We start from the raw sequence: 123,567 nt of genomic DNA on the forward strand, positions 1-123,567 counted from the left end.
GAACTCGGGAGCCCCTGTTCTGCACTGTCACAAGGAAGAAGAGCTGGGCTGGACCTGATTCTCCCACTCTGTGAATCCCCACAGGGCTCCAGGGGCAGGGAAGGGTCTCCGGCCTGCGTTCTGCAGGAACTCAGGATAGATGACCCCTGTGGTCCCGTCTGGCCTAACCTCTATGATTGTGGGAATGGAAGGTCCCTCCCCTGACCCCGACGTTCTCCGAAGGCTCCCAGGGGAAGAACAGGCTCAAAAGCCCCAGCGAGGCCAGAACTAGCCCGGTCTGGTCCATCCCACAGCGGGTGAGTTGCCCTTTTTGAGTCTCACATTTGCTGGCCTGTGACTCGCCTGCCCATTATGACACTGCCCCCCCCTGCTGGCTGGCACAGCATCATCCCCTCACTGCCAGGAGTTGACGCTGGCAGAGCAAGAGCTGGCACGGGCCCCTGGGAACACTGATCCCAGAGCCAGCCCTTTCAGCTCAGGCACTAGGAGCAGTAAGCGGGTGTCCCATTTACTCACTGGCTTCTAACCATTCCTGACTCCAGGTAGGAGAATCGCATCGTCTAATGACTAACCTGCTCTTGCAAACCACACCAGTGCCTTCCCCCAGCCCCTAGCTGGGTGGTGTGTGTTCGCCAAGTGCCCCGGGGCCCGGCTGTCTAGCCTGGCGTCAGTCAGGAAGTGGGCACAGGAAGGAGTCTGGGGCGGCCAGACGGAAGGGGATGTGCCAGTCGAGTCCAGAGGGGATGGAGACAGGGACGAGGATTTAGTGGGGCTGGGGGCAAGGCAGGGGAGGGAAGCATAAGTTGGTAGTTGAGGCATCGGGCTGGGACTCAGGAAAGCTCTTCTGTGTGAGATCAGGTGAGTCCCTGTCTCTCTGGGCCTCAGGTAACAACTTTAGCTAGTCTCTCCACCCCCTCCGGGTGCAGGGAAGTGCTAAATCCAACAACACCTGTGTGCTCGGATACTGCCACGATCTGGCCAGTTCAGTACCTAGACGGAGAGGTAGTGGGTGGCCAGCACGGGCTATCTGGCAGGGTGATGAAAGGTGAAGGAGTGTGGGAGGCAAGGGAGTGGGAAAGTCTGTTCCATGAGGGTATTAGTGGGGAACCCCCCCCCCTTGTTAAATCGATCACCCACAGACAGTGCACATCGCTTGCAAGACGGGGGGCTGATCCGTGCTCTGCTCACTACCCCTGAGTGCTGATCCTGGTTCTTTCCCAGAACGGGGAAGTTTCCCTCCCCAGCAAGAGATTGCCTTTGGGAGGGGGGGAAAAAGCCCATCCCCAGGATCTATAGTGGGTTTATTTGTTTCAGCCAGAGAGTGCTGGAGTCTCAGCCACTCCGGGCTGGGAGGGAGGGGCCAGCTGTGAATCCAGAGCCAGATCTGGGTTTGGAGATGAATCCTCTGGCGTTGTGGGGCGTGCAGGTCTGGGTAGCGAGTTCCCACCCGTGCTGGATGGTGATGTGCCACTTCAGAGCCTGGCAGGTGACCCGCTGGCAGCACCTGTGAGGACCTGCAGCTGGGCCAGCCAGCAGAGCTGCTGCTCCTCCTCTCTGCTGGCCAGTCCGGTGGCAGCTCCTCAGCATACACCAGCACAGCCTCCCCTCAGTGCTCCTGAATGCCCACTTCCCTCCCCGCCGCTGCACCTCAACCCCTGCACCTCCTGCGGCTCTGCTGCTTAAGAACCCACCCACCCCAGCTGCCACCACCCAGTTGGCCTGCCCTCCCCGGGAACTGCCACTGCCCCGAATATTCCTGGGGAAAGGGATCGGGATAACTTCCCTGAGTAGGAAGAATCCTGGCTACTTGGATCCAGCCTCTCCAACGTGCAGCTTGTGCAGCAGCAGGAGCTGTGGGAGTGACCCAGCAGAGGCTGTGTGGTTTAGGGGATGGGGCACTGCCCTAGAAGTCAGGAGACCTGGGTTCTAATCCTGCCTGTATTGCTGGCTGGGTGACCTTGAGCACATCAGTTTGCTTGTTTCCCTTCTAGTTGCCTTGGCTAGTTAGATTGTGAGCCCTGTGGCCCAGGGATTGTTTGTGTGTATGTGCAGCGCCTGGCGCAAAGGGCCCTAATCTCAGCTGGGGCCGCGAGGCACTGGTGTGACAGAAATAACCATGCTGGCCCTGCTGCAGAATGGGGGAGTTGCCTCCCACCACCAACAGCAATGTCTGGGCCTGGCTTCTTCACAGGGATGGCTGAGGAAGCCCCCAAGGACCCTTCAAAGCCCCTCCTTGCCTGGGAGAAGACAAAACCCCCTCCAGAAAAGAGTCGACGGAAGAGCTTGGAGCAGAAGCAGGAGCTCTGTGTGCCACAGCCCTTCCGTGCCGGTGAGTGGCTGCAGAAATGGCATGGGGCCATGCCCCTGCAGTGCGGTGCAGTTGGCCCCTCTGGGGATTGGGGTTGCAATGCCTCAAGGTGTCACTTGCAAGAAGACCCCATAGACTATGTAGTGCTCTGGGCCTTCCACGCCATGGAGAAACAGGAAAATTGAGGCAGGGAGAATGGCCCCTCCTGCTGACAGCAGCTGCAGCCTCTAGAACTGATCAGGGCTTTAGGGGCAGTGGCAGAAGCATCAGCTGGAGACAGATTCAGTTTTCCCCCCTGATCAGGACCTGCAAAAGGCAGCTCAGCTGCTGTGACGCTGCAGGGTGGGAGGATGTTTTCCACCAGTCTGTGGGGGTGCTCGGTGCACAGTGGGTTATTACTGCCTAGGATTGCACCAGTCAGAGCATTAGATATCCCCGTCTGCTGGCTCCTGTGCAGGGTGGACATGTCGCAGTGCGCGGCATTTGGTGGGTGGGGTGTTGATGATGAGGGACTTCAGGACGAAAGCCCAATGCCTGCCCTCGCTCTGTCTTTTATCAGATTCACCATCCCCTTCTAACTCCCCCTGCTTTATGGGTCCAGACTCGGAGGAGAAAGAGGCCCTGGACTACATTGAAGCCTTTCTGAAGGGTGATGAACAGGTACCAAGAGCCCTCCTCTGATCTATACACTAGTGCCCTGTCCACAAACACCATCTGCATTTCTCCAGCTGATTCATAGATTCTAAGGACAGAGGGGACCACTGAGACCATCTAGGCCGACTGCCTGTATAACACAGGCCAGAGAACAGCCCCCAGATAATTCCTGTTTAAACTAGAGCATCTTAAAAACATCTCATCTTGAGTTAAAAATGGTCGCTGATGGAGAATCCACCACACCCTGGGTCCAGTCCTTCCAATAGTTAATTACTTCCACTGTTAAAAATGTACAACTCGTTTCCCATCTGGATTTGTCTAGTTTCAATGTCCAGGCCCTGGGTCGTGTGAGACCTTTGTGTACTTGTGCCCACTAGATTTGGCCAGTCCCCAAAAGCTCCTTTCACTCTATCAAGCCCCTGTCTAGCTGTTTAGCCCTCCTGTTGCAATTTGGGTGCCTACCAGATCTGGTCCTTCTTTGGCTCCATTCCACACGGAACTGCCTTGCTCCCCCCAGCTATTTACTCCTGTTGCCAGATGAATCTTGCATGTGGCATATCAAAGCCTGAGCAGAGCTAGGGGGAAGTTATCTGACATCTCTCCCACCGGCAGCTCCTTTCCACACTAACATTCCCATTTGTGACTAATCTCTGCGGGGTGTAGGACGAGGCCAAGAAACTGAAGTTTTTGGAGTCCATCAGCACCCTCAGCAGAGCTGTTAGCACCAGAAGCCCAGAGGGAAACCTTGATGCTTTTATCTGCAAATCCCTGCTTGTGGAGAAGATAAAGGTGAGTAAATTACACACTGGGTCTGTGTTACTTGGCAGGTTTAGTGACTCACCTGAAGATCTCCATGGCTTTGTCTAACTTCAACTTCCAACCACTGGGTCTTGTTAGACATGTGTCTGCTAGACTGAAGAGCCCATCATCAAGTATTTGTGCCTCACGTAGGTACTTATAAATTGTGGTCAGGTTGCATCGTAACCTTCTCTTTGTTAAGCTGAACTCACTGACCTCCCGGAGTCTATCATTATATGGCAGGTTTCCCAATCTTTCAATCATTCTCATGGCTCTAAACCCTCTCCAATTTATCAACATCCTCCTTGAATTGTGGGCAGCAGAGCTGCTCACAGGATGCCAGCAGCGATGGCACCCAGTGCCAAACACAGAGAGAAAATAACCATTCTAGAATGATTTGAGATTCCCCTGTTTATGCATCCCAAGATGGCATTAGCCTTTTTGGCCACACTGTCACACTGGGAGCTGATTACCATGATGGCCAAGACTTTTTCAGAGTCCCCGCTTCCTAGGTTAGAGTATGGCCGGCATTCTTTGTTCTTGTACATTTGGCTGTATTGCAACTTACATGGATTCCTTGCACCCAGCTTCCCAAGTTCTTCTGGTTGCTCTGTATAAGACAGTCTCCCTGCACAGAACCCCAACTCTTTGCAGTCCACTGACCGCTAGGGAACAAGCGACAAATCTGCAATGTAGATTTGAAAAGTCTTCGCTCTCCAGTGCTGCAGTGAGCTTTCTGGAGCTTAACTCCCTTCCCTGAGCGGGAGACAGCGTGAGCTAATGGGCGGGGCACTGGGCTGGGGATCAGAACACTTGGGTTTTACTCCCAGTTCTTCAGGGAGACCTTGGGCAAGTCACTTCCCTCTCTTTGCCTCGGTTTCCCCTACCATGCCCTCTCATCTAGTGAGCTTTATGGGGCAGGGACTGTCTCTCACTGTGTGTGTGCAGCACCTGGCACCAGGGGGCCTGATCTCAGTTGGAGGCTCTAGGTGCCACTGCAATACAGCTCACGCTAATGGAGCCTCTGCAGCGCCCTGGCGTGTGTGCTTATCAGTGCTGGGCATGACGCTGTGGCACTGACCACAGGCCCTGCACTGCGCTCTCCGGCTGGAGCCCTGCAGACGATCAAGCCTTCCAGTAGGAGGATCTGGCTGCTGAGCCCACACGTTGCAGGAACCTTGCAGGAGCTTGGAGCCCGCCCGCCATTTCCCCACGTTGTTTCCCCAGGTGCTGATTCATCAGGAGTCCATCGACTCCCTGGCCAGCGCGGTGCGTCAGCAAGCGATGCTCGCCGTCATGGAGCTCAGGTACCCGGCCCCCCCGGCCCAGTCCCATCCAGTGCTGTGTGCCTCAGGCGCGCCAGCTTCTTGGCCATGGCCAGTTCTCCAGGGGATTCCCCCTCGGCTTTGCTGGAGCCAGCTGCTCCTCCCCTGTCTTAGATCCCCTCCCCGGGCATGTGATACCCAGTGATGACACTGGTGGATGTGTGATGCCATCAGCGGGCTGGTGGCAGAGGATCCTCATGACCTCTCCAAGTGGCCTCGTGAAGATGTGTGGGAGGAAGGGAGCGAGGGGGGCAGGGCCGGTCCCTCTGGGACCCACAGGCAATGGTTCTGGGGAAGAGGGGCAGTTGCCCATCCCCACTTTAGGCGCTACTGGAGTGGAGCGACTGGAGTCACTTCCCTCTGCTCCGGCTGCGTCACGCCAGCAGCTCCCTGAGCGCTGGGGCAGAGTGCAGGATTCGGGGGGAGGGGGCAGGAGCTGAAGTGGCTTTCTCCACTGGGCGCTGGCTTCCTGAGAGCAGGCAAGAAGGGGTTAATGCCTTCTGGGCTGTCCCCACCTTCTTCCTCCTCCTGTCCCCTCCCCCTCCAAGCTGAGAGCTCTGGGCAGGGATCAAGGCTTCTTGGATCCCTGAACTGGATTTTGCCCTCCTGGCTGACGGGTCAGGATGCAGCCCCTGACTGTGCAGCCCCAATGTAGGTGGCTGCAGTGCAAGGGTCCCCCTGCGGGGGGCAGTAGAGACCGACTCCTCTGTACTGTGGCAGCTGCGTTCAGAGGCGCTCTGGTGCCAGCCGGGTCTAGTCTCCCGTCCATGCTCTTTGCGAGGTGTCACTTCTCGGGGAACCACGGTGCTCTGTGCAGCCGGGAGGGCAGCTCACCGACTGAGGCGTCAGCAGCTGTGGGGTGCACGTTGCTGGGTGCTCAGATCTCGCTAGGAATGGGGCGCTCTGATGGGACCATGGCAGACAGGCAATACTGCCTGAGAGAAGGCAGCATCGGCTCCCTGCACCACCCCGTCTCAGCCCAACAGCGTCCAGTCCGCGTGTGTCTCTTCTCTCAGCAAAGTGAAGCCGCCCCTGGGGGACATGGAACAATCCAGCCTGCTCACCATCTGCTTCTTGAGCGTGTTCTCCCTGCCTCCAGCAGACACCAGGCAGGAAGTGGAGGCTGCTCTGTACACCAAGGTAATCCACAAACCGGCCAGACGGAGCAACCCCAAGCCGAGTGGGACTCCTGCTAGCCTCTCTCGTTCCTGCCCCGTTGGTTCCTTGGCACTGGTGCAAGAGCATAATGATCTCAGCTCATTGGTGGGACTTGAACTCAGGACCTTCAGCACCAAAGCACAGGTCCCACCACTGGAGATAAAGGAATAACTCTGATAAAGGGTAGCTGTAGTAGGCATTTATCCTTGACATGCACCAGCAATTAGAGGGGCGCATGACATCCCCTTCACAAGCACGTTACAAAAGCTTCATCCCCCGTGTGCGGCTTTGGGGGCACAGGCCTGAGGTCGGCTGCGTCAGACACACACAGACCAGGGGAACCCAAGTTTGGCTGGAAATCTCCCCTTCCCTTCCAAAACCGAGTCCTTTCTGACACCTCCAGGGAATTAGACTGTGTGCAATGGCCATAGGCAGTGACCCTGGGGAGCAGCTTCCCTGCTCTATCACCTGGGAATAGCAAATGCAGGTGGGGTCCTGTTGCCAGGAGGAGTTGGCAGTAGGTCCCCTGTGGGTACCAGTGAGTGGGTGAGCTAGAATCCCAGGGGCTGCCATGGCCTGAGGGTGGGGGTGGCACACGCCAAAGCATTAGTTCAATACCTGGCTGGGTAACGCCACTTGCTCTGGCTTCTCCTCCATTCTGCACGCAGACCCTGGAAGCCATGGATCAGATGCTGAAGGCACTGATGTGTGAGGATGAGAAGCCCAACCTCCTGGAGCTACAGAACATCTTGGAGGTCTGGAGGCGTGGGGGCAGGAAGGGGCTATTCCTCTAACTGGGGTGAGGCTCGGGGATCACAGCTCCATTTAATCCCCAGAATGGGGCCCCCACACGCCGTCTGCTTCTCAGAGTATGTTCTATACACAGGTTCTTGGTCTGGAGGACCAAGTGCCCCCACTGTATCAGAGATGTCTGCATGGGGGGGTGGAGGGGGGTGGGATCTGCCATGTTCTCCACTGAGCCCCCATGACTCTGGCATTCCTGCCCTGCCTTTGGCTTTGTGTGGAGCCTTGCCTCCAGAGCCCATCAACACCACAGCTGAGCTGCCCTGGGCAGGGAGGGAGGGGGATACAGAGGGACAGCAAAGATCTCACTGGCCTTCCTGGGCCGAGACACCCCACCCCAGCAATCACACTGGGACCCCTGGGCTGTGGCCCCATCAGCCTGGCCAGAACCAGATTCCCCCCGCCATTCTAGTTCTGAGGCCACAGGAAGTAGATTCTGTGAGTTGTTTCTGGTACAAAAAGAGGGAAATGTCCTCGGCAGAGACTCAATCTCCTCGATCCGAGGCCTGGGAAGAGAGGATACAGAAATGTAGGGCTGAAAGGGATCTCAAGAGGTCATCTAGCCCTGCACTGAGGCAGAGCCAAGTATTCCTAGGCCACCCCTGACAGGTGTTTGTCCGACCTGTTCTTAAAAACCTCCATGTGGGAGAGTCCACCACCTCCCTAGGTCACCTGTTCCAGTGCTTACCCTCCCTTAGAGTTTTTCCTAATATCTAACCTAAATCTCCCTAGTTGCAGATTAAGCCAATTACTTCTTGTCCTACCTTCAGTGGACAAGGAGAACAACTGATCACCACCCTCTGTATAACAGCACTTCACATATTTGAAAACTGTTATCAGGTTCCCCCCTCAGTCTTCTCAAGACCAAACATGACCAGTTCTTTCAACCTTTCTTCATAGGTCAGATTTTCTAAACCTCTGATCATTTTTGCTGCTCACCTCTGGACTATCTCCAGTTTGTTCACATCTTTCTTAAAGCGTGGTGCCCAAAACTGGACACAGTATTCAGCTAGTACACCCCCGAATGACATTTCCCCTTTTCGCAACAGCATCACACTGTTGATTCATATTCAGTTGGTGATCCATTATAACTCCCAGATCCTTTTCTGCAGTACTACCACCTAGCCAGTTATTCCCCATTTTGTTTTTATGCATTTGATTTTTCCTTCCTAAGTGCAGTACGTCACATTTGTTTTTACTCAATTTCATCTTGTTGACTTCAGACCAACTCTCCAATTTATCAAGGTCATTTTGAATTCTAATCTGTCCTCCAAAGTGCTTGCAACCCCTCCCATCTTGGTGTCATCCACAAACTTTACACGCATACTCTCCTATCCATTAACCAAGCTGTTAATATTGAATAGTATTGGACCCCGGCACACCCCTGTGTGACTCTCTTAAGACATCCTCCCAGTTTGATAGTGAGCCAGAGATAACTGCCCTTTGAGTATGGTCTTTCAGTCAGTTGTGCACCCACTTTATAGTAATCTCAGCTAGATCATATTTCCTCAGTTTGCCTATGAGAATGTCTTGTGGGGCTGTGTCAAAAGTCTTACTAAAGTCCATATATATGTAATCATGTCTATTGCCTTCCTCCAGCCACTAGGCAAGAAACCCTGTCAAAGAAGGAAATTAGATTGGTTTGGCATGATTTGTTCTGGACAAATCCATACTGACTATTCCTATAACCCTATTGTCTCCTCTAGGTGCTTACAAACTGATCGTTTAATCATTTGTTCAGTATCTTTCTGGGTACCAAAGTTGGGCTGACTGGTCTATAAATCCCCGGGTCCTCTTTGTTCCCCTTTTTGAAGCTAGGTTCTGTGTCTGCCCTTCTCCAGTCCTCTGGGCCCTCACCTGACCTAAAGGTTCAGAGATTGCTTTAGCTAGATCCATAAGTACTCTGGAGTGAATATCACGAGGCCCTGCCGACTTGAATACATCTAACTTCTCTAAATAGCCTTTTGCTTGTTCTTTCCCTATTATGGCCTCTATTCCTTCCCCCTTGTTGTTCATATTGTGTTAAGCATCTTGTCACCATTAACTTTATTAGCAAAACCAGAAGCAAAATAAGGCATTAAACACCTTGGCTTTGTCAGTGTCATCCACTATTTGCTCTCCTTCCCTGCATTCATTCGTCTTTCTCTCACTCCTAATGTATTTACACATTGCCTTTTACGTCCCTTGTTAGTTATAACTCATTTTTGCCTTAGCCTTTCTGATTTTCTCCCGACGTGCTTGTGCTATTTTTTTGTACTTCTCCTTAGCAGTTTGTCCTATTTGTTATTCTCATTCTCCCAGGTCCTGCTCCCCTGGACAGCGTCCAACGAGGTGCGTGGGCGGCTGAGAGCAGTGGAAAGGATCACCTGGCTGATCAGACTCATCGCTAGTCATCACAAATTCAATGTGAGCAGCCTGAGTCCTTGGCTGCCTCCTAGCTGCACTGAGCAACCTGCCAATGCAGCGCTCCCTGGCAGGGACAACCTGGGCCTAGAACAGTAACTCAGCAAGGGCCTCTGTAGGCCTCTGATCTAAAAAGCACTGATGTCGATGGGGTCCGTCCACTGATTCCAGTAGGCTTTGGCTCAAGCCCCATAATTGTATCTCCAAAGACTCTCTCTGCTGTTTCCCGAGGAGCAAAGTCTGCTCTGCTGGATCAGTGCATTTACGCATCGCCCTGAGTGCTTTCTCTGAACCCAGGTGTCTGGGGGCAGCTGCCTTGTTCACCTCCTTTGTTAGTTGCCACCAGGGCTGCTTTGGCATCAGCTCCTGCAGGGCTGTCAGATTAATGTCCCCGCGCTCTGGCTTCAGATATGTGTGCCGTGGCCCCTCCACTTCAGATATGTGTGCCGTGGCCCCTCCACTTCGGATATGTGTGCCGTGGCAGGGCCTCCCCTCTGGCAGCTAGAAGGGGGACACTTGGCAGCTGAGACCCCAAGAGGCCGTTCCAATGGAGGGGGCAGCAGAACAGAAGATGGGAGGTGGGAGGGAGCAAAGTGAGAGGGGTGGCAAGAGCCAAAGAAGCAAGAGCAATTGGCGAGGGGGGTGACCTGGGTGGGGACGAGGCTGTGCAGAACCCAGTATGAGAGGGAAAGGGGCTTGAGTGTGAAGGGAAGGGAGCCAGCGCAGGGGCTGCAGGAGAGGCAAGGGAAGGTTTCTAACAGCAGAGAGCTTGAGAAGGCTGTGAGGTCAGAGGAGGACGTGGGAACGGGGAAGGTGCTGGGATGATGAGCTTGCCTTTGAGATGGAGACTGGACACGAATTCATTTGTTATCAGGATCCCCACTCGGATGCAATGTTTACTGACCTTTGCTGCCCAGACTTTCCCATCCACTCTGAGCTTTCCTCAGTCCTCAGTGATGGTCCCCACGGCTCCTGCAGTCATTGACCCCGAGTCTCTCTCCGCTGGGCTCTGCCGCCATTGGTTCTAACCCAAAGTGCTACTGCAGTGCCTGGGGGAACACACTAAGCCAGGCCCACAGGGGTGAGTGACTCTCTTTGCTCTCTCTTTCCATCAGGGACTGGACGAGTTCAAAGTCCTGGGGCAGCTGGTGGGGTGTCTCACCCTGTGCTGTGCTGACCAAGACCAAGAGATCTGCCGATGGGCTGTGGATGGACTTCACCACATCTATTCCTTCATGCTGCGGCAAAAGTGTAGGAGCACTGAAGACCCTTGTTCTTCCTACGTACACTGACACGGGGATGCCAAAGACAGAAGAAAAATATTTAGTGAACACTTCTGCTTTTTCTGCATCCTTTACTATCTCCTTCTAATAATGAGCCTACACCATTGCTAGGATTTCTTTTGTGCTTAATAAACTTTTTAAAAAACCTCCTTATTACCAGGAGGTAATCCTGCCTGCCATGGATATCCCCCGATGTCTTTAGCTTCCCCTATCCATATTCTACACTTCATAATTTACATAAGAACATAAGAATGCACATATTGGGTCAGGCCAATGGTTCATCTAGCCCAGTATCGTGTCTTCTGATAATGGCCAGTGCCCGATGCTTCAGAGGGGATGTCGTCATCATCGGCAATCCTTCAATTCAAGGATGATCTCTACCATGGATTTACAGTCCTGAGATGACTCAGGAGTCCAATCCTGGAAGCACAGATCCGCCCTCAATAGGTGCAGACGTTTCTTAGTGGATCAGCTGCCTGCTGGTAGAAAGTTCTTTCTTTTTCCTTCCTTCTCTCTCTCTTTTCAGCTTCAAGGGCAAGATGCTTCTCCTCTAAGCGGGCCACTGCTTGATGGAGGGTATGGAGCCATTGAGATCAGTTGGTGGCTTGTTCTTCCCAGTTTATGATGTCCACATCAGTTTTCATAAGATATGCTTTCAGTATATTTTTGTAGCATTTCCTCTGACCACCATGAGATCGTTGTCCATAGGTGAGCTGAGAGCAGAGGGCTTCTTTTGGAAGACGAAAATCTGGCATTCGCACACAATGTCTAGCCCAGCGTAGCTGGTGCATAAGGATCATTGCTTCAATGACGGTGACATTGGCTTCAATGGGGGTGCTGATATTAGTGCAGCGATCTTTCCACTTGATGCGAAGGATCCTTCCAGAGGCTTCATTGTTGATACCTCTCCAGACTCTTAAGGTATTGTTGGTATGTCACCCAGGCTTTGCATCCATAAAGGAATGTAGGGATGACAACTGTCTTATAGACCTAGATCTTGATGTCCTACCATAGGTCACGATCTGTGAAAATGCATCAGAGCAATTTCTCAAATGAAGCACTTACGCACTGGATCCTGTGCTGAATTGCACTGTCAATTTTTGCATTGTGAGAGTTGGCTACCGGTAATATTTCCCCAGCAAGGGGAAATAATCAATTTAAGAGAATATGGGCAAGAATCTTCCCTGTTGTAGATAGCAAGGCAATGCTTCGATAATTTCCACGCTCTGACTTGTCTCTTTTCTTAAAGATTATCACAATATTAGCAATATTTTAATCTCTTCTCATACGAAAACTATCCCATACCTTAATCATTTTTGTTGCCCTCCTCTGCACCTTTTACAATTCTAATATAGCTATTTTGAGATGGGGTTACCGGAATGGCACATAGTGTTCAAGATGTGGGCGCACCCTGGATTTATATAGTGGCATTATGATAGGTTCTGTTTTATTATCCCTTTCCTAATGGTTCCTAATATCCTGTTAGCTTTATTGCCTGCTGCTGCACACTGAGCGGATGTTTTCAGAGAACTAGCCGTGATGACTCCGAGATCTCTTGCTGAGTGGTAATTTAGAGCCCATCATTTTGTATGTATAGTTGGGATCATGTTTTCCAACGTGCATCCCTTTGCATTTATCAACACTGAATTTAATTTACCATTTTGTTGCCCAGTCCCCCAGTTTGGTGAGATCCCTTTGTAACTCTTCACAGTTTGCTTTGCACTTAACTATCTTGAGTAATTTTGTATCATCTGCAATTTTTGCCACTTCACTGTTTACCCCTTTTTCCAGATTATGTATGACGATGTTGAACTACATCGCTCCCAGCACAGATCCCTGGACCCCGCTATTTACCTCTCTCCACTGTGAAAACTGACCATTTATTCCCACTCTTTGCTTCCTATCTTTTAACCAGTCACTGACCCATGAGAGGACAGGCACTCTTATCCCATCTCTTCTTTCTTTGTTTATGGGCCCTTTGGTAAGGGACCCTGTCAAAGCCTTTCTAAAAGTGCAAGTACACTATATCCACTGGATCACCCATGTCCACATGTTTGTTGACCCCCCCTCAAAGAATTCTAGTAGCTTGGTGAGGCATGATTTCCCTTTATAAAAGCCATGTTGACTTTTCCCCAACAAATGGTGTTCATCTAGATGTCTGATAATTCTGTTCTTTGCTATAGTTTCAACCAGTTTGCCTGGTACTGAAGTTAGGTTTACCAGCCTGTAACTGCCAGGATTGCCTCTTTTTTAAAAATCAATGTCACATTAGTTGTCTGGTACCGAGCCCGATGTAAATGCTAGGTTACATACCACAGTACTGCACATAAGTCTGTCTGGATGTCTTGTGAAAGCCACAACTTTTGCACCAGGCAGGCAATTTACCATGCTCTCCTGGTCATCACAAACCCAACTGCCTATATTTCTAATAATCGAATCCCCCATTACTATTACCTGGTTTTCTTAGTAACTGGGGTTCCCACCTCGTCTACGTACCTGTCTCCCTTAGCTCCTCCAGTTCTGCCACTGTGGCCTCCAGAGCCCGTATTCAGTGTCTGAAGGCCATGAGCTCCCTGCACCGAATGCTCACGCTGCTGCATTTAGTGCAATAAACTGGATAGCCCCCACTCTGCTGCTGGACTTCTGCCTAGTTTATTTTTACCTCTTGCAGGGGTTTTTCATGTGTTTGTTTGTTTTGTTCTGGGGGGGTTATTGGCCTGAATTTCCCATGTGCTTGTTAGATGTACCTGCCGCTCACACCCCCTTTCTAAACTTCCTTGCAAAACGCCCCTGTTGGTTAGCCTAACTTCTAATTTAGGCTGTCTATTTCCTCTTCCCCTTCAGGCAGGACAGTGGCGAAGGACAGTACAGAGTATCTGCAGATCCTCAGGGACTGGCAAGCTGAGAACACCTTCTGGTTCGCCTGGTTCACCAACACCAGCGATATCGCCATGGTAACTACAGTCAGTGCTTCATGGGATTGTTGTGCCCAGTGTTAGCAGGAGTCGGGAATTAACACCCTAGGAGTCAGGGTGAAGGTACAGAACCAAGTGTGTGACTGACCCCATCCAGCTGGGCCAGAGCCCTGCCAATGGCCAACTCCGCCTCCCTATAGCCACATCCCAAAATGCACTGGGGCTCATCCAGACCTGATTCCAGCTCCTTGTCAGGCACGGAGGCAGTGTCCCCAGAGATGAACGCAATAAAAGGCATCCTGGCGTCTGCACAACAGCGCCGGTCCCTGCTGAATGCTGGAGAGTGCATCCGTGCAGTACTGTACCCCCGTGCACTGGCACTCTGGCCTCTGCCATGCACGACAGCTCCTGATTGCTGGCTGCGTTCTGTGCTCCTGCTGCCTGCTGCTATCTGGGTGCACTGACCTAGCCCCGACTCTGCAGAGCTGGGTTGGCCTGTGCTCCCGTCCGGGCCAGTTCTCACTGCTCAGCTCCTGACTGGAACTGTGCTGGGCAGCGAAAGGGGATTCACGGGCAGGTTTGTTTCAGATGTTTGGGAAATACTTCCACCCGGCCGAGCGCACAGACTTCATCCTGACTGCGCTCGACGGCATGAGAGACGCCAGCGTCCACAACTCGGTGGCAGCCGCGCACATGCTGCATGCGAGCCTGGGCGTCCCCGTCCCAGGCTTAGAGAAGGTAGGAGCTGCAGCGAGAACACCGGGTACTGGGGCAAGAGGGATTGTTTTGGGGCAGTTCTCTGGATTGAAGACAGGGTGTTCTCAGACGAGGTGATCACAAGGGTCCCTTCTGGCCTTGCAATCTGTGAATCGATGGGCTGGAAACTGGTCCTGTGCTCTGGGTCTGGGGCTGGCAAAGAGGATCGGGGAGGGCAGATGGCTCTCAGGTGTAGCAGCTCCCTGGCCTCCCAGATCAACAGCTGCAGGAGGAAGCCAAGGCCCCATCACCCTGTTTTCCTCCCAGGTGTCGGAGGCTGTGAGGAGCATGTACCGCAACCTGGACTCCATCAGCGAGCCGCTGGCCCAGGAGGAGCTGCTGAGGGCCCTTCGCCTGCTGGGCTACCGGTACAGTGAGGAGGTGGTGGTAGCCCTGCTGGGCTGCTCGCTGTCGTGTGACAGGTACGGGGCTGGGGCTGCTGCCGCTTGTGCTCCAGCTCCCACAGACTGGTCCCACTGCTGGGGTCAGGGGAGTGCAGAATCTTCCAGGGTTCTTCTGCTCCCTGGAGAGCCGCTGCTTCCCTCCCAGAGGGTTTTACAGGCTGGCCTGCCCCAGAGCCAGGAACCTCATCCCTATATGGCACCCCTCATCCCTATATGGCACCCTGGGGCTCACACTCAGACCTGGCCCCGGTGCAGCCTGCAACAGCCAATGGGGGCCCTTGCTGCAGCGGGAGGTTGGCAAAGTGGCGGCTGGCGGTGGGAGACCCAGCAGGCCTGCCGGTGCCGTGGAGCTGCAGGCGGCTGGCAAGGCTGTGATCCAGGGGCCACTGGCTCTCTCCATTTGCAGCGTTGCTGCGGAGATGTGGAGGACACTGACGTCCCACCCCAAGACCACAGGAAGGGTCCTGAGGGAGTTGCTCCACAGGCTGCAGGAGCGGCCGCTGCGCCAGCAGCACGACGTCTCTCAGAAAGAGGCCATCGTCACCCCTTTGGCCGTAAGTACCAGCCCCTGTGGCAAGAGAAGGAGCGCTGTGTGTCCCCGTCACGGTCTGAGAGGTGGCAAACCCCTCGTCACGGACACCCTCCCCCAGAATGGAGCAGTCTCTTTGGGACCAGCCTTCTCCCTAGCCAGCCGGGGCATCCCTCCTGGGGTACCCTCATCCCAGCCCATGGCCTCGGCTGAGCTCAGAGCCCCCTGGCGCTGGGCACTCGGCATAAACATGGGAAGGGACCCAAAGGGCTGAGATGGGGGCATAAGCCCTGGTGGCATCCTCAACCTTGGCTGTCCCCTGCCTAGCTTGCCTGTGAAGCCCAATCCAGTAGGTCTCCTCAGAGGGCACCTAAGAATATGCCTACCGGATCAGGCCCTTTGCGAAACAAAGAAGGGGGCGGTCCTCTGAAACCCGACCGCCCAGGGGTTAGAGCCCTCACCAGTCGAGCCAGAACACCTGTAGCAGACAAGCTAAGTCACACGAGTCACCGCTCCCGCACAACTGTCTGATACAGCCAGCTGTGCTCTGATGCAGTGAGAAGAGCAGGAGGGAATTCTCCTTTTTCCTAACTACTTCTTGGAGAAGGCTGAAAATGCTGATGAAGACGGCAGCTGCAGGGCATCGACTAGGAGGCTGACTGCAGGCACCGACACATCCAAAGCTTTTCCCAGAATGGAATTCATTGAGGTGGCTATGGCCGTGCAGATAACTGTGCAGATAATCGTGCAGATAACCCTTCCGAAGAAGATGCACCTGCTCCTGATCCAGGCCTGCCGACAGCAATTCCGGGCCCCAGGGCAGAACAGTCAGTGGCCCCCCTAGAAAGGGGTGGCTTTGGTTTATGATCAGGGGCGGCAGCTGAAGCCTCCCCTGGGGGAGGTTAGCTCCCTGTCCTGCCTCTTCCACCCCAGGCCCCGCCCACCGCTCTGCTCGCTGGCTGGGCCGTATCCCTTCCCCCCCACCGCTAGGCTCCGCTGCTCTCTTCCCCACCTTCCCTTCCCCTGAGGCAGTGAGTGACAGCGAGTGGGGCCCTGAGCAGGGGAGGAGGAAGGACATGGCGAGAAGCGGGGGGACATTGTCTGGTCGGCTGATGTGTGGATGCTGAAGAAGAGGGGTTATCCTTGGTTGTCCTGATGGTAAGCTTGGATGTGTTATCTGCAGCAAAGTTTCATCTCGATCAGTATACAAACATCAAGGCCTTTCCATATCAGTAGAGTGGTGTCAGGTTTCTGTTTCTGCTTATGGATCTAACCGAAAGTCCAAATGAACGTCTCTGCAAATGAAAACAAAGGAACACAAAGATTCGGCTGCATCTAAATTAGCTCTACAGATTTCAAAGGAAGCAGAAACCTCGACTTTTGAAGAAGTGGTTAAGGTGACAAAATCAAAGGTTGACACAACTGTGCAAATAATGCGACTGGCTTATTAAGTTGCTAAATTGGCAGGCCAATTAAATCAGGATGATCAGAGTACGAACTCCAGATATTAAACGGCGTAGATATTGGAATTGGTCTGCGTTCATGATTCAGAGCTACAAACATTAATAACCATATCTCATCTGCAATGCGCTGAAAGGCGTGTGCTCGGATGCGGGAGAGCGGCAGAAAGATATCCATGTCTCTTGATGAATCAACCCCTGTGAGCAATGAATCAACGGTTATAATCTATTTAAAATGTGAGATCTCAATGGATGATGATCCTCACTTCATGTTTCTTGATCTGATTGAACTTCCAGACCAGACTGCTTCATGCATTGTAGATTGTGGGCTGAGATGCCTCAATAAGTACAATGTTGAGGAAAATTAATCATGTGGAATTTGCAAGTGTTGATACTACTGTTATACTTGGCAAGAAATCTGGCATAGTTAGCTATATTATGAAGAAGTACCCCAATGTCATAGTGTGGCACTGTTTGAACCCCTGGCTGGAATTGGCAGTTGCTAAAATGATAAGTGAAGAAACAGCTGTAAATCACTTTGAAATCTTTGACAAACTGTATACACTTTACAGCTGTTCACCTAAAAACAAGAAAGAACTGAAACAACATGGATGAGCAGCTGAGAAAGACTGGGTGTGTTTTTTTATATCTGCTGGGTGTCAAGCTCATGTTGTGCTACATCTGCTGTCTGGAATTTCCAGTCGTTGTGCCTTCACTGTGCATCTCACGACACACAAAGAGACAACAAAGAGAGTTCTGTGTTTGTCAGGCTGCTGAAAATAATTGTCGTGAATTCTTGATTGATCTTGATATAACACATTGTGTAAGCTATCAAGTCTGTCTGAATTGCTTCAGCATTGAGATACTTTGCTGGTGTCTGCAGATAAACTGATGCGCCGTACCATCCACTTGCTGGAAACTATGAAAGAAAAACCTGGCACAAAGTCAGGCCTGGTCTACAATGACAGGCAAATACAGAGGCAGTTGACGTAGCTTGCGTAACTCACGTCGACTTCCTAAATTCCCTTCTGCGCACCATCTCCACTATGCTGCGCCGACAGGAAATGCGCACCCACATGACACAGCGCTACACTTTTTGGGGAGGTGGTTTTATTAAATCGACTTCCATATCGATTGAGCGGGTCTTCACTTTTGCTCAGTCGATCTGTATAAATCGATCTGACAGCGGCAAATTTGCTGTCGTCAGTGAAGACATACCCTCATTTGAAGCACAATGCGCAACTAAAAAAACTGAAGTTCAAGAGCAGCACACTGACTGAAAACAAGAAGCTTGTGAAAATTAATGACAAACAATTTCTGACAAGTTTGATCAATAATATGAATGCCCAATTCTTCTGCAGCACCTCATCAAATTATAGAAACAACGGTGATGGTGTTGATACTAAGAAGAGAGTCAATATGTCGACCAGCTGAAGTAGTTCTTCATTGTTGACAAAGAGAACTGGCCACTAGATAGGATTCCCGGATACAGTGAAAAGGAGGTGAGACAGATGTGCAAATGATTTGGTCTATCAGTGCTGGGAATTATCAGTGCCTATCGTGACTTTCTTGATGATACTGGTCAGAAAGTGCCAGCTGATCTGAAACTTCTGCTCAACTACGCACATGTGATTTCATGCAGAACAGCTGAATGTGAGCATGGGTTTAGCCACATGATTGAGAATGACAAGTGTAGCAAGGTGCTTATCCCGCATATGTCAATTCTCACATTTATCAAGCATCATGACCCTTCATTTTCCAGGTGGAATCCTCTCAGCTGTGCCAAAACTTGGCTCAGGCGTCATTGTTCTGCCACTGATTCACAGACACGTAAAATAAAGCATTCGGACAAGGTGAAGGAAGACACTTTGTGGAAATACTTTTAGAAATTCGATAAATGCATTACAGCAGGCCTTTGCTAATACAGACCCTGTTATGCCTTGATATATTTTCTGATACTTGTGTAGACTACTAACAGTAAAAAAAAAAAAAAAAAAAAGCACAAAAATCATTTAGTTTCAATTTAAAATAACCTTTTATTATTTCCACATTGTACAGTAGTGTCTACAATGCAGTGGCATGGTTTATTTTGTATTACCATTAACCTATAGGCTAAAGTAAAAAGATGTGCTAAGTAGTCATTTGATTTTTACTACCGTACTGTATATTATTCTATAGATTTATATTTTTACATACTGTACTGTGTACAGCGAACACATTAATGTCATTTCAGCACACTCAAACACTGAAAATAAATTGAATAGACTACTGTAGGGTGTGTGTGTGTGTGTGTGTGTGTGTGTGTGTGTGTGTGTGTGTGTGTGTGTGTGATTTTTTTTAAAAAAATCCAATACCTTGTTATCTTGGCCAGCCTGCCTGTCTCCAGATATGCCTGGTTTAGCCAAGGATTAATGTACTAGAAATTCAGCGTACAAATAAAATGTGAATGCGTATAATAATTCTTGTTTAAGAAAATCAATATTTTAGTGGCATTCCAGTAGCTTCAGATTTCAGACTACGCCACTGTCTATAGCCCAGTGGTTAGGGCTCCCTGCTGGGAGATCCAGGGTCTAATCCCGGCTCCAATGACTATTTAAGCATTCCCAAGTGGAGGTAGATACTGAACTCCCTTTAGGGGGTGGGGTTTGACCTCACCCCCTGTCCTCAGTATTTCCTCATTGGTTGGCTTAGGCAGTTCCCCACTCTTAGAGTCATAGAGTTCAAGGGCAGAAGGGACCTCTGTGATCATCTAGTCTGACCTCCTATATAACACAGACCCGAGAACTGCCCCAAAATAATTCTTAGAGCCGATCTTTGAGAAACACATCCAAACTTGATTAAAAAATTGTCAATATGGAGATCTACCATAACCATTGGTAAGTTGTTCCAATGGTTAATTACTCTCACCATTAAGTGTACGTCTTATTTCCAGTCTGAATATGTCTACCTTCAACTTCCAGCCATTGGATCATGTTATAGCTTGAAGATTGAAGACTATAGATTGAAGAATCAATTATTAAATATTTGTTCCCCACTGTAATCAAGTCACCCCTCAGCCTTCTCTTTGTTAAGCTGAATAGATGTGAGCTCATTGAGTCTATCACCATAAGGCATGGTTTCTAACCCTTTAATCATTCTTGTGGCTCTTCTCTGAACCCTTTTCAATTTATCAACATCCTTCTTGAATTGTGGACACCAGAACAGGACACAGGATTCCAGCAGCAGTCACACCAGTGGCAAATACAGAGGAAGAATAACCCCTCTACTCCTTCTCGAGATTTTCCTGTGTCTTTATCCCAGGATCGCATTAGTTCTTTTGGCCACAGAGCCACCCTGGGAACTCCTGTTCAGCTGATTAGCCACCATAACCCCCAAGTCCTTTTCAGAGTCACTGCTTCCAAGGCTAAAGTCCCCCATCCTGTAAGTATGGCCTACATTCTTTGTTCTTTTGAGCGCTATCGGCCGTTTTATAATCCATTTAATGTGTGCCATGTTACTTTTATAACGTTCCCGGTTTTTAATCAAAATGTTATGCAGCGCCAACACAAACACCTTACAGAAGTCTAAATATATTACATCAATGCTATTACCTTTATCTACCAAATTTGTAATTTCATCAAAAAACAGATATCACGTTAGTTTGGCATGAACTATTTTCTATAAACCCATGTTGATTTACGTGAATTATATTAACTCCTTTAGTTCTTTATTAATTGAGTCTTATATCAGCCACTCCATTATCTTGCCCGGGATCAACGTCAGGTTGACGCTCTAACCTGGGTCATCCTGTTTACCTTTTTTAAAAATCGGCGCAACATTAGCTATCTTCCAGGATTCTGGACCTTCTCCAGTGCTCTGAGACTTATTGAAGATCACCATTAACGGTTCAGCAAGATCCTCAGCTAGTTCAGAAGGCTGGATTCTGTGGATCCCCTGCTTAGGTGCCTAACTTGCCCCGTGCATTGTGTATGGAGCCTGGGCACCTAACTCAGGGCTGTGATTCCACTGGGCAGTAGGGCATGTAAAGTTAGGCGTTGCAACACTCAACCTAAGTCCTTTGTGTGGTTCTAGCCAAGGTCACACAGGCAATCTGTGACCAAGCTGGGAATTGAACCCAGCGTCCCATGCCTTAATCCCAAGACCACCCTTCCTCTCGAGGTGCCCTGGGGGAGAATGGGAAGGCAGAGGGCTCTGCAGTAAAATCTGTTTCCTGTTCTTGGCTGCAGGCCACCAGAGCCCTGTATGAGATCCTCCTGGAGCCAGCCTGCAGACGGGAGGTGCAGGAGCTCTACCCCCAGCTCTACATCGCCCTGCTCTTCCAGATCACCTACACGGTGGAGCCATCCGTGCAGGACATTGCTTACTACTGGCGAGTCTGCAGCCAGCAGGACACACCCACGCCCCTCAGCCCAGTCAGGTACCACCAGTCCGGCCCCCCGCCGCTCGTCTGCCTGGTCGCCCAAAGGCACCGTGCAGGCCCTGGCCTGGGCTCGCTCAGTAACGAGAGGTTTGCTCTGAATGCAGGTCCGCGGTGAAAGCCATGAAAGCCTTGCTCCGATGCGCTGGCTACGGGGACCAGGTCACCTTCATCCAGAAGCAGGGTGGCTGGGACATGCTCATCAGCACCGACACGCACCACAAAGGCGTTTGCCTGCTCGCCCGGTGAGAGTCTTGCCCCTGCCTTTGCTATCCAGATCTGACTGCAGCAGCGGTCGCTTCTCCTCCCGGGGCTGAAGACGCTGCCGAATGGCCTTCCCCGCTGGGTGAGATGCGGCTCCCACTCAACTGCACGGAACAGTCTGTGCTGTTGGCCTGGGGTCAGTCAGCTACTTCTCCACCCTGTGTTGCCTGGCGTCAACAGCATCCTGCATGGCACTGGGGGACCAGCTAGCTCTGGAAGGAGTGACTGGGAAAAGGCAGCCTCAGTCACATCTGTCTGCAGTGTTGAGGTTGTCAGTCCCGGGATAAGAGGGAGACACGGTGGGTCAAGGAATATCTTTGATTGGACCGACTCCTGTGGGTGAGAGAGACAAGCCTTCCAGCATGCCCAGACGGCTCAGACACTTGGCTCTCATCCACCGGAGTTGGTCCAATCAAAGATATCCCCTCCCCCACCTTCTGTCTCTAATAACCTAATATCAGGTCACATCTGAGCAAGCTGCTTCCCCTCACCAGCGTCCTCCTTTGCCAGCACGTCTCTTGCAGCCCCAGCTCTGCGTTCCTGGAGCTATCCTCGTGGCTGCAGGCCACCTGTGGAGGGTTTAAGGCTTTGGGTCTATGGCACGTATGCCGCAGGGCATTTTAAGACAGTCTGGGCTAGCTGCCTGTGACTAGTCACCCGGGATCCCCGGTTCTGCACTGGTCTGGTTAGATTTGTAAATGGTGTTTGTGTTTCCCGTGCCAGGGCCATGATTAAGAACCGTCTCCAGGAGCGCTCCTGGATCTTCCACCAGCTGATGGCCATCCTCGACAGCAAGGATGATAAGCGGCACATCCCAGCCATGGCCTTCTTCATTCAGGTGAGCCTCACCAGCGGGTGAGGGTCTTGAGAACAGCCCTGTCCCAGCGGTGACTGGGGCACGTGCATCAGCATCGGGGCTGACCTATGGCCAGGGGAAGGATGGACTTGCAAGCATTGGGGGTGGGTGGGTGAGCAGGGGCAGAGAAAGCTCCTACAGTGCTAGGGGTGGAATCGTTTGCTCTGGACATTGAGGTGTTGCCTGCCCCAGCTGGTGTCACAGGGATGGAGCAAGTCCCCAGGGCAGGGTGTCTCTGATTCACCAAGGCTCAGCTCCATAGAGTGGTTCCTTGTGCGACGTAGGCCATGGAGCCCCATGCAGAGCCGTGAGCTCCCGGCGGGTAGTGCTCAGCGGCTGAGTGCTGCCCCGAGAAGGGCTCAGCCTCGTGACGTCCATGTGCCGTGCACAGGCCAGGCAGCTGCCTGCCCAACCCAGGCCAATTCCCCTGCCCTTGGCAGACCAGGCGACCCTTTGGCGTACAAGGCTGCGGCCTGCTGCTCCGCGTGTGGCCAGGCCCCAGAGCCCTCCTTTGGCTGAGCCTTAGAGGAGGAACAAGGCAGACCTGGATCTCAGCTGGAGCCTCACGGGGCGGTTCCACTAGCAGTGTTTCGACAGTGCCCAATCGTAGCTCCCGTCGTAGAGGGCAGCCCACGCCGAGGCCGGGGTCAGTCAAGCCAAAGGCCATGTGGCGGAGATGAGTCTCAAGCTCTGTTTGTTTTGCTGTTTGTGCGTTAGCTCCTCCAGTGCCCTGACCTCGGCAACCAGCTGGAAGACGCCATCCTGGACCAGATGAGGAGGCAGCTGAGAGACCCCAAAACTGTGGTGCGCTGGCTGGCGCTCAAGGGCCTCTTCAACTTGGCCCTTCACCCAGAGAAGGTGAGAGGGGAGGAGGGCTGGGTGATGCTGCTGCAGGGTGGGAGCCATTGAAATCATCCCAGTGGACACAGCACTGGACTGGTGGGGCAGGAGACCTGGCTTCTATTCCTCGCTCTGCCACTGACCTGCTGGGTGACCTTAGGCAAGTCTCTGCCTGTCCTTTGTCTATTGTGCTTGTTAGTTCTTCAGGGCAGGGACTGTCTCCTGTGGCATCTGTCTCTGTGTGTGTGCAGTACCTGGCATGACAGAGCCCTTATTTTGGCAGGGGTCTCTGTGATACAAAGAACATAAGCACTAAAGTAGCATCAGGACTCTGGACCCCAAAGGAATCCTGGTGACACCAGTGATCAGTGACGCCCAGACAGATCCATTTCTGTTAAATCAGGAACAATTTTTCCCTACGAATCGCCTCTTAAAGCATCTTAGATTTTAACTGTTGATGTCACGGCTCTGTCTCGCAACACTTGTTCCTCTGAAAGAGCTCAAGAAAAGCCCTTTGCTTCTAAGATCTCTTAAAGTTGATACACACAGCACGGTGAAGGCAGAGAAAACCACTGAGACTTAAATACACAGATCTGGCAGCCTGGTCAAATAGGAGACAATCTGAAGTCTACTCTCTCTAATAATAACTTACTTACCCTCAGAATACCAGGTCATTATGGTTTATTAAACCTGGACAATAAGTAGATCAGACACGGAGAAGACGTGACTGTAATTCTGTTTGTTAGTCACCATTCCCCTTGTTCCATGCGCCTCAGGCTGTTTTTCACTTGCTTGTGTTTAATTTTTCCTTCCTGAATCAGTTATCTTGTCTTTTGAGATTAAGAAATCGGTTGAGATTTTTTGGGGCTGTCTTTGAAAGTCTCAAAAAACAAATACAACAAGGATTTAAGCTGGTTTTTAGTAACAGACCAATCCTAGAACCCATTTGCAAAATTGGCTCCCTCCCCCAGCCCTAGGCAATAGGATGGGCTGAATGGACTGGTACCCTGGAGAACTCAGGTTCAGTTCCTGGCGCTGCCACAGACTCCCTGGGTGACCGGGGGCAAATCAAGTAGCGTCTCTGTGCCGGAGTTCCACGTCTGTACAGTGGGAATAAAAATACTCTAGACCGTCTGGACTGTAAGCTCTGTAGGGCAGGGAACATCTCTTACTATGCCAGTAAAGCCCCGAGCACAATAGAGCTCTGCCTGCAGATAAGCCCTTGAAGTGCTACTCTAAGCACTATAACAATAATACGCTCAATTTGTTTGAGATCAACGTGTTGTGCCGAGAACTTTGCACAAGATGATAAATGCTGTCCACTGAGATCTGGGATGCAATGAGGCAGCTGCTTATGGTGCAGGTAGCTGGCACCACTGCCTTTGTTCCTAGCTGGGTATGCAATGGCTTTGAGCAGCAGTTACACTTTTTTTGCTGGGACCCCCTTTAAAAATATTTCAGGCTGTGACGGCCGCCCCCCAAAGTGACAATCCCTCCCCATGCCGTGTCACTCTTACTTCTGAGCTGCTACTGAGGTTGGCGCTGCCTTCAGAGCTGGGAACCCAGACAGCAGCCACTGCTTTCCAGCCACCAAGCTCTGACGGGCTCGGGCCGTCAGCCCCCCGCATGGCTGACAGCCAGAGATCCAGCATGTGCACGGCCTAACAGCTCATGAGCCCACTAATAACGTTGCGACTCCCAGTTTGAGAACCCCTGGCTTTGAGACTCTTAAGTGCCATCTGGAGGTGAGCAGAGGTTTTCTTGGCAATCAGTTGTTGCATCGCTGGAGGGTGTTTTTTTAAAGCAGCCCCTTGTTTCTCGCAGGTGGTGAAACTCCAGCGTCTGCTGGGAGACATCCAGGAGCGATTATACGAGACAGACAGAGATGTAATAGCAAAGGCCATCGCCGTCCTGAAACTCATCCTCACCAGTCTGGACAGGCAGAGCGCCAGCCCCGCTGCTGTTCAAGTGGCCCAGAGGCTCCTGCTGTTCTTTGATGATGTAAGGCATGGCGGCCTGTGTGAGATCGTTAAAGCCGCATTTGTCGTAAATGACCTGAGCTCAGTTTAACCTGCTTCTTTTCACTGCCCTCATCCCTCCTTCCTCTGCTACCTCACTATCCAGCAGAGCGTAGGGCAGTCCGAATGGGAACCCTGGTGTCCTGCAGGCCTGCTGCCAAGGATCGGAGCACCAGCCCAGCCTAGCCTGGGATGAAGAAGGTGAAAAGTCCCTTTCATAAAACCTGTGGAGGAGGCTCCCCATAGGGAAGGACGTGCCTTCCTGAGCCAGTGTGCAGAGGGGGGCCCTCTGGCAAGGAGTTCTGCAATGCTTTTGCTGGCTTCCAGGGCGACGAGTCAGACAGTGATGCTACCGGTGTGGAAATCCTGCCCCTGCCCTCCCCTGGCTGGGAATCCCCCAGCTGGCCTGGAGCCTCCCTAAGGAAACGTCTCCTTTTGTAGGTTCTACAGCTGCCGCCCTTTCGCCTCCCCTTCCTTCTCAGAGCAGGACAGCGTCTAGTTCTCACCAGCCCTTTTGTAACAGCATCTGCCACAAACTAGCTCTGTAACTCTTGGTACTGGGGCAGCACAATTTGAAGGTTCAACTGGTCCCGGAGCAGCTCGAGTCATGGCCCCCTCGGGCAGACCCCCCCCGCACCCTCAGTTTCCCCTCCCGGAAAGTGGCGGCATCTCCCTGTAGCAAAGTACACACCCCACGTAGCACTTTGAATCTTTCCTCCTCCGTCCCGCTCTCCAACCCTCTCCTGGTGCTTGCTGTGCCCCGAGCTCTTGTCTGTTGGCTGATGCAGGTGGTTGCTGGTGTCAATGTGCCCAGCCCTGGGCAGTCTCACCCTACATCGCTGCTCTCTCTGGCCAAGCCAGTTTATAAAATTACCAGGCCAGCCCCCGCTGCTGGTGGAAACGAGTGCTCCTCTGCTGCCTTCAATGGCGCGATGCCCATTTACACCGGCTGAGAATCTGGCCACAACCGGGGCTGTATGGGCAGGGGAGAGTTCGCAACACCCTCCGCAGGTCAGTCATCTCGCTCCCCGCTGGGTGAGAACCGTCCTCACTGAGCAGCTCCGCCCCACTTTGGCTCTTGCAGGAGTCCAGCAAACTCCGGGTGCTCTCCATCGCCCTCTTCAGGGACCTGCTGGGGGTTGTGACGGCGCCCTACCGGTGGCAGATGAAGGAGCATGTCCTCAGGAGCCTGGTCCCACTGCTCCTTCGCCTGCATGATGAGAATCCCAGCGTGTCCCAGGTGAGGCCACAGCATGCCGGAGCTGGACCCTGCAGCTGAGATTTTAACCAATGGCCAATAATTTGGGGGGGGGGGGGGGGGCTCGTTGGCAGAGGGCAGGTGCTGTGATAGTCAAGTGCACAAAAATCATGTGTCACTTGAAAGTTGCGTCCTGTCGCTTTCCCCGACTGCTGCACCCTCCCTTCATCCTCTGAGCCCCACACCTCGCTCTGTGCAACCAGGCTGAGCAATAGAGTGGGGGGGGCGGAGGGTCGCCTCAGAGCTGCTGCAGGTGCTGGCCTCCATACAGCCACTGGTTGGGCTGGCGGGAGAAGCACAATCCTGGATACGGCACCTAACAGGAGCCGAGCTACACTGTGCCCAGCTGGTTCTCCAGACCTTGGCCGATAGGCGCAGCCAGCCATTAATAACCATGCTAGCTATTCAGGGGCTGTCATGGTCCCCATCACTGGGGGGGGAGCCAAATGCCCCCAGCATTAAGGCATTTGAACTCATAACAGCGGTTATGAGGTGGGGCACTGAGACACAGCGCGTGATTTACGGCCCAGAGCTGCAAAGCTCTTTAGGGGCCTAACTCCCATGCCTAAAGACCTTCGCAGTGCTGGGCCTAAGCAACTTGCTTGCGTTCAAGCAGGCCTTCTATGGCAGAGCTGGGCACTGAACCCAGGTCTCCAGGCACTGCTGTAACCACACCACCCACCTGCCGCCATCAGCCCAGGGCACGAAGCGTTCAGTGCTCAAGGCCTCCCCATCCCCAGGGTAACGAGGTTATTGGATTCCAGTGCCTGTAACAGTGGCCGGCTCGCCCTGGCCCCTCTTGTGTTGCAGGTGTCTTGGGACACCCTGGCCAGGGCCGCACTGTTTCTGAGATGGCGACGGCTCCGAGCCCTGGTCCACAGCAAGGAGATGTGGCAAATCTGTGACTGCCTGGTGAGGGAGCCCGGCGGGTCAGTCACTGCGCAGTCCTCGCTGCCAGGATTGGGGTGGGGTGGGGATAGGTATATAGTGCACTGCCCCATTGCCCAGCTCTGTGCCCAACTGAGCCCCACCCTGGGTGTAGTCGCTCTGCGTGATTCCACCCCAGGCAGAGGAAGGTGGGGAGCAATCAGGACGTGCACTCTGCTGCACCTGGAACCCGGCCTGCGGGAGGCCAGTAATAACCGTGTGCTCCCTTGGTCTGGCTCCTAGCTGGCGCGCTACAAGCGGAGAGCCGACAACTTCCTGTGCCAGACGTTGGCCTTCCTGGAGAGCCCGCAGGCCACAGTCAGAGAAGCGGCCATCCGGTTCTTAGGTAACCACAGCTCAGAGGGGGCTCTCTCTGCTGGGGGGAGCTGGATCCAGTCCCAGGTTCTGCTCGAGAACTAACCCCTGGGCTCCTGGAGTAAGGGTTGTTAGAAACCCTCAGAAGCAAGTTCACCACAAACTGCCCTGATTGGCTGATGGACACCCCCCCCCCCCCCCAGCCCCAGCATTCCCCCTGCATCTCCCATCCTCTCCTCCCCCACTGCCACGGGCCTTGGCTAGTGGAGCCTCAAGTCGCAATGCCTTCCTCTGGCAATCAGCCCTGCAGTCATCCCTGGGGCTCTCCCTTTCCCCTGGGGCGTCTGGAAGCCCTGCTGTTTGGAGGGTGACAGGTGCTTTGAAACTCTTGCTGGGGAAGTAGGGATGTGATGAGCTGTTGGTTTGTCTAGGCCTCACCGCCCGGCAGCTGGACAGCAGGAACCATGACAAGCTGGATGCCATCTGTAACGGTGAGTGGTAACTCCGGCCTGACCACTTAGCGCTACGGGGAAGAAGGGCCCAGGGGCTGGGCTAGGAGTCGGGACACCTGGGTTCTCTCTCCTATACCAGCACTGGGGTCTTGGGCAAGGCTTTTAGGGCTAGCTCCACAAAGGGATTCAAGTGCCTAGCTGCAAAATGTAGATCCCCAAGCTGCTGATCTGCTGCCCCCTCAGTTGCCTGCATGTCTGCCAGTGGGCATGTGCCCAGGCTCTTGGGTCCTGTCCTCAGTCAGGAAGATGAGATGCTCAGATACTGCAGTGATGGGGGAATCGTATCAAGATTGAGATGTGTCTAGGAGGCTCCCTATGGCTGTGGCGGGCACTGGGGGCTGGTGGTTCCTGCTATTCTATTGCCCCCATCGTCCCAGCAGGCTGCCTCCTTGTCATGGGATGAGGGGGACAGTGCTGGCCTGATCTGCAGGGGCTCTCCTGAGCACAGTGGCTCTGATCTCAGCTTTCTTCCTTTCAATTTTAGTCCTCAAAGGCTTGGTGCAGGACAGCAAGTCCTCGGTCAGGTGCCTGGCTACTCAGACCATCCTGATCCTGGATGCCTTCAGGAACCAAGCCCCTTCCCGCTGCAACCTACGGACAGTGGCCCAGAGGCTGGGAATGATATGCACAAGGTAGAACCTGTTCACTGGAGCTGCCGGCTGCCCTAGTTCTGCTGAAAGTCAGCCTGTCTGCTTTGGGGCTTCATGCACTGCAGCTGATCGGAGCGGAGTGCAACATGTGGTGTCTACCCCCACGGCAGACCATAGCTTCATCCCCAGCAGCTGCCTGCGCTTCCTGGGTGTGCTACAGGTTAATTACCTCAGCAATCCCCCCCCGTACAGAGCAGTCCCACTCCTCCATTGCATTGTGATGTGTTTATTTATGAAGACAGAGCAAGGAACAAGACACGTCCATTGGCAAAACCATGTACAGCATGAGCCTTAAATAACACTATTTACAGTAATACATCGAGGTATAAAATATGTACACGCCTTGTTCTATACACAAAACACAGACCGCGCCGCTGGATCACACAACCCATACAAAGAGCGAGAAAAGCCGGAGCAAGCGTTGACATCTATAAAAACATCTCAGGGCAAGAAAAGGCACCTGCTGTTTGCAACACTCGTACAGTATAGATACAGGATGAGGGCTAAGCTAAGAGACCAAGGTGAGGTCTGCTCCATCTCTACCAGCTAGGGTTCTGTGTACAGCTGTTTACACTCAACACATAGGGCGGGGTAAGGTTCTCTCATCACCAAAAGAACCTTAATCTAAAGCAGTGCTTCTTCCTGTAGCTGGGGGCAATCACGCAGAGCGACAACGCCCGAGGCCAGGCATTGTCCCAGCGTAAAGCGGTGCTGTAGTGTAAGGTGGCAGTGGCTTGGGACAACGCAGCTAAGAGTTGCAGGCCTGGGACCCAGAAGAATCTCCTGGTTGAACTTCGGGGCATGGCAGCTGGGGTGGAACAAACCCTGCCCTGGGTCAGTCCACGTTACAATGGCCCATTGCCTTTGTGTAGGCACAAGGCTGCTGACGAAGGCTATTCGTCCTACGCTCCTGGGGCTCCCAACCCCAGGAGCGGGGCCAAGGAATCTTAAAGCTTGTGCCTGTGTTAGGGCTGAAAGGGGTGGTGGGAGGGGAGGAAGGGGAGATGCTGACCATGTGATGACAGCAGTCAGCTTTGAGAGAAATCGGACCTTTGTGCTCTTTGGGGGATCGTACCTGAAATGGGGGGTCAGCAGGAGGCCTGATGGGAATGTGGCCAGCAGCTCAAGGGGGTGGAAGGGGTATGTGTAAAGGACCTGCAAAGAAGAAGGTGCTGGGAGAGGGGCAGGGCCGGGACACATCCTGATGCTCACGAGACTCCCCATTCCAAGTAGTGCAGCTCCTGGTCTGTAACCATTACACGGGGGAGCACTTCCCAGCGACGTCGTCCCCCGCAGCATGCACACAGGCCTGCTCAACATAAGGGCTGGGAAACAGGGGCCCTCAGAAGGGGGGTTACTACTGTATCCTGAGGCACATGAGGGATGGGACCCCTCAAACTGACCGGTTCTCCCTACCCTCCCAGCTAGTGGGGCTAACGGAGTCTCTGCTCCTGAACTAGACACTGAAACACCAGTGATTAGATGGACTGGGGCTAACGCTGTCTCTGCTGTGCTAACAGCTGAGTGGGGGGGCCCCATAGCGCTCGAGTCTAGACTTTAGTCAGCCCTGCCCCTGAAGTGTCACTGGTAACAGATGGGAGAGTGTGAGCCCCACTCCCAAGAGGGTACAGCAGCCAGTGCTGCAACAGGAGCTGCAGCAGGACACATACGGCAGGGAGAGGACATGGGTGGAGCAGTCAGGGGAGAGTTGTAGGGGTCTAAAGCAAAAGCAGAGCAAACTGCAGAAACAGGGTTGCAGCAACCGAGATCAATGGCTCCCGTGTTAGTTGGGGTCCTTACTGCGCATGGCAACCCAGGGAGTTGCATGAGCAGGGTGTTCACAGACAGCAGGTAAGGGCCCAGGACCCCTGCCTGCCCCCCTACTGGTACATGCAGTGACTCACCGTGTAAACGGAAAGTCATTCCAGGGAGGCCGCCAATGGGCTGTCCCGTCTTTACTCGGAGGGGTTCAGGGGCAGTAAGGGGGATGGAGAGGAAATGGGGAACAGGGTTGGGGAGAGGGGGGTGGTTAAAGGCAGAGGCCCTTCGTAAGGGTGCAGGTTACACCTCTGTAAATGAGTGCATGGCTATGGGCCTGACTCACAGCCCCACAGACAGTGCAAGATCAGAACGGGGGCCAGGGAGATGCAGCTTGCTGCAGTTCACAGGCCCCACTGATTGGGAGAAGGTGCAAATGACATCCACCGTGGGTTCCTCTCTGCATCTCGCCGCCTGCGTTACTAGGCTACAGCCAAGCCCTGGGCACCGCTGCCAATGGCAAGGGGTGAACGTGTCTCCTGTGCCCACCCCGTAGTGCCTGCTCCCCGTAATTGACACCCGCAGTTAAACGCTCCCAGCTCACATACTGCTGGAGTTACTGTCAATCCCTGGCCCTGCCTGGAGGTAGTTGTTCCCCCACTCCCGTGGCACCAGTAGGGGTGACTGTACCCACAGGAACCTCTGCTGTGTGCTGGCCACTCACGACTAGGAGGCAGATTTTGAAGACAAGGAACCAATATGACTCCATCGTTCTTCTAAGAGTCTAACGCACCAAGCTACCACCGAAAGCAGGGGTACGTCAGGGGGTGTGCTTTGAGGTACTGGCCCCCAGAAGGGGTGCAGCATATATAGGTTAGGGGAAGTGCTTCCCCTGTGATTGTACATTACAAAGCTGCCCCTTAGTCCGATGATTAAGCAGCATTGTGCTTTCAGAGAGAGAGAGAGAGAGAGAGTTGGGCTGTTCCAGGACTTGTTCTCTTGCTAAGAGAAACGATACTGTTGGGGCTAAAAGGCAGGGAGCAGATCGTCAGCTGGCATAAACTGTCTTCCTTTGCATCCATGAAACTATGACCATTTTCACCAGTGTGAGGATCTGGCCCAAGCTAGGGGAGGACATTTGGATTCAGAAAGTGCTGGAAATTGATCTGGCAGCTGGGAAACGGGCTCTGCTAAGTGTTTCAGCCAAACACTAGTGGTGTATACAAGAAGAGTTCAGGGGACACTCCATCCCCCTGCTCTCACAGGGGGTCCTGGAGCCGATGCCAGCAGAGGCTCCTGTTAAATTAGGGTTAAGGGCAGCCAGACCCTGCTAAAAATGGGTCACGCAATGTTTCCAGATGAGGAGCCATTCACAGATGGCCCCAGCTAGCATCAGAAGCAGGAGGGGCAGGGGGACGTACACCCATTCAGTAAAACTCAGAGGGCCCCCACCTCCCAGCTCCTTCGCTCTGGCCGAATCAGCATGAGGCTGTGGCTAGAGCGCTATGTCAGTGCTTTCAAGAATAGGTGGCCGGGGGGCTTACGTGGGCCCTTCCGGACTTACAGCAGGATTATTGTGGGGTTGAGAGGCACTCCGACCCCCTGCCCCAGGCCCAGCACACCTTGGCTGAGGGCTGCATTTGGAGCTCCCCCTGGCCAAGGTGCAGACAAGGTCTCCCTGTAAGCCTCAGGCTCCCACTTTTCAAGAGCGCCTCGTGATCTTCGGTGCACAGCCTGTGACACCTTAAAGGGAAAGCCCTGAGCACCCCCTTCTGGAGGTCAGGCCCCTTTAAAGTGGCAAGTGGCATCCTCCAAAAATCCCTAGCTGGACCCTTTTTTTAAAGGTGAACGTGGGATTTTTCAAGCAGAGCTCACTGAACGGTATCACCCAGAGCTAGGTGGGGTACATGTCAGCCTTGCAATGATACTGCAACCATAAAGGCAGGACAAACTCCCAGGACACGAGCAATGGCTCAGCAATGCAGGTGTTGGCGAGAGATTGTGCGTTTGCAGGACAAATTCAAGTTTCAAAATCATTTAAAAAAAAAAAAAAAAAAATGGCTCAGAGAGTGAGGTAGCTTACCCAAAAGGATCCTCCCCCAATCAAAAAAAGAGAGACACCCCCCAACCCACAGAGTTACAGTACAACACAGCTAGCGGCCTGCTCTGACTTTTCCATATGCGGACAGGAGCCGCATGATCACTGCACAGGAAGGGCTTTTTGCGCAGCACATGGGAGCTGTTGGACACACAAGCCGGCTGGACTGGACTGGAACAGCTGATGCCGGCTGGCCTCGGAACAAGTTGTGGGGAAAATATCCTCTTTTGTCTGGCTTATCCCCATGAACCTACAAGGGGGTTAGTTCACCCAGATTTGCGGGCCGAGAAAGCCACGAGATGCAAATCACTTAGTGAGAGAAGAACGAGGCCCCAGGAGCACTCAAGTCCTGCAATGTGCTGGCGTCACTAGAGCGGAGCTGCCTGGGAGCAGCTGCGGCAGAAAAAACTGGGAAACTTCCCTTCTCATGCAGTGACCCCCACAGAGGGCCTGATCCAATATCCACGGAGGTCAACGGGAGACTTTCCGCTGGCTTCGGATCAGGCCCTGAAAGTTCAGATGAAGCCACATTATAGAAGGCCCCTGCACCCTTGTAGAGCCATTCACACCTGCCAAGGCAGAGCGGGTATCAAGTATTACCCCATGAGAGCAGCTTCATTAGACACCTGTTTTGACAAGCAGGGAGGGATAAGAGACTCCCAGACATCCTCCTCCAGGGTACAGGCCACTCACCCACATACCAGCTGCGAGTGGCATCTGAGAGCCCTTAACTCCATCCTCTTCATCTCACCGATTCACATTTGCTTGTCACTCTTGCTGCCAAATGGAAAAATCCATCTTTTCTTTAACAAACAGTTTAATCCTGATCTTGGATATAATCCACCCTCTCTTGGTGGCTGGAAATGAAGCATTTTTCCCACCTCAGAAACAGCTCTGGTTCCACAGAGGAGCAGCAGTTGAGGCAATTTTTACTTAGTCCAGCAGAGGGAGATCAAGCATTGTTTTTGCAGGGTGCACTACTATAAAAAACCCACCCTTCTTCCTTGGCGATGACACCGCAGCTGGATTATCAAAAGGCAAAACAAAAGGAGAGGCTGGGCTGATGTTTAGAGACCGGAAAAGTTTCCTGTTCCCTTTGTAACAGTTTTAAAGTAGATCAAAGCTGGGCTGTAAGAGCCCCTTGGCGCTGTCCTTCAAATTGTCACAGAGAAGGAAACCAGGGGAAAATCAGCATCACTGGTTAACGCGTGAAAGTCTTGGAACCACCAGCAGAGGACACAAGCCGTTGTCGATGGGGTTATCTGAAGAGACACCACTTCACCAGCCCCCAGAACAACAATGGGGATCCAGCATAAAACCAGCATCAAACCACCGCTTCTTATGTGACGTGCGGACGGATGCAAGAAACGTGCCCGGAGAAAACAGCCGGCCTGCTCCTGTTTCCTCAAGTCTGTTTCGTGTCAAGTTCTGCACTCCAAGGGCGTTAAGGAGCAGCAAGAAGCTGGCTGGAGAAGGTTCTGATTGTGTGGGTACCGGGCCTTGGTGCATGGGACTGGGATTCGCTAGCCAGTCATTAGAAGGGGGAGGTAAGGAAAGACACCAGGGAAAGTGAGTCCATGTGCATGGGTGTGTGTGCAGTGCTGTGGGATGCCCACAGGGCTCTGGTAGCTGCAGGCACCAAAGGAATGTGGGCATGGTAGAGAGAGACCTTCCGGGAGTCCTGACTTTTACAAAGCCCATCTCTGGGGTGACCTTGGTGATTTGGTGACTTGTGCCAGAGCAGCAGTGCAAGTGGGTGGCAACCAGAGTATGGGCAGGCGCTGGGCAAATCCCTCTGGCTCCCCAGCTCTGCTAATGCACCTCAAGTCTCACGTGGGCCCCTCTTCCCGCTATGCCAGTTCTTCCATTCTAACCTCCGCTTCCTGCTGCCGATCCTGTCCAGTGCCCCCTACGCCTCTGCCAATGCACCTCTCTCCTGCCCATAGAGCTACCCCCTGCCTTTCCATCTACTAGTCTAGTGCTGGACCTCCGGAGCCAGCCCCATAGGGAACTGCCCCAAACAAACCTAAAACCCTCCTGAGAGATGGTGCAAAGAGCTCAGCCCTTTCCCCAGCATTAAAGCTTTTCCAAGCTATTAAAAAGCCCCAGTTCCCAATCCTTTCGCCAGGGTGCTTAAAACAAATTCTTTAAAAACCCACTATAAAAGCTTAGAAAGATCCTAGCCCAAAGCACAGCAGAGATGGCACCAAGCCAGGTGTCCAAACGGGCAGTGAGAGGACTGCAGCTGCGTGGGGGTGAGGGTAGGGGGGTAGGAAGTGGGGGAGGAAGGTATGGTGCCCAATGTGAATAGATCCAGAGCTTCTGCTTCTCCTTGGAGTTACCCAAGGGGATTTTTCCAGATGTGTCAGTTTCCTTCTACCCATCCCCGGAGCAGTAGGGGAAAAAAAACCCTGGCTCAGAACGAGCTGGGATTTCAGGTCTGGGCAGATGCAGAGGTCGACAATTGTCAGGGGGCATGTGGATTTGGTCCGGAGACAGAGATGAAGCTGCTGCCAGAGGCCCACTGCGAGGCGCTCCAGTGCAGCGCTGGGGCTGGGAGGCTGGTGGGGACTGGCCGGGGTCAGCCCAGCGGCACCGGGGTCATGCAGGTGATCTTCGGGCAGCACGCAAGCCCGCTCCATGTTTCGGTATCGGCCAGCAGAATCCAGCTCTGCTAAACAAACAGCTGTGAAGAGGGGCTCCTAGAGCTAACAGGACCCACGGCAGCAGGGCGGTGCTGAGGCCGGCAGGAGAATGCAGGTGGCAGGATCCCATCACGCAGGCACGCACGTCTTCAGGAAGAGGCTGTGGGTGTCTGCTGAACAGGCTGCGGGGGGGAAGGGGGCAGACGAGAACGATCCCGTTGAGCCTCTCAGCTCAGGCCAGGCCAGGTCCCAAAGCATTGCCCGGCCTGGCCCTGGCCATCAGAAGACTCTCCGCATTACGGAAACCCGGCGTGGAGGCAGACGGGGACGACTCCCCCTAGTGGCTGGTGCTGATAGTGCGCCAAGAACCAGCCAAGACGCCACGCGCCCCAGAGTTCCCACGAGACCAGGACCGAGAAAACACGCAGCCCAGGGCTCTTCTTGCAGGTAAAGTGGCTTCATGGGCAGAGAGAGAGGCTGGGGCCTTCGCCGGCTAGGGAGCGTGACAGTGGCCATGGCTCCTGCCTTTCCAGCACCTAGGTCGGCCCGTTCAGGAACCTTCTCCTGCCCCAGAGCTTCACTGTCAGGTCGCTGGGGAACAAAGGGGGAGAGAGAGAGAGGAAGTGAGGCCTGGGTCTGCCCCCCTCCCCGCGCAAGCCCCACCCCATCTGGAGAGAGGCAGCACAACGCGTACAGTCACCCAGGGGCTGCCCCCGGCCCCCAGCTCATCATGCTGCAGCCCAGGGGACCCAGGCCGCTGTGCCGCAGACGCAGCGTGTGGGGGGGAGCCGACGCGCCCAGCTGCCCAGCAGTGGAACGATCCCCCAGAGCTCAGCCTGTGGCACCTCCCTGGCGGTGGCCAGCAACGCAGTGCGGGGTGGGGCTGGGGCAGGGATCCCCCGGCTGTGGTCCATGAGGAGCAGCGCTCAGATGGGCAAACCCCACGCAGTGACGAGCCGGGCGCTGGACCCAACCGACCCTTTCACCGACGCCATGGGGAGCTGCCAGCCCTGGCTCCCTTCCCAGAACCACACGAGCCCTAGCCCTACAAGGCGGACAGGCAGCCTACCCCAGGGCAAAGGCACAGAGCAACATAGGGGGCGGGGAGGGGCCCAGGGGACAGTCTCCTCTTGCAAAGAACTCGATAAAGGGGGGGAAAATCCAAAAGAATCTCATACCGTTAAGAAGCAGCTGAGACCAGAGCGGAGAGAGGGAGCGAGAGAGAAAGATAGAAAGAAAGAGAGAAAGAAAGAAAGAGTGCAGGCCAGAGAGCGCAGAAGCAAGAGAGCCAGAGAGGGAGAGAGAGCCAGAGAGAGCAGGAGGGTCAAGGCAGGCTAGTGGCACGGCCCTTTATGGCAAGGACGCGTCGAGGAAGGCAGGGGGTGAGCCCAGGCACGTAAGTCCATAACTTTACCCGGCAGTCACTGCGGCACAGAGAGAAACAGAGAGGGAGGAAGAGAGGAAGAGAAAGGAAAGGAGAAAAGGGACATGGTCGGAAAAGAGGAGATCAGAGGCGGCGCCAGCAACATCGCGAGGGGCAGATGGGAGCCCAGGGAGCCCTCTCCTGGGGCCAGGGCTGTGCATGGGGGGGCTGGGGAGCGAAGGGAGGGGGCTGGGCTAGAGGGGGCTGCGGTGCTCTCATTGGAGACCCTTGGGGAGGAGCCGGTGCCCATGGGCAGGAAGCCAATTCTCTCTGCTGAGGGGAGCAGAGCTAGCGGCACCGGGTCCGGCTGTGTCCGGCATGTCAAATCGACACGGGGAGCGGCAGCCCAAAAAGCGTGTCGGGGGCAGGTCAGGACCACAGCACACGCAGGCCGGGGCAGAGAGGCCTCGCCGTGGGGCAGGTTAACAGTAGCTGAAAGGAGATGGAGGAGGAGAGAAGCTAGATGGCTGCCGGGCCCCCAGCGCCGCCCCTCCCCCCATTGCCGCCCCACACCAAACCGCCTGCAGCCCGGCTCTCGCGCTGTTCCCATCCTTGCCCCCTGGGCCATTTCAGGCCCAGCCACATGGAGGGTCTGGAGAGCTCCACCCCTGGGTTCTGCTGCACTGGGATGAGTTTGGGGGTCAGGCCTCCCTCCCCCCACGCCGCAGGGAGCCTAGGACCCTCTCGCAAGGGAGAAGCCCGGCCCCCCGGCACTCACCTGGAAGCAGTGAATATGTGCTTAGAATTGGTGCAGATGGCGTTGATGGGGCTGTCATGCCCCTTGATCTCCCCGACGGGCGTGAAGTTATCCACGTTCCAGACCTTCACCACGCCTCCGCGGCAGGCGCTCAGCAGCATGGGGCGGCCGGGGACGAAGGCCAGGGCGCAGACCCAGTCCTTGTGCGCGTTGGGAATTTGCTGGAAGGATGTGGCAGGCACAGAGACAAGGCGGATCTAGTGAGCAGTCTCGTGCCAACAAAAAACCACGACCTGCGCTGCCAACCGGGGCCATCCGGACCCAAACTGCCCCCTGAGCTCCAGGTGAGGGTCAGGCCAGCATCCAGACCCAGGGTTTGCAGCCAGCTGTTATTTCTAGAATGGGCTGATGCCAACACCCCAGACCTTGGCGGTGGCTGAAATCTGGTCTGGAGTTTTTAAGCTCAGCCCAATTTCTCAGGGGATTTGAATTCAAGACAGGGAGATTTTCTGGTCCGCTACCGAAGCGGCTCAGTGTGGGGAAAAAGAGGGCTACACCCAATGAGACAATTGTTCATCGGGACTGGCCATCAGAGGATCTCCAAGCTGCAGTGTGTTGTGGTAGTCATGTCGGCCCCAGGGTATGAGAGAGACGAGGTGGGCAAGGGAATCTATGTTATTGGAGCCGCTTCTGTTGGTGGAAGGGACAACTCTGCAAGCTCACGGAGGTCGTCTTCTTCGGGCATGGAGCTCGGGGACCCTTGTCCCTTCCCCCAACAGAAGTGGGTCCAATAAGAGATTCCCTCACCCACCTCACCTCTCTGTTTGTCTGCCACCAACCCCACCGCTCCAGTGGGAAGAACAGCTTGTGTTAGAGACACACACACTGGGGGGGAAGGGGCGATGGTCACAACCACTAGTGGTCCAGGCCCTTCTCTCTCCTGCCACGCACCCATCGGCAGGGGCTCCCTGCACGCTCCCTTCCGTACCTGGATGAGCTCCTGCTGCTCCAGGTCCCATTTCTTTATGCCGTTGTCCCTGGAGCCGCTGAAGAGCGCATCGCCCTGGATGGCCAGACACTCGATGCCGTCGTAGTGCGGGGGCTCGAAGTTATGGGTGGGGCCGACGTTCCCCCCCACACCTTCCGCGATCTCGAACATCTGCAAGACAAGGGAGGATCTGTGAAGCCCAGCTCGCCGGCACGGAAGGAGAGCAGCTGCTCTTGGCTCAGCCAGCCGGCGGTAGCACTTTCAGCAGGGGACGGCTGGGGTTAGCGTGTCTGAACCAGTCAGAGTGGGCAAAGGACACCCGGACAGACTGGCAGCAGAGTTCTGCCTGCTTCTGCCACGCTGGGATCTTTGGGGGCCGTGGGGATGAGATGGCTCAGCACTAGTGCCAAGACACAGGTCGCGGTTTCGAACCTCGCCCACATCAGCTGTGACGGGGCGGGGGAAATCGCTGCCTACCGCAGTGCTCTGGTCGACCTGCAGGGAGCAGCTCCGAGCCCAGCTGGCAGGCTCATGCCACCTTTCGTGCGTGACGTTGGCAGGGGGGCACAGAGGGGAGGCCTGCGCTGCAAGCCTGGAATTCCAATCGCCGGGGCTACCGAGCGGCAGGGGTGGGGACAGGAAGAGCAGCCCGCTGCACGGCCACCGGGTCCTTCAGGCTACGGGCCATGAGTGCTGGGGGCGCTCAAGGGATTTCTCAGACGCTGGGTGGGATTTCCAGATGTGCTTAGCCCTGGTCTCCCTCTGGAGGTCAAAGAAAGGCTCCCTCCCTCCCGCGATGGAAGCAGCGTTAGGCCAACACCGACGCTTTGGACAACCCCACCCAGCGCCTCCCATCCTCGCCAGCACCCGCCGAGCCAGGCCGGGGGAAGGCAGCCAGCGCCTGTGTCTGGCACCTACGGGAGAGCGGCCACGCACTGAGCGGGGAGGGCTGGCACGAGCGGCGGGCCCTGGGCTCAAAGGCATCTTCCGCCGCCCGTGAGTGAGAGGGTCCCACGGTACCTTGACGTAGTGATCCTTGGAGCCGGTGATGACCAGGTCGTGGTTGCTTGAGGTCTGGTTCACTGTCAGACACATCACGGGCCCGATGTGGCCGGTCAGCTTCCCGATAGGCTGCAACCTAGGAACAAGAGCGGGGGGCGTTCGGGGCTGCGGCGAGCTGCACAGGAGGGGCTTCTTCCTACAGGCCCTTCGCTGATCCACTCTGAGGCTCCCAGCCCCAGACCCCTCTCCACCACCCCCACGCACCTCTAGGACGCGAGGACCTCAGGCTGCAGGGCCGTGAGCATGGAGCACCCTTGGGGATACCACATCCCTCGGCACCAGGCCTCACGATTCCGGCCTTGGACAGGGATCTGGGCTCAGTGCAGTGTCAGAGGGGCTCAGGGGACCAGCCGGTCACACCCCAAGGGCTGCAGCTTGGAGAATGACGCTGCACCCTGCTTTCACCCGCCCTTGGGCCTGATCACCTACCCTGGAGAGCTGGCCCAGTTGCTGAGGTATCTGCTGCATGCAGAGCCCTAGCGCAGCCAGGCTACGCTGCTCCAAGCTAGGGTGTGTGCCGGAGCCAGTCCTGGCTGTGGCCCTTTATCCTTTCTATGCCAGGGGCCACCCTCCTGCTCTCACCCCACCAGGATTCTGGCTGGCTCTGGGTCCCTCTGTCTCTCTCGGAAGAGCCTTGGTGTTGAGGACAACGGTCCAAGGCCAGATCTGTCCCTGCCTCAATAGAACAGCTTCAAGCCGGGAGGGATTGGACCCCGGCCCAGCACAGAATGGCCACTCCTCTGCCTAGCACCCCCCGCAAGAGCTGCCCTAGTTTGGGGGCCGGAGCTTGCCCTGTATGGGCGCCGGCCCCGCCCTGACCTGTTGAGCTCCCAGATGCGGACGGAGTTCCCAGCGGCGGCGTAGAGCATGGTGCCGGCGGGGTTGAGCGCGATCTGGTTGATCTGGTGCTCGCCCTGCACGCTGGCGATGGTGCGGGTCGTGGTCCCGGCGCAGGCATCCCCGGAGATCACCTGACCCGAAGAGCTGAGCCAAAGAGAGACAGCAACAGGTGAGCCTTCAAAGCAGAGACCCTCGTGGGGGGTTAATGGTGGGGGGATTTACACCACGCAGAATGGAAAATCTAGTCCACTGTCCCCTTAGAAGGCTGGAAAGTGCCCCTTGTCCCCAGCCACCTAGAGGGAGAAGCAATGACACTTCCTGGCCATGTGCCATTCATTCAATACCACCCTACGGACTGCGTGTCACCCCCCCCTTGCCAGCACACACAGTGCCAGCGGTGCCAGGATGGGACCCCCTCCTCAGCCCCACGCCCCTTCCTCAAACTAGGAGCAACTGCATAGCAAGGGTGACCCGGGGCGGAGGGACACAAACCCCACCCCGTTGCCTGGAGTTGATTTTGACAGGCAGCCCAGGCCTATCCCCACCGGCAGGGCTTTAAGACAAGTCTTGGGAAAGATTGCAAGTGAAGAGAAGCCTTCATCTGTGGCTGGGCACCAGAGGGAAGGGCTGCTTTGCTGGGTCTGGAAACAAACCAGTGCTGGCAGCTGCTGATGGGTCATGAGCCATCCCTGATTAAAGCAATCATAGACTGCAGGGTGCACGGCCCCCCGACACTGACTAAAAGACCAGCTGCCCTGAGAGCAGAGCACCAAGCCACGCAGCCTCCAGGAGCTGAGCCAAGCCAGGCTTCCCAGAATGACCACAGCATCCCCCGACTCAGCCTTCTGGGCCGCCAGGGCTGGGCAATGCTGCCCCGGGCGCAGGACGTTGGCGGGGCAGTGCCTCGAGCTCAGCCAGGCCCGCATGGCAGCCTCAGCGCGCCGGGTACGTACGTGAGGGTCCGGACACACTTGGCCGAGTCCCGGATGTCCCACACCTTGATGTAGGAGGTGGAGACGGTGAACACCAGCCCCGAGTGGCTGCAGTACTTGACGGACACCACGTTGTTGGGGTGGCCCTTCAGCGAGGCGATTTCCTGGCCCGTCACCAGGTTCCACATTTTGCAGCTCCGGTCTGTGAGAGGAGGTGGGAGCACGTCACACTGTGGGCCCTTCCCCTCCTCAGCACAGGATTCCCATGGCTCCCTATGCCTGTCCCCCCCACCTTCCCCTGCTCCAAGGGATCCTCCCTAGGAGTGAGAGGGGAGCACAGTCCCTGTGGCCCATCCAGCCCCTGGCACCTCCATCAGAACTGCCGACGGGAAAAAATTCAGTGCCACTAGGGGCTAGGCAGAGGCCCCAACAACTCGCTTCATGGATGTCACCACACAGCTGTTCAGCCTGAATGACTCATGCATCGTTTCTGCCCTCTAGTGGGGAGATCCAGAACTGCACCAGCCTTTGGGGCTCAGGGAGGGCTCAGGTGGGCGGGGGGCAGGGTGGGGGGGGCTGGGCTGTCCAAGCAGGAGGCTCTTGTCCCATCCCTGCAGTTCGGGGCGGCTCATCCATTCCCCTGGGTAACAGGCTCCCTCCCCAGCCATCACAGCCGGAGCTCAGCAGCAGCCCCCCGGCCCGGGCACGCACCTTTGGATCCAGAGAAGAGCAGCTCATCGGTGGCGTCCACGCAGAGCACCGGCTTGGAGTGTCCCTCGGCCACGGAGATGCACTGCAGTGGGGCCGTCCGGGCGCTCTTGGCACCACCCACGGGGTTAATGAGGCCCCTTCCGTGGGAGAGAGAGAGCAAGAGCGTCAGCGAGAGGGACGCTGGCTGCGTGACCCAGGGCAAAGCCAGATCCCGCCCTGTGAGACTGCCAGGGACTGCTTGGGGAGGGGAGGGGGGGACTTTGAAGGGATGCAAGCCACAGACAGGCTGCGGGGCCTGCTCCCCAGATGGCCCCTGGGGGGGGCGGGGGTGGATCACACCCTGTCCCTAGGCCTGATTGGTGCTAAGTACTCAGGCACTTGTGGGTCTGTGCCGGGGGGCTTGGAAAGGCTTAAGGGAACTGGCTTCACCCACTGGCCATCTCGTTGCTGGCCCAGGTGAGCCACCCCATATCTTCTAGAGCTGTGGGTGGCCCCTGCGCCCCATCCAGGCAAGATCCTGAAATAAACCGAGCCCAGGCTGCTGCCTGGCACACCCTGAGCCCCATTCCCGTCGGAGTCAGAAACCAGAAGGGGTGGGCTGGGTCCGGACCCCGCCACCAGCACCTCCGGGCTTGAACCAACTGGTGCCCGGCCCCAGCCATGCCATGTGTGGCATGAGGGCGCCACCCAGTGGAGAGATGGCACTTCCATCTCTCCATCTGACCCTTTCGGGTTTCTCAGTGAGCTTCCTAATATTATTGCCCTGGTTTTATTGGGGGAGGAGGAGATTTTTTAAAAGGACGTGTGGTGGATCAGTGGCGGAGCTGGGAATGGAACCCAGGAGTTCTTGATCCCTCCCAGAATGGGAGGAGAACCCAGGAGTCCTGGCTCCCCAGCCAGGACGCAATATTGTTTCAAACCAGTTCTAAGCTTTGTCCCAGCAACAGCCAGTGGGGTTGTAAGGGGAGCTCAGAGGGAGGTTCCAGGCTGAGCACATGGGAATCAGGGTCCTGAGGAAAGAGCCCAGCTGTGAAAGCCCATCATAGAGAGAGTCAATAGCACCACACCAGCTTCCCAGCCAGGATCTCAACACCCCACCCTCCTCGCAGCGGGGCTGGATTACAGGTGGGGACACTGAGGCACTGGGAAGGAAAGGGGCTAAGCTCAGGGCCACACAGCACATTTGTGGCATGGTTGGAACAGATCTTTCCAGGGGCGCTGAGCACCCACTACTCCAGCTGATGAGAACAGGAACTCCCAGTGCTCAACATGTCCAAGTCAGGCCCATGGTGTCTCAAATGGGCACCCAGATGCCAGTGGGGAGATCCTCCCCTGCCAGCCTGGCCCTTTTGATGTGCAGGGCATGGGGGAAGGAGAGTTGTCCTGGCACAGCTACTGCCTTGGACTATTGTAATTGGCTCTACGCCGCTGGTATTGCAAACCCGGGCATGTAGGGGGCAGAGCCAGGGCCTTAGCTCACCCCCCCAGGGGGGCTCTGAGCGGGTGGGGCCCCTTGGGAGGTTGCAGTGAGTTAGAGCAACCCCAAAGCTGCTCTACTGTATATGGGAGGCCTCAGCAGCGGCCAAAGAATCCTCTGTGCCAAGAGACTGCACCCCAGCTATTTGTGCCTCGGTTTCTCCATCTGCAAGACGGGGATAACGATCCTGACCAGCCTCACTATGGGCTTTGGGAGGCCGAAGCCGCGTTTGTTGAGCCCTTTGAGATGTTTGAATTGAAGGTGCAAGAGAAGAGGACAAAGCCTGGCCCTTCCAAGCAGCCACTGGCTCCAACTGCTGGGCTGCCCTGCTGCTTGGAGCTCCGGGGCCAAAGTGTCACGAGGCTAGACACAGCGCACGTTCCCATCACTACCCGCCGTGCATTCGAGGCAGAACAGAGCATGCAGCTGCCCCAACACATCACCACACGCTAGCAGGTTCAAAACCCAGCACTGCATTTCAAGACGATGGCTCAGGCCTTAAGGCACTAGAGACCAGAGGCAGAAAGGGGCCTGGACACCTGGACGTGGCATGCTGGGGCCATGCAGGGAAGCAGAGAAAAGGGGCACACAGCGAGCAAGAGCAGCACCAGGACAGAGTCCCATTAGATTAAGCACAGAAGCAAGGCACAGAGAGAGAGTTTGGTCAACAGATTCCGCATGCAGGGCAGGGGGCGGGAAATGCAAGAACAAGGAGAGAAAGGAGGCGAGGAGTTCTAATAAACGGAAAGTTGTATATACCTCAGCACCTCCGAGACAGAGGAATCGCTGTCATCAGACCTAGGGACAGAAAATTAGCAGGATTACGGGAGAAAAAATTCCCAGATATGAGAGGCAGCAGCGGGGTCAGAGAGTGGAGGGTTGTTATTGCATCCAAGCTGGCAGGGCAGAGAGGGAGGAGTGGACACAGAAAACCAGAGAGGAAAAGGGCAGCAGAGCAGGAAGGGACACACGGCTCGGACCGGACACAAGATCTTTCAGGCCAGGCTGCAGTCGCCCAGTCTGACCTCCCGTGCAGTGCGGGCCAGAGACCTCGCCCGGGGATTCCTGCAGCCAGTCTTGATGTAATCTTCCCCTGCTCCCTCCCCAGCCCATTCGTCTCCAGACACAGCTCTGGGGCGGCAGCAATCCAGCGCAGCCCCCACGTTCTGCACGCCTGGTTTTGGGGCACGGCCAAGGCAGTTTGAAACGGATCGGTTCTGCGCTCGTGCCATTTGCTAGCAGGAGGCTCGGGGGGGCTTTTCCTGAGCTGCCATTCCCCCCTCTTAGAACATCACCTCCAAAAACACACCAGTGGCAAGGCAGCAAAACTGTCTGGGAGTCTGTGGGGAAACAGATGGGAGAGGACTGCTGCCGGCCCCCTAGGGCCAGAGCCCACAGCAGCTAGGCCAGTCTGCATCAGCCCATGGCTTTCCCAGACAGTGCTAAGGTGGACTCGTCCCTCCGCGGCAGCCACGTAGACCATCACTACAGAGCACCCTCCCTCCCTCCCCAGGGTCACAGCCCCTGGCACCAGGAGCCAGCAAGAACCACCTATGGGACCCTGCTGGAAAGCCTGCCCCATCCAGCAGGTGTCGGACACAGAGCAGCCATCTGACCTCCGCAGGGGGGATCAGGGGCCTAAAATCAGCACGCCGAGCACAGCCGGAGAGATCTGAGCCCAGAAGGGGCAGTTTGGGTGGACGGTCTGGCAGGCGCAATGACTCGGACAGTGTCCCCTATAACCGGGGGGGTAGGGACAGCTGGGAAATGGCATCCCCACCGCTTGGGGATCCCTTCCAAGCCCAACGTAGATGAGCCCCACATTTCGGTGGGGAAAGGATGTTGGGTCCTAGTTGTGTTAATTACCTTCCCCCCATCCTATTCTACCCTCCCCTTTATAAACGTAGCCAAGTCCTCCCAGCAGCTCCACTGTGGATGAAGTTTCCCCCTCTGCCAGGAGCCAACGGGACAGCCGCCATCCCGGCCAGTGCCCTGGGGCCTGAACCCGGGCCCTGCACAGCTACAAGAAGGAGCTGCTATAGCCTGAGCTAAAAGAGCCCGGGCTCCCTAGCAGGGCCTGAAACAGACCCAGCTCCCCTGCAGATCGCCACAGGCCCGGAGGGGGATCTGGGACACACACACACTGGGACACACACACACTGGGACACACACACACCCCCCCCTTTGGTCCTATTTTGAGGGCTCCAGCGGTGCCATGTAACAAGAGCCTTGGGGTGGATCGTCTGCAGGGAGGGAACATCAGCTGTTTCTGCCCCAGCTAAAGGCACAGGCTTGGTCGCTTGGGGCAGACCCCATACAAGGTCCAGCCACTAGAGGGGGGCAAAGATCCCCCCACCCCAGTATCAATGGGGTTGCACACAGGCCTGGGGCAGGGCCCCGCCCAGGGGGACTGTCACCCCATGGGAGGATCTAATGTGACAGGATAGCAGCTCTCTGCCTTCGCCCCTGTCGCTTCACAAGCCCGGAGCTAACACTAGCCGGGCCTACCAGGCCCTGGGACAGAGCAGGGATGGTACCAGGGGCAGCGAGAGCCCAGCTGGGATTGCAGGCCCTGGGGGCCAGTCCTGGTGCCAGCCATGGGAAGTCAGCGTTTGCCATTCACTGTTCTTGGGACTTGCCTCCCACCCCACCCGTTCCCTGCCCCATGAGGGTCTTACTTGTCCAGCGCAGAGCCCTGGCTCTGGTTGCTGGTCAGGCGGGAGAAGACGTTGCGGTCGTTGCGCGGCCTGGTGGGAGGGGACGAGGGAGGCGTGAAGCCGACGTCCGAAGTCCTGAGCCACGGCAGGCAGACAAACAGACCCACAATTAGAAGCCTGGTCCAGGGACCTACCCCCTTCCCCTCCCACCACCACCTCCGCTCCGCACAGGTACAGCTGGATCCAGCTGTGAGCGCCACGCCTGGGCACTGCCCTGATGGCACAGACCGGTCCCCCCCATGTGCTCTCTAGCCTTTCCCCGACCCACCTGATGGGCTGTCCCCGGTCGTAGGATTTCCTCCGGGTCAGAGGCGAGGTGTCCGAGCCACGGGATTGCCTAGGGCTGGAGCAGAGCGAGACCAGGTCAACGATTGCCCCTCCTTGCGGCCTGGGGCTCTTCAACATCGAACAGGCCTACCCCAGAGCAAGGGAGCCGAGAGCCCAGGGACAGGGCGGGCACCTATCTCCTGAGCCAGGCCCCGGTGGGCTGGATCAGCCCCCTGCAGTGCATAAAGCCAGGCCAGCGGCCCCCAGGCAAGGGTTTGCGCTGTGAGTGCAGGGCCCATGGCATCTCCATCCAGGAGAGCAGGACGCCCCATCACCGAGACTCTGCCGACATAGAAGGCAGCTCAGTGCCTTCAAGAAAAGGGCCATGGGGACCAGACGCCCCAATCTGTCCAACTGGGGGCACCTCCAGTGGACCCCAATTTGTCCCCATCCCCCACCGCCACAAACAGCCAGCATCCTGCACAGACTATCCATGCAAGACAGCAGAGCAAGCATCCTTGGAGGCTGCACCGGCCGGGAGAGCTCGCCCCACCGCCGCATGCAGGGACAGGCTTGGGTTGACCGAGAGACATCCAGATTCAACGCTCTGAGGACAGAGCGTGATGTCCCGGCCAACGCTCGCCAAGGCTTACAAGGTGCTGCCACGGGTGGGCAGGCTGATGGTGCGGGAGACCTTCTCCTTGTAGTAGGGGTCCCGGATGGAAAAGCCGATGCCGTCTTCTTTGATCTCCATGAGGGACACCAGGGACTTGGTGATGTTCTTGGTGGAGATGTCCAGCGTGGGTCCCAGGCACTCGGCCGACACAGCCTTCATCTGGCCCGACAGCTTGGGTTCCCCCTACAGCGGGGCACGGGGGTAAGGCGCGGAAGTCTCCCTCACCACATAAGGGAGGAGATCACTGCCCTGACGGTAGCACGTGGAGTGAGTCCAAGATGCCTGTGCCCTTTGGCCACTCACTTCCAAGCAGTCCCCGGGGCTGAGCACCCAGCAGTGGCAGATCTCGGGCAACCTTTGAGTTGGACAGCACCTGCCCCGTTAACGCTTCGTGCGCTCATTAGTGAAGTACCCAGGCTGGGACGTGCCCTGTATGGCCCCGGGCACCAAAGCAGCTGTCCCAGGAGGATTTGGCTGGTCCGGTCAACTGACAGCTGGGACGGGCGCATAGCACCAGGGTATCACGTGGGTTTGATCTGCTCCCTGAGGAGGGCAGGGCAGCACCCCAGACACCTCCCCTGGATTCAGAGCCACAGAAACGCAAACAGCCAGGCCCAGGGAACCCCAGTACAGCCCAATGATGGGGCATCTGGGGGGTTAAAATGGGCTCTGTTTCTTCAAGTAGCCATTTGTAGGGCCAAAGTAACATGCGAGGAATGGACCCCACCAGGAGACCAGACCCTGGACCAGCTCCACAAAGCATTCCAACCCCCCAGCAGACCCCCTCCCAGAGGCCACCATCCAGCTGTGACCACAAAGGGACCTGGGTACAATGGACTGAAGCCCGGCTTTAATAGGCAGCCCCACATCCAGTGCCCCGGACTAAGTTCAACGGGCCCCATCTGCAGCTGTGAACTGACCTTGAACTTGAAGTCATCCTGGCTGGCCGAGCCCTTCATGGTGAAAGGCTGGGAGATGCTGTAGGGAACACAAAGGGTTAAATAGCTGACCGCCCTCTCCTCCCCCCCCCCACCCAAAGGCTTTCATCTCCAGTGAAACAGGCTAAAGGAAGAAACTACTGTCCTTCCTCCCCCCGCCCCAACCCCATAAGATCCAATCACCAGCTTGGCTACGGGTGTGAGCACGGCCAGCCCCACGTAGGGGCTCTGAGGGGCTGAAGCATCCTCACTGCAGGCAGAACCTTTGGAGGATTTAGCTGCCAAGCACTAACGGGTCTATCTCGCCAATGAGTACCACGGAGATGTTTCCCCTCTACCCCAGCTCACTCGCTCCACAGATCCCGTCGCTCAGGGGCTTGGGGTGCGCGAGGCAGGGACGCTCCATGCGCTCCCGGGGTGCTCACCTCCCCTCCGAGGCCAGGCTGAACTCCGAGATCTCCTCGTCTGTGCTGGCGTAGCCGTTCTCTGCACAAGGAACAGCCCACAAGGGTGCATCAATGGGACAGAGGGTGGCAGGGCATGGCGCTGCGCTGGGCCGCTCAGAGGAGCCCGCCGGTGCTCACAGATTAGCGTGTGGTCCTTGAGGAGGCAGCAGCCTCACCCCCCTGGGAGGCGCTGTTAAACTGACCAAGCCACTGGTTTGTATCGTTAACCACTGCGCCAACGCAGTGCATCCTCACAGCTGGACAGGCCGATTGCTCCTGCCCATGGGACCAGAGCAATGCCAGGAGCCCGGGGGATGGCCTCCCTCCGTTCCAACGGGCAGACGTGCCATCTGGAGGGGCAGGGACACACCCCGCGTCTTCCCAGCTGCCACCAGCCCCCCACGTCAGCACTGCCGGCTCCCTTGGCAGCCTGTCCCCAGGAGGGAAGAGCCCAGCACCCGTCGCCTGGGCAAGGCGCCCACCTTGCTGCACATTGTGGATGAGCGCCTGCAGCTCGGCGTGGGACTCTGCTTTCTCCCGCAGGGCATCCAGGATCACGTGGTTCTGGGCGGAGCCAGTCACGTCCGTTTGTCTCAGGCGTCCCTCCAGCAGGCGGATCTGGGCTTCTTTCTGAGCCACTTGCAGCCCCTGTTCAGAGGGAGCAGGAGGTTAGCCCAAGACATCACACAGCACGGGCTAGTGGGCGGGGCAGGGAAATCAGGACCCCTGGCTTCAATCCCTGTCCCTGGGCAAGGAGGCAGGTTTTGTAACCCACTCCCCTCCCTTGGAACAGCGGCACAGGCCAGACCAGTCTCTCTGCTGGCACAGCCATCTCCCTCACCCATGTAGGAGGATGCTACAGGCCCAGCCAAACATGACCTATGGTTATTGTGAACCCACTCCAACAGGGGGCTTCCTGGGATCCCATGCCCTGGGACCCGTTCCCTGGAGCTGCACCCTCCCCCCTCAGCCCCCCCTCAGCCCCTTGCCTTACCTTATCAATGGAGGCCTTCAGGAAGTTGTCGAGCAGGAGGCGCGCCTCGGCCAAGGAGCAGGAGCTGATCACCACGGAGGTGTCGGTGGAGTCCAACTCCTCCTAAAGACCAGGAGAGACCCCCGGGAGGGGAATTAGAACGGCACTGTCGCCCCAGAGCTGGGGGCGGTGAAGGACAGAAAGCAGAGGGCCAGCAGACACACCAGCGCTGCTTCACCGGGGGGGTGGGTTGTCTCTTGACTGGCAGACGCAGATGGGGACGCAGGCGCTCTGCGAGCAGATGGCATGGAAGAAGACTTGCATGCCAAGAGTGTGCATGAGCGCTACAAATAAGCCACAGTCAGGTTCCCATTGGGCCCTGTGTAGTGGATGTGCTCCTGGAACCACGCCGCTGATCGGGCCGACTATGGGGACTGAACCACACCCCTGCAGATCTAAAAAGGATGAACATCTACTGCCTGGACTACAGGAGCTGGTCACTAGCTAGGTGACCAGACCTGACCAAGGGCTGGCCTACACGGGGAACTAATATCCGCAAAGCTACAGCTCTCCAGGGTGTGAAAAAAATCCCCCCTCCACCCTCCAGAGAGATGGAGCTGTGTCAACCCAATATAGACAGCGCTAGGGCCAAGGGAGAATTCTAGTGACCTCACCGCCACCTCTTGGCGTGGTGGACCCTACACCGAGGCACTAAAGAGAGATGGAGCTGTGTTTACATGCTCCAGCCACTAGGAGAGCAGAGTGCTACACTGGGTTAGCCTGGGACAGACCCCCAGGTCATTAAGGATACATCCGCACTGCAAAGAAAAACCCACGGCAGCGAGTCTCAGAGCCCAGGTCAAATAATTCAGGCTCTAGCTAAAAATGAGCCATTCAGCTGGGGCTCGCTCCACCTGTCCCCGGTCAGGTTTCAGAGCCCGGGCTCCATCCCTAGTAGACTCTACACTGTTATATTTAGCCCCATAGCCTGTACCCCATGAGCCCAAGTCAATTGACCCAGGCTCTGAGATTCGGTGTCTTTGCAGCAAAGACACACTTTAAAGGTACAAGGGAGAAAGACCTCATTATTAGGGCTAGTCCCCATTTTTCTGTGGAAATATTTGATTAAAAATGGCCTTTGAGGAACCAAAAATTGCCTTTTTTGGACAAAGTTTTCCTGAAAATTTGACGACAGAAAAAAAAACTTTTAATGTTTGAAAACAGCTTTCAGCACAAGTTCTCAGTTTCTAAAAATGGAAAAACTCTTTCCCAAGAGCCTCAGTTTTGTGTGTTACACCACCAAAACTGGCTTTCAATTTCTAATTTCTCACAGGGGGTGGGAAGGAAGCCTGATTTTCCTCCCCACCCCCATGGGAAATTTCAAATGAAAACCAAAAAGGTTTTGCGATTTCCTACCCAAACAGTCAGCATTTTTCAACTCTCTCTCTCCTTGCTCCACCCTGGATAGGCTCTGAATACTGGGCTGACCCCCACTCCTCAGCTTCGGTCAAAGCTACAAGAACTCCACTGTGTAACTGGGCGGGGGCGAAGCAGTTTCTCCCAGGAGGTTTTGTTGCAATATATGTAGGGAAAGGAGAAAGCCCATGTTCTAAGCATGTTTGAAGCCTGGTAGCGGCCCAGGATGGAGCATGGTGCTAACATGCAGGGCCCCTACATGGGGGGGGAAAAGGGTACACTTTACCAGGGCCCAGGCTGCAACCCTCATGGGTATGTGTGTGGGAGGGGCCCGTGTTACAAGTTTGTACTGGGCCCGAAAAAATTATGCTTGGGCCCTGCTGACCTGGGTTTGTCTGAGTTCACAGACAGGACTAAGTTCAGCTAGACCACGCCCTGCCTGCAGCCACAGGTACCCCAGGGGTAGGTTTATCCTGTAGTGTCTATGGAGCTTCCACAGTTTTCAGCGTGTGCAGGACTCCCTTCGGGGCTGTTGGGCCTATCGATGGGTGATGGCTGTTTTCTGCTGGCTACTTTGCTGACCGACCAACATTTAAGGGCCTTCTTAAAGCCTGGTCCGGGCTATGCAGACCGTGCAGCTGAAGAGGGCTGATTCACGGCCCCAGCTGGTCCAAGCCATGTCCGTTCGCCTGACTCCCACGGGCCTACGGCAGCCTGCTGCATCAGGAACCCACTGCACTGAACACTGTGCAGCCATCACCATTCCCACACGGCCGGGGAGAGCAGCCAGACTGCAATGAATGTGGCAGCTGCTCTTTGAAGTTTGTAGAGGGAGGGGACAAGATCTGGGAGCCAGCTCTGCCCTCGATTCCCGGCGTGACCCAGGGCAAATCATTTCAGCTCCGTATCTCAGGCTCCCCATCTGCCCTGACTGCCTCCTGTGGGTTGAGGGGGGAGGTCACATAAAGGGCTTAGAAAGCAAAGAGGACCCTGCAAACCTGCCTCCTGCATGCCTTATGCTTCAGCTGCCTGGAAGAAGAGCCCAGCCAGCCAGCCTCATCCACCCCAAGTATCAGACCGGCCCTTGGAGTACTCCCTTTTCCCTTATAGCTCCCAATGCTCTGTGCTCAGATCTTCCAGCCAGCCCCCACCTGTGATACCAGCTCCCCATAGCCTCCCTGCCCAACCCATGGCCTCCCCTCCCCACATCAGATCCCCCTCACCTCCCCTATGCACCTCGCCCCCCGCCCGCAGACCCCCTCCCCCGGCACCTTGGTCTCCTCCAGCTGCATGATGGTGGCCTGGCAGTCGGAGATGCTGTCGTTGATGTAGTCGAGGTTGGCTGTCAGCACCTCGATCTCCTCGTTCAGCTCCTGCAGGCCCTTCTGTTCCTCGGGGCTCTCGGCCTGCAGCTTCCTCCTCTTCCCCAGCACGGCCTCCTGCAGCAGGGCCAGCTCCTCTCGTTTCTGGAGGGCGGGAAGGAAATGCCTCAGCCAGCGCCGCCCAGGCACCATCAGCCTCCCAGCACCCCTGCCCCTCGATCACAGAATCGTAGATGAGGGGTGGATGGGACCTCAGGTCACCTGGTTCAACCCCCTGCTCAACGCAGGACCGACCCCACCTCACGCGCAGGCCATCCAAGCCCAGCACCCCCATGCCCTCCAGGCACCCGCCCCCCCCACCTTGATCAGCCGTTCCATGTCTGCCTCCAGGTTGACGATGGTCATCCTCTGCATGACGATGTCGAAGATGCGCCGCTCCAGCGACTGCCACTTGAGCCGGGCCGCTTTGCTGAAGGTCTGGCTCGCCCCCTTTTTCGGGAACTTCTTCCTGCAGCGGGGCGGGAATGGGATGTGATCGGGTGGGCTCCCGCCGCCTTCCCGAGCCTGCCTTAGGGGGCAATCAGACCCACAGGTACCAACCCACTGCACCCGCTAGCGCTCAGACCAAGGGGCATTTACACATTGCGGCTGTATCCCGCCAATTTGGGGAGTCCCACGTCTCAATACAAGCAGCAGATCCACCCACGAATATAAAGTGATCGTCCCCACGTGTAACTTGGCCATGAAACTCTGCTTCCAGCTAAGACCCAGTAGTCGAGGGCCCGTGGGCCAAGCAGGGAATGAGGCTGTGGGGACCCTCTCCGCTGGGGGCCATGGATTTGGAAGATCCAGCCCGGCCCTGGTCTCACCTGACGGGCCGAGCCCCATTCACGGAGGGCGAAGGGTCTCCCAGGAAGTTGTTGATTTTCCGGTTCCACTGGCGCACAATGCTGGAGACCGAGCGAGCGCTGGACTCCGGTTCCGAGGAGGTGTTGTTCGTAGACACCTCCACACCAGAATCCAGCACGGCCGACTTCTGACTCATCCTCCCAGCTACTCGGTCCGACATGGGCTTGGCCAGGCGGCGCAGAGCAGAGACCTGGGTGAGAGCAGTCCCTGTGGGATGGGCCTCTGGGGAACACCCGCAGGGGGCAGAGTCTCCCAGCCCCCCCCCCCACCCCAGTGACACCAACCCCCGGACCGGCTCTGTTCTCAAGGCAAAGCGAGGCTGGGAGCAGTTGCAGCACCTTTTAAGAGAGTTGCGGCTATCCAGGTCCGATACGCTTGGATCGCAGTTTCCCAGAATGCATCGGAAGGGGGCCCGAGATGCGTCTGGGTCACAGGGGGACGACGGGGACAGCCTGCCATGCAACGCCACCCATGACGTGCGGAGAATTCCTCCTTCCTGACCCCAGAAGATCAGCTGTCCCCAGAGACAGGAGTTTCCTTCGCCCCCCCCTCCCCCCGATCACTGTCATCTCCTGGCACTTGGTTTACTGCTGGCCATAAAACCGCTAGGCTCTTTGGGAAATCCACCCCCCAGGGCCAGTACCTTGGGCACAACCCTGCTTAGTCTGAGCACAACCCGCCGGGACGGGATCCCGCTGCGGGCAGAGGGGACTGTTCCGTCTGGAGAGGCTCTGAGGACCTGCCCTGCCAACGGCACAATCCAGGAGCCCGGGCTGAGAGCGCACCCCGGGACCCCAGACCCTGGGAGGTGCAGGGGCTGGCACTCACCTCCTGGGTTTTCCTTCGCAGCACGATTTCCTGCTGCCGCTTCTGAGACTCCAGGGCCCGGATCTGAAACTGCAGGGGAGAGAAAATGAACCTCAGTGGAGTCCAAAGAGAAACCCAAGGCAGGACCCATGGCAGGAATGGGGGGAGCGGGAGGGGACCCAGGGCTCACCCACCCCCTTGCCTGAGGTCAGCACATGGGATGCTCTCGATGCAGGCGACAGGCCAGATTCTGATCTCACCAGCAGCGGTGTAAATCCTGGGGCAACTGGGGCTAATTGCATTTGACGAAGTGGATTTCTGCCCATGAAAGCTTATGCCCAAATAAATGTTAGTCTTTAAGGTGCCACAGAACTCTTGTTGTTTTGCTGAAAACAGACTAACATGGCTACCCCTCTGGGGCTAATTGGGATTTACTGTGCTGTAACAGACGGCAGAATCGTGGCATGTTTGTACAGGCCCCAGGCAACAGCCAGTGATGCAGGAGAAAGGAATCAGCCTCCTCTGACCCTGGGAAGAAGAGGAACCCACCATCCATCAGATGCTCAGCTCAGGGGATGGACAGACAGGTGGTGAGGCTGCTGACTCCCACTAGAGAGCGTCCCAGCATCCGGCTCTCCAACCAGACAGGATTTTATTCTATTCTGTGCAGTTGGCCCCATTCCAGGCTTCATAGAAGCCCCCCCTTTCTCCCCCCTCAATGCCCAGATTCAGCCTGCAGGCCTTGGCCAGCCGGCGGCCCAGCACGGGCTCCGGGAGGAGCGAGTTTGGGGGCCAAGCAGGGCACTGATACCAGTGGCCGGGCATCCTGGCGAGCTCTAGCACACTGGTGAGCAGAGGCAGGGCAAGGCTGAACAGGGAGACCAAGGCAGACAATGGCCGGATTCAGATCTCAGCGGCCATGGTGTAAATCTGGAGTGATTCCACTGATGTCAGTGTAGTTACTCTGGATTTACACCAGGGGAATGGAGATCGGAATCTGGTCCTCTGTTGGTGCCCACTTCCGCTGCAGCGCTTACTCCAGGTTTCCCATCGCCCCCCGAGCCCTGCTCAGACTTTGCGGGCTTCCCTGCCCCCTCCCCTCCCTCCTGGCCCCACTCCTCAACTCAGCCCTGCCCTATCACAGGGGCTCTCCTGCCCCCACTCTGTCTCTGACCCGCCCTGCAGCAGCAGGGGCTCTGGGTGCCGGCTGGCTCACATAACTAGCTGCTCACCTGTGTGCAGGGAAGGGGGGCTTGACATCAGCGAGGGCCCTTGAGCACCCCCCCATCTGGCCCCAAGGAGCCTGGCTTGGGGCATCTCCCCAGGAAAGGCCCAGACACCCTGGAGAACCTGCATTTCCCACGGCTCTCCCGCTGCCTCCCCCGCTCCAGCTGACGTGGGAGTTCAGAGCCGAGCGATGGGGGCAGGCAGGCTCCACCCAGGCGCTGCCCCACCTGCAGAGCCCTGGCCAGGCACGGCGCTCTCACCTCCTGCCTGCGCTGCTCCTTCTTCAGCTGGGCGATCTCCCGGTTCCGCTTAGTCTCCACCAGCCGCCGCCTCTGCTGCTCCTCCCGCATCTGCTTCATCAGTGCCACCTGCGGGGGGGAGAAGGGGGCAGACGCGCCACGGCGCTCGCTGGGCCAGCTCACACAGGAGACCCCCACCCACAGGCTCTGGGGCGGCTGCCTTCAGAACCCCCCATCCCCCAGAGCTGGGCAAGCCCTTCAGGGAACCCCAGACCACCTGTCAGACAGACAGACTTCCCAGCAGTTTCCATCCTCCTGCCCAGCTTACCCACCTGTCTGTGCAGTATCCAACGCACACGTTTCCCTGCAGCTGGCACTAGGGGCCATGCCTGTCTGGACCCTCCCCCCCCCCCCCCCACACACAGCCCATAGCCAGTGTGGGCAGCAGGCACGACGGGCTGTGCCCATCCACCACCCCCTCCTGGCACAAGGGGCCATGCCCCTCCACAGCCGCCTCCTCCTCTGCCCAGCCAGCTACCTTGGCCTTCTTCATCTCCGCCACCTCAGCCTGCAGCTTCTTGAGCTCCCGCTCGTAGCGTGACTGGTTCTTGAGCAGGCGGGCGTGCTCCTTCTGGGCGGCCTGCAGCTTCTGCAGGTCCCGGTTCATCTCCTTCAGCCGCTTCTCGTAATCCGCCTTGATCTTGTTGGCTTTCTCCTCCGTGTAGCATTCCATGGTGCCTGGAGGGTGTGGAGCAGGGACTCAGAGCGCCAGGCAGCTAGGCTGCGCCCTTCACGCTCCATCCCACCCAGCGGCCCCCTGGACCTACCAGGCTCCCAGGAAACACACCCTTATTGGGGAGCGCTTTATATGAACCCTTTGCCTCCAGGGGCAAGCCTGCCTGGTCCCACAGCTCAGGAGACATTCAATGAGCAAGTAGCCCAGACCAGTGAGGGCCTGCAAGCCAGAACCACAGACCTATTTTACACCCATAAGCCCGGCAGCAGAGCAGTGCCAGGTGCGTGCCAGGGACGGCACCACTCCAGAGACTGGCGTACGCGGTTCTCCTCTAGGCAGCCACTGCATTCCACCCCAGGAGGTGAAGCTGCTGCTTCGGGGCCCCCAGGTGAGACGAGTCTGCTGGGACTCAGCTGGGGACAGGAGTCTCAGTTAGCATCAGCCATTTAGGGGAAGATGCCCAGGACCGAAAGGCCCTGGAGATGGAGCTCTCTGCATGAGAAGGCTGCACCGCGGCTCATCCACTGGGCAGTCAAAGTTCCCTTGCTGGGAGGAAGTCAGGAGCAGGTTGAAGGTCTGAATTCTAGAGCCAGCTTGGCCACAGACGCCCGTGGCTTTGGGCACAGGTCTGTGCCTCAGTTTCCCTGTGTGGATAATGATACTTTTATGGCCTGTCTCACAAAGGGTCTGAGCTCATTTACGTGTTTCAGAGCTCTGAGCTCCTCAGGGGAAGGTGTTGGAGAAGGGAAGGCCGCAGCACCTTCCACGAGCCCTACACTCCCCGTCTCTCCACGGCCAGTGGGCCACACAGCTGGGAGGTCATGGGATCACCTGCCTCCTGCCTGCCAGGGTCAGATCAAGAGGTGGGACAAGTGGCACACGGCTAAGCTGCCAGGGAACCCTGGGGGGAAACGACCCCAGGCACTGGAAAGCCCAACACTGAGCAGCCAGCAGCAATAGCTGGGCACCACAAAAGGGGCACGGAGCAGAAGGGGCACCAGCCTCAATTTGGGCCTCATTCGGTGCCAGGGGAATCAGGGGGTCCCCCCGCCTGTGTGGTGGGATTCTGGATGGAGGCTGGTGGGGTGGAGAGGGGAGGCACTGCCCGTACTGAGGTTCTGCAGCACCCGGTCTCTCTCCAGCTGCGTGTCCCGGATCTTGTTTTGAAGCAGGATCAGCTTCTCCTCGTACTGGTGCTTGAGCGTCTGCAGGCGCCGCTGGCTGTTCTCCAGCTCGTCAATCAGCTTCTGCTTGATCTCGATCTCGCAGGTCAGGTCGGCCAGGTCAGCCTGGAAATTCACCACTAGAGGTGCGGGGAGAGAGACTGTCAGCCCGCGGGGGTCAGGGGGAGACAGCCAGGCAGCCCTAGGCCAGGCCTGGATAGGGGTAGGGCAGCGCCCTGCCCAGCGGGATCCCAGACTGACTCTGGCATCACAGAGGAAAGGAGGCAGGCGAGGCAGGACTCGGAGGGGACGGCATCTCGCTCCTGCAGTCTTAGCCCAGCCAGGGGACCAGGAGGAGGCGGATGCAGGGGGCTGAGACGGGAAGGGGCACAGAGCTTGGCAGCCAGGGCTGAGCCAGAGCCCCAGATCCAGCATCTGAGCAGGCCCACCTCAGCACCCCCTCTGGCACCACGCGCCCCTCCAGCCAAGACCTGCCCAGCTCACCCTACAGGCTCGGTGCAGCTCCCCTTTCCCATTCCACCTCCCCAAAGGGGGCACGGCCCCGAGTCACCGCAGTCAGTCCACAGCAGATGCGCCCAGCCCCAGAGATCCCGGCACCCGCAGTCTGATCAGAGAGCCGGGCACCAGGCCCTCCGAGTTACCCTTCTCCTCAGCGTCAGAGTCCGAGTCCACCAGGCTCTCCTCGCTGCCCGAGTCCTCGTCCTCATCCTCACAGCCGCTCTCCTCCCGCTCTTCCTCCTGGGAGACGAGCTCAGGGTGAGGGCAGAGATCAGGAGCCTTTAGCCCCTCTCCCTATCGGCCCAAGGGCTCAGTCTCTTGCCACGCTCCCCATCCACCCCCCACCCTCCCAAATTAGAGCTATTGCCTTGGAAACCAGTGTCAGGCAGAGGCAGGATACATGACACTTCAGGCCGGGCCAGGCGGAGGGCTGATCCCACACCATGCGGGATGCAGGGTGTGCAAAGGGAGAGGATCATTTCTGGGGAGGGCCTGACAAGTCCTCCAGGGTGGAGAGGACATGGTTCATGGGAGGAAGCCCAGCTGCACAGAAAGCCTCTGGCTAGTTTCCCTGCCCCACCTGTGTCAGAAGGCCAGATAGACCAGGGCACAGCCGTCTTACCCACCATCCTCGGCCCGTGTCTTGCCCCCACTCCCCACACTGACTGCCCTATGGGGTGTGTGGGGGGGTCCACGGGTGCTAGGTTCCCTGGCTGCCCCCCCACCCCCCAGAACACCTGCATCTCCCACAACCAGGCTGGGCTTTACCCGTCTCCCAGGGGCGCAGTGGGACTCAGCTGCCCCAAGTGCCTGGGAGGCACGGAGAAAGCCGTTGGCATCCGGGGTATGGGGGAAGCCACTCCACAGGGAAAGGCAATGAGGGCGAGACACGGGCCGCCTCCCTCACCTCCTCGTTCTCATCCGTCTCCTCCCCGTTCTCCTGCTGCAGCTTTGGCCTCTTCTTGAAGGCCTCCTTCTCCGGGCTGTCAGGGACAGGAGATTTAAATGAGCCCCGCTGGCGGGGAAGCCCCGGCACACAGACCCCTTAGAACATACATCCCTAATGCCCTCCGTCTCCGAGCCCTCCGTGAACCCAGCTTCACCGCCCTCCAGAGAGACAGGCCGGGCAGTGTTCACAGATGGGGAAACTGAGGCACAAAGAGAGGCTGGGACTCACCCAAGGCCATGAGGCAAGTCAGAGGCAGAACTGAAAAAAGAACCCAGGAGTCCTGATTCAGGGCTGTATTGCTTTGGCTTCCACTAGGGCTGGGGCGGGGGGGAAGGGGGCAGGATGTCTGGACCAGCAAAGCTGATGGGGGCTGGCTGGTGCCAGGGCTGGAAGTCAAGGGAGAAGTGGTCATCCAACTAACTATGGCCCTGCTATAGTAACAAAGGCACAAGGGTGGGAGCACCTAGAACAGCCCCCCCTATGCCCCCCCACTCCAGGGAGCTGGCCTGCACCTCTTCCTCCGCTGCCTCGTCTCCTTCTTCAGCCGCTCCAGGTCCTGCCTGGCTCGCCGAAGGACTTCAGAGGCCTCCGCCTCCACAGCAACCACGGGGCTGCTCAGCGCCCCCGGACCTGGCCCTGGAGACGAGCCCAAGGAGTACGGGGGCCTGGAGGAGACCCGCGACAGGCTGCGGCGGAGCGACTCGTTCATGGCTTCGCTCTCCAAGAGCTTGGTCCTGGGGACAGGAGGGGCTCTTGGTTAGAGATCCACCACCCCGGGGAGATGTTCGAGCATCTCAGCCCCCAGGAGAAGAGACCCCCCTCCCACGACCTCAGTGAGGGCTGACTGGGGAAAAAGTGGGAAACTCCCACGCTCATCTCAGTCGCTCCCAAGGAGAGGTGCTGCAGGAGGGCATCAGAGGGGAAGTGCCGGGGCGGAGGGGTGGCAGTGCCACCAACTGACTGCATGCATCTCAGTGGGGGCAGAGTCACATCAAGACTCAGGACGGCACTTCACCGATCTAGTGCCTTCACTTGGCAGATGGCAGCACACCCCAGGTCATGGCACTGCCCTAAGAGGCAAAGGCATCTCAGCGCAGACCCCAGGGTTCCCTGTCAGGCCTGAAAGCAAATGGGAGAGACCTGGGAGAAACGGGAGAGTAGCAACCCTGTAGCCGATGGTCAGGTCTTCCCCCTCGGGCACCCTAATAGCGACGGTGAGCTATGCGGCCATGGCAGCCTAAGGGTTAATCTTCAGCTGTGGCTGCGCTAGACCAACTGTTCCCGACCTGTGGGGCAGGACCCCATGGGTGGGGCGCCAAAGATTCCAGGGGTTCCAGGAGGCTTCAGTAATATTGACCGGGTGCAGCAGCCTCAAGCTTTGTGCCGGCTGGAGCAGAGGAGCAGGATCCCCCCAGCCCTGCACCGGCCAGGTGCCTGGCTGGAGAGGAGCAGCCCCATGCCGATGGGGGCCTGGCGCAGCCCCGGCCAACCCGCCAGCGCCCATCTCCATTACCCTCAGTCCATGAGGGATGGGAAGAGACGGGGCCACACGGGCGGTGCAGTGGCGGCTGCGCCAGGGAAGGCTGAGCTTCTTACTCAGGTAAGAGTCATGTATTATGATGTGTTTCTCAGGGTTGTGTGTGTTTATGGCCGTGAGGAGGCAGGGTGGAGAGGGACGTGTGTTTTACCTAGCGTTAACTAGTGGGGCTTTCACTCAGAAAGGCTGGGAACCGCTGTGCTAGACACCGTGTATCAAGCTGTTCTGGCGGGGTACCTACATTTTCCAGCATTACAGATAGGGGGTTGCATCCTCAGCGGGAAGAGGGTAAATCGGAATCACTCCATGGGCACCAGTGGGGCAATTCTAGATTTTACACTGGCTGAGAATCTGGCCCAGAATGAGCAAAGGGATTTCTTGTCTCCTGGGCCGTCAGTTTCACCAGCACTAAATCCACATTTATAAACAGCACTTGTTATCAGATTGCATTTCAATGAACCTCCTCAGAGGCATTTAATTCGGGATCCGCCAGCGCTCCAGAGAATTCTGCGGGGAATAACCCAGCTGGGGGTTTGGGAGCTGGAGGGACGAGCAGGACACCCTCCAGGATGGAGGCATTTCCATCTTTAACGTAGGCTTTTATTTATATTCCAGTAGCACTTAGAGAGCTGAGATCAGGGCCCTGCACGCACCCGTGGGATAATTGCTGCCCCGAAGCGCTGACAATCTAAATGGCAAGTCAGACCAAAAGGTGAAAGAGGGGAAGTGACTTGCCCAAGGTCACCCAAAGTCAGTGGCGGAGATACCTGCGATACCAGTCCAAAATTTGAACTCAGTGCCTGCTGCGTCAGTCACCCAGCAGGACAGCGGCAGAGAGAGAATCCAGTTCTCCAGAGCCCCAGTTCAATGTCCCATTCCCCCTCGATTCCCCCCCCAGCCCACACTGCCTCTTCGTGGGTTCTCTCACGTGCTATGCGATACACGGATGCCCGGGGGGAGAGGGGGTGTGTGGAAGGAGGAAACATAGCTCGCACCCACCTGAGCTCCTCGATCTCCCGGATGTAGTTCTGGATCAGGGCCCCAATGGCCTCGTTACCATCACCTGGAGTGACAGAATTAGGATCACGGACTAGCTCAGTAACCCTCAGCAGATGGGCCGCCTCTCGGCCTCCCTTAGCTCTGGGTTGGTTGTCGTTTTAGTGATACCGGTCCACGTTCCCCATCCGACCCCACGTGTACCTCCTCCAGAGACGGCCGGCCTTACCTGCCTTGGCCAGTATCAGATTGGCCTCCTGGCTCATCAGGTGGGTGACCCTGCTGTTGATGGCGTCGATGGCCTCCTGCATGGCCTTCACCCTCATGCGCAACGTGTTGTTCTCCTTCTGGAGCATGGCGTTCTCGTGGAACAGGTCGCTGTAGCCCTCGGAGCCGTCCTCGCCAATGACACGCTTGCCCTTGGGGGAGAGGCGGGGATGAGATGCAGAGAAGGCAAACCCACAGCACCCGTCAGCACTGGCCGAACCCAGCCAGCTACATGCTCAGCGGCTTCAGCACGAGGGGGATGGGTCCAGCCACAGCAAGAGGAGCAGGGAAAACTAGGAGACTCAAAAAAAGAGGCAGGCGTAGCCATGGGGAGGCCGTGCTCGGGGGATGGCTGAGACTGGGAGCAGCCAACATGATGGAAATGCCTTTTATTCAGCTGAGGCACAGATCTGAGTCCCATCACTGCAGAATCTGAGCACCCCCCAGTTTAATGCATTTACCCTCATATAGCCCTGCCCTGCCTCGCAGGGTATTACCCACATTGCACAGATGGGAACTGAGGCCCAGAGGCAAAGTGACTTGCCCAAGGTCATACAGGGAGTTTTTGGCAGAGCAAGGACTTGAATGCAGTCCCAAATCCCAAGCCAGTGTCCTGACCGCTGGATCATCCTTCCTCTCGGCAGAGAGGACCTAGCCTGGGGAGATAAAGGACTCAGCTCAATGGCAGCCATTGGCTGACTTCGGACCCGTGCTCTTGGGAAACCAGCCAGGACAAGCTCAACATGAAGCAGGATGTCTGGGATATGATGCGTCGGGCAGGGGTATAAAAGAGGAGGTACCTTCCCAGATCCTGAAAATACCCCCAGAGCCTTCCCCCTGTTCATAGCATGACACCCGGTCCTTTAACAGCAAAACAGCCTACGTGTCCGTAGCCCCTTGCGCCCTGCAGGATCCCAGAGCTGCTCACAAACTACAGTGTCACTGAAACACAGCCACCTCTGGGGTGGTGCCCAGTGCCACAGCACACACTGCACCCACGAGGAGTGGTGCTGGACAAGGCCAGGAGATGACTGGCTGTACACCCATCATGGGGAAAAGTCTGTGCAGAGCAGGGAGAACAATTTACCCCGCGCAATTTCAAGGATGTGTTGCTGAGTTGCTGCAGCTGGGATTTGAACCTGTGAGTGCAAGGAGTCCAGGTGTTTCTATCATACACAGGCTAACCTGAAAATATGTCTCCCTCCAGCAGACAAACCCAGCAATCACAACGGCCTGCCGCAAACCCAGGTACTGGAGTTACTCCGTTAACCCCAAGCAGCACGGGATGGTGTGGAAGGTCCTGGGTTTGATCTGAACCGGTGACCCGAGCGGGCCATACGTCCGCAGGGCTTCGCCCACTCAGCGGCCCCTTACCGCCTTGTACTCCATGAGCTCCAGCTGGAGCCGAGCGATCTCGGCCCGCAGGGCGCTGATCTGCTGGCTGGTTTTATCCTGGTTCACCACCACCTTGTTCTTGATGTTGCGAGCCCGGTTGGCGTACTTGAGCGTGTTCAAGGTCTCCATGAAGTCCCGGTCAGAGGGGCTGATGCAGGCGATCATGATGGTTTGGCTTGGGGAGGACAGAGAGCCAGCAGGGACAATGAGATGGTGACACCTGCTCCCTCAGCAGAGCCGTCATCTGACCATGCGGCTGCCGGGCCACACAGGATCAGCCTTTTCCAGTGCTGGCATGAGGGCGCCCATCGGCAGCTCCAGCCACAACCCCCCTTTGGCCTTTATTTACTCTATAACTGGGGTTCGTAGGGAGGGCTTTAGGTGCCTTCCATCCTGGGCCCATGTAGGCTGGAAGCATCGGCCTCACAGAACCCATGGTCGCCTCCCCTGCTCGGTACAAAGCGGCATTCCCGAAGTCACCCCCCAGGACAGCCCACCACAGGGCATTCAGGGCATCGCTGAGACAGGAAGGGGGGGTGGGATTAAAGCAATCTCGTGCTGGGAAGTTCGGCTGCCAAATCCTGGATCACAAGGGGCTCAGCCGCATTTTGCAAGAGCTAATGCCACGAAAAGCTGCCTAATTGTGTCTGGGGTCGGGACCAAGAGAGCCGAGATAATTACCCCGGACCCGTGACAACCCATGGGCTACCCCAAGGAACCCACATGGTGCTTCAGGTCCCTCCCTGAGCATGACTGGTCCCCCTGTCACTCAGAAAACCCCCACCCACAGCAGGTGACATACCCAGGGTGCAGACCTCCCATTCTGGGTCTCTCACACACACACCCAGCTGTAGCTGGCACTCGCCAGGCAACTCCAAGCCCTGGCTAAGGATGCCCATTACCTGTTGCCCCCAAGGGAGTCCTGGAGGAGCCGGGTCAGTTTGGAGTCTCGGTAGGGTACATGCACAGCTTTCTTGCTTTGGTCTCCGAGGGCACTGATGACGTTTCCCAACGCCAGCTGCCAACAAAATGGAACGGGCCGTGAGTTCTCCCCCCGTGCCAGGGTGATTGAAGCCACCTCTTTCCAGGGAGTGGGGGTCTCTGGACCAGCTGCGCTTGCAGCCAGTCAGTGCCGTTGTAAGATCAGCCAGACAGCATGCTGCCGCTCTCCTGCCTCCATGTTATTCCCAAGCACCAAGACCCAGAGGGCAGATCCAAGAATCTACCCCTCCTGGGGGCAGCGCTCCGGGCACACTTTACCCCAGGCACCTGAAGCCTAGATAAACAGAGAGAGCCTCAACCACCAGAGATGTTTCTTTCAGCTTGAGTGGCAGAGCCTCTGCCTGGGAGGTGGGTTCTAGTTCCTCCCCTAACCACTGCCCCTGAGTCACTGGCCCTGATCCTTGGGAAGGGAGCCCTGTCCTCCCAAGGGGTACATGCTTGGGCCCAGATTGCAACCCCACCCCTCACCGCCGAGTCCAAGCCAGGACTCAGTGGGAGCCCTAGGTGGTTCAGCATGGGAGCTAGTGAGCCAGAGAGAACCAAGGGTCCCATCTGTATCCGGCAGCCTCAACAGAGAACCCCCTTTATAACCACTGCAGCTTGTCCCGGTCTCCTCTGCCCACCCAGCCGGGGCCCTGAGATCTCTACCAGGCCACAGTTGATGGAGATTCCCTCCTTGGCTCTCTCGCCTGTTGCGCCCGTCCGCTTCAGCCTCTCCGAGCCGGCCAGGTCAACGAAGTGGAACTTGGCGGTGAGGGTCTCGCACTCGCTGGGGGCCTGGGATCCCTCTGGGAGGCCGTTCACCTGGAAGCCAGACACGCCGCAGCGTCAGCACCTCCCGCGGAGCTACCACGCTCACCAGTGCCGACACGGCCCCGGGCGCTGCAGCAAACCCTGGGCTGGGGATGGACTTGGCCATGGTCCTACCTAGGCCTAGACCAGAGACGGGCCCAAGCCCTGGCCTTCAGAGCCTGCCCCTGCGTGCTTGGATCTGCCTATCAGTGAGACAGGAGTCAGCGGCAGAGTTCGCACCCGGCCTATCCTGCCATTCAGCTACTCACCATCCTCCAGGCCACGGCTAAGAGCGGCCAGCGCCTGCTGCTACAGCAGGGAGGAAAGCAGTCCCCATCCCAGGGGAAGGGGGCATTATCCCTCGGCTACTCTAGCTCCCAACCTGGCCCCCACCGCCCCTCAGAGTATCCCGCTGCGGCTCCGCTTTCAGCCGGCGCGAGGCAGGGTGACATAGGAACTAGCCTGTTCCGGGACCGCGGCTCATGCCTGCCATGCTGTGGGGCGAAGGGAACCCCTCACCCCTTTTGCTCAGCCTCACCAGGTCTGGCCGGGCGCAGACTCTCATTTGGCACAGGTGGATGGTGAAGATGGCGTGGGAGCGGGAGCTCTGGACATTCATCTGGGTGCTGGCCGTTGTGCGGGACAGAGCTCCCTGCTTCAGGCACTGGATCAGCTGCAATGACAAGGGAGAGGTTAAAAGGAGTTTCCACCCCAGGGCATTGGGCGGGGGGGCGAGATGCCGGAGGGCACCTGGAAAACATCGCTCGTCGGGCGGTAGGTTACAGTGCCATAGTCACCTCGTGACGGGGGCAGCAGAGATCCTGCCTGGCACGCGGGACTCTCCTGCAAAGCCACCAAGACCCTGTGCTGAGCAATCCTTGCCCAAGCATGCCAGGGAGCATCGCCTGTGGCCAGAGGGAGCAGGTGTTACAGGGAGACCCTGGAACAGCTCCACCCACGAGTTGCCACGAAGGCCAAGCCCCAGGCAAGAGGCTATGGTGGAGGCTACATCAGGGTCTGCGTGCTCGGAGGAGAACCAGTTGGCAACCCGCCCAAGCTGAGCCATGGCAAGTAATGAAATGCTCTGTAGGACACTGGATCCGGGCCCCGGCCCTGGGGTTGTACAAATGCAGTGAGAGGCAGCCCCAGCCCCACCGAGCGGGCAGAGAAGGGACTTGCCCAAGGTCACACAGCAGCAAGTGGCATGGTGGGTAACAGAAGCCTGCTCTCTCAGGTTCCATCCCAGAGCCCTAACCACTGGCTCACGCTGCTCCTCTCCCCCCCGGGCTCTCTGCCACACACTAAGTGTCCGGAGGCAGCAGAGGAGGGATTGGACCTTCAGGTCTTGAGTGTGGTTTCTGCTGCCCCCAGCTGGCTGGGTGACGTCCCCGTTCACAGACACTACATGCAGGGCAGGGGCTTCTCCAGGACCAAACCCTGCCACACGCTTGCTCCAGGAGATACCTGCTTGACGTGGCAGGAGAAGAGCGTCCCGGTGCCGCACACTCACAGCCTTACCTTTAGCGCCTGACTCGTCTCCCAGGAGCTGAGCCTCCAGCAGCAACTCCAAGTTAACGAAGGGCTCTTATTGCCCACTGAGCGAGTGACTTCCTCGCCCCTGCACTAGAGCTGCGTTCCCAGCCCCCTTCATCCCAGGACGCTGCTCCCATGAGAGACAGGTGCTGTGGACCAACACCACAGCAGGGCCATGGGAGGGCTGGGCACAGAGCCCAGACTCTCTCACCCTCGTGTAATGGGATGAGCATGTGGGTGCCAACTGCACAGCTATCGCTAGGCCCTCTTGTTCCTGCGCCACCCGGCACAGAGGGCAGGACGGGGGTGGGAGTGGGGGTCTGGAGAGAAGGAACCATCCAAACCCCCCACCCCACAAACACACAGTGAAGGCGTGGGGGATGCATTTAAAAAGCCTCCTCTCTGGGGACTGGCAAGGAGAGGGTTAACCCGTCCAAGCTGGGGTCCCCTCTCATTGCAATGAGCATGAGGCAGGGCTAAGAACAGCTGGGGGACAATTCTCTTTCTGGTGGGGAGGGTTAGCAGAGGAGCACGCCCAGGAGGCAACGGTGGGGGTGGGAGGGAAAATCCATCCATGGTCCATTCTCCCCTCATCCCCCATATCAGGCTTGGGACCAGGGGTCACCATCATGCTGTGATGCTGCCGCTGGACAATCCAAAGCGCTTGGCATCTAAATGCCACACACGGGCACAGCTGGCTGTGTGTCAAAGCCACATGAAGGAGGGGCTGGCTAGGCGAGCCTGCTGGAAGCCTTCACTCCCGGGGCTATGGTGTGCTCAGCGCCCAACTCCCCTCGTCGTCACCGGAGGCTCTGCCCTTCGCTGCATCCAGCCCCTCCACGTTGCCCGTGCCTAGCCTCCCAGGCGATAGAGCAGCCGAGCCCCACGGCGTCACCCACCTCGCCCTGGGAGCTGATGAGGCGCGAGGTGACACCGGTGGTGTAGATGCTGCCGCTGGCATCCTCGTGGATTTTGATGTTGGATTTGCGGTGGCGGGAGTCGGGGTCCCGGGCGCTGTCGAACAGGTCCAGGATCTCCTCGTTGTAGAGCTGTGGGGGAGAGAGATGGGGCAGCAGGTTACCAGGCGGCAGGGGGCTCGCCACGGCACCTGGCACGCAGGTTTGTGACTAACCTCCCGCCTCCCAGGGTGGAACAGGGGCCGTGATCCTGCCCTTCTTCCATCAGCCCCCTGGGGCCTTGTCATGCAGGAGGAGGAGGTATCTGAGTGGGGCACTGGCCCTGCCAAACTCCCGTTGGCATTTGCCAGCTGATCTTCGCTGGCCCCACACTGGCCGCCGTGCGGACAAAGATGCCCTAATGGCATCGGCTGGAATCTCTAGAGTCTGGCAACCCCCTGCTCTCTGGGGCTCCCCATCCCGGTTACACGCCCACCTCCATGTGCTCTCAAGCTTCCAGCCCAGGGCGTGCTTCAAAAACAGAATTGGAAGCGATCTGGGAAAAGCCACAGATGCCCTCCCCCACCCCAACGCCTCTTGGCTCCCTGCCACGTCTCCCCCGGCACATGGACAGAGCGGCACATTGCCAGCGTGCTGTGCCGATATTCCCTAGCTAAAGACACAGGCTGGAGCAGTGAGTTCCCCCAAGGCCACACACCAGGCTAGTGGCAGAACCAGGAACAGAACCCAGGTGTCCTCGCTCCTGGCTCTACCCACTAGACCTTGCTCTCCTCTTAAACGCACTCAGACGGCAGACAAGAGACTGAGGAGCCATCTCACCGCACCCCGGCCTGGCTGGCGTTCCCCATCACCATGGCCGTCAGTCACCCAGCACCATCCATATGTCTGGGGACCCTGCTGTGCTTCTCGATATCTGGGACTAGAGCCCAGCAGGGTAATTATCCAGAGCCCAGCAGGTAAGGCCTGACCCGTGGGGGTGGGAGGGAGTGTCACTGACGGACTAACCTGCCCTGCCAGAGAGAGGGGCTAATTGGTGCTTAGAGCTGGGAGCTCATTGACGGCAAGGAAGCCAGGGCCGATCCTGCACCTTGCCCTGAATTAGCTCAGCAACCGGGCAGCATGCCTCACACTGGGACGGGAGGCTCCAGAGGCCCAGACATCTGAGACTTTGAAACTATTTAACGGGCAAAAATATCTGGAAAACAGACAGGACCCAATAAACTCAGAACTCAGCAGGCAGCCCCCAGCTCCAACACTGGGTCATTAACCCCTGCAGTGCTGGAGTCTCTGCTCTCGCTCCAGCAGCCTCTGGGCTTTGCCAAAGCCACAGACACGATAGCGGAGAAGCTAGCATCTGCCAGCCCTGCCATCTGCCTCATCCCAGACGCAAGCCTCCATTGAACAGCTGCAGCCCCACACCTTCGGCCTGGACGGCTTCTTGGGCTGAATCGATGAAGCCGGAGCAAAGTCAAGGAGAAGGGTTTTCAGATCTAGCTCCTCTTGGCTTAGGCAGGATGGCTCAGTCAAATGTGAAGGGCCAACCATCCAGCCCGTAGCAGTCATGGCGTTTGCCGAGTTCTTACATACTCTCCACGTTCAAATGCGGTGGGACCAGCTTCTCTGCTGGTGTTTATCAGCCACAGCTTCATCGAAGTCAGTGGAGTTACCCTAGCCCGTAAACCCTAATAGGGTGTTCCCAAAGGGGATCGAGCAAAGGGAAATGCAAGCTGAGTTGCAGGAGGCTTCCCAATAGCGAGATCTATCGGGGCAACTTACGCGGTGGGAGTCCCACCACCCTGTGGCTTTTACAAGCAGGGCTGGCTGGATCTGGGGAGATGCTCTAGGGAGCAATCCTTCCCCATCAGGGTGTAGGGGCTAGACGGGATCTCACAGGGTTTACCCCAGCACTTGTCTCTTTGATTCTATAGCTCACTCCCGGGAATGGGTTGAGTCACTTGACACTGCCAGTTTTCGGCCACTCCCAGCCATGCCATCCTGCTGGGATACTGAATAAGAAGTGGCGTTAACCATCTCTTGGAATAGCCCCGCCCCGCCAAAGGGATTTCAAAGCAAGCTGACAATAAGCAGGAAGTCCTCCTGCGTCCATGCCAGGTCTTGGTCACTCAGGGAAGAGCCAAGCTCTGCCAAGGCTAAAAATCCTTGGGAACTTGGTCATGCTTCCAGCTTCTTCACATCTGGGGCAGAAGAGAAGAGGAGGGTGTCATGGAAGCTGGGAAGGTTTCCTAAGCTGCAGCATGGGGGTAATTTACCCACCTGTGCGCAGCAGTGTGGAGTCACATGGATCGGAAGTCTTTGCTCAGATGAAAAAATTAAGCTCAGACTTTCCAGAGGGGAAACTCTGTGGGCCTGATCATCTGGAGACATGCAATCCAGTTCTGGTTCTGACCCATGCTTGAAGCATCTTTGGCAAGTCACTATCTGTACCACTATCTGTAAAATGGACCACTGGTATTTATCTAATTCAGCAAGGTGTTTTGAAACCCAAGAAAATAAAGTCTCCGAAGGGATATAGAAGGATCATTAAGGACACTGCGTGTTAGCTGTGGGATTAGAACTCAGGACCTCCCTGCTCCCAGCAATGTCTTCAGTCCTCTCTAGACTATGTAGCCTTAAAACAGATGCTTTCTCCCCTACAAGTTTCCACAGAGGCGGCATTTCTATGTTGAAGTGGGAAGAGTTCTCGGGTCACTGAGATTCTGCACATACTAAAACAAGCTGAAATTTCAGGATTCTGTGAAACCATGCAAAAGTGATTTGGCAAAATAATGTTACACTGGTTTTCAGTGATCTCGCAGAACTCTCTCTCACCCAGCTCTAGTTACTATACACAAGGATGGCATAGCCCAGATAGAGAAATGGATGCTGTGGTATAATCGATCAACATGATCTGAAAGTAAAATGCAAAGCCAACCCTTTAAAGATCGCCTCGCTTTTTTCATGTATTTGGGGTATTATCCACATAGAAATTTTGTCCGAACCATGGGGCTAGCTATATATAGCCTTCCTAAGTTCTCCTGGAGAAGTCATTCTAAATCCATTCCTGTCCTGAACTGCTGATTAATGCTGCATGGGGTTTTTTTTGTTTTTTTTGTTCCCCTTCCACGTTTCACCCCATAACTAGCTGTATGTGGGCAACCGTGACGCAATCACCAAGTACAAATAGTCTGCAAGGCATGATGGGATCGTTCTAGATAGAAGACGCAATAGGAGAGGTTTGGTTAATAATAGAAACATGATAAATCAGGCTCTGGAAGCTGAGAAACAGGGCGAAGAGGTGGCAAGGACCAGTATATTACCTTCAAGGAGATCAGTTCAGCTGATGAGGAAGCCTGAAGCAATGGGGTCATAGAACTCCGGCTTAAACCCCAAACCAGGAGAGACTAGAAAAACCTGCATCTTTTGTACAGGAACTAGACTTTGGCTCAAATCCAGATGGAGGCAAGCAGGTGCAGAGAGTTCACGGACTGCAGAGCCAGCCCTCCAGCTCCCAGTTTAGTAAAGACACAAAGGGGGCAGAGATAACCAGCACCGCTGCATCCCTGAGAAGCCACAACGTAAGCAGTCAACACTGTTTTATGTAGGGCCCACAGCATGTGTCCCCTGCAACAGTGCCTGAGCAGCTGTGGTTTGCGGTGACTGGGACTGTCACCCCTCCTGTGCCCTGTTCCGTGTGTGGGAATGGCAGCTCCTCATGCTCCCCGGCCCCGGCTCTCACCCCCTCGCTCACACCCACCTCCAGGAACTGGGCGCTGACTTTGAACTCTGGCACCGCCGTGCCCGACTCCTGCGCCGCCCGCTTGCGCTGCTCGATGCCGCTGAAGAGGTGGGAGATGGCCCGGGGGATGATCCCATTCTCCTCCTCCGAGATGTGCATGTCAAAGCCGGTGCCCATGGTGTACGTCTTCCCAGCTCCGGTCTGAAAGGGGACAGGCCAGGTGCTTAGACAGGGCCACGGTGCACCAGTCTAAGAGCAGCTACCTGCAGCGCCAGCCCTGGGCTCCCAATACCAACCTGCAGCCAACCCCCCCGCCCCACTATTCCCCAACAGCTCTGCTGATGCCCCCAAATCCCAACCCGCAGCCCCTCGTCCCCAATGTTACAGCCCTGTGCCTCTGCCCCTGAATCCCACCAACAAGCCTCAACTCCGACCTGCAGCACAACCCGTAGTCCCAGCCCAGGGCCCTCCGGCGTGGCTTTGCCCAGCCATCAGATAGCCCACACGTGCGCACAACAGAGCCTGGCTTCAGTGCAGTGGCCCGCATTTCCCACCGAGGCACAGGATGGGGAAAGCCCGTACCTGGCCATATGCCAGCACGGTGGCATTGTAGCCTTCAAAGCAGCCCTCGATGAGTTTGCTGACACAGGTGGTGTAGATCTGCTCCTGCCACGTGTCCAGGTCGAAGACAAAGTCGTAGGTGAACGCCTTGTCTTTTCCCAGTAGCACCTGGGGCTCCCCAGGCGTCACCGAGGTGCAGATGTGGCATCCCTCAATCTTCTCCTTTGACAGCTGGGGACGGATCCTGCCAGTGGAAGAAGACAGACGGTTAAGGACACAATCTTAACTCTCACAGAGCACCCTGCATCCCTGGAGCAAAGGGGATCACCCTGCTCAGCACTGAAAAGCAGCCACCTCTGGGCTGGAACATGGCAGCAGCTGCGTAAGCACATCAAGTAACCATTTAAAACAGAAACACCACACCCAGATGAAACTGCAGGATGCAGGCATTAGAGAGGCAGCTGGAATTTGGCCAGGGTTAACGCCCCTGACTCTTGTGAATAACGCAGTGAGATAGAGACCACAAAGGGCAGAGACCTTGGTGTTACACACATCAAGTCTTTTCACCTCAAGGTTGCTGGTTCAAATCTCCCCATTCAGTAGTTACTGACAGCAATTCCCACCTGATGGCGGCTTGACCCGTAGCAAGCGAGATTGGTGGGTACCAGTGGTTCCTGTCACCAAGGTAACAGGTCAAGAACTGACTGTACCTCAACTCTCACCCATCAGAGTATGCTGACTAGCTGGGTGATGAACATGCCCTTGTGCTGTACCTGCCTGTGGAGACGGACAGGAGACCTGGGCTAGCAACTTTTATCCTCATCTAAAATTCATCTTTTAAAATAGCTCACTAAGAATCAAACATGCTACACAGCAAAGGCAACGGGGGGACGGGAGGGGGAAATCCAGGCCGGGGGAGCCATGGGAGGTAGGAAGGCTGAACGAACTCTCTGCCCTAGTAGCCTCCATCCCACAAAGGTACCAAACACTCACGATTAACACACCTACAGCCCACTCCTCTCCAGGGCCACTGAGTGCTTATGGACAAAAGCGAGTCGGCCCCCCCAACAGGCAGCACTTAAAAACCAGAGTTGCCCCCTCCAAACACAAGCCGGGTTTCAATCATGGCCCAGTTTAACCCAGCTCTTGCCAGGTAAATAATTTGCCTCTGTTTAAGGCAACAAGGATGCTTGCAGATAGTTTTGTTGTACAGTAACTGGAGGCTTTACTCACAGAACTATCGAGTTACTGGTGGAAAACGAGGCCACGTTGCCTAAATAAATAAAATCAGGCATCTGAAGATCACGAGACAGGCCCTCCAAATAAATCATGAGATTGGTTTAAAATCATGGGGCTCTTTTCTACTTGGTTTTCAGGTGCACTCAGACCCGATTCGCAAGCTTTTTCTCTGCAAGCACGGAGGGCTTAACAAAACCACCAACTTACTTTTTCCAAACAGAACAAAAGCCAAGACTCTCATGGAATCAAATGACTCCCCGAGCCAGGGCTTTGAGAAGTATCTCCAGCTAGCCTCAGAATCACGATTAACTGGTGAGAGTTGGCAACACGCATATTACCTTCAGACAGCAGCTCCTGACAGGCTAAGATATGTGCATGGCACTTATCTGTGCTGGAGCGTCTTGGTTACCACTTTTCTCCCCTCACACCTGTCTGTCTCGTCTAAATAGACGGTCAGCTCTATGGAGTCTCCGCCGACGTCTGTACAGCTCCTAGCACGCTGGGGCCCTGATCTCAGACGAAACCGCATATAAATATCAAACAAAACAAGAGTGGCTCGTGGTAGCAGTGATCAGAGATGGTCACATTTCATTAAATGGAAAAAGACATTGGGCCTTCAATCCTAAACCCACAGAGCACCTATGAGGTCAAGCAAGTGCCACCCATGCAGAATAACTAGCAGGGCTGAAGCCTTGGTTAGCCGAGTTCGCAGTCCCATGCAAGGGGTAACGTTGTGGATGGTTTGATCACTGAAGGGTTATTGTTTAAAACCTAAAAAGATCAAACTGCAACTCAGATATCTCAGAGAAGGGGCAGCTATCCAGGCTTGGTGACTAGCCATAACCCCGGACTTCACAAGCCTTAGGGGAACTAGTCTCTGCTGCTTTCTGGTAAATATCCTGTGAAGTTACTTGGACTTGAATTCACAGCCAGTTTTAAACAACTGCAGGCACCTGGTCATATGGAGCAGAGAGCATTTTGAATAGAACCCAGGAGTCCTGACTCCCATCATCCCACCACCACTTTAGCCACTAACACCCACTCCTTTACCAGACAGCAGGAACAGAACCCAGGACTCCTAGCTCTTCCACTTCAACTCAGTTATCTGGTTAGGTGCAAACCATCTTCAGCACTGCACTCCCTCTTCCCGGTCTGATACCGCACAGACCACTACCACCTAACTTATGCATTGCACTTATCATTAGCTCTCAAAGCGCTTCACAAAGGAGGTCAGGATTGTTAGCCCTGTTTTGCAGGTGGGGAAACTGAGGCATGGGGAGGTGACGGGACTTGCCCAAGGTCACCCAGCTGTCCAGTGGTAGAGCTGGGAATGGAACCTAGATTTCTTGAGTCCCTAGACTAATCAAGTCACCCCTTAATCTTCTCTTTGTTAATCTAAAATAGACTCAAAAGAGCTCAATCACTCTAAGGCATGTTTTCTAATCCCTTAATCATTCTTGTGGCTCTTTTCTGAACCCTCTTCAATTTATCAACATCCTGCTGGAACTATGGGCATAGTATTTCAGTAGCGGTTGCATCAATGCCAAATACAGAGGTAAAAGAACTTTACTTCTATTTTACATTCCCTTGTTTATGCATCCCTGGATTGCATTAGCTCTTTTGGCCACAGCATTGTACCGGGAGTTTGTGTTCAGCTGATTTTCCACTACAACACCCAAACTTTTTTCAAAGCACTGGCTCCCAGGATAGAGTCCCCCTTCCTGTAAGTATGGCCTACATTCTTTGTCCCTAGATATATGCCTTTACATTTAGCTGTATTAAAACGCATATGTTTGCTTGTGCCCAGTTTATCAAGCAATCCAGATTGCTCTGTATCAGTGACCTGTCCTCTTCATTAATTTACCACTCCCTCAATTTTTGGGTCATCTGCAAACTTTATGTTTTCTGCCAGGTCATTGATAAAAATGTTAAATAGTGAAGGGCCAAGAATCAATCCCTGCAGGATCCCACTGGAAACAGACCGGCTTGATGACTATTCCATGTTTGCAGTTACATTTTGAGACCTATCAGTTAGCCAGTTTTTAATCCATTTAACCTAAACATTCATCAAAATGTCATGTGCTTAACTTGTAATGAAAGAGGTGCCGGGGCTCAAGCAATTTGTTTTTTTACTTTCATAATTGATGCGGCAAGTCCAGAGGTGCTGGGGCTCTGCATGGCCAATCCTAGAGGTCAAGTTTTTTCTCCTCCCTGCACATGATAGATCAGTGTGTAAGGAGATGATCATCCTGTTTCCTAGTTCGATGTCTGCTACAGAGCCCCAATTAATTCCTCATCTTGTGCTTTGTCTGTTAGCACACTGATCCATAGGCATTTAAGATACTGTTAACTTGGAAGAAAATTGACTCGGAAACAGGTGATGCTATTTTTGACAGAGTGCCACTCCCCCTTTTCTTTTGCCCACTCAATCCTTCCTAAATAGATTAGAACCATTGATTTTAACATTCCAGCTGGGCAAATCAGCCCACCAGGTGTCAGGAATGCCAAGTAGATTGAATTTATGCTCATAGATAAGCAATTTACCCAGCTGTAAGTGATTGCACATGCTGGAAGGCACTTGGGGAATTGATCCCTTTATAAAGAGGCTATATTTAGGGCTGGAGATGAACTTACGCTAAGACTGAGAACTTCAGCTCTTTTGGAAAGACACTTTTTGTTTATAGAACTTGAGAGACGTGACTCACCTGCATGCCTGACACTGGCAAACTGGAGTTGTGTTCTAAAAACACTAAGAGCAGATTATCCTCAAACCTATGGAGAATCACAGAGGATCATTCCCATGCAAGCATCACACACTGTCCGAAGCAAAAACTTTCGGACAAAAAAAAAAAAAAAAAAAAAAAAAAAAAAGGACATTGTTCATTTTTGTCAAATATGGTCTTTGCAATTATTTTGCCTTTTTGACAAAAAGAAGAGCCATTTGAAAAGGTAACCCTTAAAAAACTAAAATAAGCCATTTTCTGTTTATTTAAAAAAAAAAAAAGGTTTGATGCAAAACTCACCCAAGCGGCAATCTCTACTATAATGGTAAGATGTAGAAGGGTGATGTCTAGTAGAGCAGAGAGGATTTTGGCCTTGTGTTTTTAGCCTCCTGAGCAGTTCCCACCAGTAGCCCTTCCCTCCCATTGCACTGCCTAATCTGGTTTAACGGCCTGGAATATGGTTTGGTACATATTCGGGTGTTTTGGGGGGGGGGGGGGGACGTGAGCGAGATAGTGTGTGTGTGAGGGAAAGTAAATTGTGGGGGAAGGTGTATGGACGATATCCTTCCAATATTGTTCGTATTGCAATAGCTCCTAGGAGCCCCAGTCACAAGTCATGACCCCCACTGCGCTAGGTACTGTACAAACACAGAATAAAAAGATGGCCTCTGTCCTAAAGAGCTGACGTTCAATTGTAAGACAAGAGACAACAGGTGGCTACGGGCAGATGACGAGCACAAGGTAACACCAGCCCTGCCAAAGGCTAACAGAGGTCTTAGAAGCATTTTTTCTATCCTATTTGGAATAGATTTACTATTTGCTCCATGGCTTACTCAGATGCTGTTCTCCCTTGTTCTGCTAGTAAAGAGTAAGACACACATTTTCAGCAGTGGCCTCTGATTCTGCCAGCCTCTATTTTTGGGGAGCCCATCCTGAGACACATGGGGCCCAATTTCCAGAGGGACGGAGTGTCCTGAAGCTTCCATTGACGTTGGCTGGATTTCCTTATGCTCAGAACTTTCTGAAGAAACAAAAACCAAAAAACCCAAGGCCCATTGTGTCTCAAGCCGGGCCCCTCAGAAACAGATGTCCCAAATCCATGGCTTCTACTGACCGTTTTGACGAGCTCCCGTTTTCATGTGCACAATACGTGGGTCAAGTCGGAAGAAGCTGGATAGTACCAAAAAGACTCTTCCCAGGGGCAACTTGGGTCCTTGGTGGTTTATTCTCCTCCCAGACCTCTTCCCCATTCCCACCGAAGACTGCTGCTTCATAATGCTTGTAACCCTTCACCCCATTACATGTGTAGGGGTTTCCCCAGCCAGCAGCAGGTCCCAGCTGCTCATTGCTGGAAGTCGACGCGTCAAAGAGACCCAACTGAAATTCGGGTTTGGATGACCTGGGCACCTACAAACATGTAGCACCTGGTTTAGACCTGCAGATCCGCAAGCCATAGGTATAGGTGGGTAGCACCCACGTGTGCACACAGCACCAGACTGCATGCCAATTCAGGGACACAGAAGAATGCACGCACATGGATTTAAAATGTAGTTTATACATGCCTAGATTTTAAAGGCCAGAAGGCACCATTATGATCATCTAGTCTCACCTCCTGCAGAACACAGGCCTATTAACCTGAGCAGACCTTTAGAGGTGCACATTCCTGATTTCAAAGCTTCAAGTGGTGGAGGATCCACCACACCCCTTGGTAAGTTGTTCTAGCGGCTAGTCACCCTCACTGTTAAACCAGAACAGCTTGTGCTTTATTTCTAGTCTGAATTCATCTGGCATCAGCTCCCTGCCATTAGAGTTCTTTGTTCCTTTGTCAGATTACTGCAGCGCACATGTTCAATCCACATAATTAAAAGCTACCTGAATGCAGTTCCCTGTCATACACATTTGAGGCTCAAACACTTGTGTTCCAAAAGAGCCATTAAAAATAAAATCCATGGAAACACGAATACTGCTGATCAAAAGGGACTAGGGAAAAAGGGACAACACAAACCCCACGTGAGCGAGATTCGTGAAGCCAGAATTGAAAACCAACCCAGTCTGAACCAGGAAGATTCAGAGCTCTGCTAAGGGTCTGGTCAGTATTCGCTCTCAAGTTCTTGCTGAGTCTTCTAAATCACAGCGTTGAAAGCCAGAAAGGACCCTCAGATCAGCCAGTCTGACCTCCTGTATATCACAGACCACCACCGCCCAGCACCCACACACTAAACCCAACAACCCAAATTAGATCAATTAGTTGTAATTCTTTAAATTACATGTGCAGCTAACAAAATAACCTGCAGTTTTGCTTGGTAAAACACAGCTGCTTTTGTTGAGATTTTAAAAAGTCCCCTAATTTCAGGGGATCGGCTTGGCAGCTCTGAAGCTGGCTTGCCTGGGAAGAATCAGGGAGAAAAACAACACGACACCAAAATACCCCGATAAAGACTATTTCTGGAGACTTAATGACAAAACAACTTCACTCATTGGCTGTTTTATAAATACTTATATTAATTCCTTTTAAGCTATGGCAGCCAATAGAATGGACCACATGCTTCAATACCACCAACCCTCTCATTAAGTGGGATTTATCATATTGTGTATGATATTATCCTCAGCTACTGTTTGACAGCACACACAGAAAAAACATTAGTCAGCTGCTACATTCCTCCCCAGCAGTGGCTGCATGTCAGCAAGAGGCAAATCAAATCCTCTATGGCCACTCTGAGCTTCAGTTTTCCCATCTGTAAATGGGAGATAATGATATCAATGGTCTTTGTAAAGCTTTTTGAAATCTCCAGATGAAAGGCGCTATATGTAAGAGCTAGGTGTTATAGATGCAGACTTTCAGGCCAGAAGAATCCTCGTGATCATCTTATTTGGCCTCCTGCACATTGCAGGCCACAAAACCTCACCCACCCATTCCTGTATTAGACCCCCATCCTCTAGCTCAGTTATTTAACTTTTCAGATCATGATTTAAAGACTTTCAGTTTGAGAATCCACCATTTACTCTAGTTTATACCAGCAAGTGACCCATGCCTCATGCTGCAGAGGAAGGAGAAAAACCCCCAGGGTCTCTGACAATCTGACCTGTGGGAAAATTCCTTCCTGATCCCAAATTTGGCCATCAGTTGAACCCTGAGCACAGGGGCAAGACCCACCAGGCAGAAGGCTGGGAAAGAATTCTCTGTGGATAGGTTGTGTATCATTCTGCAAGATGGAAGGGGATGTCAGATTATCTCAACACAAAAGACTGACTAAGTAGGATTTTCTCCTCGGTTCCCAGGTTGGAACTTTTTTTTAAAAACATATCAATAGAACCAGGCTCAACTGGGCCCTTCTGGACCAGAATTTCCAGACAGAGCTCAGCGCCTACAGCAGGCATCAGATTTTCAGAAGGGCTCAGCGCTAGAGCTGCTCAGCTTTCTTTTCTCCAAAGACATTTCCTTCTCTGTACCCCTGGACAAAAATGGCTTTTTGACAAAAGCGTTGGGTATTTTGTGGGGGCAGAAACCGCAATATTTTTTTTGTTTTGTATTGTTTTGGACCAGAAAAAACACATTTTTGGTCAAAATTTTCTTTGTTTCTTGGAAAAAAATTAAAGTGTTTCTAGGAATTTTTTAAAAAGTTTTTTGAGAAAAAAAAAGGGAGGGGGTGCAGGGGTGAGAGGGTCATTTTTCAAACCAGCTCCATTCAGCACCCGACATGCACAGCTCTTGTGAAAGCCTGGTTGCAAATGTCCCAATGGGAGCATCAGAGAATAGAGCTCCTCTGAATACCTAGCCCCAGCGGAGCCCTTCTGTACATTCAGGCCTATAACAACTGTGCGTGGACAGCTGCACCCCTATCCAGATCTCTCGCCTGAATCACAAGAAGCTACTGTTAAATGCCTTGGCTTTCACCCTGACGCCCAATAGCACCCTGTTCGCCCCCTCCCTCGCCATTTCCATGCTAAGGGAGGCAGACAGAAGTCACAGCGCTGCACGGCCCATGCTTGGCCAATAAGTGGAGCTAGAGGCTCTCCCCCTCTTCCTCTGAGCTAGGCAAAGTATTCCTGGCTGAGCTTCAGACCTGAACCCACCAGATACCCAGCCACACAGACTCCTGCCCTCATGACAATCCATGGTGTAATTTAACACTGAAGTTCTGGTAGTGCCTAGAGGCACAAGCCAGAACAAAGGCCCTATAGTGACAGGCGCTGTACAACCTAGCCAGGCAAACGAGCACAGCGCCCCACCCCAGAGACCTTACAAGCCAAGGGGAGCGGAAGACAGCCAAGTGGACCTGAAGGGCTGCGTAAAATGAAAGAGGCAGGGAATGTATTCAGAGTGATACAGAAGGGTGCAGGGGGAGGTGGCATGAGAGCACTGGGATAAAGAAGAGCAAAGGAAGCCAAGGCCAAACATCAGGAAACATGGAAAAGACATGGAGAGAATAATCCTTTATCACCTGGCACAGCGGTAGCCTGTGGAACTCTCTGCTATGATATCGCGCTGATGACAAAAGTTTAGTAGAACTTAAGAGGGATGGATATTTACATAGATAATGAGAACATGAGAAGGTTTTCATTTTTTTAAAACAAAGGTATAAATCCGCATGCTTCTGGGCATGAGCCAACTTCTAAGTGATGAGGGTCAGGAAGAAACATTCTGCAGGCAGGTTATGGGAGATGGGAGACTATGGCAATTCCTAAGCCCTGACTGCTGGCGGGGGAGCAGGCAGATGGCCAAGACTGGACCTCCTGGCATTAGAGATGGAGGAAACCTGCAGGAGGATTAGCTGAGCCCGCAGATTTGTGCACTTAAAGAATGACCTCACACAGCCCTTGTAATGCTCGCTCCATGCCTTGTCTCATCTGCATTTTGGACAGCTCCCAACAACAAATAGATTGGAACAGCCATAGGATTACCATGCATAATGAAAGAACTTGCCTGCTCACATGTTTAACAGTTACAGTGTTACAGCACGAATCAGGCCAGACAGATGATGCTGTTCCAGTCAGTTACTGTCATGCCTTAGGTGGGTCTGATAAGGTCCACGTTCACAGGAGATTAAAATAAAGGCAGGGACAAGACTAGACCCCTACAAATCAACACTGCGGGTCCCAGCTCTGCCGCTGACCCATCATGTGACCTTACCTTTACCGCACAATGCCTCAGTTTTCCCCACCTGCACAATGGGACTAATGACACAGACACCAGCCTCACACAGATCCAGATGTCTGGATCCAGCAGTGTTTGCAAAGCACACTGAGACCCCCCCGCCATGGGTGGAAGCATTCGTAACGAAGGCCGTGGAGTTGCATGGGGGGGAGAGGGAGGGGGAAGGTGAGAATTTGACCCGTTGAGGTCTCCACGCGACTCCAGCTCGGTTATTAAAGCTGTGCTGAGTGGCGGCGAGATGCTAGGAAAGTTGGTGAGGTGCCACCCTAATCTATGCAGCCCAAACAGCAAATGGGAGCGTGGCCCTCACTCCCATCCTGACCCCAAACCCATGGGAGCCAGTGCGAAGACTCTCATTAACTTCAGAGGCTGATGCAAAGCGCATCAATCCCTGCACTTGTACGCCCAGACACCTAAGCCCATTTGGCGATTAGGGAGTCATCCACCGGGCAGCAAGCAGCGCCTAAAATAGACCAGGGCTTCACAGGCAGGGAAATTACTCCCCGTGCCACACGAAAGGCAGCCGCCCCCAGGCAGTGCCCAAATGCCATCTACACGAGGAAGTAGATCTACTGGCAGCTGCCACGGGTCTGATCAGCCTCTGCTCTGGTGCTGAGAAGGGTTTTACTGCACCTCTGCCTCAGCCGTGCCTCCCACACCGGGGCGCAGGACGGGGCTGGTTCCATCCACACGAGCTGCTTCCAGTCTCCATTTTAGGGGGGACAACGGCTGTCAGCCACTTTCCTAGTGTCGATGGGTCTCGAAATTTCCCAGGGCCCCCCAGGGAGTGGGGTGTGCACATGATAGCCCCGGCTCAGCACCCACTCCTGCCTGCTGGCGATCCCACAGGAGACGTGTGCGCACACGCACGTGTGTGTGTTCCGACACCGACAGCATCCTGGGCGGCTCTGGCAATGCATTCTGGGAGTACAGCCATGCTCAGGGCTGGGTGCAGGCAGACTGGCAGACTATTCCATACACAGACCTACTCGCCGTGGGATAATCGGTGCCAGGGGTTCCCGGATGGGGTGGAGGGAGGGGGAGAGGGAAAGGAGCAGGGGATGAATACAAAGCACCGCACAGTGTTCATTGTTCACACACAGCCCTGCGAGACGCTCAGGCCGGACCCTTCCTGACCCTCACGAGGGAGGAGATGGGAGGCCACAGCTGGCTGTAAGAGAGGCTGGGGGAAGAAAAGAGGACAGGAGTCGTCCTCCCACCCCACTGAGACACATCCAGCTGGCCGAGCTGCATGGAGGCGCTGGCGGTGGGAAGGCCGCCAACAGATCTGGTCGGAGCAAGGACCCTTGGAGCACCAGGGCTGATTGACATGGGAGGGAGCTGCTGACTCTCACTGCAGGGGACAGTCCCTTTGCAAACCCGGGGCCGGCAGAGTGGCAAGTGCACAAAGCTGTAGGCTGACAGACACAGCGGTAGAGACCGAGACGTGGGCAGGGGGAAGAAATCTGTCCCATTCCGACAGAGCGCTCTAGCTGGGCCGATGACCGACAGCGCTGGGTGAGCCCGGCCGCTCCAGCCCCAGAGCCAGGAGGCTGCTGCTAACGAAAAGCAGCACTTTGTGCCAGGGAGTCCCTATCCCGCATCCGGGCTGCAACAGAGCCAGACTAGAATAGGAAAGAGAGACACAGAGCAGTTTATAAAGCAATAGAGGCAGCACAGGGGGCTCCCCAGCTGGGAGGCTCTCTGCCTTTTCTTCCTTTCTTTGCTGGCAGGATGTGAAAGCAGCCGTCACCATGGCAAGATTGCCATGGCAACCAAGCATCCGCAGGGAAGGGAGGAGGGAGTGGGACACTCAACCCAAAAGATGAAATGCTTTCTCTCACACACACACACACACACACACACACACACACACACACACACACACACACACACACACACACACACACACATCCCCGGTCAATTTCTCCAGTGGCCCTGAGACACACAATGGCCGGCTTGTTCAGCTCCATCACCGTAAGCCAACATTTACAGAGGGGGAACCAATTGGGCTGGCGTCCAAAGTATCAAATGGGCACTGGCCTAATAGCCAGGCTGCAGTACCAACGCCAGCAGGGAGCGATTTGAGGGGCTTTTCCCTGCTTACCTTCCTCCTTCTAAGAGGCCTCAGCGACCCACTGCACAGAATTAGCTAATCCAGGAAGGTGCCATTATTCCACCGAACCATGCCAGATGGGTCCCAGGCCTCGTGTGATAGCATGGGAGATCAGGGGTTCATTCCTCACAACGTATTAGCCCATTCTATATGGCACCCAGCAGTCTGGGGCCAATCAATGACCCAACTGCACCATGGAATGACTAGGGAGAGAAACCAGCATTTTAAAAAGGGCAGATCCCCTTCTCACTGCTTAATGTCCCACCACTAAGAACTGACAGCGGCCACTAAGAAGCGTTTGATTAGACGAGGCTTCTGAAGCAGTGTTCACACACAGCATCCCAAGGGTACGTCTTCACTGACGCCGGCAAATTTGCCGCTGTCAGATCACTCTATCCAGATCGATTCAGCAGTCAGTAAAGACCCGCTCAATCGATCTGGAGGTCGACGCGTTAAAACCACCCCCTCAAGTGGCGCAGCGCAGTGAAGACGCTGCGGAGAAGAGGAGTTGCGAAGTCGACGGGAGTTACAAAGCTATTCCGTGTAACTTGCGTAACTCCCATCGACGGCCGCTGAATTTGGAGGTAAGTGTAGACCAAGCCTAAGTCGGTGCAACTCAGACCCTAGGACTTTGTTCCCCTGAAGCACAGAGCATCCACCTACAAACCAAAATGATCTGCTGGAGTTCTAGAGCGCGCTGTCAAGTCACAGGTCTGGGAACCAGGCGATGCCAGGGAATTCCCAGCGCTGCCCCAACTCACAGGGTGACTTTGGGCAGTCACTTCCCCTCTCTGCACCTCAGTTTCCCCATTTCATTGCTAAATTATCTCTATGGGAATACTTTACATGTATGGGTCGAACATCATTCTGTTCGCAGCACTGTGCCAATTAATGCTTGAACAGCCCTGGACAGACACTAACCTGGGCTAGGTTTTTAAAAGATCTCAGCTCCCAGCAGCCCCCACCCATCCATTGAGTCACTGGGAGCTGAGCAGTTTTGAAAATCTGGGAGTAAATTAAATCTCCCTCTCCCCCACCCTAGAGCGGTGGGTGTACAGCACCACTGATAATGCAGCCCACTTCTGGGGCAGAGGCACCACCGGATTGCATGCAGCACAAATAGAAGGGTGGGGGGGCAGAGGAGGAAAACACAACCGTGGGCACTTAAGCAAACCTTCTACTCTTATGAAAAGTGCCCCACAAGGCAGGGCATATGTGAGAAAATTATTTATCACCCACACTCAAGACAGTTTTTAAATGTTTCACCCCAAATCCGAGACACCCACCGCGCTCTGCCCACTAGTACCATGCCAGAGTTTGCTACACTTTCTGGTCAGCCAGGACTCGTGTCCACATGGGGGCTCTGCGGCCAGCAGCTGGGGGATGCTCATACTGCTTGCACAGAGCAGCTGCTGTGTATGGATGGGGGGTGTGGCTATCCAGTTCAAAGGGTCACCCCCCCATTAGACAGCAGGGCCTGGCACACTGCAGGGACAGACAGCTGCAGGCGGGCGCGGGTGCCTGTTGTGTTAAGAGTGATAGAATCATTAAATAAAAACAACGGAGTCATTCAGAGCAAGCTCGCAGGGCTGCAATGCACCGTAACAGGGCACTCGCCGATGGATGGACAGACAGACAGACACGCACACAAGTTTTCCCCAAAAAAACACCCATTTGATGAACAATCAATGGTCTGGAGGCAAGAAAATCTGTTCCACGCAGATCAGTACCCTGGCTGAATATTACCTTGAAAGGCAGAAGATTCTAACCCAAGATGCAAAGCGAGGGGCGGGGGGGGGGGGAGATGATCCCCCCATGGTGGAACAGGAGGCCCTATATTCAGGGAGGATAGAAATGGCTCTTTTCGGTGCACTCATGTCTGGGATCCTGGAGGGCAGCCAGCGGCCAGCTCAGACAGGGCTTCCTCAGTTAGCCCAGCTAGCGCCACTTTCCAGAGGGATTGGACTAGCTGGGCGGACAGGCCGCTCCAACTCCTTGCGGGTTTCTACCCTGTGCCACTCAAACTTGGTTTTTCACAAGCACAGCTGGTGTCCCTGGCTACCTGGCAGAGAATGAAATGGACTTCAGAGGCGGCCAGGTCCGGAGCAGCAGTAACAGTCTGAATACCAGATCCAGGGCAAATAGAGTTGGAGCTCTGCTATGGACGGGGTGAGGACCACAAGCGTGAGAACTACCATCTTGGTCAATGTGCCAGGGACTGCCACAGCTAGAAACATGACTTGCTGCAGCTACAGGCAGCCAAGGGTCCCAGACTCCTGTCCTCTATGGACTGGCACAGAAGGGAACCTGTAAGACACGCCGACCGCTGGGTCACACTCACAGGGAAGCTGAACGAGGTCAAAGCAACTTGGAGGAACCCAGCTCTGGTTCTAGCCACATGCCTCAGCCTCCTTTACCTACCTCGGAAAGAGGAAGGGCTGAGCAGACCCTGCCTGACGGAAGCGCTGCCTAACGTGTGACCTACTTTGCTTCTGTCATCTCATCGACAGCAGAAGCCGCAGTTGGCCGGCTCTGCAGAAGCGGCGCGGGGATGAGTCACGTTGAATCCATCACCTGCTCCAATTCCCCCGAGCTTTCGATGTAGTGCGACTGCCTGCCTAGCCAGCCCCCTCCATTCTCCTTGTGCGTTTGATCCACTCTCCCACATGAACCATGTTACACGGGGCTCAGTTCCAGCCTGCATCTCCAGTGGGGACGGTATTGCCCCAGGCATGCTTCCCAGGTTAAAGCCAGGATGGGTCGCTATTGAGTTTAGAAGGCGCCCAGATACTGTGCCTGAGGGTAGCATAAGTGCCTTGGTACAGCTGATTGGCCACCAATGTGATTAATATTCTCCAGGTCGCTAATTAAAAAATATTGACTAGCACTGGCCCCATGATGGAGCCTTCTCAATATCACCTCCCAAACACTTTGGTCCGTACGGCGTTACTATTATAAGTGCCTTGTACCAGCAGCAACGCTATAGCCACGACCCATTTTCCCCATTGCTTTGCCAGTCTGCTGAGACTCCTGTCCCAGCCTCTGTGGGTCCTGCAGGGCCCCATTTCCCAGGTTGGTCCTTGCATCCCTTCTGCAATGGACGAGGAAGTTCAAGGAGACAGGGCACTCGACACTCCAGCACCAAGAGAACGAGGCCTCTTGTTCTAGCACCGGTAAGATCAATCAAGAGCGACTCCCAGGCGGTACAAGTTCTGCTGCTGAGGTCCGGATGCCACAGTGTTGAGCAGAGTTCAAATGCCTAGACAGACAGACAGGCCCCTTTGGGCACACCCAGGACAGCTGCTGCTACCTAAAGACCACAGTGAGAGGCCCTGATCCCCACTTCCCTCATGTCACCATTTGCTCTGGATCACTCAGACCTGCGGGAGCATTTCACTTTGGTGCACATAGAGAACCAGGCTGATGCAGCACAGCATCTCTGAGCACCAGCTGGAGGCCATGGTAACATCTTGCCAGCAGAGGACCAAGCCGGCATGGCTGCAGCAAGAGAGGGCTGCTGGTCTTCCTTGGGGAAAGAGAATCAGTGGACGTGTTGAGTGAGCCGATAGGGTTCTCTCCAGGGTACTCCCGAAGCCCCTCCATTACCAGGGTGCACTCACAACCCAATGCACTGACTCTCAAACCCCTCTGCCAGGACGGTGCTATTATCCCCATTGTGCAGATAGGAACTGAGGCCCAGAGCGGCTATGGGAGGCGGAGGGACTTGCCCAGGGGCACACAGAGCAACTGTGGCAGAGCAGCAGACTGAACCCAGGTCCCACGGTCCCAGGCTAGCGCCCTAACCAGTCTTCCTCTCTTGCTGCAAACAGCTCAGCTGAGCCTCTGCTCCAGATTTGGAGCTTCCCATGTAGGGCAGCGGAGGGATGCTGGAGCGGCTTTATCCTCTGGAGGGAAGGGGACAAGCTCCCACGTGGGGGGAGGAGTCGTTGTCACTGACAGCACCCCAGGGATACAACCCTGCAACCCGACCTGAATCCAGCAGGTATCAGGTCCCGGTCAGATGAGATGGGAAAAACAACCCGACCTCTCCAGCTCAGGTCAGCTCTCCCCCTCCTGCCCTTGGGATCGGCCCTGCTCCTGCCAGCCGCCGCCAGTCAGAGCCCGCAGCACGCACAGCGCGGATGACAGGCACAGAGCATGCAGCCACCTGCACACCCAGCCACCGCTGCGCCCATCCCACAGGCAGCAGGCCACGGTGCTGCCTCAGGGTCTGGCGGGGAAGGGTCAGGGTCACGTCAGAAAGCGACTCGACCCTCTTGGGTGGGCTTGGGGCCAGGTCAGGCCTACAAATTAGGCCTGCCCAGCCTTCTACCCCGGGAGAGAGTTTGCTGTCTGCACATGGGGCTCTCTGGTTGGTCTGGCCCGAATTCAAGCCAGAGTTAAGCATTTAATTACTGCAGCAGGAAGATAGCTCAGGCGACTGGAGAAAATCAAATGAGGCTCCCGTAGGACTGTCAGGCTTGATCAGCCAACACTCTTCCCTACGGCTCAGATGAAAAGATACCATGAGCCGCCTCCCTGCAGCGCGTTAGCTCGGCTCCCAGTGCGCCTGCCTCTGCCTGCCGGAGAGGTTATCGGATGTGCCGGGCACCCACAGCCTTTCGACTGAGATCTGTGCGGAGGCTCTAGGGAGAACCCCAGCAGCAAGCAGAGCTGACATCTGAGCAGAATGGTCTAGTGGCTTGGGCACTAAACTGGGACCCAGCAGATCTGGGTCCAATTCCTGGCTCTGCCACAGAGTTCGTGTGTGACCTTGGGCAAGTCCCAGAATTTCTTTTGTGCCTCAATTTTCCAATCTGTGCTCTGGGGTAACAGCACGGCCCTGCCATGCAGGGGTGAGTGAGAGTAAATACATTAATGGCTCTGAGGGGTGCAGATACCCCAGTGATGGGGGCCAGATAAGTGAGAGGCTCGATCTGTTTAATTTAACCAAGGGGTTAAGGGGTGACTTGATCACAGTCTCCAAATACCTACACAGAGAACACAAGTCTGATTATAACAGGCTCTGCCATCTAGCAGAGGAAGGTCTAACAAGATCCAGCTGCTGGAACTTGAAGCTAGACAAATTCAGACTGGAAATAAGGGACACGTTTTTAACAGGGAGGGTAATTAACCTTTGGAACAAGGGCTGTGGTGAATTCTCCAGCACTGGCACTTGTTAAATCAAGATGGGCTGGTTTCTTTTCCAAAGATCTGCTCTAGTTAAAGGAGGAATTAACGCAGGGGAGCCCCCTGGCCTGTGTTGCCCAGGTTGGACTAGGGGGGATCCCTCACCCCGCTCTCTCCTATCTGTGCACAGCCCTGCACTAGGGCGCTAAGGGGTGTCCCCCAGCCCTGCAGCCGCTCACCCTGTGTCACCAGGATCGTCTCCAACACGACACTCAATACACAAGCCCAGTGTGGTGGTGCGACCCCGCCGCCGCCCGTCAGGCTGAAGAACCCAACCCAAAGCAGTTTTTGCCCAGCAGGAACAACCCTTCCAGGGGGCAAGCACTGCCCTGCCCTCTGCAACACCTGCGCTCATTCCTTCCCTCACCCTGGGGGGCAGCATAGGAAACACTCTAGTCCCCCTCCTCCCCCCCGCCAGAGATGGGGGCCTGCTCATCCCCCTCCCTCCAATCCCTCCAGCACTGATGGGGTCTGCTAGTGGCCCAGGGCTTGAGGGGAGTCCTCCAGCTGTATTAGGGCTGGAGAGGGGCTGGGCATTTTCCTGCCAGCTCCAATTCTCTCGAGCCCTGCTTCCCAGAATGCATAGCTGGTAAAGAGCTCGCTCCCTGGCCCCCTATAAGTCGGCTTTCCCAGCCTTAGGGGGTCCTATTAAATCAGCCCCAGGGCAGTCAGCATGTGCTGCTCGTTAGCTCTGGTGCGGCACACCTGTGCTGATCTGTTCCCTCTGCCCTGCATGTTTCACTGAGGCAGGATCTGGGGCGGGCAGGGGAAAGAAAGCCTTTTCTGCTAGAGATTTGCTTTCAAAGAGGCATGAACATACACGGTTTAAACCAGAGAGGGGGGCTGGAGTAGGGAAATCCAACCAATCTGCAGGAAGAAGAGGCCCTCGGGGGCCCAACCAAAAGCCCAGGAGAGAAATAAAAGGGTTAAAAAAATAGCATCCAGGGCTCCATCTTATTTTAAGCTAGTCCCAAGCGGGGCTGGCAGGCCGGGTATCGGACTCTGCCGTCAGGTTTCTCACAAGCCACTGGAGTCTACAATTGCAGCATCCAACTCCATTCATATTGGTTCTGGATTGTAGAGCCACACAACAAAAGAGCTTAAAAATAAATACACCAACCCAACCCTGCAACAAGCGTGGTGGCACTGCCATGCCATTCGCAGACCCTCTCTCCAGTCGCTCGGCTTGTCTGTTCTAGCCTCTCCTCCAGCCGACTGTCAGCTTTTCAGGGCAGGGACTGTCTCTAACTCTGCTTGTACAGCCCCTAGCACAGTGGGGCCCTGCTCTTGGCTGGTCCCTAGGCACTACTGTAAAACTGGCCTCTTCTGGGTATTTCCACCCTCCTAGAGAGGAGTGAAGTTCTGATCGGGAGCCCCCCCCCACCATGCTCTTTGGGCTCCCCTGCCAGCCACTGAAATATAAGCATGAAATCAGAGGCGAACCACCGCTCTGTTACACCAGTGACAATGCCAGTGACAATGCAGAAGGACTCCACTGCTGTCACTGGGCCACTCCAGATTGACATAGGAGCTGCTGCTAGTTATGCAGTTATTTCATTGCAGTCCCATGCAGGTGCCTAGCAGGCCACCCTCACAACAGGCCTGGGGCTTTCTCCTCTTCAGTTCCTGCCTTCCAAGGGACCTGTGCACACAGCTGGCTAACTTATCCAGAGAACAAACCAGAGGGGTTTCGAGTATCTCCCATGCTTGCTGAAACGGAAGCAGCAACTCATTACGTAGAGTGGCAGTTCCTTGGGGGGCCTTTTGGTCAGTGTTTGTACAGCACCTAGCACAATGGGGGCCGGGATCATGACTGGGGTGCGAGGCAGGCACTACTACTACTACTGACTGATGGGTGTCTGGATGAGCAGGAGGCACTGGCTCAATGCAGATCCAGACCTACTGAATCACCAGCACCCTCTCCTGCAGTGCTTCGGCGTTCCACTGAGGCATCCCATCCACTACTGAACCTGTCTCAACCTGCTTAGCTGGGGAGCTGCTAGGACTGCAGTGACCAGCCCTGTAGCAGTAGGGCTCCCTCTCACCTCGCTCTTCTGCTCACAGCCCTGAATGCGGCTACTGTTGTCTGATTTGCATTGATCGTCGGAGAAAACAACCGTTTCCTGGAAAAAGAGATGCCACAGCCCAGTGACTCCACAGCCCTGGCTTGAATTTCTCACTGCAAGTCCACAGAGCGTCACCCAACTGAGGGCAAGGGGAGGTAAGCTAGGCGCACAGGACTACCTGGGGGTGGGGCAGAAGGTGTCCAGGGGGCAAGGCAATGCAGCACCTGGGGGAGAGGAGGGATGGGGGGAAAATGGGCTGCTGGAACTTTTGCTTTGCCACAGCAGGAAGCTTTAAAACTCACCTCCATTAAGTGAAATTTCCCAGAGTGCCTGGCGCTTAGAGAGCCAGTTCCCTTGTTTTGGGTAGTCTCCATCTCTAAGCTCCCCCCACTGGATCAGCCACCCAGGGCAGGGACACCAGAGCAGCGTAGGAGGGACAGGACCGGGCTGAGAAGAATACATACGGGATGCTTTATTGAGCCTACAGGACACAGACAGAGCCCACAGTTCTCTCTGGCTGACTGATGCCACCTGCACTGACTAGAATCCCCACACAAGGTCTCCCTGAATCCTGGCCTGGAACCCAAACCTATGGATGGGGCAGACCTCGCTACACCCATGGGTGAAAACGAGACCCTTCCCCAGCACTGTGAATGGAGAGGGGAACAGTGTCAGAATCTCAAGGCACAGCTCCTTGTGAACAAGGGCTACAGGCTGTCACGTTATAAAATCAATCAAGGAAGGGGCTGTTTAAGCCATAACACCAGCCATCAGGGGGATATTATCATGAAATATAGATGAGCAGAGACTCCGGCAACGAAGCTCCAGAGGGGTCCATTTGTCATAACAAACCAGCTCTGCTCAGCTGCAGGCATGGAAGGGAGTTGATGTGATCTGAGCCTGAGTGGCGAGCCGAGTAGAAGACGGGGATTCCCTCTGCTCCCCCTATTTTCTGGGCTGATCTTTCTGCCCAGTACCCCCTCCCATGGGAATGGGAAGACCTCTTACTCTGTGCTGTGAACGGGATAAGTAGTAAAAGAAACGTCGCTCCCTCCCTGCTGCAGAGAAGAAAAGGCATGCATGCCCTGCCGCGTGCATTGGCGTTTCCAGCCATTCAGTGCCAGTGCAAATTGCTTGTACCAGCCCGAGAAGGGAATTATAATTAATTACTATTTATATTGCATAACATTTCTGAGCCCCAGTCATGGGCCAGGACCCCACCACGCCAGGAGCTGGACAAACAGAACACAGAGATGGTCCCTGCCCCCAAAGAGCTTCCAATCTAAATCGCATTTCACCTCCCGCGTTGCAGTGATCTAGGAAATGACGGAAGAAGCAAACCTAATGAGCCTGTAAGTTACACAATCACATTTCAGCTAAGTAGGGCAGAGATGGGCAAAAATCACCCTCCAAGCCAATCCGAGGACCCCTACACAGCGGCAGTGGTCCACCCAGCCCAGGGGAGTAGCCAAACTCTGGCTAACAGAGCTTGAACTAGCATGCTAAAAATAGCAGCGTGGACATTTTGGCTCAAGCCTAAGGGGCCGGGTAGGCTTGAGCATCCATCCGAGCCACAACATCCACATTAAAATAGCAATGCCCTAGCGCGAGTCTGTCTAACCGGGCCGGAGACTTGCTGCCAGCCGCAGTGGAGACACCCTCAGCCCAAGTGCCTGCCACTCCCATCAGAGAAGGAGGAGCGGAACAGAGCACGCAAATCTGCACTGAGAACAAATCCCCCAGTGCAGACCCACGGGCATCAACCCACATCTACTTTGAGCGAGCTGTGCCCCACAGGCCATCCTAGGAGCTGCGGGTCAGTTCTTTCTGTGATCTGAAAACCATACAGACCCCAGTCACTGATGGTTCTTACACACAAATCACTGCCAGGGGATTTCATTAGCAATAAGCAAGGGGGTAAGCCAGCAGAGTTCACCGAGAGAGGCCAGTGTTGGTCTGGTAGCAGCCTGGTCCAGTTTGCACTCCTGAGCCCCTGATGTCAGCCCCAAACTAGGCCCTCTGGGAATCCATCCCTGTGCTACTCATCGTACTACAGCTGATGTGCAGTAACCCCCCAGCCAGAGGCAGGTATAAGGCTGCTTTTTAACACACACTCCTCAATCTGATTCACTGAGAAATCTTACAGTACAATAAAACACATTATCCTGATGGCTTTTGCGACACACCCCCTGCTGCTGTTCTCAGCCGTCTTGCTGGGTAAGCCTAGCCCGCCCATCCCATTCAGTGCACTGAGGGAGCTGGCTGGCATCCCTCTCCTCTTCTTTGAACCCGTGGCAAGAACTCCAGCTGCTGCTATTCCAGTCCCTACCCCAGAGCCTGCCTGAATTGGCCCTTTCTGGAGTGTGCTTCCTCTCTGGTCCATAGGAGGTGCTGTGCCAAACTTGGACCAATAGTCCTGGCCACACGCGAGACCAAGGCTGAGTTCTCCAGTACAGTGTCTCGCTTCCTTAGGAAGTACAGCACCCTGCACACATGCGTTGCTGGATGGGACAGCAGGTGTGCTTCCTTCCGGCTGCCTGCAGAGGAAGGACGCGTGTCCTATTAGACTGCAGCCACAGAGGGCACTGCAGAGCACCTAGCCTGCCCAGCTGCCAGGGAAAGGAACTTCAATGGAATAGGGCACTGGGGGGCCGGGAGGGAGGAAACAGCTGCTCACAACTTTAAATCCTTTTCTGCAATACATTTAAAAACTTCTAGGGGGGCCCTAGGAGCAGGGGCAGGAATATAGCCAGTGAACAGCTTCAGCGGGATACCTCATTCCTCTTCGCTCCGTCTCAAACGGTGTCACGGTCCTGTGCAATGTTAAACAGCTGCCACCTCCCACCCCAGAGCGGGCCGCACTTCACGCTGTGAGGCGATTCCCAAGCATACGACACACCGCCTTGGCCTTCACAAGTTCCTGCTTCTCTTCTGGGTGAACCCCGCTGAGCGCCCCCCGCGGTGCTGATGCATGGGAAACACCCTCTGGTAGGTGGCTTTGGGATAGAAAGGCCTAGAGTAGTTAGACTGCTTCAGTGGCAGGCTCCCTGGGGCAGACCACATCTTTGTTATGCACGAGGGGGCTGTACCTGTCCATCTCAGGCCCCAACACCATAGTTTCTGAGCCTCCCCCGGTCTTCAGCATATTTATCCCCACCTCCTTCCGCCATGAGATATGGTACTGCTGCCATCTCCTTGGACAGATAGGGAATGGAGGCCCGGAGAGACTGAAGGATTTCCTTGCTCAAGGTCACACAGGATGTGAGAGAGAGCAGAGTACAAACCCAGGTCACCGGCTCGCATCTTAACCACTGGGCCACCCTTCTGCCCCTGCACTGTGGTGGGTTCTCCATCCCTGACAATTTTCCAATCAAGACGAGATTGAAAGATCTGCCCTAGGGATTATTCTGGGGAAGTTCTCTGGCCAGTGCTATGAGGAGGTCAGACTCATCTAGATGGTCACAATGGTCCCTTCTGGTCTTGGAACCTATGAAAAACCATAATATGCACAGGGGTCACCCAGAAAAAAGGTTCAGCTCTATTAAGACTAAGGAACTGCTACGAAGACAAACTTGCACCTTCCTATTTAAACGACGGTTATATTGAGATAGCACCTAACAACAGCCTTAGTCAGCCTGAGCCTCATTGTGCTCGGTGCTGTACTGACATGCAATAGTTCACAGACCCTGCCCCAAAGAGCTTATGACCACCGTGACGCCTGCTTGCACAAGCCAAGAAGGAATGTAGATGTTGCTTTGGCAGGGGCATGGACCCTTTAAAAGCAGTCGCCCACCTTTCTGTTAAACAGGACGCACATGCGTAAGGGATACGAACCTCCATGCTTCAGGGCATGCGCCAGCCATTGACAGACAGGGGTCAGGAAGAAGCTTCCCACATGGGCAGGTTACTCCATAATTGTCTGCTAGGGGGCATTTCTTGCCCTTTGCTCTGAAGTACCTAAATACCTTTGAGGACTTGAGCCCTAGCATGGCTAATAGAGAAACAAGTCCCGCACCGCTGTTGCTGCAATGGGGGTGTTTGAGCACACCACCCGGTGCCAGAGTTAAGAGTGTTCTCTCATCCTCCAGGTTCCCCTCCAGGCACCTCTGCCCCCTGCCACCGCTATCACCACATCGCTGGCTTGGGGAGGAGGCTGGCCCGGGTGCTCTGCTCTCAGACACACAGAAGGAAGGATTCATTTTGCCCAGAAACGGGCCTCAGACCTGAGGCTGCTCCAGCCGAGAAAGGAAGAAGGGGCCGAGTGGGAGCAATAACGGGAAGCTTTGTCCCTTGGTGTTAAAGGTCACGCTGAGCAATAAGGCTCCCTCGGGAACCTCTCTCTCTCTCTCTCTCTCTCTCTCTAAGGGGTGGAGGGAGGAGCGGCGAGAGGATCCCACAACAAGTTAACAGCTCCCCCGCTTCCTTCCTGAATCCAAGCCACTTGCTGCAGCAAAGCCGAGGCCGGGAGGGTCCGTCACTCACCTGTCACCCTGGGGGCTCTGGGCTGCAGTTTGCAGTCACTGCCGCGTGGCACGATGCCTACGCTCTACCCACATGGTTTGGAGTGGCTCTGAAAGTGATGCCACCCCAGGCGTGCAGCCGGGGCCTTTGCCGAATGGAAGATCAGGCCGAGTTCCATGGCCTCTTTCCCCACTTTGTGGGGAGAACCGTCAGGGTTGGGCAGGGGACGCAGACCACAAGCCCTGGCGAGGGGATGCCCCACAATTGCCTCTGCAGAGAGGCACTGCAAGCCAGTGAAAAACCCCTCATGACTCCCGTGGTCCAAGCGGACCTACCTGATGGCCCCTAGGGTCTCCTTTGGGTAGACACCACATCCTGGACTAAGTCAGCCCCACGGCAGGGACCCACTGGCAACAGGGCCACATTGAAGAGAGCCAAGCCACCAGCAGGCGAGCGGGAGGCATCAGTGCAGGGTTATAGCCAGAGCGCGTAGGTCAGAGTGGGCCGAGCAGGGTGAGAACAAGGGCCTGATAGCAGCCAAGGCACCCACAGACATCAGTGGGCATTTCACCCCTCTGGAGACCGCAGCAGAGCTGGTGAAGAATTGAATTTTTGAGTTGGCAGCAATTCCTTTCCCCCATCCCCTTCCCAATATGCAGTTTGTGTTGAACTGCAACTGAAGTTCTGGGGAATTTTCAATGAATTGAAGAAGTCCATTTTGGGTCTGTTCCAGAGCAGGGATTTGAACCTGGGTCTCCCACATCCCAGGCAAGGGCCCCAATCACCAGACTAAAAAGTTACTAAGGGCAGGGAGTGGGTCCCTGCCATGGGGCTGACTTAGTCCAGGAGTGTATCGGTGACACCTCCTCCTTTGGCTATTTTGTAAAGGACCACAATTATTCATGTCAAATATACACATGGTTTTGGGTTGATCGAAACCGCATGTGTCATCAAATAAACTATCCGTTGGCAAGATTTCACCCCACGTAAACCGCGAGGTGAGGCCTGGCGACAGCCAAGGTCAGCAGAAACATCTCATCCAGCAGAAGCTACCACAAGCACATTCTCATGGCATAGGGTAACGGGAAGATGGGAATGGCTGCAGGACAGACTCAGCGCTGTAGCAAAGCTTGTGGTGGGTTTCAGAAGTCAGGCTTCTGCACTAAGGCCAACCGGATCGGCCTGAATGACCTTCCACTCGGGTTTTAGGGGAACAAAGTGACACAAAGAGGAAGGAGGGCCCCCGAGGTTCAGGGCACTGGCCTGGAACCCCAGAGAGCCAGATTCAATGCCCTGCTCCACCTCAGACTCCCTGCGTGACCTTGGGCAAGGCACTCAGGGCTTGTCTACACAGGGAAATTAATCCAGAGTAATGCAGGGCATGAATTTAATCCAGATTAATTGAAACCAGAAAAAGGTACTCTTACTCCAAAATCAGAGTGTCCACATGGGGAGCTGTTCTGGTTCATTTCCCCGTGTAGACAAACCTATTAGTCTCAGTTTCCCCATCTGTAAAATGGAAACAATGATACTTGACCTCCTGTGTCAAGTGCTTTGAGACCTGTGGATGAAAAGCGCTATAGCAGAGCATCTGTACACGGGGGATAATCGCATTGCCCTACCTCCCACGGGTGTCTGAGGATAAAGACAGTAAAAGTCACACTGGGCTCAGATACTACACAACTGAGGGCTTTGATAAGAGCAATAGACAGATCACAACCTGCACTCAAAATGGCTGCTTATCGCTGCCAACGGTAGAGTCCTCGCTGATTTAAAGGGACAGCCCGGAGGAAATAAAAGCACAATGGTTACAAAGGGGACTGCATCACCCGGTTCAGCGCCCCAAGTCATGCACAGCCTGTCTGTGTAGGAGGCTCAGACAAGCAGCTGGGGTCTGAGCCCTATCTTCTCAGACAGCAGAGAGAAACAGCAGCTAATTTTTGCTCCCACATACTAACTCCAGTTAAACTGTGATACTGGGAATAAACCTGCAAAGCCTGCTGCAGCGTGTGCAGAAGGGAAACCTGACAGACCGCAGCGGATCTGCTCAATGGGTCGGGCACCCAGGTATCAAACCCATTTGAGTCCTGGAAAATGAGCCATCCCAGGAAAGTGCCTCCCAGCACCTGTGGAGTGCAAGCCAGACGCCTGCTTAGAGAATCACTAGGGTACAACAGGGTCACATGCTTAACCTCCAACTGAGACTGAAACAGGGGGAAACCTGTTAGCATTTAACGTAGGCGGATATTGCCCAGCTGCATACACTTCTCCCCCCACTCCGCCCCTCCCGAGAGGGGGACCCCTGTGGCGGAGTCCTGTGTGACCTCCCATTGCAATCAGGCATGTCTCAAGCCTCTCAGCTCTTTAATCTAACAACACGGCATATTTTGACAGCCTCTGGTAGGGGATATCCCCTACGGGACCAAAAGGGCCTGCCCGACAAATGGGGAAGTGCTGGGCAAAGCAAGGCCATTGCCTGCTTTTCAATTAACACCAGAGACCACTGGGGAAAATACCCTCCCCCCCTAGACAGATGTGTCAGAGATTCTTATTTTGAGCAGGGGTGTGTTTGTTTTGGTGGGGGAGGTTAAGTGGTTTACCTACTGTAATTTTCTCCCATCCCCTCCACCCCAGTTATGCTGCTTTACCATCATTAATATTTCTAAAGCACCCCCAATTTTGCTGCTTTACTAAAATTAACATTGCTAAATCACCAGAATAGTAGCACAGAGTTGTCAGATCCTAACCCTCCTGTAGCCTTAAAATCTCCCTGACCCCCTGAGTTTTCTACCTTGCAGGGTGAATCCCCTGAAATAGCACTGATCTCCATGGGGAGACTCCTTTTCCAGACAAAATCCAATCCCAAGAAAAGAAGGAGGGTAACACACGCACCTCTCTCATATGGAGAATTCTCTTTAGTTCATAGAATAAAAATTACTGTCATTCTGATCGAAAGTACCTGGCTCTTCTCGTGTAAGGGTGAAAGGCACCAAGTAGGAATAGCTAAGTGTATTTTGTCCCCTCTAGAGGTTGTTCCACATAGGAGGATAAGAATCTAGTATTGCTATCAGTTAATGAAGTTACTTCTGGAGCATTGGGGTGATGGTCTGTCCTTTGGAGCTGGAGGTGTTGGGTTTAGTCACCAGAGAGGGGCAGGGAATATTCAGAGTGACTAAACGGCGCATTTAAAACAGAACCTGCCCAACTTTATACTATCAATGCAAAGTGAATGAGTGAGTGTGTAAGAACTTGGAGGTATTTCCAGGTGAGTTAGAGACAGCGGGTAAAATTTTCCAAAGGATTCAGATGCCTAAATCCCACTGACTTTCAACAGGCCCCTCAATCACGATAGACACTTTGAACACATGGATCCCACTGCCAGCAAATGATACCTGTCATGTTCGGGAAGATGCTCCCAGACTAAGGAATATTCTTGTTTAAATCAAAGGGACACAGTCAGGTTCTTTAGCCCTAAAACGTAGATTTAGCAAACCCCAGTCCCAATGAGATAGTCCATCTACCTTTTTCACATTTCAGTTATAAAAGCCACGTCTGATTGAAGCTGGCCTTGTGAAATTCCAGCTCAGCCACACAACTGAGGCAAGCGACTTTTTACTGAGCAAGGCAAACGCTCTTTGTTTTTCCCGCTATCATCACACTGTCCTGGAACGAGTCACCCCACTCCCTCAGAGCTGTCAGCGTAAAGGGCGGGTGACTCGGTGTTGCTCCTGCCCTGCTGAGTTCTTATGACAGTTTTAAGAGGCTGATTTAAAACCACCTTTCTGTGGCGATGGATGCCAAGCCCACAACAGCGCTCTGCTAACCCGGAACCCGGAAGTGAAACTGACTAGACCCGTCAGTTTTTCTCCTTGCTAATGTTCCTGGTCCCCTCTGAGTGAAATGCACTGAGCAGCCAGGCCCATCAGAATCCCGCATAGCTCAGCGACCGGGATAGGCCTCCCCTTGGTGTATCAATGCACTGGGTACCCAAAGGGGGAGGCTACGGCTGCCTGTGCTTTTCTCCTTTCCATGCCTCACATGGTCAGACCTCTGAACACTCCCTGTACAGGACGTCACGGGATGTGGGCTTTCACAATGCCTGCGCTCCACGAGTTCAGACCACTCCAGATTTCAGCCCTCAGACACTCAACTAGTTTCTATCTCATAACGTGGTTCTGGCCCCAGCCTCTTTCTCCAGGGAAGAAGACACCTTGGAGTTGGGGTAATAGATATTAGGTGAACCTTAATGCTCATGAAAACACAAAGATAAACAGCACTGCTCAAGCAGAGCAAAGCCATGGCCAATGCGTCTCCTCCACTCAGTGCAGACCCACGGTCCCCTTTTTATTCTAGCCCTGGGCTCCACCCCACAGCTCTGCCGAGGTGCCTCCTTTCTGAACTGCTGCCCTCCTGGCTATTCCCATCTGGTGACTCCCTTGAGTAGACGCCAATCGGCAGGTCACACAGTGGCCAGAGATCCACGGCAGACGAGGAAGAGATCACACGGCTCATTTCCCTGGTGCCCCGTCGCAGGCCTGAATCGTCTCTAGAGCAGAGAGGCTGGGCCAGGCCCTCAGTCCGGAGCATGCAATGGGAAAGCTATAGAGAGGGCACTGCTAAATCCCATAGATCCCCCTCCCTCCAGTTCCCATGACGACTGGATCTCCTGCAGCCATTCACTCCGATCACACACCTGTTTATCTCCCTCTGTCCCCATCTCATCTCACACAGGCTCTGAGCCCACAGCCGCCTGCCAAGACACTGGTTGCTTTCGCCTCCCCGGGGGCTGGGGCATCCCAGGGCAGGTTGTGGGCTGTGGGGATGCACTGGTTAGCTCAGATTCAAAGAGGTCTAAGCCACCAGTGGCCGGGGTGGGAAGACGGGGCAGAGTGGGATTGCAGTGGCTCGCAACGCATAATGGCCAGAAGCACCCGGCCCTGCAGGGCGGTTGAGCGCATCACCTCCACCACTGGAGCCAACGCTGGGCCAGGTGAGGCAGTGACTTCCAGCCCATCACCCATCTCTGCAGGCGGTATCCCAGGCCCTGGGCCCCCCGTCATTGGCTGGATCAGTTAAGTTTTCCAAGGAGCTTTTACGGCATCTCCCTCATTTCCCTTCCAGCTTGTCCGGCCCTGTCTCCTCATCCTCCAACCCCAGCCCGTTTAACCTCTCCCCCCATCCCCAGCGGTTTTGCAGTTTGAAGGGCATCCCAGCACGTTCCCCCTCCCTGCCCCAGCAAGAAGATGGGCTGGTTGCCGGGTGCTCCTGGTCTGCCATGCCCAGGGCTCACACCACGCCAGGTCAAGAACCCAGGACCACAACTCAAGCCGGGTCACTAAGGGGCTACTTTTCAGCTCTGCCTAGAGGGAATCCCCCTCTACCTCCTGGGGAAGAGTCGGGGGGCTGCCGAGGCAGCTAGGGGTGCCTCTGTCTGCTCCCTTTTCCCCACTCCCGTCTCGTGAGTAATGAGATGCTCTCCCCCTGCAACACAGGGAGCCTGCCTGCAGCTCCCCAAGGCCTGGGAGAAGACCCCAAGAGGCACAGAGTGGGTCTGAAGAGGGCAGACCAGATAGGGCACTGGGGGACAGGCAGATGGGACTTCACTTTCATTTCTGTAGCCAACAACAGACCACCTCCCCTGCTTTTTCACCCTACTTTGGCGCTGGCCAGGCCAGGCTGCACATGGGCTGTTCTCAGACTCGCACCACCCTGAAAAGGGCATTGCCCTAGCTGTGGCAGGGCAGCCCGCTCTCCCACACGGCCACAGCCGGACTTCCTAAGGCCGTGGTGACAATGGCAGTCCCTTAGGATTTTGTATCTAACCCAGCCCAGGGCAGGAGGTCATGTAAACCCCACTGCCAGGGAACCAGACCCCAAAGTCCATCATATTAGAAGCAACCCCTTTCCACCCGTTTAGACTGCAGGCCCAGAAGCTGAACCATGCCCCACTGTTCTGGTTCCAGCTTGGGTCTAAAACCAGGAGGGACTGATTTTTCCAGATTTGGCTCAGATGTAGCCAAAGGGATTGCTCATGTGAGATGCGATTCCTCCCTTGGACCAAGGAATCTTGGCTCCAGCGTGGATCAGGTGGCTGGAGACCATCTTAGATAGCACTAGAAACGCTAATCAGTCTATCTAAGGTATTTAAATGACCCCCATCCTTCTCATTGTGTGCCTCACAAAATGCATTTATCCTCGCACACCGGGTAAGGCAGGGCAGTGCTCTTATCCCCATTGTACAGATAGAAACTGAGCCACGGAGAGGCTACATGAGGCTAAGTGATCTACCCAAGATCACACACTGGGTGTCTGTGGCAGAGCTGGGAATTGAACCAAGTCTCCCAAGTGCCAGGCAAGCATCTTAACCACTGGGCCACCCTTCCCTATTTAGGTACAGGCCCCGTTGAACAGGGTTTTTACCCCCCCTTTGGAAGACTCGACACTCCAGCCACGTGGCCTTCAAGACACTCCCACACCTTGAAGGGCCATGAGAGCACAACCCCCAAGGATCACCCTCAAGGGTTAATATACTAGGAACATGCTTGATCCGGGCCCTTTTCCCAACTCCGGCTGTGGGGGAGGTAGGGGGCGACAGGAACCGCTGGCTCCAGGCATCAAAAGACTTGAAACCTGAGGGTTAGAAAAGCTTCGCCATCAACTCCAGAGGCTGGTTTGAAGTCGGTTAAACCCACCCGTGCACAACAGGCCATCCACTGTGGGAAAGCTTCCTCCCCATGCACAGGGAACACCCAGGATTCAGCACTCAGCCCAGCACCCACTGCCCCTTCCCCCCACGCTGGCTGTGTGCTTGGAGGCCGGCAGAGCTAAACAGGGATCTAAACAGCACGACACTAAGCAGTCTAAGGACCGCCAATGAAGGAGGCAGCAGAGGCGGCCCCGCCAAGATTAGCTGCAGCTGCACCGGACTCCCTTCCATCGTAGAGAGCAGGGCAATAAGCATTGTAGAGCTAGCCCTCAGCCAGTCTATCAGGGAGAGTCACAAAGCGACTGCACGACCTGGAATCCTGCATCTTTCTGGGCAGCCCATCTCCAAGAGGGCAGAGCAGAGGCAGATGGGGGTCAGAGACAGGCCATGAGAGCCATTCATCTGAGGGACAGGGGCTGGTTAGCACTGAGAAAAGATGGGGTCAGTATCCAGAACAATGAATGGGGCAGAGAAGGCTGGTCAGACCCCACTATTCACCCCATCTCATAGTCAAAGAATGAGACCATTCAATGGAATTAAAAAGCAGCACATTTAAGAGAGATGGAAATATATATTTTTTTCCTCCACACACGCACGTGCGGTTGGCCTACGGAACTCACTGCCACAAGATTTCACCGAGTCCAAGAGCTTAGCAGAATTCACAACAGTCGGGTATTTCTGCAGCTAGCGAGACTCACGGGAGTTCCAGTGAAGATTAAAGAAATGGCAGATGTTGTCCCATGTCATAGCCCACGGGTCAGCTAGGAGCTTTGGTACGCTCCCCAGTTGGAGAATTTGCAACTCTGGCAGCCTGCCAGCAACCTTAGGCGGTAGCCTTTGGCCTGTTCAGAGCTGCCCACCTCGGTCACTCGGCTCCCCCACTACGGTCATCCCCCGGGTTTCCGTCAGCAGCCACGCTACACTCAGACAGCCCTCTCCAGATACAGACTGGGAGCAGGCGCTTTCCTTTGTTAGCACGTTGTAGTCGGCTCTGAAGCAGGGACCGCTGCCTGCCGCCCCTTGGCTGGGGTTACAGGAATCTGTGCGGAGAGCTCTCTCCCCAGTCCCAGCTGGCAGAGAGGCTTTGCCCACACATGCCACTGCCAGGATCCGCCAAGGGAAATCACCCGCTCAGAAGCCAGTTTCCACCACTGCTCCCAGTTTAAAAACCCTGGGATTGTCACTGCTGTCCATGTTCATACTGGTCTGATTTTTTTTTTTTTAAATTATTCAACTGTTTCAATCTTTTTTTCTTGTAACAAACCAGACAAATTCTAGATGCCAACACCTACAACTCGTGCAAAGACCAAGAGACGGGCCTAGCATCTGCAACACAGGCCCAAGCTTCTCTGCCCTGGGGGGTACGCAGTGTCAAGGTCCTTCTCGCGCAGCAGTTGGGTGCTACAGAGGGGGCATTAGGCCAGATCTAGTTCCACCACCCGCACCGCACCAGAAGTGGCAGTAAGTGGAGCTGGAACTTGGATTTAATTCCTCCCCTGCTGCCTCAAACAGCCCAGAACCTCTTTGGTTTGCCAGTCTGTCTCCTAGGAGATCTCAGACGGCACAGCCAGCCAAGCCCAGGCCCGAATTCTACGCCAGCCGGTCTCTGCTGGTAACGTCGGCACCCCCCTGTTTGACAGCAGAGATGCCAACGCCCATCCCGGGCCACGCCTGGCTAGTGCTTCTGCTCCCTTCCCCCAGCACTAGGCCCTTGTGCCCCGCGGACAGCCCTGCTCCAAGGTGGCATGCGTTCTCAGCGCACCTCCTGCTCTTACTCCGCCTCACCCAGGGCCAGCGGGACGGGCTGCAACTTGCACATACTCACGCAAGACCTGGGCTCTTCCCTCTGGCTACGAGTCTCTCTCCACCCCACCCGCAAAGCGGCCAGTGCCAAATTCTAACCAGAGCCAGCCCCTTTGGCTGGAGGGGGTGTGCACCTCCCCACCTGGCAGGGCAGAGGGGAGCAGCCCCAGCTGCTGCAGAGAGAACAAGCGCTCGGCCTGGCTGCGAGTGATTTAGCAGCCCGGTTAGGGGAAGGCAGCGTGTTTATAAGAGCGCCTGAGGTCTGGAGGTTGCAGGGTTTAAATAAACTTGAAATCTGACTCGACTTCCTTCCCCAATTTCACAAGCTCCATTTCCTGGCCCTACTCAGCACTGAGGGGCATGCTCAACTGCTACAGGAAATGCTGGGCTAGGGGGGCTTTGGGGTGGGTTTTTTTGTACTTGAAAAGTTCTTTGAAACCCAGCACAGACACTCCGGGAGGGCCACCACCCCCCGCCTGGCCTTCCCCCCAAAAGAAACACAACAACGTTCAATGGGCCCCATCACATTGGCCCCGGAGTGGATCTGCTTTCTGGACCTGGGAGCGCATTCTACGGACACAAACAAGCCTGGAGGGCCAGCCCAGCCATGGAGTAAGGGGCCCGGCTCTGCTCCCATGAGCAGAGTGGGACCTGGAGTCTGTTCATCATCAGAAGCTCTGCTCTGAGGGCAGGATCTTGACTGTTTGGTGATGAGGACATCAGAAGCAGCTGGGGGGGTTGGATCTGGGGTGGAGTCTGCAAAGCTGACAGTTGGGGCAGGCAGGGGAGGAAAGGAAGGAGGGAAAATGGGAGATGTCCACTGCTAAATTAAGAAAGTTTGCTGGAACTGAGAACAGGAAACCCTTAGGGTGTGCTGTCTAGTTACGTGCAAAGTCACTTAGCTTGTGATGGCCACAGCATGAAGGCCACCTATGACAAGGAAAAATAACGAGGCTTGTGGCCTCTTCCCCCATCTTCAAGAAAGACAGTGACTATATTATTAAAACCTAGGGACTATCAGGAATAAAGTCTTCAGCCCAGTCTAAGTTTTAACTAACAAGATGATTTTCAACCCGCTCAGTTAAAGCGGTGCAAATGCAGGATGAACAATCCGTTCCGGTTAAGCACAGTTTAATCTCAGTGTTGCTTAATTTATTTCTTCATCAATCCAAACAAGGCTGAAATCAAATTAAGGGCATCCACACAGGGATTTGCACCAGTTTAACAGAGGGCTAGTCTACACTAAAATCACTACAGCTGTGCCAATGTAGATGCGCCGCTGTAGCGTTGCAAGCGCAGATGCTCTATGCAAAAGGAAGATTGCTTCCCTGTTGATATAATTACTGCACCTCCTCAAGCCACAGCATCTACATCAGCGGGAGAAGCTCTCCCACCGACACAGCGCTGTCCACACCCATGCTTAGGTCAGTGTAACTTACATCGTTTAGGGGGTTTATTCACACCCCTGAGTGACATAAGTGATACCGAAGTTAGCGCTAGTGAGTACAAGCCCTAAAGCTGTTCTCAAACTGATTAAACAAGAGCAGCTTTATACTTCAAGGCCTTAACCTTTCCTCTTTCTGCCAGAGGTCTCCTTGGAGGAGCAGAGAACTGGAGTGGAAGCTTTCCCTGCCCTTAACTGAAAGGGCAAACGTGTAACATATTTAACAAAGAACTTTTCTCCCATCTAATTGTCAGGTGTTTGAGTTGAAGTGGTCTTAAAGACAAAGGGTTCAAAACAGCCTAATTTTGGTGCGAATCCATAGCTGCAATTTATGTTGATGCATCTTACCCTGGTTTGAAAACCTGGTGTAAACTGTGTCTATATTACAAATCCAGTGTAAGGTTTTGATTTAGACCTTGCTTTTCTCTTGTCAAGGTTATGTTTCATTGACTAGACACAGAGAAGTTATATAAAAACAAACACTTTTGCCGGCAGGTTGCAATGTAACTATTTTGTTTCTTAGAATCCAGAACCATAACACGTAAGTGCCCAGAGAGCGAGACAAAGCAGACTGCTTCCTAAACCAGAGAAGCACAGTTCACCCTACCTTAGCTGTCTGCTGACGGCTACTGGGCCCAGATTGCACATTTCCCTACAGAGCCCAATCGCCTGCAGGATGGACCAAAAAAAGCACCCTTGAAATTTAAAGTGACAGCCTACAATTTTAACAGCGTTTTCAATACACCACAATCAATTGCTCAGTTTTTATTTCCTTGGGAATTGTGATGTCATAAACCCAGTAGTTCTCTGGTCATGCATAGAGTCTTCCAAGGAAAGAAAGACAGCCTGACTCTCTACTGTAAAAGAAAACAGTAAATTTTAAAAAATGGCATCTTTTAGGCCATTTTAAACAAAGGAGGAATTTTTTATTTTTTTTTGCTTGTGTTATCACGCGAGAAGATTAAAAAGGCATCTGGATAAGCAATGAGCTGGGGATACAGCAGGGCAAGCCCATCTACAGACATAATGAGAAGCCGGCCACATCACTGCCTGTCATACGTAGGTAATAAAAGAATCCCCCCAGCACACCTTGCTGGCAGATCTGCACCTCGAACCATCAGCCATTCAAGAATGCTCCATTGTTGTAGCTGGATTTTGCTTTGCTGCATTAAGTGCATCGTTTTAATAGACCCGTCTCTCTGTTGCTTTTACAGGCTCGGCTCTTTGATCCAGTTTTTTGGGGTTTTTTTTAAAAAAGAATTATGCTGCATTTCTGCAAATGGGGTTGGGATTTTTCCTCCCCTCCATGCTTTGAAGACTCAATTCTGCAGGTCTGGACTTTACAAACAGGTGCTGGAGCAGGTTCTGCACAGTCCCACCGGATGTTCCAGCCAGCCAGATCCTCCCTTCAGCACCAGTCTGAGAAGCCCCTTACTCCCCTCAGTGAGCCCAGTCTCCAGCACAGACTCTCACGGGGAACTACTCACCAGTGGGCATAAGGGGTTAACAGCCGGGTTCTAAGCATAACTTTGAGCCATAGATTCCTTCACCCTTGGTGCTGCAGCTCCCTCCTCCACGTGGAGATTACAGATTAATAACCCTCATTTGAAACGTGAGAGGGATAATTAGATTGCTCAGATTCTCTCCTCATCCCCACACCCACAGGATCTCTCCCTTCGGTCACAGTGACTAATGGCAGCCCCATCATAGGGGCTACCTCCATCCCCCAATGCACACATGCCCCCCCCCCCTTCTGTGTCCACGATGGCAGCCACACTAAGGCAGCTCCTGGGAGGCCACAGTGAGGAGGGACACATAAGCACTTCCATAGGTGTGTGGCCACAGGATCCCTGGGAGCTGGTGGGGCCATGCAGCACAGTAGAATCAAGGGGTACCCCAAAGGCTGGATCCATGGAATGAGGTACAGGGGCTGAGCGCTCAGCTACAAGCCCTGAAGGTCATGGGTTCGAGTCTCTGTTGATCTCACAGTGAAAGGCCACCGCCTGCTCACCCAGCTGCAAACAGGGTACCTGAGCCATTGGGGCAGAGCAGTCAGTCAAAGGCAGTGGGATGCGATTGGGGACACATCGCTCCCTTTTGCAGCATAGCTATGAAACTGACATGCTTTAATTCCATCAGTGGAGGAGCCATTGGCTAGGGGGAGCTTTCACTTTGTGGATCCATGGGCTAAGTGGGAGGGTAGAACCTCTGGCCACAGCACCCCGTTCCTCCCCAGGTCAAAGAAGGCTTTTTAAACCCCTCTGCTGCTCTGCCTTCCATGGAACCCGAACCCCCCAGAGTTTCCCCACCCCCGATAGAGTCATGCTGCAGAGGTGCAACTCCCCACTTCTGCATACTCAGGCACTTCTTCGTGCACAGAGGGGAGTACGCACCCCCGGCTGTGCCAAGGTCCGGCCACTCCCACAGGCCAGGGCAGAGAGGTCTAGCCTCATTCCAAGGGCTGTGATCCCAAAAAACAGACTAAAAATGGGGATAAACATCTCAACCCCCACCCCTCAGGGCATGAAGAGTCATTAGAGTCTGTCTGGTTCCTAGCAGGTAACGGGCTATAGATTTCCAAGCGTGCAGCATCATCAGGGCTGGGTTGGCAGAAGGATTCGCCAGCCAACCTTCTCCCCATTCCCATGTGCTGAGCTTGTTTGAAACCCCATCTCTGTATTGGTGGCAGACAAGAAACGCTAGGACTTTCCATGGCCCAGCCCTGTGTTTGGGAACCTTTCTGTATTGTGCCAGCACAATGCTGCCAGGAGCAACTGATCTGTGCAATCCTGCCCTTCTATCCCATTGACCACGACAGCCCTCTTCATTGTTATTTTAAAATCCCTCCTCTGTCCTGCCAACTCGCCTTCAGCTTCCAATGCATGCACCTGCCCAATGCCAGCTTTCATTAGCCAGACCAGCTGCAAATTGCCTAGACCCCGAGTCAATATCTGGAGTTAGGAGAGGCTCATCTCTAAAGACAATAGAGCACAGGGCAGATCTGGTGAGGATCAGACTGAAAACCCATAGAGCTCTCCCGTTCACACCCCCTTCCCTTTGCTGATATCATGTTTGGGCACCTTAGCTAAGCCTCAGTCAAACACGAAGGTCCCTGATGCTCTCCAGAGGATGCGCAGAATGCAAGACTCCGAGACTTTGATTTCCTCTCTCCCTCCTTCCCGCACCCTGTCCCTTCTGCACACACTTGGTCCACTGAGGGATTTCCAAAGCTACCCACCAGCAATCCCCCTGCTTGAGTCTGAGAATTAAAATAACCCCTCTAGTGAACACAGGCTAAAGGGATTAGCTGGGAGCAGGGCACAGCTGATTAGAAAGGCCCACAACACTCCTCCTCCAGAGCTGTGGATGTTCTTTCACCTCAGAAAATGGGAGCCCCCAGCACCCCAGCTTGGGGACTTTCGGCAGAGGATCTGTCCTGAAAGAAATGCAAGCTGAATAATGTGTGGGTCTCTGACCAATGGGAAACCTCTGTGCTCGTCTATGCTGGTGTTTTCACAAGTGCGCACCCGTGCAAACCCCTAGGGTAGACAATTTAAACCAGTGCAGCACATTTGGTGCTGGTTACCTGAGCTAAGATCCCACAGCAGACAAGGTCTCCAGACAGTGCCCTCCCCCACTGCCACCCAACTCAGGGGCTCAGCTGCTCCAGTTAAAGGGCCCCCCCCTGTTCTCAGCAAGTCGGTGCGGCAGACTCCATTGACTCCACTCCAGATTTACACCCCCTCAAGCCAGATCAGAATCTGGGCCACCAGGTTAATCCTCTCCTGAGCCAGGAGGGAGGAGAGAGGTACCTCCATATTAAAGAGGTAGGAGATCTGGGTGGGCGGGGGTGCACGGCGGTTCCTGTTGACGGCTGTTTCTCAGACGCCCACAGCCCTGCTTCAAGTGCTGCATTTAAAATTACCTCTTGCACTAGCAGCCAGCAATCCCCCAGAGGGGACTGCCACAATGTCACTCGTAAGGACAGAGACTCCCACCGCTCACCCATCATCACAGAAGACAAGGAAAAATAGAGGTGACCACTATAACCAGGGCAGGGAGAAGAATTTGGAGAGACAGCTGGGCCCTGTCTACACAGCCTGGCCCAATCAGATTCAAAAACGATTCAGCTGGACCCCATTTTAGAGAGTTCTTATGGAGGGCAACTCCCCAGAAAGGCCAGGTTTAAAACAACAGGGCCTATAATCCTACCTCAGTTAGATCACCAGACCTCTCAGTGCTTTTGGTGGAAGTGTGTACAGCAGGGGGGCTTTAAGAGGGCCCAAGCCAGGGTCACTGGTTTTGCATGGGAGCAGCAGCACAGCGACCCAGCAGACAGGCTCCCGGCTTTGGTAACCTCTCAGCACAGGGCGGGGGGTCACCTCTGAGCAGATGGAGCCAAAGGGGAAGTGCTGCCCAGAGCCAGAAGTCGGAGCTCGTCCTCTACACTGGGACAGCGGCTCCGTTTGCAAATAACTTGCTTGCGAGAATGCCCTGTTACACAAGGAAGGATGGAAACGGTCCACTCCTTCCCAGCAAACCCATCCCCTTCCACCCTGGTCTCCCCTGGAGCATCAGCTCAGGAGTGCTTTCCACACGGCAGCTTAATAACCAGCATTTACACAGTGGGGTCTCCTCGAGTCCCCTCCCTCATCTCACCCCTCCTTTCTTGGCAACTAGCAGCGATGAAAATGACAGACGGCTCCAGGATCCTAGTGGCTGTGCTCAGAACACACCCAGCCTGATGCGGCTTCAACAAAGAGCCCCCTAATTTGACAAGGGCTCTGCAACGCTCTTTGAGATAAGGGCTGCTTGAGATTAGATGCCGATTCCTTACTGGAAACCTTCTTGCCACAGTTTCTCCCCTAATGCCTCGTGCATGCTTAGACTCACCCAGCACTGCTCACCATAGTTCCATTAACATCAAACAAATTAGGTGCCATTTACGGATCCCTCATTAAAAAAAAAAAAAAAAGATTCAAATGCAAGATCTTCTCCCCATTGTTCCCAGGCCAGGAGGAAACACAAAGAATGCTGAGATGATGCATCTCGCGCACTGTCTCCTACCTTCCCACTTACAATCAGGAGACGCACACCTTCAGGGGAGGATAAAGGGACGGCGGCAGCCACATTTGCTACTGTTTGCATTTAACACACCCACAAAATGGCCATGAAACAAGAACATTTGCTGAGCGAAAGCTGCAAAGAGGTAAACCAGTGCGGGACAACAAAGGTAAAGCTGTACTGACATTCAGCAATGACATTTTAGATGCGCTCCCCCCACCACCACTGGAAGGCTGCTCAGACGCAGGGAAGAGTAAAGTCCTGGTTACAACAGATTAACACCGAATTATTTCAAAAATATTGCCAAACAAAACAAAAAATTAAAACAAAAAAACAAACCAAAACTGTCAGGCCAGGAAGCGGATTTTTGGTTGATGGAGATAAAAGAATCTAGGAGGGAAAGAGGGTCATCCAGCCCTCGTGGAAACAGACCTCTATTTCGTTTTACAACCAGAGGCTTTGTTTAGCTACAAAATAAAAACGAGAACAATAATAGGAGCACACGCAAGACGGAGAGGAAACCCAGCAAAACGCTCGGCTGGTGTGTGAAATACAGGATTTCCTCGTTTGTTATCTTTTATAATTGTCAGCACTGCTGGATTCAGAGACAGAGAGGGGGAGCAGCTCTGTTTTTTTTCCCTCAGAAGACAGACCGATATTGATCTGTGCATTTAAAAAAATAAAAACACCAAACATCCTATGCAAGGCACAACACACACACAAGCGCCTAGGCGGAAAATAGAACAATCTTGAGCTGCGGAGGCTGAGTGGATTGAGTGTGAAACAGACACACACAGGCACACGCCCCAGCATAGTGATCAGTACACATCCATGCCCTCGATAAAACTCACACCCCATGCCACACACCCAGCAGAACCACACGGACCTGCACACGCACAACCCCCCACCCCCGTGGAACCCCACAGAATTGTGCACCCCTGTTTAACCACATGAAATCCGAGGAGGAGGAGGAGGAAGGGGGGCAGCCCGGAGGAGGGGCTGCACTGCAGCAACACAAGCCACCTTTGTCTGCCCCATGGCACCCACCTGCCACAAAGGACTCGCCTCCTCCCCACGCGCCCACCCACCCCAGCGGCCCCTTACCTCACTGCCACCTGGACGCAGCAGTCCCCGGGGGTCGCCATGCCCGCCGCCTCTCACCACCCCAGCGGCGTGTGGTGCCCAGGGGCGCGCAGCGCATGGGAGGCGGATCCGGGCGGGGGGTGCAGGGGCCAGACAGAGCCAGGGGGTGTGAGCGGCTGCCGCAGGAGGAAGAGGGGGGATCATGCTGGGCTGGCAGCTCCGCCTCAGGGCTGAGCGGGGCTCTGCACCATCGCCCCCTTCCCAGGGATGCTGAGCTGGGCGGGGGGGAGGCAGCGAGGCCAAGCGCTGCAGCGAAACTGACAAGCCTCAGCCTGAGCCTGAGCCTGAGCCTGTTCCCCTGCGCCGGAGCCAGCCGCTGAGCCAGCCACAGCCACCCCCTCTGCGGAGCGCGGCTCCCCCGACCAATCCGGGCCCGGGAGGGCGGAGCCGGGCCGGGCCGGCTTTAAAGGGCTGGGCGATAGCGTGGGAAGGAGGGTGTGTTCGTGTGCGGGTGCGAGCGACACACGCGCTGTACCTCTGCGTGACACACACACACACACACACACACACACACACACGAGAGTCAGTCAGTCAGTCAGTCTGTCTGTCTGTCTGTCTGTCTGTCTGTGGGGCTGAGATGCGGTTGTAGTGATGTCCCTGTTAAGTACCTGGTCTCCCCAATGAGTGTGAGAGATACACGCCCCGGCCCCCTGCCCAGAGAGGCAGGCTGTACACGAAGGGGGCGGTAGAGAGACACGCCCTGTGAGCTACATCAGAGCTTCTCACCAGCCAGGCGGCTGGATCGGCCCCTGTCCCTGCCATCTCCCTGTCACGGTGCAGGAAGGCAGCACGCTGGGCCCTGGTATGGAAACACTGATCTAAAGGGGACCCAGCAACACCCCAGTCGTGTAAATCAAGCGGTGTGTGGCTGCACACTAGCTCCCATGTCTGGGCACTCACCTGGGCGCCTTGCGGCCTGTCAGTCAGGCTGGGAGCTGTGGAACAGGCTGTCAGCTCACAGCACACACACAATCCAGCTCACACTTTTAATTGTTATATAATTTCCCCCCTACCCCCGAGCGGGGGTTGGTCTATTGACGATCCTGGTGTGTCAGAGATGCACCATTGCCTCCTGCTGGATGCAGGGTTTTAGCCCTGCTCCTGGGACTAGCATCTCAGGTCTCTCTATTGGGGTGAGGGGTGGGAGTTGCCTGTTGAGGCAAGACAGCTTGCGGGCTGGAACTAGAGACTGGGTTCTCGCCCAACCCATTTTCCTTTAACTCCAGAGAGTTGTAGGTCCGGGGACCTATGAGTGCTGGAGACCAGCCTGAAGTTACTGCATGGCTGTGAGAATCAGCCTGCCTGAACGGTAACCCCAGACTCCCACACTTGATGCATGAGTATCACACCAGCTGCATGGTACGTCACAGCTGCAGAGAGACTGCTGCCTCTGGAACAAAGAGTCCTGAGTTCCACTGCCGATGCCACAGCTGTAAGGCTGTGTGTGTGTGTGTGTGTGTAGACTGCCATAACTGGAGGGGTGAAGAGAATAAGTTAGCTTCCTCCCACTGCTGCACGAGTTGCATCTGTTAGCAGCTGCACAGGTGGCCAAGAGGGGTCGGGCCTAAAGAGGGATTCATTCAACTAAGAGACAAACCCACCCCCACAAGGTCAGGATTTATTCCCAGCTCCGTCTGCCAATTAGCAGACCTACAGTGGCACTTGGCCTTGTGGCTCCCTGTTCTCCACCAGCACCTGTGTTAACTGTATTCAGCACACCCGTGGGAAATACAGTGCTGGCCACACCTGCCCAGCTGAGCTGGGAGAGGAAACTGCTTCCACCCTGCCTGGAAGCTGAGGCCCAACCCTTCTGAACTGCCTGGTCCTTTATCAGGTGGGCTCCTTCTTTAACAGGCCGTGATGCTCCTCTCGCCTACACTGATTTTAGCTCCAGTGGAATCCCTGCTGGTTTACACTGGGATGGGCAGGGTCAGGCCCTGGGACCCTCAGTGGGAGAGGCTGCCACCAGGTTTCACTGTAGTTGCTTAAACCAGGTTTTCTTGCTCTATGCAACCAGTCTCCTCCCCTACTTGAGCCCTCAGGGAAGCCATAGGACCAGACGGATCTCTGGTGTAAACACCTTGGCTTGTGGCATTACATTAAAGGCCAAAATCATCCCTGCTGTATGCTCTGCTTTAGCTTTCAAAGGAGGCAGCATGATCTAATAGTTAAGGGAGGGGACCAGGAATCTGGACTCCTGGGTTCTGCTCCCAGCTCTGTTGCTGTCTTGTGGCATGACCTTGGGCAAATCACTTCCCTTCCCAGTGCCTCAACTCCCCACATGAATAAAACGGGCACAACCATATTGCTCCTTCTTGGTGATCTTTGGATGAAAAGGGCTAGATCCAGGTGTGAACACTATTCTTATTTTTGAGGATTAATTATTAGCAATAATTATTTCCACTATCATTTCTATGGCAACCAGAGGTGTAGCAGAAAGTGTAGGTGGCTATAAATAATTTGGAAAGGCAAGTGTGTGCCTGGTTTCTAGCCCAGCAAATAGCACCCCCCCCCCCTCCTGGGGAAATAGGATGGAAGTGTAACCCACTAATGAGTGTGTGTTACAGGTCCCCCTCTGTACCGATCCAAGCCCAGACCTGAAGACGAGTTCTGGGTAGCTCAAAGGCTTGTCTCTTTCATTAGCGGAAGTTGGCCCAATAAAATATATTACTTCACCTGCCTGGTCTCCCTCATATCTTAGGACCAAAAGAGCTACAACAACACTGCTGACGATCCTAGGATATGTCTGTTAGCACTGCAGAAGTTTGGCTCTCTAGCTCATACCATAGCAGCTCATCTTTTTTGCACTGGAGGTCCCCCCTTCGATCCCTGGTGTGTCAGCCACTAGAAGATGGAGTTTCACTCCCTTGTGAAGCCGACTATTGGAAACCAAATTCATTCACACTTCCTCACCCCGGCAGCTTCTGATTTCTGCAGGCAACACACATCAGTGGCCGATGTTGCTTCCTCCTCATCAGCATGAGCTGGTGCTCCGTGGTGGGTATCTCCATGCCAGCTCTATGTAGACTGTGCTGGATCAGTGATATGTGAGCCCCATTCCTATGCCTGTTAGTTCCCCTCACAAAACCCTCACACTGAGACTCTGTGGGGTGAATTTCCCCCCTTGGTGGTTATCATGCACTCATTTGCTTGGGCGGGCTGATTTGCTGCTAGTCTCTCCAAACCTGCACAGGAAGCAATAGTGGCTGGTAGGGGTTTCCCAGCCGCTTATATGACCGGTGTCTGTAATGACTGCAGCGTGTCACTTAAGAGGGGCATTTCCCAGGAGAGCGACTGCATCCAGTGTCAGTGAATGGGAACAACCGCTGCTTAGGTGAAAGAGATTTTGGGGGGGTGGGTGGGAGAAAACCACCTGATCAGAATGACTTTGGCTAACTCCACGGGGTTAACCACGGGTGAAATCCAAAGCTCTGCCCTTTTAATATAGAAGCTGCCACATAACAATTAAAAGAAGTAATAATAGTGGAAGGCAATGAAGACCATGTTATTACCATTTATTATCTGTATTGCAGTAGCCCTAGGTGTGCCGGGCATGGACCAGGCCCCATTGCGTAGGCGCTGTAGAGAGACCTAGAACTTCCAGTCTAAGTACAGGCTTTTCCTTTAAATTGTTCCAGACTCTTCTAGTCAATAGTCTAATTGTAAAAGGGGCGAGCCCCGACTCCCACTGACTTGGTATCCCATGAAAAATATCGTACTATCAAAATAGCCTTGAGTGGTTGTCACGCCGCTGATGAGAGTTGACATTTATACAGAGCTTTTTGTCCCGAAGTTTCCTGCACGTTACAGACTTACGCATGCAGGACTAGTTCCCTGCAGTAGTGAAATGTAGCCCCCCTCGGGTGGAAGAGAGCAGCTGTTCAACAATGGACGGTAACGCCAATATAGAGGTTCAGAGACAGCGAAGGATGCCAGGGCTAGCTGAACTAGCAGGGGAATCTAGGTAGGCAGGATGCAATTAGCCACAATGGACTGGAGCAAGGCTACCACCCCAACTCTCGTGCAAATCGCCACCGGACCCTTAGTGACTAAATGAAGTCAGAGTTTCTCTTTTATAGCTCATCTAAAGTATGGTTCTTTTGGCAGCACAGCACCCCCTACTGCTCCTTGGCAGGAACTGACTCTGGGGAAAAGCACCCTCCCCCCCCTGCTGAGTTAGCAAGCTCTCTTCTTGCAGCACTTCAAGCAAGGGTCCCTGGGTGGTCTCCCACCTGGTTGTGGACATGGCCTACCTCTGCTTAGCTTGGGAAAGGCGATGAACTCCCAAGGGCCCGATCCTGCCTGTAGCATGCCCACTGCAGCTGATGGGCGTTCCAAGTGAGGTGGGATCCCAGGATGGGGAGCTGAGGAAGTTCAGCACCGGGCTGTGAAGCAGGAGCTCCGAAGGCACAAATACAGCTTCTCCAAGAGAACCAGGGGCACAGCATCACACCGCCCAGGCACACTGCCTCTGTCCTGTTCACTGAGGGCCGGGCAGCCGCCTTTAGTAGTAAATCAGTCCAGCGCGGTGAGACCTCGCAGTCGTGGCGGTGTCCAGAAGGACAAGGCCACCGGAGCCATTTCACACACCCCTTAGCCAGCCACCTCTCGCCCTCCATGAATCTGCAGCTTCGCAAAGGTATTGGCGTGTGGGAATTCCGGCGGTGGGGGCCTGGTTCTTCATGGATGGCAGGAACCAGCACAATAGCCCCTTCCCGCAAAGGGCTGGCAGAGAGAGCGCTCCCATTACAGGCCCAGTGCTCCCAGTGCCTGGATCAGTGATTAATGGGGAAATAAGCTCTTTCCCATAAAGAATTCCATGCCCAGCTCTCAGATCTCTCCCCTCCTTACCAGCATGCTCCCATCATGGTCCCGTGTTGCAGCCACCACCAAGCTTCCAGGCCAGAAAGACAGTGCTGGAGGGAAAAGGTTCAGGACCTCACAATAGATCTTACCCAGAGACCATCCCGGCTGGGCACAAGCAGGCCTGGATCAAAGCCATGTGGGCACCTAGGCACATCCTCCATGCCCGCCACAGCCACCACCCTAGCAGAAGGTAGCCCCTCCTTCTCCCACAGCAGCGTGGGGGCCGCTTTTTTCTGAGGTCAGTTGGCTTCCTCCTTGGCACTTGGGTCACTGCTCCCCCCTCTGCTGCAAGGTGGGTGACCAGATAACAAGTGTGAAAAATTGGGACAGGTGGTGGGGGATAAGAGGCGTCTATATAAGAAAAAGCTCTGACTATCGGGACATAAAAAATCAGGACATCGGGTCACTCTAGCTGCCGGCTGGCTGCAGACTCAGGCAGATGCTGCTGACCGGGTTGCACTCAGCAGCACCAACTATGCAGGCTAGACACTAAAAACGATGAAAGCTCAGACACTGGCATCACCCCCATGGACAGGGGATGGGGAGAGGCAGCACCTCGTCCTGGGCCCATTGTGCCTCTGCCTTCATCCAGCCAGGGCACAAGCATTTGTGTGTCCGTCTATCGCTGTTTATGGGGCACCCTTCACTGCAGGATCTAAGCAGCAGCCATAAGCCATCCCAGCTGGGCACCGAACTCCACCTGCTGCCGTTCTCCTCCCAAGGGACCAGACTCTGTTCCAGGGCAGGCAAAGGAATCCAGACCACATTCTCCTCCCCCAGCTCTCTGGGCAGACCAAAGATGTGTGCTGTCAGACAGGAGACAAACCCAGAGGGGATTTTGTTGGTGGGTGGATTCGGGGCCCACAGCTTGCTTTTCCCAGGATATAAAATCTCCTGCTTCATGGTTTCAGCCATTCTAACGCATAGGGGGAGGAGGAGACCATCTGGGGGAGGGGGCAGATCATCCCACATCTGCGTACTGTGGGCTGTTTGCCTCTGAAGCGGCTGATGCTGGCCAATGTCGGAGACAGGAGACTAGGCTGTGTAGACCCTGGGCCTGACCCAGTCTGGCAGCGCCTCCATTCCTAACAGTGGCTGATGCACTGTCCCCGTGACAGGAATGTCCACAGGCTTCCCAGGAAATGGTCGCTGTTCCCAGTCCAGCCCCCAGCCATGGCTGTGTGGTTCAAAAGCTCCTTCCACATGCACAGTCCCATTGCTGCCTGGGCGATCCCGTTCACACGGAGGCACGATGCTCCCGGGCCAGCTGGTGAAACGTGAGCAGGAGAGATCGCCCGGCTCCGAACAAAAAATAAACCAAACATTACAGAAAACCTGGAGGCGAAAACAGGAGGAAGAGCGACAGCTGGGAAGATCAAAGCGCTCTTCCCAGAGGCCTCTGCACTGCCCCGCTCCTGACTTGTTCTCTCGCTCCAGTGCAAGAGAGAGAGGAGCAGAGTGACCGACGCTAAAGCGTGTCTGCAGGGGAGTAGCCCCATGTGGGGTGTGCATGGTTCTCAGCCACACCTCCAGAGGTGGCTGCATGTCACAGGGGCTGGCCGTACACAGCGCAGTTGGAAAGCGTTGTGTGATCCTACCTTTATAGAGCACCCTCTCTTTCCAAAGAGCCGCAGCGTGTATAGCCACTGCCAGCTAAGTACAGCCACCTCTACATGTGCATAGGAAGGTAGAAAGAAGAGGCCAGCAGAGGAGGGGGTTTTTCGTTCAAGACAGTGGGGCAAACCCCTGGCTCACGGACCTCACCCCCCCGGGAGCTTTCACTTGCATGACATCGCTTCTGAAACGGTCTCGTCAATTAGGCGCAGCAAGGAACTGAGCGCCGGAAGGCCAGAACTGAAGCAGCCCCGCCAAATCCTCCAGTGTGTTGTACCCAGTTCAACCCAGCCCTGCTGGAATTTGAACCGGCTGCTCCATAGCGTTTATTGAAGCAGGACTCATAGACTGTGACATCACCAGCCATGAGTCAGGTGGGGACAGCCTTTCCTCCAAGGCACCTGATCCTGGTCTGCTTGCACGCCCCAAACTCCCATTGGCTTCAGGGCAAGCTGGCTTCAAACATCAGCCTTCCTCACACTCTGTCTTCAGTGGTCGTGGCCGCTGCTCTCATCTTGCGGAGCTCAGGGCAATCCCTTAGCCTGGGAGGAGCCCCAGGGCTTACCGTGGTCTGTGGTGTCTTTGGCCATGCACCTTCCATACAGCTGCACCCCCTGCCCCAGCTACGCTCCTTCCCAGCGGAGCCCTTGGCTTCTCGGCTGGCACCTGATAAAGGAAAACATTTGCAGGGCACAAGAACAAGGGTCTTGTGTCCACCCAGCCACAATGCTACTTGTTCGCTGGGACAGCCTCCTGTTAACCCTTTACAGAGAGATGCGGAGCCCGCACGCATGCAGAGGCTTCAATCCTAAGGCAGGAAGGACCGTTGTTGTCGTCTGGCCTGACCTCTTGCATAGCACAGGGCAGGGGACCACCCTGCCTGAATTCCTGCCTGAATTTGCCCCGACTGCAGTGGGAATTTTGGGTGCTCAGCCGCGCTGAAAATCAAGCACCTGGCGTGTCAAGTTGAACTCCTCCAAAATGGAGATACCCTGCTATTATAGGCTGCTTTTGAGATTTGGCTCAGGCCTGTCTCTACCAAGAATCCAGCCTGGCTTCTGTACGTGCCAGCACAGAGCACTCTGGGGAAGGGATCAGCCATCTGACCCTTCCATTGCATCGTCCTCCTCCGAGGGCTTTAAATCCATACAGCACCACAGGAATGCAGTCACCTCTGGGGTGGGAGAGCAGCAAGCCAGCTGTATAACAATGGGGCAAGGTGGTGTTTTGGCCAAGCGCAGTGCATTAGGACTGGGATCAGTAGCGTCTCTGTAGGAGCAGGTGGCAGGACCTCAATTTTTAAAGGTGATCTAAAGTGTGAAGGGGGAAATAGGTTGTGCCCTTTGTAGCTTCCTCAGGAACGATGCCCGGAGGTGATTCTCTTTCTGTCTGAGAAATCCCAGGCTGAAGGTCTCCTTGGAAGACCCAGGGAGGTGGAGGGGAACTCAGCTGCACCCCGCAGTGGCAGCTCCCTTCCTGTGCCTGCTTGCATCCAATCCGGGGTGCATGCTGCACACCGCGGTGTACATCACTTAGCCAGCAGCTCCCTGCCATCACTGCCGAGTCCAGGACAAGCCATGGGGAGACACTAGAGAGAGAGAACCACTCGGCCTGGCTGTATCCAGCAGCTTCAATGGCGGGTCTCCTGTACATCCATTACAGGCCGGTCCCATCTCTTTCCTGCCCCGAGGGACACAGCAGTGCTGGGCAGTTGATACCGCTAGTTAAGTGTCGGCTTAGATTTGAGCTGGTTCCAGGCATGTAAACAGTGGGAAGCTTTTTCTTTCCTGCTAACAAGCACAGCGGGTAATGGACTAGACCAGGCTGGAGGCCAGTGACCCTCTGACCCAACCATCACCCACCTCCCCCACTGAATCGCAGTCAGTCCCAGGCACGGGACACTTAGGCTCAGAGCCAGCGCTTTGAAGTCCCTGGGAGGGGGCAGATCCACTCGGTCACAAGAGCCTCCTCTGGGCACCCAGTGAGGAGTTGGGAAGCCCTGACAAAGCTCCATTGTGGGGCAGGAAGTGGGAACGGCTTGTCCCAGGGGGCCTTCGAGAGCCCCTGTCTGGCTGCACAAAGAGAGCGGGCCCCCTACCCGCCCCCTCGGGAGTCAGCTGGGATGAGATCAGCAGGTCGAGCGTGTCCGGCAAAGCTTGTGCTTTAGGGCGAGCCAAGGGGAGACCCAGCGGCTGGAAGCTGAAGTTAGATACGTGCAGGCGAACCAAAAAAAGGGGCATGTTTTTAATGGTTAAAAGGCCATTAACCATTGGAGCATCGCACTGGGGGACAGGGACTGAGCTTATTGGTTCTTCCCCCTGGGCAGAGGGGACGTATGGGGGGGCAGGCTGACACTTACGTGACCCAGTGTTCACAACAGATGTAGCCAAATGCCCTTGTCCCTTGTGCTTCTGGGAATTCTCAGCCCCGGGGAACGCACACAGCAGTCAGCAAGCCCTTTTCTTCGCTGGGCATGTTCAAAGCAAGCGAAGCTGACACCCGCAAAGACCCCCCAAATCCTCTAGTGTGTTGTACCCAGTTCAACCCAGGTCTGTGACCACAGATCCCAGCCTCCGCACAAGGGGAGGGGAAAGCAGAGCTGAGGTTAATCCCTTGTTTGCTTGGCATTAGGTGATGCTCCAGCCCAAAATGAGCAGCAGCCGCAGGGAGAGGGCCCCAATTCTGCCATCAGGGAGCGTCACATTCCCAGCCGGCTCGTGCTGCACAGAGCTCCTTGTGCGCTGGCAACCCAGAGGGTCCCCTGTGAAACATACAGCGCCAGTGTATTAAGGGATCCCCCATTGGTTGATGCAGCAGAGTTTGCTCAGGTCCTCTGGAATCCCATTTGCTCCGGGGACACATCAGCGCTCCGTTCCATCTCCATGTTACTTTTTCCATCCTGCTTCAACTGCCCCCCTGTGAAGAAGCCCCAGCTGTTCCTAGTTACCCCATTTAAAGGGGCCACCTTGTGTGGGCGCGGGTCAGCACACCGACTCATAGGCTTATAGACTTTAAGGCCAGAAGGGACCATCATGATCATGTAGTCTGACCTGCACAACGCAGGCCACAGCCCCTCGCCCACCCACTCCTGCATTATGCCTCTAACCTCTGGCTGAGTCACTGAAGTCCTCAAATCATGGTTTAAAGACTTCAAGGTGCAGTGACTCCACCAGCGACACTAATTTAAATCTGCAAGTGAGCCGTGCCCTGTGCTGCAGAGAAATGTGATAACCCCCCCCCGAGTCTCTGCCAGTCTCACCCGAGGGAAAATTCCTTCCCGACCCCAAATATGGCGATCAAGTAGACCCCAGGCGTACGGGCGAGACCCACCAGCCAGACACCTGGGCAAGAAAGAGTCTGCAGTGTTAGTTGGTCCCAGGATATCAGAGAGACAAGGTGGATGAGGGAATATCGTTTATTGACCCTACTTCTGTGGGTGAGAGAGACACGCTTTCGAGCTATCCCAAGATCCGAAGAAGGGCTCCATGTAGCGTGACAGCTTGTCTGTTACCCACAGCAGTTGGTCCAATAAAAGCTATTCCCTCGCCCACCTTGTGTCTTTAAGAAAGAGGCTCATAGAGTCAGCGGGGGCCAGCGCTCACTGATTTAAAGAACGGCTGAAGGCCCAAGGAGAGTTTGGCGGCACTGGTGGAGAACTCCAATGTGGGCTCTGCCCTTCTCGCCCAAATGCTGGTTTTAGCTTCCCTGTTTTTTTATCCCCAGGCCATCCTGTATGAAGACAGGCTCTGGTGGTGAACAATGCCCCCACAGCTAATGATTCCTAGGCTTGAAGGCCTCTCTGCAGGAGGTCATAGTTATTGGGCCAAGTAGCCTTGATCGGAATGGCTCATCCCAAAACTAAGGAGTGAAAAAGCTGCTGGATCCTCATCTCTGTGCAAGCTGCTCTCAGCAGCCTGCACCCAGGATTGCAGAGCTACAGGGGGGGGAGAGAGGAAGGGTAAGAGTGAGGCTATGCTGGATTAGTATAGATTTCATTCCTTAGTGACAGGAGCAATGTGGTTCAGTGGCTCAGGCCCAGAACTGGGAGAGCAGGAGGCATGGATTCTGTCCTCGGTTCTGACGCTGACTCACCTCTGTGACCCAGGAGCAAGTCACTTCCTTGTGCTGTGCCTCAGTTTCCCCAACCCTCAAGATCTGTGGCTGGATCATTATTAATGAAGCCTCACCACTCCCCTGCGAGGCAGATGGGTACCGTTATCCCCATGTTACAGAGAGGGAAACCGAGGCACAGAGCAGGGCGAGTGATTTGCCCCCAGGTGCACAATGTGCCAGAGCTGGGAAAAGCCCTGTTCCAACCACTAGACAACGCTCACTTCCTGAAGTTTTATGTCTAATTAAACACTTTGCAAAACCTGCTGGGGCAGAAGGGGGCTAGCCACTCATCAACCCCTGGGGACCACCCTGACTTTGGGGGGAGGGGGGCAGAGCCCTGTGGTCGGTTTAAGCAAAGGCCTCATTCGCTGTGTGTGAGGGAACCATGCCCAGGAGCTCCCTGTATGAGTTCAGCTGCCCGGCTAACTCCCCACCCCTCCACCCCCCAAAGAGCAGCTGATTTCCTGCCCCCCCTACCCCCCAGGGGAACCCTCTGCTCTCACTCGCCAGGGCTTGGCCGCAGATGGTCCTAGCGACAGCCTCTTCCTGTTTATTAAGTTAACAAATAAACACCCTGGCCGAAAGCAGACGGGCTCTATTGATTCAGCGCTTCCCCCGGGACCCATCATTTCTCTGCATTTTAATCTAGATTAGCTGGAGAGGAGCTGGGGCTGAACTAGTGCCAGGCTTGCGCTGCTTTAAAACAGAGCGTGCAGCCTGGGGGCCGGAGAGGAGAGAGCCTGACAGGAGAAGCACTGGCCAGCAGGGGGTGCTGTGCAGTTCCTCACCCCAGTGGGGGGCTTCCTTAGTGTAGACAGGACAAGAAGAGATTCCTCTCTAGCACGTGCAATAAGGTCCTCTTTGTGCAGCCTGGCCGTTTGCCAGCGTGACCCTCCGCGGGGCTGGGCTGGGGTGCCTCTGGCCGTGTCCCAGATCACACCACGCTGGCAGGATAGCACAGACCACTGGAAGTCACGGGGGGGGACAGATTTTCCCAAGAGCTCAGTCACCAGTGTCAGGCTCTTTGGGCGATTTGCACAGGGAGGGAGGGGATGAATTCAGCAGATCAGTGATTCGCTACAGATCCCAACCCCAGCACGTCTACTCCCGCTGCAACTTTCCAGCCCTGTCGGGTTCCTTTGCTGGTACGAAAGAATTTGGCTCTGGTTCGCCCCATACAGCAAATGTAGCCATAGAAAGAACGGGGCTGGATTATCAGCTGATCACAGAGAAGCCACAGCCTCAGCTGGTGCCAAGTGGCACAGCTCCATTGACAGCAATGGTGCTACGCTGATTTACGCCAGTGAAGAATTCATAGATTTTAAGGCCGGCAGGGCCCAATGCGCTCATCTGCTCTGACCTCCTGTATAACACAGGCTAGAGAATTTCAACCTGTCGTTCTTGCATCAAGCCCATACTTTGTGATCTAGAGCATAGTTTTGGACAGAGACATCCAATCTTGATCTAAAGACTCCAAGTGCTGCAGAATCCACCCTCCCTCCCGGCTCAGAAGTTGTTCTAATGGTAAATTTCCACACACACTAAAATGCTAAAAATGTGCGCTGGATGGAAGACAGAATTGACCCAGAGTATTTATTCCAGAATGAGATAGCCCTGCTTTTTAACTCAGCCATGGAAATTTACCATAAAAGGCACAAAATCTCCTCACCTGCTCTTTATTGGATTGATTAGAACAAAACACACATGCTATTTTACTTATCTGCCAGAAATGCCCCCTGCCCTTGGTGAAGAGAATGCTACAAGAGAGATTGACCCACTGCTTAGGTTGTTAGCTCCTTAGGGTACGGACCGTCCTTCTGTTCTGTGTTGGCCCAGCCCCTCGCGTAACAGAGTCCTGGTCCACGACGGGGGCTCCTAGGTGCTCTGGTAATACCAAAAATAAATAATTGCAGGGCAAGCTTCCCCTCCAAGCTCAGGGCCCAAGCCAAGGGCAGGCTCAGTCAGTGTGATGGCAAGTGGCCACCTGGCTCATGAGACAGAGGAAGGGATGCAACGTACGAGGAAGCGGGGACTTGTGTTTAAGGCTCTGGGAGGTACTTAGATGTCGGCCAGTCATCCAGGAGTTGATTTTCAAAGGCCCCGGGCCAATGAGATGCTCACCCTCCCAGCACGTGAAAGGGAGTTAGATAAATAATGAAAATCTCCCCCGTCACCTCTCTGGGCCTAGTTTCCCATCTTCAGAAGGCACCTTGTGTAGTCAGATTGCAAGGGCTGGCTCTGGCTATGTACGTACAGCACCCAGCACAATGGGGCCCTGATCTCAGGCGGAGCGTGTCTGTAATATAGATAAAACATTTTTGAAAGCAGCCGCTCATTAA

The 123,567-nt window shown here is 54.9% G+C and overlaps 2 protein-coding genes across 2 annotated transcripts; one reads left to right on the plus strand and one right to left on the minus strand.

Moving 5' to 3' along the window:
• Positions 1-2,111: 2,111 nt before the first annotated feature.
• LOC137142198 (maestro heat-like repeat-containing protein family member 7) lies at positions 2,112-28,840 on the plus strand. Its single transcript, XM_067531434.1, has 22 exons — positions 2,112-2,329; positions 2,868-2,968; positions 3,626-3,751; positions 4,988-5,067; positions 6,102-6,225; positions 6,912-6,998; positions 9,349-9,453; positions 10,566-10,701; positions 13,578-13,687; positions 14,237-14,386; positions 14,672-14,826; positions 15,215-15,362; positions 21,024-21,214; positions 21,322-21,459; positions 22,202-22,316; positions 23,052-23,192; positions 24,999-25,175; positions 26,277-26,432; positions 27,261-27,362; positions 27,621-27,723; positions 28,124-28,183; positions 28,689-28,840. The coding sequence occupies exons 1-22, from the start codon at positions 2,167-2,169 to the stop codon at positions 28,838-28,840; spliced, it is 2,820 nt and encodes a 939-aa protein (XP_067387535.1). The 5' UTR covers positions 2,112-2,166.
• Positions 28,841-29,064: 224 nt separating this feature from the next.
• On the minus strand, positions 29,065-110,910 carry KIF21B (kinesin family member 21B). The gene is made up of 35 exons (XM_067531865.1): positions 110,597-110,910; positions 71,547-71,769; positions 70,983-71,165; positions 67,211-67,360; positions 65,317-65,451; positions 64,635-64,790; positions 63,887-64,002; positions 62,964-63,159; positions 61,552-61,741; positions 61,326-61,389; positions 59,302-59,523; positions 58,748-58,823; positions 57,984-58,080; positions 57,270-57,461; positions 55,961-56,160; positions 55,444-55,551; positions 53,978-54,046; positions 53,110-53,339; positions 52,601-52,748; positions 52,190-52,384; positions 49,524-49,625; positions 49,012-49,177; positions 48,509-48,569; positions 48,066-48,123; positions 47,123-47,328; positions 46,471-46,545; positions 46,164-46,277; positions 44,245-44,283; positions 42,009-42,145; positions 41,319-41,499; positions 40,345-40,509; positions 39,484-39,601; positions 38,464-38,634; positions 37,497-37,696; positions 29,065-35,946 (listed from the first exon to the last, which is right to left on the minus strand). Exons 1-35 carry the CDS (start codon positions 110,635-110,637, stop codon positions 35,892-35,894), a joined length of 4,839 nt encoding a protein of 1,612 aa, XP_067387966.1. The 5' UTR covers positions 110,638-110,910; the 3' UTR covers positions 29,065-35,891.
• Positions 110,911-123,567: the final 12,657 nt, after the last annotated feature.

Source organism: Emydura macquarii, unplaced genomic scaffold, assembly GCF_026122565.2.
Source record: "Emydura macquarii macquarii isolate MOO-44397 ecotype Brisbane River unplaced genomic scaffold, CSIRO-AGI_Emac_v2 contig_3220, whole genome shotgun sequence".
In the NCBI taxonomy this organism is placed as follows: Eukaryota; Metazoa; Chordata; order Testudines; family Chelidae; genus Emydura; species Emydura macquarii.

Bases quoted from the DNA above. Each gene is read 5' to 3' on its own strand.
- LOC137142198 (XM_067531434.1), top strand. From the start codon at position 2,167: ATGTCTGGGCCTGGCTTCTTCACAGGGATGGCTGAGGAAGCCCCCAAG. The intron at 6,226-6,911 runs GTAATCCACAAA...TTCTGCACGCAG, and splicing joins AGGCTGCTCTGTACACCAAG to ACCCTGGAAGCCATGGATCA. The intron at 21,215-21,321 runs GTACCACCAGTC...CTCTGAATGCAG, and splicing joins ACGCCCCTCAGCCCAGTCAG to GTCCGCGGTGAAAGCCATGA.
- KIF21B (XM_067531865.1), bottom strand. From the start codon at position 110,637: ATGGCGACCCCCGGGGACTGCTGCGTCCAGGTGGCAGTGAG. The intron at 58,081-58,747 runs GTGAGGGAGGCG...CTCGTCTCCCAG, and splicing joins AGACGGATGAGAACGAGGAG to GAGGAAGAGCGGGAGGAGAG. The intron at 53,340-53,977 runs GTGAGTGCCAGC...GCTCTCACCCAG, and splicing joins TGCGAAGGAAAACCCAGGAG to GTCTCTGCTCTGCGCCGCCT.